Below are 144,179 nucleotides of genomic sequence, written 5' to 3'. Positions count from 1 at the left end.
GTTATAGAGTTTGGAATGTTTGGAATTTCTCTGGGGCCTTCGTCTGTCAGGGACATAACGTCGTGTGTTTGGTTCTTTTGTTGTCTTGTGGGTGATATTTAGAGATAAGAATCGTGACGTTAAGTTGTTGGAAAATTTCTGGGGAACATATGTCTCTCTGTGATATCACATGGTGTTTTGGTTTGGCTATGGAATCGTGGGCGATGTTTTTCAGATAAGATATCTTCGAATTTTCTCAGGGTGATACACATTCGTCATTGTCGTATAATAAATTAAAAAAACGCGTTTTTTTAATTTATTTTTCCTAAAACGTTATCAGTGTCAGTTGGAGGTGATATCACTAAAAGATATCCGCAAATGTTGAGCTCGCTCATCTCCACGAGGCTGAGCAGACATCTTCTGGAGGAGAAGGGGTGAGGGGGAGTATTGCAGGGAAGACTTCTGTCACCATCTTGACTACCCTTTCACTTCCACCACCTAATGCTATTTTTTTCCCATCCCAACAATTTTGGACATATGAGTGAGAGAATTGGTCACATGGCCTAACATCAAAAACACTTTTTGAGGATAAAATACTTAACATAATAAGGACAAATAATATAGAATACTCTTTGATCCACAGAGATAAGATTTTCCATATGATGTCTCCAAGTAAGATAAACTCACATCAACATCATATCCAACAGCATGTAGAAACATGTCCGTGAATCATCTGCATGAAAGTTTCATTTTGGAAGGAACGGTCAGATAAACAGTACTATAAGAAAAAACAAACGAGTCAAGTGTCTTTGCAGTTATGGCAATTCGTTCATCCTGTGCTATTGTATTGTGTTGTAATCATTGGTATCCAGGAAAGTAAAGTAAAATAATGGGTGAGCCACAAAAGTCATTGAAATTTTCTTTCTTCAGGAAAATAGCATGAGACAAAACTCTTCACCTAGCTCTAAAAGGATGGAAACCAATTATTATTTTAGAAGACATGTATATTGTGATGTATTTATCCAGAACCACTTGGGAAAAGTTATGCAGGAAGTGGTCTGATATCCTCAACTACTTGCAAAGAAGAGTTGACTACGAAATGGAACTCGGTGAGTGTTATATTCTGAAATGCAAAGATGGGGAACTAATACTTGATGATACAGGAGCTGATGGAAGTAAGGTTTTTTCTATTAGTTGTGAAGAAGCTGAGAGATTTTCACCAAAAATGTCTGACATTGATAATCAGTTACTATTTTTGGAAACTGAATTACCATATATTCATGTAATGGGGAAAATTATCGCTACTCATTTAACACGTTCATTGCCAAGCTGAAAATTGGAATTTCGTGTGGTGGCCAAATGTTTTTTATTTTTTTATTTAGTTAGCGACGTCCACGCGATACCACGTGATCGGCCGACCGGTGAGAACTCGCAACACGCGATATCGCGTGATTGGCAATGAACGTGTTAAATTCTTCAATTGTAAAATTAGACTTTCAAGATTTTATTCAATTCGATAAAGATTATTTATTTTGGGACATTTTTCGAACATTTACAAAAACTACTTGCATATATTTGCTGACAAAAGAATACACAGAATGTTTAGGGTGACATGGTGTCATTTCCAGACTGACACAATATCAAATGTATGGAAGTGTGGTTACCATGGTATCTGATTTAAAAACTCTTTTGCATGACCAGCTATTTTGATGTAATGTAAACAAGAAAGAGTGAGTAACAAAAATTTTATTCATTGAACTCTTTGGAAAAAGTTAAGAGTGTAAACTAAATATTGTGAAATATCTTTAGGTAATTACATGTTTCGAATTTTTCTCAGTGAATATACTTGTAAATAGTATTTCATCAAAATAAAATGTGCACTTGTAAACTTAAATTAACAAAGATGTGTGCTTTTGTTGTGTTTTTCCACAGTGAATTTTTTACTCAGTTATTCTGATTAGAACTTGATATTTAAATCCACAACATTATACCTTAATGCAGTTCTGTTTAATTATTATAAAAAAAATTACAAGTATGAAATTAATGCCAGGATTGGGGAAAACATTTTGTGTTGAAAACTGATATCCATGTCTTGATTATTTTAGAAATTGTCTAATGCTACCTATTGACATTATTTGAATTATCTGAAAACAATTTGTTCACATAATGGAAATTCTGAACTGTTAGAATTTGGTTGTTTTACAGAGATATAGCAAATAATTAATCTGAAACGGGACTTAAACTCTTAAAGTTTGGTATAGAAAAAATGTTTGTACTCTCCACATAACACATATACAAATTTTACCTTTTCCCACACAAAGTAAGATAAAAACACACCAACAGTATATCCAGAAGCATGTGAAAACATGTCGTGAGTCATCTGTGTAAAAGGTTCATTTTTGAAGGATCGGTCAGGGTAGTGCTTGGTAAGTGTAAACAGTACTATAAGAAAATACCATAGAGTCAAGTGACTTTGGACTTAAGGTTATCGTTCATCCACTGCAGCTACTGTTTTGTGTTGTGGTGTTTTGTGTTTGGTATTGTAAAAATAATGAGTCAGCCACAAATTCTTTGAAGGTTTCTTTGTGAAAAGTTCTAATTGTTTAGAATTTTGTAACAGAAAGTTAACACAAAATATAAGATCAGAGCTAATACTCAGTGAAATAATAATAATGATAAATAACTATTTATTTGTGGTGACATATGATGTAATCTAAGAAGACAAATGAAGGAAAACGATTATGAAAAATCGACTGTGGGTGAAAAACACGAATTTTCAGTTATCATTGCGATAATTGATTGCCAATTTCTTTTGAATAAGAGTTCAAATTTATTTCCTAAAGAAATTTGTATTTCTGATGGAATTATTGTAAGATATGCATTGACAAAATCACCTTGTAGTTGGAAAGAATTACCTGAAAGAGTTAAAAAACAGAATTCTTGGTTAATAAAATATAACCATCAGCTGAAGTGGGAAATTGGTTCACTATCTCTTGACAAACTAAGAAATTGGAAGATAGAATCAACATGCAAATATCAAATATTACTCTCCAAAGGAAGAGAAAAATCCAAACCATTAATGAGGTTAATAGGGATGCCTGTTCTTGATTTAAATGAAATTGGATGCCCAAAACGTGTAAACATAACATGCAATTTTAAATGCTTTTGGAAATATAACAAAAGATTCTGTTCTTTTAATAATTATTAGAAATATATGTATTGGTTTCATAAAAATAAATATGCAACCCTTAATTTTAACAGTAATAAACTCCCAACGATCACCAAATGAAAAATTAACATTCAGATGAGAGTCACATTGTCAAAATCCACATGATGAAAATTCCACAAGAATGGGTAGAATCTTTGATGTATTTTTCAATTTATTTATTTTCTGTATGTTAGATTCAGTAAATACAATTTGTGAACAATATTTCATTCAAAGAAAATGTATACATTTAAATGAACAAATTGAGTGTCATTGATGAGTTATACAAATTTAAGTAAGACCATAACATTTTTTTTCCTTGTGAAATTTCATAACACAAAGTAACCAGAGCCTTTTTTTTCAACTCAGTGAATTAAAAGTCTTATTTGTTCATGCAAGCCCTCAAATATTTCATGAAATTGTCAACTCTTGGAAGCAAAAGGAATAATCGGGTATTAAATTAATAGCCAGAATTTTAGTGGAGAAAATTTCACCTGAAAAGTTTCAATACTGCAAAAATTTGGCTATTTTACAGAGCCATTTATTAATAATATTACAGTAAAATAAAAGGTAAAATAGAAATTAACAAAGTATACATTACAGAGCTAATATTCATTTGCAATAATAAGAAATAACAATTTATTTCTTGTGCTGGCAAAAGAAATTTCTAAACAAATACGCAAGGGTGAGTTCAAAACTTGATTGTCGTGAATATCCGTTACTTAAAATTACTAATGCTAAAAAAATAAATAAATAAAATAAATAAATTTTAGTTACAGAAATAGGTTAAGAGCACAAGGAATCACAGATAAAATTAATAATCAATATTGGTTTTAAATAAATAAATGTAAGCATTATTTACTACAGCAATAATTTCCCACAGGAACGAAGAATGAATAATTTTAGGATATGTGTCATCACACAATCTTGTGAATGCTAATCACTTTGTCATATGTAAGTATTTGAGAAACATCCAAACTTGGGAAAATGATACATTTTGAACAATACCGCAATTTACGGATGTGACTCATGTCATCTTCAGAAAGACCCCGTTGAAGAAAACCGCGATTTGTAGTAACCGTTCGCTTGGGGAATATTGCTACTGATGATAACACAACATGATCCATCATCATCATCATCATCAAATTCCTGCCATGCACCCACAAGGGGTGTACAGGATATGATAGTACTACACGAAAATATTATATCATTACTAACTTCCTATCTACAATTTTTCCTCCAAATCAGTCTGTTACTTGTCAAGACTCCGACATTATCAGATCTTATATTTCTATCGTCTAAGGCACTTTGCACCATATCAATCCACCTATATCTTGGTCTTCCTCTGGGTCGTTTTGCTGCCAACCTGGCAGAGAACACTTGTTTTGCTAATCTTTCCTCGTCCATTCTGTTTAGGTGACCATACCACCTGAGATTAGCTCTGCTAACACATTCCTGACATGATCCAAAGGGCTGAAATCTAAAGGAAGTACTCAACTATTTCAGTTTACAGTATTTACAGAAATTTCGTTCTTTCTGGTTTTTGCATTTGTGTTGTGGTGTGGATATAAAATTCAACTATTTTAAAATATTCCCATTTAGAAGAGCCATTCTGGAAAGATAGTAAGTAATTTAAATTATCATTAGAATTTCTAGAATACAAACCGCGATGATAATTTATTTTACAAATGTCTACCTAATGTTCCCCATCTCTGAATGATGACTGACTGACCAGATATGAATCTCACAGTTATCTACAAAGAAATCTAATGAAAATTAACAGTGTGTGAAAATAATTCACACACAATTTATTTATTTTACTCAGTTATTCTGGTTATAATATGTAGTTAACTGAATTTTAAAAGTAAAATACAAAATAACCAATCATTTGAAAAAAAAATTCGCATTGAGAGATCGGAAATTACTGATCGCTGACAGATACATTAGTCACCAAAAGACATGTGCTGTGTATATATGTTAGCCCCAGTAAATGATAATGAAAAGTCAACTGCATTTTCAGACTTGTGTTTTTGTTCTGTGCTGTGGATATATGCTAAAAATCAACAATTTGGAATATTCAGAAAATCTAGATAGTACAGAGATGATCCCATTCTGGAAAGAAATGTAAGTTTATTATTTCTTTTAACTTAAACATAACAACTGATAATTGTAATTTCAATAATCACTGGTCATATATTTTGGTAAAATATACGACCAGTATATTTTACCAAAATATAAAATATAAATTGTAATTCTAATACTGATCATAAGGTACCTATTAGAGTATCAACATGGATACATTAGCGACTTTTCATGCCTAATGTGTGTGTGTGTGTGTGTGTGTGTGAGGGACACCAGCATATAATTAAATTATTCACTTAAGCTCGAAACACTGCAGCCATCACGAATTACTCCCAGAATTTCCACTCTTTAACAGGAAAGAAATACCCCAAAATGCATTGGAAAATTAATACAACCATCTATAGAAGAAAAAAGAAAACTGTATGTTTGAGTGACATTAGTATATAATTAAATTATTCAGAAAACCCTAAACACGGCCGCCAACACGACTGTACTCTACTCTAAGAATTCCCACCCTTTAACAGGAAAGAAATACCCCATAATGTATTGGAAATTAGTACACCCATCTGTAGACAACCAAACAAAACATGACGACAATGCCGGATTAGGTGTCACTCTGTGAAAATTCCAAGATATCTTATCTGAAAAACATTGCCCACAATTCCATAGTCAAAACAAAGCACCATGTGATATCACAGAGAGACAGATGTTCCCCAGAAATTTCCAAACACATAACGTCACGATTCTTATCTCTAAATATCACCCACAAGGCAACAAAAGAACCAAACACACGACGTTATGTCCCTGACAGACGAGGGCCCCAGAGAAATTCCAAACATTCCAAACTCTATAACAACAAACATTCACGTCACGATTCCTTATCTTATCTTGATCTTGATCTGGTTAAAAGTGTCCCACCAATGACGAGACGATTCCTTATACCCTAATATATCTCCCTTTCCATTCAAAACAACAACGTCACTTATTTACAACTAACAAATGATGTCACTTTTCTTCATCTGATAACAACAAACATTCACGTCACGATTCCTTATCTTATCTTGATCTTGATCATGATTTTAGAAGTGTCCCAGCAATCACGACACGATTCCTTATCTCTAATATATCTTCGTTCCCTTTCAAAACAATAACGGCCCTTATTTACAACTAACAAATGACGTCACTTAATTACAAATTACAAATGACGTCACTTAATTACAAATAACAAATGACGTCACTTATCTACATCTCATAACAACATGCACCCACGTCACGATTCCTTATCTTATCTTGATGTTGATCTTGTCAGAAGTTCGCCACCAATCACAACATGATTCCTTATCTCTAGCATCACCCATAATTCCATACGCGAACCAAAACACAAGCACTCATGTCATTGACACATATGCCCCCCCGGGAAATTCCTAACATTCCAAACTCATGACGTCAAGCCTAGAATGACGTCATCAAATGAACAACCAATCACGTCACGATTCCTTGTCTTATCTTGATCTTGATCTTGTTTAAAGTGGCTGATATACTACTATTAGATATCAAAATAACATTTGAAATTAAAAAATTGCAAAAATCATTCTCCTAATTTTTATTTCAGAAGCTGTTTTTTTATTTCCCTAATGATTTTCTTTTCTTTAATAAAACTATTAAAATAATCACCAGTGATGAAATATAATATTTAATTAACAATCATGAAGTCACTGGAAAATTATTATCATTATCATCATTCAGTATTGTTTGGCTAATAAAATGATCCAGTTAATTGGAAAATTATTACTACTGCTACTACTACTACTACTACTACTACTACTACTACTACTACTACTACTACTAATAATAATAATAATAATATAAATAATAATAATAATAATAAAAGAGTGAAATACATTCAAAATTAATATTTCTATATCCGAACAATTATATATTTAGTTTAATCCTTTATCCAAGTGTAAGCAAACAAAGTTTTCGCCTGAAGTGTTTTCAGGACTGGGGCAACTCATGCTAAAGGCAGTATAAGTTCTGATCATATCAGAACCAATCTGTCAGAACATGCACAATATTTTCTTCACACTCGGCAAAACCCTGCCAGATCTACTGCAGTCTACTTTCTCAGTAAAAGCATCGTCGAAAACTTTATATTTTTAATTTTTAATTTTTTTTTAAATTTTACCGTGATTTTGATATTTTATCCAAACACGTATACACTGTACTTACACTGTATACGTGTTTGAAACATTTGAACATTTTAAGACATTTGAACCTTTTTAATTGAAATCCTGTTGGACTTCCCAGGGGCGAGCAAAATCCCATCGGAAAACAGGTTGGGCATGTGTTCACGGTCATGTAAAACTATCATTATTTCTGATCCTCTTTCCGATTCCATGAATTCATTCTTTTCCACATTCAGTACGAAAAATAATTCTGAAATTAAGAGAGAATCGAGCTGAAGACATGCACGTCAGAAAAGCATAAACGAAAAACTACAAATTAAATTAATTTCACATTTCAGTCATCTTAGGGACAAGATTAAAAATATTTTAACATAACTCATAATATTTTATACTGAGTCCTTCATGTACTATTGATCTTTGCTTACCGTTAATTTCATGCCACAAATCTGGTTCGTGAGCGTCCATTATTTCGCCGTCTTCGTCTATTGGGTCTAGAGTGTAGCAGTTACCAAAGTTTGGGTCAAAAAAATACTGAAATTGCCTACAAAAATGAAAATTGAATTAGCATAAAACTGCTGTGAAAATTTAAGTAGAATATTCTTTATTCACATGATGATACCGAAAGAAGAGCATAGCAAGCTTAGTACAAATCGGTTAGTTATTTTCTAATTAAATATGGTATTTTATATAATATTATAAATGGTGTACTTTCTGATTCTTCTGTTTCTCTCAAAAAATAAAAAATACCTTAATTATATTATTAAATTAAAATTATTAATAGTATTTGCTATCATATATTTTAATTTACTACAAATATATTTAGTTTATTAATAGATGTATGTCAAATAAATTAAATCAAATCATTTGTAGCTCTCATTTTCGACACAATTGTGATAACCAGCGCAGTAATACTCACTGAATACAATATTCTGTGGTGAGATTGTGGTTTCCAAAGTAAGTGCAGTTCAACACCATGTCTTTAACGTCGTGTCCTAATTGCCGACGGATTTCAATTTTCCCTGTGCTCGTTAAATTTTCGAATATCTCTTTGATATCATTTTCTTCCAACTAAAAAAAATAATAATAATAATATCTATTTTCAGTTTAAAAAATATATTTTTAATTAAAAAAAGGATACATCATCTTTTCAAATAGAATATTCATGTAATACTTCAATGGGATATTCAACAGATCATAAAGTTTATTCCTAGAAATAAACAACACAACAGTCATATGTGGAGGGGGGAGAGTGAATACTCACATAAACATCTGGTTCACCATTCAAACATTTCTGTGGAAAATATTCGCAGTATTTAGATTTTCTTATTCTGAAAAAAAGACAACATTCTCAGCGTTTAATTGTCCAAATCATTATTTAATAATAATAATAATAATGTTTGGGAAAGATTATACATACAAATTTCTGCATTTGTTTATAAGAATTACTTGTAGGAGAGTGAGGCAAGTTAATCCCACCTACTTCGAAGCTTGGGTTAGCTTTTATGGAGAGAGTGACATTTAGCCTTCACTATTTGTGTTGTTGCTACTGTTTATGTATGGGATGTAGGCATTGGATGCTGGTGAATTGTGAGGTGCATATTACTGTCAATGGTGTATTAACTTTGTTGGTATATTTTCCAGAGTCATTTTTTTAATGTTCTGTTGTTATCTACGTGTTTTAACTTTCTTGGTAGGTTGTTGAGTTGCGTGGGTATCTGATGTGATCTCACAAAAGAACCGTATGAGTTGTTGAAGGGTGTGGGGATATAGAGAGTTCTTGTAGGTCGTGTTATACGATATGTGTCTCTGTTGTTTCGATAGGTGATGTTGAAGTAATTCCTTGTTAATGTCATGTAGTGTTTCAGGTTTTTAATGCTCAGAATTCTGTGTATCGCCATGTGCTTGTCGGATATTGGTTGTTGCGTGTAATGTGTCCAGATCACTGTTGACGCGATTTTCCTGTGTAGTATTTCTAATTTTGTTAGGTGGCTGTTTGATGTATTTTGCGTGTTACAGGTTTGATTTTGGAACTTTGGCAGGTATTTTTGTTGTTAATGCAGCGGTATGTGTGACAATGTATCGATTGTGATGCTGGGCGTGTGATTCTTGGGTTGTGTATTATCAACATGTGTGTGTTTTGGTGCCGTTGATTAGAATTGCGTTTTGATGGAAGTATATTGTGATTTCGTTTAGGTCTTGTTGTGCTTTGCAAAGAGCTGTGTTAATGTCTGTGTGGATTGCTAGTAATGCTGTGTCATCTGCATATTGGACTATTTGACTTCTTATGGATATGTTATGAATATCGTTAATGTATATGTTGAATAGAGTGGGTGATAATAGGGCACCTTGAGGTACACCATGTTTTACTTGTATACTCCGACTGTGACATGTACCTATTTTTGTTACTTGTGTTCTGTTTGAGAGTTAGTTCCTGAACCATGTATGCAGTTTTCCTCTTATACCTACTGAGTATAGTTTGATGAGTAGTATGTCATGTTCAAGTGTGTCAAATGCTTTGGATAGGTCCAGCAGTATAAATAATAATAATAATAATAATAATAATAATAATAATAATAATAATATTATTATTATTATTATTATTATTTAGAAATTTATTCAAGTAATGATGACTTCATCGAAGCCACCTGTAAACAAGTCTCCGAAAATTTGTCTACTGGTCATTCCTGAGGTGGCTGCCATGCAAACTGCTGACCCCCCTGACCTTCCCAAACAGATGATGTGTTTCCATGACGGACTGAAGGTATAAATGTATTTTTCCCATATGATATGACGTTCTTTTTTCGTCCTCTCTTCTCACTGGTTTTCAATACCGTCTCCGAGACCTGCAGATTTTCTTTCCTCAACTTCAACCAATCCATTGCCAGAGGTTCGCAAATCTTTACCTTTGATGTCGTCTTTCTTCGTGTTTATCTTGAGATTATCCCTGAAGTGTTTCTTTGCTCTTTCTTGTTCCTTAGCCCTCCTTCAGTTCCGACAAGGAGGAATGTTGTATAAAGTGCATCGGTATGAATGTTGTTTGCTATTTCATCGGAACGAAAGGCTTTGGTTTGTGTAATTTGTTATCTAGAAAGCGATTCCAGGAAATAATAGATATATTAGAAACACACCAGTAATTAATACTAATAGGAAAATTGCCATAAGAAGTAAAAATAAAACTGATTATTTTAAACATAATTAATTACATTAACTTAATTTTCCATTTAATGTAATTAGCAAAATGTTGTAAAATGAAAAATCGATAAATCTGATTAGGTTTTAATAATTAAATGAATTAAAATTTAATGCTGCATTCAGATTGGAAAGAAAGTTGATTTGTATTATATATATATATTAAAGATACAAAGCAATTTTATAAGCTAGGTTTTAATCCTTTTTCCCAAGTGAGCAAACAGACAAGAAAGTCAAGTTTGCGCGCCTGCACGTAGTGCAAGTCTTTCCCCTGTCTTACTCAATGGGGAAATTAAGAATAGTTATCTCCTACTCACTCTTTCGTACTTTGGGAAATATTATCCAAATTATTCCCCGTATACATTGGTGCAGTATGCAACATAAATTCAAAAGAAGGGATTAACAAAACCTCACTAATCAAATCAACATACACTACACTAGCGGCAGTCACCAAAACCCCAACTATTTACAAGCTTAACCGTTTTCCGGAAGACATGTTGAAAAAAATTAGATCAAAGAACAAAGCCAGAAAAGAAATAATAACACGCATGCTCCACAAAATAAAACACTCCTCAACAAATGAACAGTTCAGTCTGAGACTCTCTCAAAAATCTCAGAAATCAGCAACAAGAAAATAAGTTATCATCTCTTAGTCCTGAGGACTATTCGATCAAGAATTTTTTTAAAAAAATCTCAGAAACAAACACAAATCTCTCCCCCTATGCAATCCGATCAGGGTTTAGCAACACCGATGCTGAAAAAGCAGAAGCTGTAGTAAGTAATCTGTAAAAACTGTGCAGTCCAGCACACGAAAATTTAAACGTCAATCTAGTTTACAAGGGGTAGTCATGTTAGACGCACATTAAACAACCTAACAATTATTCAGATCTGATTAACCGCTTCACCAGCAGATATCATTAACATCATCATCAAGCATCTCAACAACAAAACAGCACCAGGTCAGGATGGCAAAATTTAATGGCTTAAACAAAGCCATTAAATCGCTTCCTCGCAAAGCTATAGTGTATCTCGTCAACATCATGAATGCGATCCTAAGAATACAATATTTCTCTCCATCCTGGAATATTGCTGACATTATACCAGTTCACAAGCCGGACAAAGATCCACATTTGCCTCAGAATTATCGCCCCATCAACCTGCTCTCCAATCTAGGAAAAATTGCTGAAAACATTATCTTCTTCAGACTGCAAGAATCAACAGACAATTTAAATATCTTACAAAATGAACAATTCGGTTTTCGTTGGAATCATAGTTCCACCCAGCAAATTCATCGTTTAGTAGAATATATAACTAAGGGATACAATTGTAATCAATACACAGGTGCTGTATTCATTGACATTGCGAAGGCTTTTGATAAAATTTGGCACTATGCTTTGCTTTACGAACTCATCGCCGCCAACATATCAATGAATATGATACGTTTATTCAAGTCGTTCTTTACTGATAGAAAAATGCAGGAACAAACTCTGCTCTACGTAAATTTTTCCCTGGAGTTCCACAAGGATCCTTACTAGCCCCGCTTCTGTTCGCAGTCTGCATGGCCGATATCTCATAGAACCCTATGGCGTTATATACCTTTAACGTTATTTCCTATCAAGGACAGAATATCTTCTAGATTATATTATATAAAGTTCGTAACTATTTTGCAAATTTATCATATAAATATCGAATATAACGGAAGAGTGAGACAAACCTGCATCGTATGCGTACCATTTGCCTCGGAAGGATAAAGCAAAGTAGATTATTTGATTTGCGAAGACCAATGATGTGTCTCCTCTGGATTTGTACCCGTGGGTTATGTGAATGATACGGTTTGTCTTTCCCCTTACAAATACTTGAAGATTAAAAATACTTGAGCATTGAACTAACTCTAAGTATACCTTTATCCATTTGTACTTCATTTTTAAGTTTTCTGTCGTTCAATTTGTGCGTGCGTGCGTGTGTGTGTGTGTGTGTGTGTGTGTGTGTGTGTGTGTGTGTGTGTGTGTGTGTGTGTGTGTGTGTGTGTGTGTGTGTGTGTGTGTGTGTGTGTGCGCTCAATAAATTATGAATTGTCCCACATTTTGAATAATCACGTGCTATTAGAGAAAAGTAATAATAAATATTCAGAAATACAATTTATTCAATTAGGAGAGATTCAGTTTAAACCAGATTAGTGTACCTGTCAAATAATAGCGTATGTATGCCAAATAATTTTTTTTAAAAAAAGAAAAAAAATATTGTTTTAAAATGCTTCTAAAGTGTTCCAAGCCACAGTATTTCAAAAAACGTTTGGCATATCAAGTGATCTGAAACCAAAACTCTTGCTGCTCCTTCAACTTACACTTCAACTCAAAATATCAAGCTGGGGATCCAAACTCAAAGGCCCCGCATAGAGGGGAATCTACAGAATCCATAGAATCCACAGCACATATCACAGAATCTGTAAACAAGAGTTAAGATAGATAAAGATCGCTAGACATTTTGAACGACAAAGGCGGAGAAGCAAGTTCGATGGAGCAGTAGGTGAACACATTAATATGATCATGGGGGATAGCAATGCGATGTCAATGACGTAATCACTCAGGCACTTGCGGATGCTAACAAAGTTATTATTTAGTTGATTTTGCATATAAGATTACTCGCAAAATATCATGTTTGGATGAGACAAAACATCAGATTCAAAAATAAAATCATCCCATGAGAAGCGTTGAATCTTCTAGAGCAGATCGGATTATAAGATTGACAGGGGTGGCTCGTGCATAGGCACTGCGAATCTGTAGCACCCCCAGTTTTTCTCGATACATAAATATATTTATTAATTTATTTATATTTGCTTGTAAGATTTAATTTTATCATCAACAATCCTATACAATTCTCTTATTTTGTATAAAAAATAATAAAAATCCATCTTGTAGCCCTTAGGAGGGCGCTAGCAGCACTATGTTTACCACAATGTCATATTGCTACGCGCGCAAGCATATGCACGTCATAGTGAGATGCGAGCTATTAGCGTAATGCGGCACTGTCCGTCGCGCAGTTCCACTGTCGTTTATATGCAGTTTGCGCCAGTAGTAGAGTGTTCGTAGTGCTTATCGTGTTTACTCCGTCTCTTTAAATATTTGGACATTATAATTAAAGGATTTAATTGTAATGTCCTAAAATTGTAAATCCATTCCTTTAATTACAATTAAAGGAATGGATTTTATTTTAAGTAATTTTGAATTATACCAAACTGTATAATTTTATCGATAATAAACAATATTTTTTCATGTTTAATTTTTTTTTAATTTTTACCATAATTTTGATATTTTATCTAAACACGTATACACTGGACTTACAGTGTGTATGTATATTTCGAAAGTTGCAGCATCCCCACGATTTCAAGCCACGAGCCGCCACTGAAGATTGATATATTACTGTACTATTAATAGAGAAAACTATTAAATGATCCGAGTAAGAACCAATACAAAATCAGTCTACTATTGGGAATACTAACAGTAAAAAAAGAGAAATTTAAAATCTCGAAAATATTATTACTCAATAAATTGATATTAAAACTGAGAAAAAAAAGGTAACTTAATGCTGAATTGATCTTTGCTCACCTGTTTTGATTGCACAAGGTTACTGCAGGAAGGACTGCATCTCCCTCATTTTCCACATGAATCCTGACGACGGTTGGATACTCGTAATAGCTGAGAAGGAACCTTGAGACGTTAAACGCATAACCCGAAATGCAAAATAAAAACACCGCTGTCCATAGGACGCGTCGACACATGTTGTCAGCGGAAAATATCGAGTTTATCCCGGGAATTGAAGATGTTGCAAGTCCTTTTTTGTAGTGCTTGGATGGATTTTTTGCTTTCTTTCGGATTCTTGTTTTGGTTCTTTGCCAGCCAGTTTCTCTGTAATGTGGACGAGATATTAAATACACGCAGTTGCTGGCTTGTGAATAAGTATTATTCACTGGGCGGTCTTTATCATTTCTATCTCTGCTGTAAGGCATGAACATGGGACTTCTTCCAGCAAAACACAATTAATCTCGACTCGACGTGAAAAATAATAAGAAAAAACATCAAATGATACTTTATATATTTTGATTAATTAATTATTATCATTAATTAATTAAATTAACAAATAATTTAATTCATTTTAATTAGCAATAATTAAAAACCAATGAATTAGGCATGGTAATTTTTTTATTAGTACAAATATATTTTTATTAGTAAAAAACGATTTGCAATTAATAAATAGGCAGAGTTTTGTTGAGATCTTAATAAAATTATAACAATTTGAAGTTTATTATTATTTATTTTCATCATAAGTGTAGAAAATTGAGTTATATATGTTAACTAGTTTTGTTATTTATTTAATTCACTACACACTCTTTTTTATAACAAATATGATTGAATCGACCGTGAGATGCGGTGATTAATACCCTTGGAGGGAAATGGATGACAATGCTGTAGCCAGTGAAGTTCTAACAGAGGCTCGGCTATTGCTGTTACCCTCCTGCCATGATCAGAGCTTTAATAGCTCAATAACACCTTATCCCTACACTGTCCTCTACAGATAACGGGGAAAATGTAAAGCCTTCTTGCTTCGCCCGTTTAAGCCAGTGCTTTTTTTAAGATCTGCATTGTCAGCTGACGAAAGAAGCAGACAAATGAATGAGGCCACCACCCACTATTCGGCCAGACCGCAGTGCCCCAAAGATCCCGACATAGCTACTTGGCAACTCCAGAGACAAGACTTGAACATTGGCTTGTACTTTATCGTGAAAATAATACTGATATTCCAACAGCCGAATATCTTCCACGTGGTGCCCACTTGCACCGGAATACCTAGAAAGGCGTCAACAGACTCCGGACGACAGGACTCTGCAAACAAAGCGTCATCCAGTGTGGCTACCTCACTGGCCCAGATAATTGTGAGTGTGGGACAACCCAGTCCATGGAACTCCTTCTTTCTTGTCCCTTTCTTCCATCAGCGTGCACAAAAGAGGACCTTGTATCCTGCACAGAAAGAGCAGTTGATTGTGCAAGATACTGGAGGAACATCTGACTATATTTATTGTATATAACTGATGTATAGTTTTCTTTTTTTATATATTTACTTATTATTCCCTGTATAATTCACTTGGCAAATTTAAAGTCTTCTCATTTGTAATGTATCCTACTTCGTTGTTAATCATGTATCACTTATTACTGTACCACTTGTGTTTGGATACGAAATAAATAAACGATATGGCATTGGATGACCGGCAAGTCAAAGTGCGTGAAATTGCTGAGACTAAATGCATTTCAAAAGAACGTGCAGGATGTATTTTGCAAAAATTGTAAATGAAAACGTTTTGCGCAAGATATGTGCCGCGCTTGCTCACAGCTTATCAAAAACGCACTCGCATGAAAATCTCTGAACAGTGCTTAGAGCATTTTAACAAGATTAAAACTGATTTTGTGCATCGATTTATTACTACGAATGAGACTTGGATTCACCAGAATCCAAACAGCAGTCAAAATAGTGGATAGAAGCCGGTTGTTCAGGGCCAAAGAAGACAAAGTAGGTTCCATCAGCAGGAAAGGTCATGGCATCGGTGTTTTGGGATGCTAAAGGCATATTGTTTATTAACTATCTTGAAAAGGGTAAAACAATAACCGGGGAATATTATTCCGATCTTTTAACCATACTAGACGACAAAATTCGTGAGAAGAGACCTGGTTTGCATCTTTCATCAGGATAATGCACCTGCCCTCAAAGGTGTTTTGGCAATGGGAAAATTAAGGGATCTGCATTATGAATTGTTGGAACATCCACCCTATTCCCCATATTTGGCTCCCTCTGACTTCTATCTCTTCCCAAAACTAAAAGTCTTCCTCGCTGGTCAGCGTTTTTCTTCGAATCAAGTGTAGAGGGGTATTTTGCAGATCTCACTGAGAACCACTACAGGGCGCTGTAGTGGTTCTTAGTGATAATGGCGCTGAAGCATCGCTGGAATAAATGTATTACTCTTAAGGGAGATTATGTTGAAAAACAACAATAATTTTGAAATTATAAATTCGTTTTTTCATTATTAGGCCGAGAACTTTTCAGACCACCCTCGTACGTGTGTTTATGGAATTAAACAGTTTAGCATTTTAAATCATGACTATACACACGTAACAAGAGTAATAAGATTTTTTAATAAGTAAATATTTAATCTTAAGTATCATAGGACATCTTCAGTACAGTTAATTCAAACAATACAGTTAGGGAATCCCTCTATGCGTGCAGTAGTGTGTTGTAGAATTAACATTAAAATTGGAAATAATCAAAAATACAGTCATACAAAATGGATACAATCCAAAACCAACTCAAAAATTCATCAGGCATTTCCCCGCACATCAACCTAGACAAGAGCAAACCCGTAGGATTCTCATATTGTATGTCGAAGGCATCTCCGAACATCTTTCAAAAATCTTAAAGAAATATAAACTGGCTGTTACCTACAAACCATTCAACCAAATCCACAATTGGTTACCTTCTCCTAAAGACGAACTCTCACCTCTGATGCTACCTGGGGTGTAAGAGGTCCCACGCTCCTGTAAATTGTCCTACTATGGACAGACAGGTAGCTCCATTAGCAAACGCATTTCGGAACATCAAGACCATATCCGTCTCATCAAACCGCAGAAATCTGGCCTCGCACAACACGGAATTGAAAACCAAAACCATAGGGTCCATTGGAAGAAGACTAAACTTTATATAAACATAAGCGTTTATATAAAGAAAGTGCTGAAGCTCTACGTTACAGACCTAATTTGAACCGCAATGACGTTCTTACTATCCGTAAAGTCTTGGAAATTGTCATCCTTGCTATAAAAGAATGTAAATTTGAATAGAATAACATTTACATACGTTATCTCATTTTAATGTATTTTTTTAAACCCATATATATTTTAATTTAACTCTATAACATGCTACTGCACGCCCTAATTGTATGTGATTCCTAGTGTTGTTTGTAATTACTATACTGATGATGTCCTAAGATACTTAGGAAGAATACACAGGTTTCATTAAACGACAAGATTTTAAATTATATTGAAACAGCTTAATATATCTGATGGTTGATTGAATGTTCATTTCAGGATACCAATGGAATACATATGTCAAAGTGCGGAGGTCCTAGAAGATACTGAAAAGTTCTGTTTTATAGTTCATTAATGTTTGATACACCATGTTATTATAGATTGTTATTGCAAGAAGCTACTTCTGGGATACTAGACGAAGAACTAGGGTTTCACTGCCAACCATTGTAATGGAACAAATCCTTGAATTCATTCAAAACAGTTTGTCTCCGTAAATCAGTGAAACACGATACATTCCAGTGGCGTACTTGCTATACTGCCAGAGTCCACTCAACTCATAAACTGGGGAGTGACGCTTACTGGGTCGCTGAAATTTAAGCATCCTAAGAAGCATTACCAGAGATAGGGAGACTCGCTTAAGCTTACGTCGGGGTGGACGATGACTTCTAGTTATGATAATGTAATAGATGCATTTCATATGGTACTGTTGCAGGTTAAGAAGTGTTAAGAAGTTAAATATACACCTTAATATGTTAAGAATCATCTACAAGTTATTGCAATTAAATCACGATTAAAAATAAATTTCACACGATAATTGAAGTTTTAAAACTACACTCTTAAATGTATGATATTTACGCAACTTACCTGCGCCTTACAGAGCTTGTGAGATATTCAAAGGAGCTGATTATATTTAGACAGTCGATTCGCATACTGATGTGAGTGTGGTGTCGCTATTGTGAGCATCAGTCGCATTGCATACAAATGACTCGATTTCGTTCCATCGAATTATTATTATTTATGAGGATAAAAGAATATCAGTTTACATTTCAATAGTAGTTGACGTGATTTCAAATTTCGGTGAGCCTTTCTGTCTATTGATTGTGCTCTTTTATGTACTTTTACATCGCGTGTTGTTTCTCAGAGCTGCAGCTCAAATAGATAGATAGTTCGCAATTTGAGATGTCGTGAGTCCAGGAGGTCCGCTGTTAATATTAATGTACGATTACTATCGCTCTTGATCGAATTTGTTGCAATACATCGGAGCAGGCGCATTAATAAGTAAAGAAAGAGAGATACGCAGGTTTACGACAGCATTGAAACAAAAACTATGTGTCGCCACCGGAGATATAGAAAACGAAACCAGACGGAAAACATTCCTAACGTAATTTGAATTAATGATGAGACAACCTTCAACAGATGATCTGTAGAATTGACGTTTGAGCCACAATAAGGAAGAGTACATTGCTGAACGTAGAAAGCCCTCTAATTGTTGTTTGACAGGTACTGTGGATTTATCTTGGTTACAATAAAAAGGAGTGATTCATCTTATCTCAGAAGCGAACATTCTATAATCCAGGTGGCAATATAAGTTGTCTTTAGATTGTTATGGGACCTGTAGGGAAATATATCTATTCCTTTATTTGGTATTCTATGTGCTATTTGTTGTCCTATTTATTATTCTTTATAATCTGCTTTCGTTTCTTCACAAACGTGAAAAGTGCAGCAAAAAAAAAATTTTATTTTGTAGTCGGGTTCAAGGTTACTTTGTGATTGCTCGGTGAATTTGGAGTTCGAATAAAAAACAGATAAAAAGAAGTTGTAAAACTTCTTTTTATCTGTTTTTTATTGTATTTTCCCTTAGAAAATTAGTGTTTTCTAGTATACTAGTGTAGATTTTCGTGTTTTAGTGTATTTAGAATTTTTATAACATATTTTTGTTAAGATAGTTCTAGAATAAATATAGTTCAAAATGCGCACAAGAAACAGAACTCTAAGAAGTGCAGCAAAGTTGAGAAGTGAGAAGAGAAAGGTTGCCCCCCCCCCCAGAAGGAATGGATGTGAGTTTTTGGATGTGTAGAGTGAGTTTGAGGGAAGATTGGATTTGTGTAAGAGGGATGGCCTATACCTGAATGCATTCGTTATCAGAAGTCTTTGAAAACTAATAACTGGTATGAGACTTAACGCAGATAGTCAAGGAAACTAAATTATAAAGGGAGGAGGAATGGTGTGAATGTGAGTGTAAGAGCGACAATGTTTTATAACTGGGTTAATGACGGGAAAGAGTTTTGTCATGGAAATGTTGATGAGGAGAGAACGATTTCGACTCTGTGTTCATCCGGTTTGGACCCAGGAAACGTGTGCAAATATGTCTACATGTGTAGACATATGGAATCAGAGAATAGAAATCTGCAAGTTGTTAGGAAGACTGCAGACAAGATAATACAAAAGAACAAGCAGGTAGGGTATTATATCTGTACACGAATGCTAGGAGTATCAGAAACAAAAGGGATAAAGTTTGTTGCCTTGGTCAATATGTTGGGACCTCGGATTGTAGGTATTAGTGAGACCTGGCTCAACACCATATGGGGGTGTTGCTGCAGACCTGATGGATCGGTTGCTAGTGATGAAGAAATGCATCACCGAATAGAAAAGGTGAGCGAGGAAAGAGTAATCATAATCATCATCATTATCACGAACCATGGGCTCACTGCTAGTTGATGTCTGATGCCTGTTTCACTATCTTCTTCCATCTTTCTTTGTCCAGTGCACAGTGTCGCAGTCTTTGTACACCCATTCCACAAGTCTTTTATATTGTCTATCCATTCTCTGTATGGTCTACCTCTTCTGTTTAAACCATCCAAAATACCAAACATAAATGTCTTTATCTTCCGGTCCTCACTCATTCTACAGATGTGCCCAAATAATTGCAGCTTCCGTTTTATAATCTTCTGCATTATATTCTGTTTTGGTTGTATCTTCTGATAGAGTTCTTCATTGGTGATTTTCTGTACCCATCCAATTCTTAGAATCTTCCTGTAACAAGTTCTTTCAAATGCCAAAATTCTCTTTCTTGATTCTTTATTTATTACCCACATTTCGGATCCATACAGTACACCGCTGAAGATGCATGTTTGATGAGGAGAGAACGATTTCGACTCTGTGTTCATCCGGTTTGGACCCAGGAAACGTGTGCAAATATGTCAACATGTGTAGACATATGGAATCAGAGAATAGAAATCTGCAAGTTGTTAGGAAGACTGCAGACAAGTCTGCAAACAAAACTCTTAGTTTTGTTTGCAGACTGATCACTTTACTTTTCCAGATGTTATCCATGGCCTTCAGATTTGTTCTTCCCTTTGCAGTCCTGATCTTTATTTCTTTTTTACAGTCCAAGTCATATGTTAGTTTACTTCCCAAATATGTGAATTGTTCTACATTTTCTATATCAGTTCAATTCACTTGTATCTTTTGTTTCATGTTCTTCTAACCAAATACCACTGTCTTTGTTTTTTCCAAGTTCATAGCAAGTCCAAATCTCTTCCCTTCCTCATTTAACAGTTTCAGTGTTTTTTGTAGTTCTCTTTCATCTTCTTCAATAATAACAATGTCATCTGCAAATCTCAGATTGTTAATTCTCATTCCGTGTACAGATATTCCTTTGGCATCTTCTTTCATTTTATCCATTGCTCTTTCTAAATGTGATGAAAATGCTTGGTGATCTTGGGTCTCCCTGTCTAGTACCTCTGCTTATTTTAAACCATTTCCCCAAATCATCACCTATTCTAACTGCTGCAACTACATTCTGATAAACATCTTTTAATATAGCTATTAGTGTTTTATCAATTCCATAGGATTCCAGAACTGCTAATGTCACTTTCTGGTCAGTACTGTCAAATGCTTTCTCAAAATAAACAAAGCAGTATATATGTTGTTGTTTTTTCTCCGTAGCTTTCTCTGCTATTAACCTCATTGTCAAAATCTGTTGAATTGTAGTTCTATCCTTCCTAAATCCTGCTTGCTCGTCTGCAAGGTATTCTTCCAATTGTGTTCTCAATCTTTCTGTCAATATGATCATCATCACTTTACCAAGGTGACTTATCAAGGCAATTGTTCTATAATTTTTACATTCTAGCTTATTTCCTTTATTGTATAATGTTACAGATATTGATTTCACCCACTCCTCTGGCATTTTCCCTTCTTTCCATATCATATCACATAGTTGGTGCATTTTTGTAACCATACTTTCACCACCACATTTAATCATTTCTCCAGTAATGTTATCATTAACAGGACCCTTGTTGTGTTTTAGCCATCCTATTGCTTTTTCTACCTCTCCTCTTAAAATGTCCATATCATGCTCATTACCTGGTGGTGATATCTGCTTCAATTCTTCAGTCAGTTTCCCAACGCTCTCTGAATCTAGTTTTATTTCATATAACTCACTACAGTATCTTGTCCACCGCTGTACAATTTTTTCTTTATTCATCAATACTTTGCCTTTTTCATCTTTAATTGTGGTCTGTTTTGGTTGCCACTTTCTATTAATTGTTCTGATCATTTCTTATACCTCCCTTGTTTTATTCTCTCCATAGTACTGTTCTATATTGTTGCATTGGGCTTCTAACCATTTCATCTTAGCCATTCTGACTGCTTTTTTCACCTCATTACACTTTCTTCTATATTGCTCTTCTATTTGTTCTGATGTATCCCTTCTTATATTCAACATTCTTTTCTCCTGTACTAACTTCAGTGTTTCTTGTCTAATCTATTTCTTCTTGATTCTCTTCTTCTTCTGATACTGTTTCTTCAACTGCATCTTCTATCGCCTTCATCACTCCTTTCACTCTAAGATTCGAATTTTTTCTTTCTCCACACTTTTAAGTTTCTCTTCTAACACTATTCTATACCTTCTTCTTATTTCTGCTTCACTTATTCGTGCTGTATCTCTTCTATTCTGATGTTGGGGTTTATATTTCTTTTTTAATTTCATCTTGATGTTTGCAATCACTAAACTATTGTCCGAGTCTATATCCGCCCCTTGAAAAGTTCAACATTGCTGTACTGATGTTATCCATCTTCTTTTAATCATAATCATATCAATCATGTTTTTGGTTTTCCCATCATTTGCTCGCCACGTCCATTTTCTACACCCCTTTTGTTGGAATCGTGTGTTACAGATCCCCATCTCGTGGACAAATTCTAACAATTTTTCACCTCGTTCATTTCTTTCTCCGAAACCATATTTTTCCATGACTCTTTCCCAACCATCATTATCTATTCCAACTTTGGCATTCCAATCTCCTTCAATAATTAGCACATATTGCTTTGGTATTGTTTCTATTGTCTCTGTCAGATCTTTGTAGAATATGTCAATATACTCATCTGTGCTGTCAGATGTGGGTGCATATATCTGGACTATTGATATGTTGAATGGCTTTGCCTGAAATCTTGCTACTATGATTCGTTCATTAACTGGTTTGTAGCCTAGCAGTACCTCTCAAGCTCTTTTGCTAAGAAGGAAGCCAACTCCTGCTTGGTGCATGGTGTCATGTCCTGACCATATTACTTCGCATCCATTGATCTCTCCAGATGATGGCCATCTCATCTCTGCCAATCCTAGTACTGTATATCCCACCGATATCTCTTTATTTCCTCACGAAGTAGTTCTAATTTTCCTGACATCCAGAGTGTCCGCACATTCCACGTTCCTACTGATAACAGTTCTGTTAGTTTCAGTTTCTGTTTCCTTTCGGTAACCCACTTTTCGATCAAATCCCGATCGCTCGATTGGTATCGTGGGCCTTGTTTATCCGGGCGGAACCCGAGCCGGCATGTTGTAGCTGTTGATTGTATAGGCATCAGATAACAATCGTGTTTTTTCTTTACAGTCAGAGCATCGACACTTAGCTGACCGACCCTCCTCCTTTATCCAGGCTTGGGACTGGCATGAGACCCCTAAGGATCCCATGGCGGAGTTAGTAATCATATGGGAGATTTTAATTATCCAAATATTGATTGGGTAGCAGTAGAATCTCATGAGAAGAATGAAAATGCACGTATTGAGCCGTGACAGCGTGTGACAGCATATCAAGCAAGTGACAGAAGGAACTCGAGATTAAAGAGTGTCCGATTTGATTATAGCGCCAGAGGGCGTTTCAATTAAAAACGAAACTATTCTGCCTCCGGTTGGAGATAGTGATCATGCGGTACTCACTTGGTAAATGACTGAGTTTATGGATGTTCCATTCAGAAAAGGTTACATGCTGAACTACAAAGCAGGAAATTATGACCAACTCAGGAGTATACCGAGTTCAGTGGAATGGGATCGGTTGCTGGATGGAAAGAACATCGACAGTGCATGGGAAGCATTTAAACAGTAGTTAAATGATGCGATATTAGAATGTTTCCCTAGAGTTCTAGGAATAAATACAGTAGGAGTGTCAAATGTATGTTTAATCTTATTAAGCAAGAGAATTACCAGAAAAGGATGATGTAGAAGGAATACCATGTGGATAAGGATGTTGTCAGTTATGAAAATTATAAGCAGCAAGCTAGAATAGTCACAACTATTGTACGGAAAGCAAAGTCTGAGTATGAAAAGAAACTGACTCCGCGTGCTAAAGACAACCCACAATAATTCTAATAGCATGCTGCAAGCAAAGGAAAGAAAACGTATGAAAGAATAACTATTCTAAATCCTGATGGCGTGAGGGTTAGATGCGGAAGAGGTTGTTCAGTTAATGAGTGCCCATTTTGTTAAAAGTTATCAAGCTGGTGAAGGCAACATTGACCTTACTGTTACCTCTTCATTAGATGAAGACACGCAGGCGCATGAAGATGAGGTATCAGAGCTGTTGCACAAACTAAATAAGAATTCAGCAATAGGGACAGATGTGATATCAGCACCTGTTCTAAAAGAGTGTTCAGATGAACTGACTGTTCCTTTGAAAAGGCTGCTTAACATGAGTCTCAGAACAGGGAAGATTCCGCAGGAATAGTAAGAATGTATGGTAATTCCATTGCACATGGGTGGTACAAAGACCGATGTATCCAACTATCGCCCAATTAGTATCTCAGCAGTGGTGGTAAAACTTTTGGAAAAATTGGTTAGGGCTCGCATTCAGAAATGGGTTTACAGTGAATCTCTACTTTGCAATGAAAAACATGGGTTTACTAAGGAAATGCCATGTTTTAGCAACTTGCTCACACTCTATAACAATGTTACCATTGAACTAGACAACTGGAAATGGATACATCTGATACTTTTGGATTTTGATAAGGCTTTTGACAGAATGCAGCATAGTAGATTATTGCATAAATTGGAGAAGATGGGTTTGGATTATAAAATATTAGCGTGGTTAAGAGGATGGCAGACTGACAGATATCAAAAAGTGGTATACAGAGGATGTGAGTCTGCAAGTTTTAAGGTAACAAGTGGTGTACCGCAAGGATCAGTCCTTGGTTTACTGTTAATCAATCTATATATTAATGATATTGGGAAGGATTTTACAAGCGACATACACCTATTTGCTGATGATGCAATGCTGATATGCAGTACTTGCAGAATGATTTGAATAGGCTGGAATTGTGGGAATTTAAAAATAGGTGTCAATTCAATGTGAGTAAATTCATTCACTTTGGCGTGATTAGATATCCGGTGTCGTATTATATTGGTGGGATTAGGCTAGAAGAAACTGATGAGGCAAGGGATCTTGGAGTGTCAATAGATAGGAAGCTGCAGTTCAGCCGCCATCTGGCAAAGATTGCAAATACAACTCAAAAGATAATTGCAATGCTGAAGCAAACTTTCACATGTGAAGATAAGGATGCTATTTTGCCTTTTTACAAGACCTTGAAAAGACCTCACTTGGACTATTGTGCGTAGGGCTGGCCTACTGGTTTCCGTTGTGATTCTGATATATTGAAGAGAGTACAAAGGCGAGTGTTAAAAATGATATCAGGATTGTGGAATACTGATTATGAAGACAGATTGAGAATTTGTAGACTGCAGACACTAGTAAAAAGGGGAAAGAGGGGTGATACGATTGAGACTTACAAACTTCTGAAAGGGTCATACAGGATTTCAATTGATGGAATTTTTCAATTTATGGAGGGTGGGGAAAGAACGAGAGGGCATCCTTGGAAAGTGAGAATAAAGGCCGCCAAGAAGGGTGTAAGGGCTAGATTTTTCTCTCATAGGGTGGTGCGTGATTGGAACGGATTGCCATTGGATGTTGTGGGTGCAAGCAGTGTGAATGAATTCAAGAATAAGTATGATATCTGGTGCGTGTAGTATGTGGCCTCCCTCGATGAGTCCCTGACTCCCTGGAGATCTCCTTAATAATAATAATATGTACTTGGAGATAATTCGCTTCTATTTACCATACAAAATACGAAACAAAAATGCCAGTTTTGATAATATAACTAACACAAAAACTAGCAACGTCCTGCGTTAAAATCGTGTAATGAATTCTTATAATATTACCTAAGAGGTGTGGAATAAGTCCTCAAATGAACATTTTTTACGACAGAATAAATATGAAATCACGGAGTGATATATAAACACGCCAAAATGGCTTTATTAATGAATGTAGTAATTTATAAAACATTTCCATTGCATTACTACCAATTCTAGTTAAGGTCCATTGCTTATGCATTTGTTTGTTTGTGTTTTTGTATATTTTACATGTTCAGATTTAAAGATGTAATCACTGTTTCTAATTGTAATATATCCATTCAAAAAGCAATAAATACAATATATTATGCTTTACTTATATCATAATAATATTATGCATATAGTATAATGCAGTACATTACATAAGTAAAATACTGTGAACTCGACTCATTCAAAAAAATAAAAAATAAATAAATAAAACTCGATCTCCCATCTAATATGAAATAAAACAAAACGACGCTATCAACTGCATGTAATCCATCTGTAACTTATATTTCATAATCAAATTACGGCAATGTTTTTACTTCTCGTTACATTAAGCAGAATACAGAAATACAAAGGTCCTAAAAAGAACTGGGAGATGAACTGAGTCCTTGACTCTTTATTCCTTCATCTGAATGTAGAAAAATCTGTGTGTTATTGAGCTAAAGCTCTAGTCATGGCTGGGTAACGGCAATAGCCAAGTCTCAGTTAAAACTTCATTGGCAACAGCATTGCCATCCGTTATCCTGGAAGTCCTAAAAAGGACTGGGGCTCTCCAAAGTAAATACGAAGGTCTTTATAAGTCCTTATAAGGACGGGCTTAAAGGGACGAAGCAAGAATGCTTTTCATCTTCCCCGTTAATCTGTAGAGGACAGTGTAAGGATAAGGTGTTGTTGAGCTATTAAAGCTCTGATCATGACAGGAAGGTAACAGCAATAGCCGAGCCTCAGTTAGAACTTCATTGGTAAGGTTGGATCAACACAGCATACATATACAAGTAGCAAAACGTTTGGTCAATATTAGGACTAAATCTTGAACTAATAAGATATTAATATTTGTTAAAATCAATATGAATGATGCCTCTTCTCAAAATGCATAATATTATATACCTTCAAAAGCATGTGCACTTTGCATTATGGGATACAAAAGAAGTTAATGTGAAGTCAATATGCTTTTTATCTGCGTGTAGCCTAATTGTAAAGATACTTCTTGTGCAAACTTTGTTCATACTGAAATGAAGGATTTAGCAAAGATATAATCTTGGCGAGTTTAATTTACTTTGTAACTAGGTGGAAACACTTTTACAATTAAAAGTATTTTGCTTTCACTCTTCTTTTCCATGCTCATTGATTCATTCTATTTTATTTATAGTATGTATATTCTCCCTCCTCACAGTATTCATAATGCGAGTTTTAGTAATAATTTACAATATTAAAATAACAAACATAATGAGTAATAACGAAACGAAATTACTATTATTATTATCTTCGTAGGTGGTTTACAAACTATCTTCAAAATAGAAAGCAAATCACACATATATCGGGTCAAACCGAAGCAAAGAGCTACCAGTAACCTGTGGAGTACCACAGGGAGCTGTACTCTCCCCAACTCTATTCAACATTTACACGCACGATATTAATCATTTACCACTCAAAGGTAAGATATTCCAATACGCAGACGATACAGCAATAATATCCATCCAAAATAACGCAAGCATAACCCAAACAAATATGCAACATGACATAAATCAGATCATAGACTGGCTCACGAAAAACTCCATACACGTAAACTCAGAAAAGACAAAATTAATGATATTCAGAAATCCACTGACTCTACCAGTTGATAACAAATATATAACTATCCAGCATCCATTTTCCAACTTAAAAACAGACAGAACAGCAAAACCACTACAGTCACGCAGGTTGAAACAATACGATACCTTGCAATTTACTTCGATGCAGAGACGAACTGGAATAGCCACATAAACCAGCTACGCAACAAACTCCGAACAATAAGTGGCAAACTCTACAGGTTAAAAAACATGTTCCCATACGCCTAAAAACTAATATACAAAGCACTATGCCAAAATATACTAAGATACGCAATAACAACGTATGCTTTCTGTGCACCCTACAAATTAAATAGATTAATGTCGCTACAGTACAAAATGACAAAACTCATATTTTGGGAACAAAGAGAAAATGACGACCTTATAAACATTGCAATCTCAGAACACAAAATACTGACAGAAAACATTTATGTCATTATGCAGCTTTGCTAAAACATTATTTCGATGCCAACTACAGGACAGTCAGAAATACATATCGTATAACAAGACCTCAGACTACTAATTATATCACATATAAATACAATAATCACTACACAAAGGGCACGCGAAACTTCTACCTCCCAGACATGATAAACAAATTACCTTTTGAATACAGAAACCTTACAAACTACAATAGCCTGAAAAGAGCTCTAAGGAGATACTATGAACAAGAAACACGCACCCAAAATACCATACAAACTTAATGAAACACAATATATTCGCTCAGGCTTCCAGTTCAGCGACGCATCAGTACATTCGAAGTTACTGTGTGTGTGTGTGTGTGTGTGTGTGTGTGTGTGTGTGTGTGTGTGTGTGTGTGTGTGTGTGTGTGTGTGTGTGTGTGTGTGTGTGTGTGCGTGTGTGTGTGTGTGCGTGTGTGTGTGTGTGCGTGAGTGCGTGCGCGTGTTTATTCTTTGTAAAATATCAAACAGTATAAATATCTCTTTACTTTGCCAAATGCTTTTTAGTAATCTATAAACAAAAGATGAGTTTCCGAAATAAATTCTCTTCTCTTTTCTATAAGTAGTTTGAAACAGAAAGCAGCATCCAATGTAGAGCGTTCTTTTCTCAATCCATTTTGACATTCTAATAATATTTTTTCACTGTATATTTTTAGTTATTCATTACGTATTCTGCTATGTATTTTGTAGCATGTATTCAATAAACTAATACCTTTGTAGTTAGCAGGGTTTTTTTATCCCCTTTTTTAAATTAAGTATTACTATGCTTGTATTCCATTCTATTGGTATTTGTCCATTTGTATATATTTTATTTTAAAATTTTAGTAATCTTTGATGAAATTTTTTTCCAGCAAATTTATACAGTTCCGAGTTTATCCCATCTTCTCCTGCTGATTTGCCATTTTTTTATATTATTTTGGTTGTCCTTTAATTATTTCATTGTTATCATATCATTTAAGGTATTTTGTAAGTTTCTGGTGCAATCATGTTTGATGGCAGTATTATCCGTCCAAAGATTGGTAAAGTAATCCAAGAATTCTTTTACATCTATTTCACAACTTATATTTGCAGTTTCTTTTATATCTGCTTCCATGTATTTCAGTATTTTGTACGCACTGGGCCTTATTTTGTATGTCATTTTCTAGATATGATACAAATTTTTCCCAGCTTTCTCTGTGTCTCTTTCTGGTTTCTCTTTTCGTTATTGCTCCTCGTCTTTTTTACATTCAATTTAATCTTCTTGTTTTTTTTCCTACTAAAGCATTTATTATTATTATTATTATTATTATTATTATTATTATTATTATTATTATTATTATTATTATTATTATTATTATTTACATATTATTATTCACTCAGGGTACCATATTATCACCCACTATTCATCATATACATCAACGATGTTCATAACATATCCATAAGTTAAATATTTCAGTACGCAGATGACACCGCACTACTAGCCATAAACAAAGACATCAACACGGCTCTCTGAAAAGCACAACAAGACCTAAATAAATCACAACATACTTCTACCAAAACGCAATTCTAATCAACGGCGCCAAAACACAGATGTTGATAATACACAACCAAAGAATCATGCACCTCGCACTATCGATACACTGTCACACATACCGCTGCATTAAAAACAAAAAAAAAAAAAAACCTTCCAGTGTCCCGAAATCAAACCTGTAACATACGTAAAATACCTCGGTCTGTACATAGATTGCCATCTTAAATGGACAAAACATAGAGAATACGTACATACCAAACTCCAGATAATCGCAGCAAAACGCTTCTAAGTAAAAAACATTATTCCATCCAATAAAAAAACTTCCTATATGACGGTATCTGCGAATCCCTACTCAGATACGATATAATGGTCTATTCAAACACATCAAACAGCCACCTAACAAAATTAGAAATATTACATAGGAAAATTGTGTCGACAGTGATTTGGACACCTTATACGCAACAATCAATATCCGACCAGCACATGGCGACACACAGAATCCTGAGCAATAAAAACCTGAAACGCTACATAACATTAACAAGGGATTACATCAACATCATCTATCGAAACAACAGACACATGTCGTATAACACGACCCACAACAACTCTCTACATTCCTACACCCTTCAACAATTCATGCGGTTCTTCTGTGAGATCACATCAGATACCCACCCAACTCAACAACCTACCAAGAAAGTTAAAACACGTAGATAACTACAGAACATTAAAACACGAATTCTGGAAAATATGCGAACAAAGTTAACATAACATTAATACTAATATACACATCACAAATCACCAGCATCCAATGCCTACATCTAATACATAAACAGTGTGTGTGCGAGTGCGAATTTCTCAATCATAGATTTCGTAGCTTCCCTACACAGTTGGGAATAATAACTAGCTGGTGTCATCCTCAGATAAGCTTACAAGTAAGCTTCGAGGATGAAAACTGAGAAATTACATCCCATCGAAGATAAAAAAAATGAATATACCTTAATAAACGCATGTAATGTATGTATCCTATGTAAACAAATGAATGTAACGTATGCATCATATGTAATCAAATGTATTGTATCTAATAAGTATGTATCATATGCTATAAATTATTATTATTATTATTATTATTATTATTATTATTATTATTATTATTATTATTATTATTATTATTATTATTATTATTATTATTATTATTATTATTATTATTATTATTATTATTATCATTATTATTATTATTCGAACGGCAAAAAGAAACTATTACAGCAACAAATTAACAACAGCACAGAAAAAATAAAGGAAACTTGGCACCTGATTAATGAAATGCTGGAAAATATACACAGAACCACAGCCACAGAAACAATAAAACACAGCTTTGCCTGCGACCCCAAATCCCTTAAACAGTTGGCAAACAACTTTAATCAGCACTTCGTGAACTCTGTCCAAAAGCTACAAGAAACAACCTTTCCTCACACATACGAACATTCTCCACTAGGTCCACGAGCAACCCAGTCGATGTGGTTCCCCACAGTAACAAAAGAAGAACTATCACTGGCAATTCAACAAATTAATCCTAACAAAGGAGCGGGGATAGACTTAATTAATCAACAAATTAATCCTAACAAAGGGACGGAATCAGACCAAAAGACATCAAGAAACACTCAACCGACCTACTTCCAGTTATACAAAAACTGTTAAATAAAATCTTCGAAACGGGACACATACCTGAAACACTAAGGACTGCATTAATCACACCCATACACAAACAGGGAAAAAGAAACATAATAGGTAATTACAGACCTATCGCCACGCTGCCTGTAATCATCCAAATCATGGAGCGCATTGTACATCAGAAACTCTCCACATACGTTGAAAAATTTCAAATCATACCCAAAACACAACATGGCTTTCAAAAAAATAAAAGAACAGCAACACTCCTGGAAGATTTCACAGATCTAATAAACGCTGCATTGGATAAAAACAGAATAACATTAGTGGTATTCATTGACCTAACAAAAGCATTTGACACACTAACACATAAAACCTTGTTAACGAAACTTACCCATATCGGAATTGAAGGTCGTCTACTCCAGTGGTTTAAAGCATACACGAAAAACAGAAAACACATCACACGTGTAGGATCAGCACACAGCAAAGAGGTATATGTAACCTGTGGAGTACCGCAAGGAGCTGTCCTATCTCCCATTCTATTTAACATATACACACACGACATAAGCCAACTCCCCCTAAAAAGTAAAATCTTCCATTATGCAGACGACACTGCCATGGTATCTTCACAACACTGCAAAAATCGCTTACAAAAATATGCAACACGACATCAATCAAATCACTAACTGGTTAACCGAAAACGGCATATATATAAACCCTGGAAAAACAAAGCTAATGATATTCAAAAACCCCCAAAACCTGCCCATAGAAACTAAATATCTCACTATCAAACACTCATCCTCCTATTCACAAAGTGCAGAACCTAAAACCATCACACAGGTGAAAACAGCACGCTACCTTGGACTTCACTTCGATGCAGATCAAAGTTGGAAATACATACAAACTACCTACATACCGAGCTTAGGATAATAGCAAGCAAATTATACAGATTAAAAGACATTGCCCCAACCCACATAAAAATACTAATCTATAAAGCATTATGTGAAAACATTTTAAGATATGCAATCACATCATACGCATTCTGCGCAGACTACAGAGTTAATAGGCTACAATGGTTGCAAGATAAAATGATAAAACTGATATTCTGGGAACAACCCACTCTTATGCAGGAAGCACGGACAAAACACAAAATATTTAAGGTGAAACACTTACGCCACTACACAGTCATGTTAAAACACTACTACAGGCCAACATATAGAGTAACCAGAACAACATATCAAATAACAAGACCACAGTTAACAAACTGCATAACATATAAGTACAACAATTACCACGGCAAAGCCACCCGAAACTTCTACATACCTGACATGATAAACAAACTGCCGTTCGACAACAGAAACCTAGGAACATACAGAGAGCTGAAACCGGCACTATATAAATATTATAGCGAGAATTAAAATTAGAGCAATTCCTGTTTCTCTCTCCCCCACCACACACACACACACACACACACACACACACACACACACACACACACACACACACACACACACACACACACACACACACACACACACACAAACCACGATAACCCCCCCCCTCTCAAAAAACCACCACTACAAGAACACAAAGAAACAAACACACCATGTCTAAATCCAACCCTATTTGCACAAAAAAAAAAAAAAAAAGTTAAACTGTAATAGCAGTCGAAGTCTTCCAAGCACGTACCAACAAACTGTTAAATCAACACCTGGCTTGTGACCACTATAGGAACACAACCATGAAACCACCACCCTCTGTCATCTATTATCTTCCTCAGATAAGCTCTGCGAAGCTTCGAGGAAGAAAATTACTAAGTTGCAAGTATCTGTTATACACACTTGTAATGCGTTATAAATATTATATACATATAATTACTACATTAACAATGTACGCAATTCATCTGAGACATAAAAAAAAAAAATTCTGTATAATCCTTATTGTAAATACTGTAAATATTATTATTGTATGTAACTTATACTGAGACATAATAAAATATAAAAAAAAAAATTATCATTATTATTATTGAACTGTGTGTGTATGCTGCATTACTGCATTGTATCGTGAATTGTGTGCACATTGGTGCCAATCCATATTTAGTTAGTTTAAAAAAATGTATATTCATATTTATAAAATGTACTCTGCATTTTGTATATCGAATTTTCGTACTGTACAGAAAAGATAATATGTTTTTCATTGTGTGTGTGCAGATACTCTGTGTGATAGTAAACCTTATCATTTTCATTGTAAAAACAAATAAGTCGTTTATAAAAAAAAATTATTATTATTATTATTATTATTATTATATTCTAAATTCAAAAATTCTGTATAAACCTTATTGTAAATATTGTAGATATTATTATTGTATGTAATTTATACTGAGACATAATAAAATGTTAAAAAAATATTATTATTATTATTATTATTAATATTATTCTTTTTTTATTATTATTATTACATTATAGAGGAAAAAAAGAAAAGAAAGAAAAAAAAATCTGTACGAATTTCATCGTTAGGAAAAACAAAACAAAACAGAACTAAACTTGTCGGAAATAGGTAATCTTATGTGATGTAAATATGTAATCACAATATTAAACATAATTTTTTTTTAAATATATTTATTGATTGCTAAAATATTTATACATACAATAAACATCTTGTGTGACATTGCACCTTATAATTTTACAGAGTTCAGCACTAAGTGCTGCAATTCCTACATTGGATTTATATTAAAATTTTTTTAGTAATAATTTTTTGCCTTTATATAATGTATTTACAACACATGTTCTTCTAATATTAACAATGAAGATTATACAGAATTTTTTGTATAATTTTTTATTTATTTATCTTATTTTTATTTATTTTATTTTTTTTAAGTTTAGGAAAGAGTGATTATACATACAAATTTCGCATTGGCTTATAAGAATTACTTGTAGGAGAGTGAGGCAAGTTAATCCCACCTACTTCGAAGCTTGGGTTAGCTTTATGAAGAGCGTGGAATTTAGCCTTCACTATTTGTGTTGTTGTTACTGTTTATGTATGGGATGTAGGCATTGGATGCTAGTGATTGGTGATGTGTATATTAGTGATATTGGTTTCTTAACTTTGTTGGTATATTTTCCGGAGTTCGTTTTTTAATGTTCTGTAGTCATCTACGTGCTTTAACTTTCTTGGTAGGTTGTTGAGTTGTGTGGGTATCTGATGTGATATCACAAAAGAACCGTATGAGTTGTTGAAGGGTGTGTGGGGATGTAGAGGGTTGTTGTAGGTCGTGTTATACGAATGTGTCTCTGTTGTTTCGGTAGGTGATGTTAAAATAATTCCTTGTTAATATCATGTAGTGTTTCAGGTTTCTAATGCTCAGAATTCTGTGTATCGCCATGTGCTTGTCGGATATTGGTTGTTGGGTGTAAGGTGTCCAGATCACTGTTGACCCGAGTTTCCTGTGTAGTGTTTCTAATTTTGTTAGGTGGCTGTTTGATGTATTTGCATAGACTGTTATTCCGTATCTGAGTAGGGATTCGCAGATACCGTGATATAGGAGTTTTTTTTTTATGTTGGGTGGAATAATGTCTTTAACTTGGAAGAGTTTTGCTGCGATGATCCAGAGTTTGGTGTGTAGGTATTCTCTTTGTTTTGTCCATTTAAGGTGGGATCCATGTAGAGACCGAGGTATTTTGCGTGTGTTACTGGTTTGATTTCGGAACATTGGCAGGTATTTTTGTTGTTAATGCAGGTATGTGTGACAATGTATCGATAGTGATGCTGGGAGTATGATCCTGGGGTTGTGTATTATCAACATCTGTGTTTTGGTGCCGTTGATTAGAATTGCGTTTTGGTGGAAGTATGTTGTGATTTCGTTTAGGTCTTGTTGTGCTTTGCAGAGAGCTGTGTTAATGTCTGTGTGGATTGCTGGCAGTGCAGTATCATCTGCGTATTGAAATATTTGACTTCTTATGGATATGTTATGAACATCGTTGATGTATATGTTGAATAGAGTGGGTGATAATAGGGCACCTTGAGGTACACCGTGTTTTACTTGTATACTCCGACTGTGACATGTACCTATTTTTGTTACTTGTGTTCTGTTTGAGAGGTAGTTCTTGAACCATGTATGCAGTGTTCCTCTTATACCTATTGAGTATTGTTTGGTGAGTAGTATATCATGCTCAAGTGTGTCAAATGCTTTGGATAGGTCCAGCAGTATAAATAATAATAATAAGAAGAAGAAGAAAAAGAATAATAATAATAATAATAATAATAATAATAATAATAATAATAATAATAATAATAATAATAATAATAATAATAATAATAAAAGACTTGAATTGAATTTTTTAAAATAAAAATATATAATCAAGTATGTATCATATGTAATCAAATGCATTTAATGTACGTGTCATATGTTATAAAAAAAAATTAAAAAATTCATTTCAGCAGATTGCTTAGGTATTGGTATTTAGCACAGAACTTTGCAATGTAGAACGCGTAATTTCCCACAACAATAGCTGTTAGGATTATGAACACTAGATGACGATATTTGGTTTTCGTATTCTAATTACCTGTAAGTCAATAAATCACCTGGTTCTTATTCATGACGAACAATGAAGAGCAGGTGCTCACTGGCTGGTTCAGTTTATTCATGACTTGGGTTTCGAAAGCAAGTTTTAATGTCAAAGTGCGTTGCAGTTTTTATTTTTTAATTATTATTATTGCTCCTTGTTGTTAATGCAAATGTACTGATGTTTGAAGTCTGTTATTGTACGATGGAACATGAATCAAAGGGGGAACACAACTCACGCAAAATCGCACTTAAGAAATTGCGCGATAACGACGAATGATCCATCAGATTTTATTACTGTACTTTTGCTAATGAAGGACTCTTGTATGAACCATAGTAGTGCCATCTGGCGGTTAGTCCGGAAACTTTATTGATCACATAGTATTTTAAAGCAATTGGAGAATAACCCAATTTCGAAGGAATCGTTTATGAATCTTGGGATCACAAAACAAAATGGCTTTCGTGCCAAACTCAGTCTGGTTTTGAAGAAAAAACACATTTCCTAGTACGTTATTAAAAAAAAGCGTTCACTTAGTGGAAAAACGGAATGTATTAGACATCACGTAGTTGATTAATGTTCACTTCTATTTTATGAATTTCTTTGTCATCTATCTACTAATACGCAATACAAATTGGTGAGAATGAGTAAATAAGTTTAGGTGGGTATGGATCTTACTGTTGTAATGAATTACATATTCTATGAAAATAAAGAAAAAATAATGCAAAAAGAAAAAATACTCTACATTGTGCTTTAAACATTTTAGGAAATTCATAGCGAGATTCTTAAGAATATAAGTTAAAAAAAAAAAAAAAAAAGAACATTCTGGATCTACATGTTTGCTTTTATTTCTATGGTTTCATATTTACCAAGAAATCACTGAAAAAATAAATATGTGGGGGGGGAACAATTCGCGTCCCACCCAGGTAGACATTCGGCTCAGGTATGCTATTAGCAATCAGTTGCGTGTTCTGGTTCTCCTACAATATTTATTCCTATTCAATATTTATTCATTTGATTTTATGTTAGCATTTCACTCGTACTTCTACGCTGCTCTTGTTATCGTTTGTGAAATTTGTCTTCAAAACACAAGTTAAAAGGAGTATTTTTCCTTTTCAGTTTTCTGAAGCCATTTATTGGAGTTTGTAATTTCTTCAGAAATGTATGGAATTAAATACCGCCCTAGCGTACTGTGCAACGAATTCATTGTTTAGAGTAGTACCGATAAAGACTTTTCAACTGAATGTGAGATGTCCAGATATATGTAGAGTTGACATTAATTAACCCATTCGGGAAGAAACTGGAGTTTTTCCCTCCTGCAAAATAGACAAACCAAGCTTTATTGACCGCAATAAAAAACGTTAAGGTCTAAGAAACACAAAAGAAGAATGGCGTAGAATATGGAATTAAAGAAGGTACGAAAGATGAATTGAATTTCATTTAAAAGACAGAAAATCATTTTGAACTTCGGTATCGTTAATGGTGAAATAAAAGTGATTAAAATATTTTTATTATAGATAAATTTTCCAGCAAATTGTCTATCTCTTTATTTATTACATTATATATAGTATTGCTGCATACCTACTCTCAATATATAACTGGGAGATAGTAAGTTTTGTTTTATATTTATCTCGTTTCGATCTATTGAAACTGCACTATGTGTTAAAAGTTAATCAATCCAAATAAATTTAACATTTATTGGTTATAGCGATACTAAAGGTTATAATATGGAAATCTAGCTTCCTAAGTCCAGAGAGTAATGTCTTTTATTGAAAAATTCCCACTTAGAACCAAAACAGTAGTTGATAAATGCTTACATGAATAAGTACCGCACTTTAACTGTTTAGAAGGTAATATTACAAAAAAATGAAACAGATATAGAAAAAAAAGTAATAGATTTGTAAACTTATATCTGAAACAATAAGAATTTTAAAAGGTCAAACTCGAAACGTAACACAAATAAAATCTGTGAAGTAATGGTAGCATCTACATTAAAATATCAACAGAGGATTCCAAATATTCCTTATTGAAATACAAGAGAAGGATGTGTTAAATGAGATGATATCATAAATGGAGATATTAGAACAGAGCCTGAAACAACCGACTACAGAGTAAGATGGAAAGAAAATATAGAAAGAATGAATAGAGGAAAGATTGCAAGGAGAGATTTTATGCTTTAATTTGGAATTTAGAAATTTTAAATCACCCTAATGTCTAACCATAACCTCGTCCTGTTTCTACCTAGCGAAAACTCTGACGGAAATGTACAAAAATACCACGTATGAGTAAATATTTTTCTCGTCAGATGGCACTGTAAATATTGGTTAGCCTGATTTTCAATGATTTGGTAAACCAAAGCAGATGTGTGTTCTATCCTTAAGTAGAACACAAGCGTGACTATTTAACATTTTTTCATGGTAGAAATTTGGCTTGATCCTCGGGATCAAATTCATTTCACACAATTTTGTTATATGAGCTCCCAAAATGAAGGCAATATTTTCTTTTTCTCTTAAAAGAAAATAAATTCCTTATAATGACTGGCTTAAAGGGGCGAAGCAAGAATGCTTTTCATCTTCCCGTTATCTGTAGAGGACAGTGAGGATAAGGTGTTATTGAGCTATTAAAGCTCTGATCATGGTAAGAAGATAACAGCAATAGCCGACCCTCAGTTAGAACTTCATTGGATAGAGCATTGCCATCCATTACTCTCCCAGGGTTTCATCACTAATTCGGGCTCCTTAAACCCCCAAAATAAATTCCCTAAATTCCTTGTAGTCCTTATAAGGACTGGCTTAAAGGGGCGAAGCAAGAATGCTTTTTTATCTTCCCCGTTAGCTGTAGAGGACAGTGTAAGGATAAGGTGTTATTGAGCCATTAAAGCTCTGATCATGGGAGGAAGGTAACAGCAATAGCCAAGCCTCAGTTAGAACTTCATTGGCTACAGCATTGACATCCATTACCCTCCAAGAGTATGGTGTTCTCCACCACAAATCCCAAAAGAAATTCCAATTCTCAAACTAAATTATTAATAAATAACAAAGAATTAATTAAAAAGTGTGGGAATACAAACGTGTAATTTTTCAAAAATATTTAAGCATAAAAATTTAATTGTATTTATTTTCAAAGAAAATATGAAGTTTCAAAAATAAATTATAAAAGATATTGATCACTCTGTTTACTTTTTATTAAATTTAATGTTATAGCTTTTCTGGCAATTCAATAGTATAAATATACTATAATTAATTAATAGATTAATTAGATATAATTATAATAGATAAATTATTAATACATTAAAAGCACACACCGGGGCCGATCCGAGAGTATCTGATGCCCCTAGGCAAAGCAAATTTAGGCACCCCTATACATTGTCTCTCTCTATATATTTTGTCATACTCACACAAGCACACGTACACCTACACATGTATATATTTATAAAAATAATATCATTATGAACATTTAAAAAATTTATTAATCAAAATTAGTACATTTGCATACATATATGATTACTCCTAATATCTGGATAGCAAGAAAATTGTTACATCTTAAATGCAAAAATTATGAAAAATTAATCTTTCAGGCTTTTGCTTTGGCAAAGTTGGCGACAGTAGGCCTAGAGTCGCCTAATGATAAAACGGGCTCTGGCGCGCGCGCGCGCGCACGCACACACACACACACACACACACACACATAAATTTACATGAATTTAATATAAAATATATTAAATATTAAACATTTTAATATTTAATATCAAATTTTAAATATATTAAAATATAAAATAATAATTTATATTACATCTAATAATTCTTACCCTGCCCATGGTGCTAATATCTATAACTGGACAAAATGTCCAGTTACAAATAAAAAATGACAAACTTACTTGACAATAAAAATTAATAATAGTGGAGAAAAAAAAGGAAACATTTTATCATCGGCGGGTCTTGAAATTAGAATAAATTTGTTTCATTATCTCTTTCTCTGTCTCTCTCTCTCTCTCTCTCACACACACACAAACACAATCCAATCAGGTTGAGACTAAAACTGAAATAATTTGACAATTTTTAATATAGACAATGCATACTAGTACGCCTGTTATCCAATAGATGGCGCTGGATGCACAAGACTTATCTTTCAGTTTCTAAATAAGGCTCAGATAATTAAAATAACTTTCATTACGGGTATGAAATTATTATAATAAATTTAAAGCACTAAAGCTAATATTTCCTTGCCTGCTTACAGAGTTAAGATTAGTATAAATAATAAAATTATCTCTTTCGATGACACATGATTTAACTTTTTTTTGTTGAGCAATATCCTTGCCCAACTTTATAGCTTTGGTTTACAGCCTTTACAGCTCTCCTAATTCAAACAATCATGCCAATCAATTCGATTATTTATTCTTCAAGTTCTCAGATTATCTTCCTAGGAGACATTTCAAGCTGGCTGCAGGTCTATCATTTTATAGTTCATATGATTTGCTATCATGCATAATCGCACATAAAAGAATATCCTATGAATTAATGCTCTGAACCGAGATAATCCTTACTATGATAGTGGCCTTTATTTCCCGCTACACTGCAGACGTCGATCTAAGCCTTTTCGATCCATGATTAAAATACAACATGCTTTCAATGGCTCAGATCAAACCACTGGGCCTACAACACCCCCGAAACACTTATAAGACATACGTATCAGCAAATCCAACGTAGAATTCCATAAAATAACTCGCCTTACGTCTTCTATGATCTTAATCATATCATGTGAACAGCCTCCTTATCCTGTGAAAATTTTATTATTTATTTATTTATTTATTTATTTATTTTGTTCAACACAATGCTTCTGTCTTTCTGAACTCCTAACATTAGAATCTCAAAGCGACCAATGTCAGAAAATTAGTCGGATTTAAACTTGCCAAAAAATTCTTGACTGTTTACAGTAGAAGGAGATTTACTGAAACAGGTCACTACTCCGATGGATTACCTTCGGTTGCTTTCTCATAGGCAGCTTCTTTCACTACGCGTTATTCCCGCTTCCTATGTAGGGCCCGCGTGTTACTTAGATGCGACTTCTTGTTAGTACCACTCCCAACCGACTTGCCACCTAGTCTGCCGCTGGGGGGGGGATATATTTTTGGCTGTAGTAGCGCATGTTCACTAGGCCGGTTTGCCTGTTTGCGGGATGAAAAACCTATATAAACTGGCGGAAAAAACCTTACTGCCCGCGCCCAAGACCGGCTAACTTGGCTGTGGCTGAGGAAGATCCTCAAATTCCTCACGTCTTTGACGGGAATCGAACCTGGGACTCTCCTTCCCCAGTCATATGGTGCTTTCTCATAGGCAGCTATATCTCAGTATTTGACTGTGCATCTGCCAACAGTTCACCTATGATAATTGTAACTTTCTGAGATAGCATAATTACTGTACTGAAGATTTTTGACCTATTAAGGTATCTGCTTGATGTCTGTTGAGAACCAGCCAGTGGGGGGAAAAAAAACTAATAAAAGGAGAACATAAGGGCTCTTGGGTGAAGTTCGTATTTTTCAGGTAGCGATAAATCTCGTAACTTTTGGCTATAAATGTGAATGGATCCACAGTATTCTTCGAATTCATATCTTATTTATGGCATATTAATACCCCTCCTGTACGAGTATATACTTGTGTTTTATTTCTTATTTATTTATGAAAACATATCAAATGTAAAACAATTCTATTTATTTTACGATTCCAAAGTAGAAGGTGAAGAAATTGTTAAAAATTAACTATTGCAGTTAAAACAGAAAGTTTACTCCCATACACGAGCGACCATTCGTTTTGGTAGCATTTTTCTTTTTTCTAATGGAAAAGTTCGAAGGCCCTCCCATCTGAAACTGCGACAATTTATGCCCCTAGAGAGAGAATTATGAAATGTGACGTCATTTAAAAATGACTTGTTATTGTCAGCCACCTGAAAGTATATTTCAGATATGTATGTGGTTTCCAAATGATTTCCAATTTTTTCAAAAAACTTTAGAGATTAACCGCTAAAGGGATTAACTTGTTTTATAGCGACTATCGTCAGCTGCAAATAGTGAGGGCGTGAAGACAATGAAGCGCTAACAATGTCATTAACTGTTAGCTGTACTCGTGATGAGTTTTAACAACAATACATACCGCTTCCTTCTTGGGCGTGTGTAATGCTATGCATTATGGGAAGAGACACTACATGCACAGTTTTTGGTGGCTCATTAGAGTTCTAGCTCCCACCAAAAACTGTGGGAGCTAGAACTCTGAAGTACTAACAGCTAAATCAATGCAAAAGTCATATTTTGTGAACTACCCTCTTTATTCAAGAGGTCTTCGGTGAGATGTGGGTCCGGAACAACCTTCATTAGATGCTTTGGTCAATTGCTGCACACAAAAAGTTCTGTTTGTCCGTACAAGCCTTCTCAGACGACGACGGCGGCGATCTAATTCCTAACAGACTGTCTTAGGACCACAGTTATGCCTCTTAGACAAGCAATGTGGATCATTTTCCCACTGTTTGAACATCGTGGACATCTCGACTTTCCTTTTGAGAAAACAGTTTTCTAAATCGTGGCTGCAGACATACAGGGACGCACAATAAGCCCTTTCTGGAACTCCGAAAGAACTTTGTTTTTCTCATTGTGATCAACACCGGTTGTCTGGGACAAGTGGTGAGGTGACCCACGTGACGAAGTATTATGCATACACGCTGCGTAAATGACGTTTACTAATCTGCATAAAAGTTTCCAATTCATTGGCCGGTGTGTGTATAAAGAGCAGATGTTTACTTTCATCGAGTGCTTCGCCCAATCACACAATAATTTTGCCCTTTTTTAATTTTCAAAAAAAAAAAAGGAAAAAGTCGATTCCTTAAGGCACTATAAACATAAAAAAAAACTGAAGGAATCGTTGGCCCCAAAATGATGTTTCATAATTGGAGTTATGACAGCAATCGGAATGTCAGACAATAAGGACTGGTGGGAACATTACCTTAAAGCTGTCAAGAAATAAATTCTCTAAGCCTTTGAACAAAACTGTTGAAGAAAGTTTGTAGCGGAAACGTAAAGTACTTTTATGTTTATCTGTATTTTAATGACAACTATATGTCTGCAATTCTTGCTTGTTCACAAAACTTTCACATACAGAGCAAATATCGCAACGGCGAAGGGTCTCGTCTTTCTCTTTTGTTCCGAAATGTGGGTACGGTGTTCAAAAATGTTTGTCCATGTGAACCAATGCTTTCAGAACGTCGTAGACCACCCCGCACAAGCAAACGCTGACCTATTAACACAAACAAAACAAATTCATTCATCTCGTAGAAATGTCAAGTGATAACGTGTTAAATATAAAAGAATGGGTCTTGAAAGAAGCAATAATCTTGGGTTTTTTTCGTTTCAAGGCGAATATTTTTAACACCCAAGCATTAGATAAACAATAACTCAAAAAAAATAAAAGAAGAAGAAGAAGAAGAAGAAGAAGCACAGTTGGGTTATTATACGATACTCTGCTAATCAAACAAAACAAACACAATTTTTAACGTCATTTTAACATCGGAGATTACAACTCCATTGAAGAGGTGTTTTTAGAGATATTAAGATAGACACTGTGTTCACAAAAGTACTTGGACATCTTATGTGCCATGCAAATTTTGGATCCCACCACATGCAATATTCAAGGAGTGTCTGCGTAAGTCTGGTAATAAAAGGGGTGGGATGTGCTGCATGTTTAGCACTGCATCAATGTCAAGATGCTACGTTCAGCTGAACTGAGACTTCCAACATGGGATGGCATTTGGGTGTCACCTCAGTTGTCTTTCAGTCTGTGACATTGCAACCCGTCTCATATAACCACCGTTGCTTATGTCATTCGTAGATGGAATGTTAGTGATGCTGTCACAGCAGGGAAAGCTCCCTGAGAGGTCACCGACACTCACTGACCGAGAACAACGAGCTCTGCCTTAGAATGTTCGCGCATCCCGCACGTCATCATTTTAGAGGTTGACGGTGGACTTCGCAGCCAACCTGGAAAGTGCAGCAGGGACATCTGTTAGCACTAGAACTGTCGTCAGAGAGAGAGAGAGAGAGAGAGTTGCATGCCTTAGATTACCACGCCAAAGCTGCTGCAAAAAAAAAAAAAAAGCCACACACATATCACTCCCCTACCTCAATGCTAAACAACGCTTGGTCTGGTGTCTTTCAAGCCCTCCTGGATCGTAGATGATTGAAAAAGGGTTCTGTGGAACGACGAATCATGCTTTCAAGAGGTTCATTCTGATGATCATGTTTGGACCTGGAGATTATCTGCGGACCGCTTCCAGCAAGACTGCATCACTCAAACTGTCAAGTTCGGTTTAGGCTCGGTAATGGTATTTGGGGTGTTGGTACATTGGTGGAACTTGTCAAAAATCATGACGTCTGTTGGTTGCCATGACATTCTCATGTTTATGACGCTGTGGAAGTGCTTTGGCAGAACTCTTGCATGTTTCGTTTCATCATGACCATGATCCGTGTCATACTGCAATTCGTGTCTGAGACTAGTTTCCATACAACAACGTAGAAATATTGGATGGCCCAATCAGAGTCCGATTTCTCTCCAACCACAGCGGCCACCATCAGCATCAGCAACGAGAGAAATGGAAGAATATTCCTGTTGCGAAGTATCAGATAAGTATCACATCACATGATTGAAAGCATGTCCCGAATGGTTACTGTTATTCAGGTCAAAGGGGATCCCATTCGGTACCAGAAATATTATTAAAACGCATTTTAAAACTAGGTGTTGGAATATTTTTGTCAACATAGTGTCTTTGTAGGGGAGATAATATCTAATTGTTGTAGTCTGGTGGAAAGAATAACTAGTACTATTTTTTTTAAGTATTTGCATATTTTAAGTTTGAATTTTCTTCTTTTAGAGTATAAGTAGAATAAATTAAAAACGATCGGGCACGGCAGCAAATACAACGAAATTATGTCATTATTCTGGAGTTTAGGCTTACACGTTGATTATTACTCACGAGGGTGATTAAGGAAATTAACAACATTGACGATAGAATAACTAAATAAATTTAATTTGTATTTCCAACACTGCGCAAGGTTAAATTGACATCTTCAGGGGATAATCATACTTTAATCAACACATGCATGCATTCAGTACTTCAGTAAATGAGAATGAACTTAAAAAATACATGGAGACTTATAGTCCGAAAAATAAGTCATCAATCGGCTTTTCTTCGCCGTCGGGCTAATTACCTACAGGCGATAGGTAGTTTAATGCAACCAGATTTGATGAAGTTAAGATACTTAGTGAAGGAAGAAGCAGAGTCGAGGAAGTGCCAATTAAATTTGCTTGCTTCAGTGGAATAAGGTTGCCTTTTTCTCCGTTAGATTCTGTAGCTTGTATCGAAGACATGGTCTGTTAAGCCTGACCGGCCATAGTTGTGGAAACGGATATAGACTTTGTGCTCTGATATCGTAATGCTAGTTGTTCCTACCTGTTTGGCCATAGTAGAGGTTGCAGCTGTAGGAGTGCCTGGTGGACCGCAGGTAAATCTAAAGGTTGCAGCTGGTCTTTAGCTATCTATGTGGTTTGGAAGTGGTCACGAGATTGTGTTTTTTAGGATCTTGGCTATCTTTTCAGAAGTGTCACAAACATATGGGATAGTGACAGATTTGTTTCTGTCCCATTCGGAGGGGAGAAAGTGGTGGGTTGGGTGGGTATGGGATGTTAGTATTCTTTTTATTTCTCTCTCTCTCTCTCTCTCTCTCTCTTTCTCTCTCTCTGTATTCTCATAATCAGAATTCGACTAGCTGGTTTTGAAAGCAGTAGTAACTTCATATTGAGGGATAAAATTTGTAATGTAAATGTTTTCATTAGTTCTGCCATTTATTAGTCATTCTCCTTATTTTTCTTCCTTATTCTAAATTTCTTTCTATAATATTATCCTCTGTTTCAGACCTGTTGCATGGTTTGTCAGAGATATTCAACTTCATTGGGATGCAGATATCCTTTGCATCTACTCTTTCCTCCAAACCCTAGCAACAAAGTATTTCTTAAAAACGTCTTCACCCCCCCCCCGAACAAACTGGTACAGCAAGCTGCAAATTACAACGAAACTGATCTCTAAAAAACACAAAAGACCATAAGCCATATTAACTTCTAATCCGGATATGTAACCCCCATGCCCTCTCTGGGCGAGCAAATAGCTCATAAATTTTTCCCCTCGCTGTATCCCTATCAGATAGCGGGGAGTATAAAATGCCTCTGGCTTCACCCGTGGAACCAGCAACGTTAAACTGTTATGATACAGAACTTTCATGCGATGATGAAAGAAATACTTTTTGTAGGTTGTGTGGGGATGCCATCTAATATGGAAACTAACGTAGCAAAACCGTTTTGAGTGAAAATATGAACTGAAAGAAATCAAAACATGAATTGAGGTGTACGAACAGATGCGCGAAGAAATTATATAATAATAGTACCGATTACAGCTTTCACTTGTTTCGGCTATAAAATATCGTATGACGGAGAAGAAAATACTAAACATTTCTTAACTTTTCCAAGATACAACTTTCGTGAAAAGAATTCTTAATACAACTGCAAAAGAGCTCTGGTAAATGGGTGATAAATAAAGCAAGTGAACTGAACATTTTTTGGATATTGATCACATATTACACAAAGATTTCTATTCGTTATCTTTGCAAGAGATCGATTGTTTGTTTTCATGTACGCTCTAACACTAGAAATTAATTCCTGCAGCAAGATTTTCAGATGTTCATCACCCTCTTCCTCTTCCTCTTCAAAATATGCTGATTTAGAAGCTTAGTTCAAATTAGAAAGAAAAAAAAATAAGGTTTAGTAATCTACTATTTCTGGAGGAATCCACTTAATTCAGAGGACATTAAAAGTAAATAAAGGACTACTTTCAGAAACGATGGAATAGAAATATTCCTAAACAGATTTATTAAAAGAAAGAGGAAAAATTAGTTGCATTCGTATTTCATGGATTGCTAATCACAAAAATGTACTTTTTTCTGGCCGACATTTCCACTGAGGAGATAAACAGAAAATAAAATACAATAAAAACAACAATAAATACAATAAAGGATTACGCGAAAAAATAAGTTTAGTTCGAAATATCGCCGCTAAGGGGAATATGGCGCTGTACAATAAAGCAAAATGGTTAAAATGGACGGACAAATGAATAACAAAGACTAAATTAAAATGAAGGATTAGCTTTATAAGTATTTATGATAACACAGATAAAACATTTAATATCAGTTTAAATTTGCAGCGTGATTACCATATTACAGTTACTGGAGCGTCCGCGTTGTCACAAACATATTGCACAGCTGGAGCACATTGATTTCACCCACGCGAAAGAGTACCTCGTTCAGTGGGCCACCGTTCTTGTGGACCAGAAATTGCATCCTGTACACAGCATTCTCAATAGCAGAACGTAACATGTCTGAAAGAATGTTCGTCACAGTCCGTGATACGTTGTGCCGGCTGGCAAATTCCATTTACTTCTGCTCTTTTGAACAGCCTGTCCTACTCTTCAAAGAACACAAAACTTCAGCTGTTCAAAAAAAAAAAAAAAACAATGACCACATTTATCCTTTCTTCTTTTCCTGTTGCACGGTACTGATCTGTTACAGATTTTGCAACCTTTCATATGTACAGGAGGTTATCAAAATAATGGACACATTTACATTTTGTTTTGGAGAATTTTTTATTAAGAAACTGTTGGCCCACCTCAGGCTGTTAGAACACCATGAATTCAACGGGGAATAGACAAATTTGGGATTTGGAATTTGGAATTTGGGACCATTCCTCCTGCAAAATATGTCCCGACTGTGCTAGTGATGTTGCAACCGGAAAATGTGATCAAACCTTGGAGAGCTGATTGAGGACAACGCCTTGTCCGTTTCGTTACCTTCTCATATTCTTCGATACTGTGTCTTCTGATATATCTACGATTTCTTCCGTTTTGTTTGCAGAAGCTGCTGCAAGCCGCACTCCAGTTATCATACCTTTCTGGAGGTCACTGAGGTCTGACATGTGGGGTATACAAATCACATTGACAAGGTCATCGGCGATGTAAGGTGTATAATACGGTGCAGAATGATGTCGACTATCACGCAGTCGATGTTGAATTAGCTGTTGTGCATTTAGCTTACAAACTGTCAGATCTAAGTGATCTTCAAAAAGGTGTGATCATTGGAGTGCGGCTTGTAGGATCTGCCGTAACAAAAACCGCAGAAATCCTGGATGTATCACGAGCCACAGTATCGATGATTATGACTTAGTACTAAAGAAACGGAAATGGAGTTGTCTCCAATCGGTTCTCCAAAGTTCGATTCACAATTTCCGCTTGCAGAATCACTGGCACAGTTGGGACATATTTTGCAGGAAGAACAGTCTCAAATTCCATTATGTTCATGACATGTATCAGTCTATTCCACGTGAAATTCATGGTGTTCTAACAGACAGAGGTAGGCCTACAGCTTATTAATAAAAACGTTCAAAATATTTGTGTTTCCATTATTTTGATAACCCTCTGTAGGTCATATATTTAAAAAAAAAGATGGATTTGTGCCCCATATGTGAAAGAGTCGATTGAAGAAGCATAATGAAGTACTTTGTTTGGTCTTTAATGATTGGCCTTGCTTGATTACTTAATCGTTTGCACTTTTTTCGTGTCTGCTATTATCGCTACAAAAGCGTTGGTGATTATTAGGTTGTACTTACTGGTTGCTTACAGTTTCTACAAGGCAAAAGTTTACATATCGATACGAATTCATATTTAATATAAAGTTTCAAAGTAATTTTCTTAGACTCTTTGTCCATTATGAAGAAATCACGTACTGCCTTACTGGCACTACGTGATTTCTATATGAGAAAAGAATAATGGGGTTATGAATGGGAGAGGATCACGTTTTCGTTACTTGTGATGTGTGGATGTGTTATCATTTCAACTTTGTGTTCTTAATCAGAACATAGTTTAATGTTTGAGATAAAGAAGGATTAAAGAAAGAAAGATTAAAAGATAAAGATAAACATAAAGAAAGATTAAAGCTCTGAAGTGGTGTGTATACAAACCACTTCAGAGCTTTAATCTTTTATTTTATTTTTTTTTTAAGTTTGTTATCTCCTATGAGGAAAAATCTTCCTCCTTCTGAGTGGTAGATCTCCCCGTTAGCTCCCCTTGAATTGAAAAGACGTGATCGCAGTTCTTTGCGTTCGATATCAATGAGGGAGGTGGGGATACTGAATATGTCACTAACAGTATGTCGCAGTCACCAGCAATAAATAGCATTTCTCCAGTAGATGCTTTATCTGCGCTCTACTGTGTGCGTGCGTGTGTCTCTGCGATTAGACAAAGGTAATGGGCGACTTTGAACAGCGGAATTCGGAAGCCAGCCGAATTGATAAGCGTATTGCGAAACTGTTGTCCTGCTAGGTAATCGACCACGTGATTTGGATATTCTGAAAACAGTGTGATAAATCTTGATGGGAGTTATAACGACTCGAAGTTCGTAAAAGTCTTGCCACGGGTCACATAAGGGTGTGGACATTCAGGATCGGTGAGAGTGTTGATGTGAAAGTACGACTATCAGATATTGTCGAATAAGGTAAAGCGTCAAGCGACCCTTGACGGTATAAATGCAAGCAACGAATAATGTAATGGAGAAATAGCGGCATCCGACATCCGGGTCCTGTTATTTCATTTGGACAAATGGGAAAGTAATGCTCATGCTTATTTATGACAATACAAGGCGTTGACAATGGAGGGGTTGTGTGATGTACGAGAAAGAGAGATAGAGATAGACAGAGAGCTTGGAACTTACCTGAATGTCGTTGCCATGTATAGCGAATCGTGTTGGCCATTTGGTGGCCTCTATATCGAGGACAACAGGACATCGTCGTAATGTGTCTGCCCAGAAATGGTTACAGAAATATGATAGCTATTTCACTTCAGTGGATTGATCTCGGTCACCAGACTCGCAGTCCTATTCAGCATCTTTGGATGAGGTGGAGGGAGATATTCTTGATGGGAATCCACTGCTAGCACTTCTGTCCAGAAGAGTCATGATTGTCCAAAAAGCTATTTAGAGAATCTTAAATAAAGGTTTTTTCTGTCATAAAGAGCACAACTTGGATATATTTATTTATTTTTTCTTTGTTCCAGAGGAGGAATATTTGATCATTTGAATATTTGAGCCATGTGCACAGACTCACTGGTATATCTACCTTAAGCTAGAGTTCTCTTTCTTTATCTCGTACTCTCTAATACGAACTTCACGCAATCCTCCTTGCAGTAAACAAGAAAAAGAAACGGCTCCAAGCAACCTATACTAATTTTTGCGAAATAATGTGTTTAATTATTTTTCAATTACTCACACATCATAGTTGGCTACGAAAAATAAAAATAAAATAAATTGGGAATGCTCGTGACGATATATACTACCGTTCTTTGTAAAAGTGAACCCATGGACTCATTTATGAAATAAAAAATCACAACATAAGAAGGTGATAAGAAACTTTAGCGATGAAATGATTCCTTCAATATCTGAAACGTCATGAAGTGGGTGGAAATGCGAATCCCAACTAGATAAGAGCTACTTATCACGTGATTGTAATCTATGCCATCGTTATCATTTTTGTTTTTACAGCGATAATCGGGAATTTTTGCAGCTACAATCTCAAATATCATTTACAGTCTTTTGGCTTTCGACATGGCAAGTTTACTGTTGTTCACGTGTCTTCTAGCACTCACTGCAGGAAAACCAACATGGCGTAAGTAAAGGATGTCTCTTTGATTATATTGTGAAGTTTGATTATTTAATTATTTTTGATTATTTTTGTGAAGTTATATAGATGGTGTTTACTATATTATACACTGCAAAATTTGATTCTAAAGGCCCCAATTAAATGAAAATCAGTACTATTTAAATATTTTTTTATAAAATATCTTTAAACATCGCATGTTTCTGGCATAGTCGCAATTCTCATTTATTTAGTCTATTATTATTATCACTAAATAATTTTCACAATAACTATTAATGTGCGAATAAGCAAGAGATATGTAAATATGAAAATCTTTTTTTTTATTTAATTAATTTAATTTGAATATATTATTATTATTATTATATAACGTCTCCATGGAGTCCAAGGGCTCATCGAGGGAGGGCACCTACTCCACAATTCTCCATCTATACTTTCGTCATCTATACCAACACCATCTACTGCCGACCACTACAAATAGTACTTTCATAGAAAATCACCAACATCTTATATATATATATATATATATAAACTTTTGGCTGGAAAGCGGATACGCTAACCACTGAAACCAAACAGAAGCGTAAGAGCACTTACGGATGCACTTACGCTTTATCGCGTAAGTGCATCCGTAAGTGCTCTATTTAATTCTAATAGTCAAGCTGAAGACAGGGAGGTTTAAATCACCAAAATCAGATAAGTAATATTCAAATTTTCAGTGTTGAAAGTCATAGAGCGAACTGCAGTCACCAACCAACGAAGAACAAAGGACGTCTCCATTTTAAAAGTGCACTATAGTCGCTAACCTAGAAGAAGGTTTAAAGGTCACCGACACTGCGAAGGTCAAGCACAATGAGCTGTAACAAGTGCAATAAGCCATCAAGCGATGAAACGGGACGGGCCGCACTTTTCTGGATGTGACAAAAGACAACACTTCCACTGTTCAGGGATCGCAGAAAGCACACGGAAGGCAAAAGGAGCCGCGAAACGGACTGAATGGCGATGTCTGCAATGCAGTGAGAAAATGAAGAACAAAGAAGAGAACACCAAAGAAACATGCACATCAAGGTAAGCCGCTTCCTGATTCTAAAATTACAGATAACTTTGATTCATTTAAACTCATGGTGAAAGACTTGTTAAATACACACATGGAACAAATCAAGAAAAAATTTGAGGAGAATGAACGTTACATACAGTTCAATAATGAGACCTCTGAAGAAATGTTAGGAACCATGAGAGAAATAAAGACAAAATTAACGGTAACGATAGAAACGCAAGAAACACTCCAGCGCGAAAATGTAGAACTGCGGAAAGAGGTAAACACACTCAAGTGTCAAATGGAACACATGCTACAAAAAGAAAGAAAAAAAGAACTTCAAATTGAGGGAATAACGAAAGAAAATACAGAAGACTTAAGTAACATAATGAAACTGATCGGCAGCAAAATTGGCATTCAAATCGCAACCACAGACATCGCCCCTATGAACCGAGGCCCACAAAAAAAAAAAAAAAGACAGACCGCCACCAAATATAGTTCGTTTTACCAGCAAAAGTCTAAAAGACTACAATTTGATAATTCTTACAGCAAGCAAGAAAACAAGCCAGACAACAACGATCCTAACTGACAATAAACTCCCAACACCAATCTATGTAACGGAACACTGGACTTCCATACTTTAAAAATCTTTCATACTAAGCAAGGAAAAAAAAAAACAGAAAAACTACAAGTTTCTGGACTAAGGATTGGACTAAGGATTCACAGATATTTATGAGACAGAATGAAAACACTCGAGTATACATAATTACGAGTGAATCCGACTAACACAGCCTACCAATATAAAACACTAACTCTTTACATCTTTAAGAATAAGATTAGAACTCATTTAAAAACTATATAATGGAGATCACAAACATAGGCGAACATATCCAGTCAGACAATATAAACTTCAAGGTCTTTGACTCTTTGAAGAAATGGTCAGACAACATTTCCACCAATAACAATTTCACTATCGTACACACAAGCATACGAAGTATAAAAAACACTGGTTTCACTGATAACACAGCTCATCTACACCGTGATAAACATGGGTTCACTAATACTGACCGAAGTTGCAATAAACGACACAGAAATTTACTCATACAAAATAAATAATACCAAACTTACAAATTATGCAGACCAAACAGAAGAGGAGGTGGCATCGCGGCATTTATCAAAAAAAATACAACTTTACTGAAAAACAAACTAATTTCGAACAAGCGGAAACACTAATTTTGGAAATCACAAATAGCCACAACAGTATCAAATACACAATAAACACAATATACAGAACGCCGGATAATAATCCACTCAGTTTTCTTCACGAGTTAGAAACATGACTAAGCGGTATCGAACCCCGTACAACACACAGGTTCATCCTAATGGGAGACATTAACATAAATACTCATGAGCACGCATCTAGAGAAGAAATGCTCAATAACTCACTAACAATCACGCATTGATCATATCAACATTCGGCCACCCATGTACATCATCAATAATTAACGTCAAAATTGCCGATCACTATTTTGTCTCAACTTCGTTTTATTAGATTACCAACCCCCCCCCCCCCCCTCCCATCACAACCACAAAAGTCGACATAACTCGATCATACTAAAGAGCATTGTCGATAACCAAGTAAAAATACAGACTGGAATTCCCTACTTAAAACAAACGATCCTGTAACATTATACGATAATTTCCAACTAAAGTCCAAAGAAATTTTGTGGACTTTAGTTGAAAATATACAAAAGACACAAAGCCAACACAAACGAGGCGACAAACAGACAACAATCCATGGATAATTGACGATATACTAAATAGTATTACTCTAAAAGAAAATCTATGAAAAAAACCTAAAACGTCACCCAGTAACACATATTTACAAACCTTATACAAAAACACAAGAAATCAACTAACAACAAAACTTTGTAGTGCAAAAAGACACTATTACTTCCAAAAATTCATGGAATATAACGAAAACATTAAGCAAACATTGGCTACACTCAACGAATTAGTAACTGGAAAAAAGAAAACTTCAGCACAAGATTTTATTGCAAAAAGCTTTGGTCAGGACACAAACCATGAGGAACTAGAAAACTCTTTCAATGCCTTCACAAATAATATCACACAATTCAAAAACGAAAAACTACCAACGATGAACAGAAAACTACCGACACAAAGTCAACAACAAACGATGTATTTTCCACCCGTAACAAAACAGGAAATGAAAGAAGCAATCCTACAACTAATACCAAAGACCACTCCAGGAATAAGATTCACAGGCTTTATAACACACTTTGAACAAATAAATCCAATACTTTTGAGACTCGTGAACATAATATTCGACACAGGCATTATCTCACAACAACTAAAAACTGCAATACTAACGTCAATTTACAAACATGGTAAAAGAAACGATACTCAGAACTACAGACCAATAGCTACCCTACCAGGCATTTCAAAAATTCTAGAAAAACTAACATACACCAGACTACAGAACTATTTACAGAAGTACAACATCATCTCACAAAACCAATATGGCTTTCAGAAAACAAAAAGCACCATCGCCAACACAATAAACAAAGCTCTCGACCAAAACAAGTACCCCGTCCTTATACTGCTGGACCGAACCAAAGCATTTGATACACTTGAACATGACATACTACTCATCAAACTATACTCAATAGGTATAGCTACCCTACCAGGCATTTCAAAAGTCACAAAAATAGGTACATGTCACAGCTGAGGTATACAAATAAAACACTGTGTTCCTCAAGGCACCATATTATCACCCACTCTATTGAACATATACATTAACAATGTTCATAACATGGCCATAAGAAGTCAAATGTTTCAGTACGCAGTTGACTCATCACTACTAGCAGTCCACACAGACATCAACACGGCTCTCTGCAAAGCACAATAAGACCTAAACGAAATCACAACATACTTCCACCAAAACGCAATTCTAATCAACGCACCAAAACACAGATGTTGATAATACACAACCCAACAATAATACGCCCCGCATCACTATCGATACCTGTCACAAATACCGCTGCATTAACAACAAAAATACCTGCCAATGTTCTGAAATCAAACCTGTAACACATGCAAAATACCTTGGTCTCTATACTGATTGCCACCTGAAATGGACAAGAGTTTTGCTGCGAGGATCCGGAAATTAGTATATAGAATACCTAGATACCAAATTCGTGATAATCCCAGAAAAACTCTTCCAAGTAAAAGACATTATTCCATCCAACATAAAAATACTCCTATATCAGGTATCTGCGAATTCCTACTCAGATACGGAATAACAGTCTATGCAAATACATCAAACAGCCACCTAACAAAATTAGAAACACTACACAGGAAAATCGTGTCAACAGTGATCTGGACATCTTACACGCAACAACCAATATCCGACCAGCACATGGCCACACACAGAATCCTGAGAATTAAAAACCTGAAACGCTACATGATATTAAGGAGGAATTACTTCAACGTCACCTATCGAAACAAAAGAGACACATATCGTATAGCACGACCCACAACAACTCTCTACATCCCTACACCCTTCAACAATTCATACTGTTCTTTTGTGAGATTACCTCAGATACCCACGCAACTCAACAACCTACCAAGAAATTTAAAACACATAGATAACTACAGAACATTAAAGAGTTCGTGTTTTAATCACCAGCATCCAATGCCAACATCCCATGCATAACGAGTAACAACAACATAAATAGTGAACGCTAAATCCCACTCTCTTCATAAAAGCTAACCTAAGCTTTGAAGTAGGTGGGATTAACCAGCCTCACTCATCTAGAGGTAATCGTTATAATCAAAGAATGCAGATTATGTAACAAAACAGTCAGTAAAGTATATAACAATAAAGAATATACTGAAGATACTGATTATTATGTGATAATATCATTAATATAATAGTATTATGTTACATGAAATAAATAACGTAAGAAATTATTCTTATTATTAAAAAAGACGTAAATAATGAGTTTAAATTGTATGTTTGTGAGAAATAGGAAAAATAATATTTTAATTGCATATGTGTAAATACTGTTGTATAATCACATCTTTTCAGACTTTGGAAAAAAGAATACTAAACTACAACATGTAATATTATATAACTTGTGTTACTCACTACACTATCTTCACTGGGCATCTACAGATGACGTATGGTCACTCCGATGCTCGGTGATGTTCCACACCAGGCCTCGCCATGTAGTCATGTTGTTTGCTTTTCTCGCGGCCTCAACTCTCTGAAGATCAGTCACTCCACACACGCCATCCATCCATCTCATTGATGGTCTACCCCTTTCTCTTTTTCCAGGAACTTTACCTTCCATTACTGTTCTTAGAAGTCCCCCTTCCATACTTTCTATGTGTCCAAAATAATTTAACTTTCTTCTGTCAATATCCTTAAGAAGTCTTAAAGTTCTGATGATCTTTTCTAACACCAGTTCATTTGTACGCCTTTCAGTATATGATATCCTTAACAGCCTTCTGTCACCACATCTCAAAAGCAGATATCGTTTTTTGTGTAACTCTGAACTAGATAATTGTAAATCATTACTGTGATTGTTATTTAAAAAAAATAGCAAAAAAAAACTATGTTATCATCATTATTATTGAAATCTCATTATATGTTGCACTCAGTGCTGAACTTTGTAAAATAACATACTGAATGTTACTGAAGATGATCATAATATATATGTAAATATTTGAGAGATCAATAAAAAAAAAAAATATATATATATATATACATATATATATATACACTATTTAAAAAAATAAATTATTCAAAATTATTATTCAAAAATAAATTATTCAAATATTGAAAAGTTCCTGGCAAATAAGTCGGCTTTTACTCTTACAGAATACGGAGACAAATGCAAGAAAGCTAAACATTGTGTAAAACTAGCTAAACAAGAGTCATGGGAGGACTTTGGCAAGAATATAGAAAATAAATATCAAGAAGGTGGCAAAATATTCTGGAGGTTGTTGAAGAAGCTTAGGAATGGAGGAAAGAGTGCTGTAAAAGGAGATAGCGATGATAAAGGTGACATGAAAACAGGAGAAAAAGATATCCTTGAAGTATGAAGTAATTACTTTGAAAAACTGCTGAATGAAACAAGCAGTGATGACAGCACAGTGATAAAAAACACTGACCGGGCATGCAGTCAGGAATACATAGCCATACTTGAAGTAGAAAAAGCCATCAAAGGCTTGAAATGTGGAAAGGCAGCAGGAGTAGATGATATTCGACCAGAAATGCTGAAGTATGGTGGTATAAGAGTCTTACAGTGGCTGCACTGCATCGTTCAGAAAGCCTGGACAGAGGGACGAATTCCCGATGATTGGAGTAGAGCTCTCATAGTACCCATATATAAAAAGGGAAATAAAACTGAATGTGAGAATTACAGAGGTATTTCCCTGCTGAGTGTTCCTGGCACGATCTATGCAAGTATACTTGAGAAACGGTTGAAAAGAATTGTAAGAAAAGCTTGGTGAAGAACAAGCTGGATTCAGGCCAAATAGAGGCTGTCAGGATCAGATCTTCACTTTACGACAAATAGTTGAGAAAGCACGGGAATATAACAGATCTGTATTTAAGTTTTGTCGATTTGGAAAAGGCATATGACAAGGTGCCAAGAGAGAAGCTATTCAATACGCTGCAGTTATATGTTGTCAATGGGGCATTATATCAAGCAATACTTAGTCTTTATTTGAGATGTAAGTCAGCAGTTAGAATTGAAGGAAGTACAGGAAGATGGTTTAATGTTAAATCTGGTGTGAGACAAGGATGTACATTATCCCCTCTGTTATTCATTATCTATATGGATCACATTATGAAGGAATGTGGTATTAAACCTGATATCAAAATTGGAGATGTTAATGTCAGCTCTTTGCTTTATGCGGATGATGTTATACTTCTAAATAAATCCGCTACAAGTCCGCAAGATTCTCTGACTAAATTCAGTAGCTGTTGAAATAGATATGGTATGAAGGTCAGCAATAAAAAGACAAAGACAATGAAAATAGGCAGAATCATTGAAAATATCAACTGTGTTGTGAATGGAGAACTTGTCGAGCAAGTAAAACATTTCAGTTACTTAGGCACGATTTTTACTGAAGATGGTAAATTAAATATAGAAATAGACAACAGAATCAGCAAAGCTGGTATCGTGGGAAGTTAATTGAATAAATTCATATGGAATAAGAGAGATATTAGTCGGAACACTAAATTAGCTGTATACAAGACAGTGTTCAAACCAGTTTTAACTTACGGATCTGAGAGCTGGGTCAGAAGTAAAACACTTGACCAAAGACTAGAGACCGCAGATATTAGAGTCCTGAGAAAGATTAGAGGCATGAACAGATGGCATCAATGGCAATATCATATTAAAAATGAGGATATTAGGAAAGAACTTGACATTGTCAGCATCCAGGAATGCGATAGCAGAGCTAATCTCAGGTGGTATGGTCACTTAAATAGAATGGGAGAGGAAAGATTAGCAAAACAAGTGTTCTCTGCCAGGTTGGCAGGAAAACGACCCAGAGGAAGACCAAGATATATGCCTTAGACGATAGAAATATAAGATCTGATAATGTTGGAGTCTTGACAAGTAACAGAGTGATTTGGAGGAAAATTGTAGATAGGAAGTTAGTAATGATGTAAATTTTTCATGTAGTACTGTCATATCCTGTACACCCCTTGAGGGTACATGGCAGGAATTTGATGGTGATGATTATGATGAAAAAAATAAATAATTATTGCTTTTCTCCTAAAGATGCTATCTAAAGATAGCATCTTTAGACTCTGCTGAAGCTGTATATAATAATCTTAAACTTGCATTTAACAAAACATATAACAAACCATTAACAAAAATAAAAATACGCCCCCAAACGAAACAAAATCCATGGATAACAGACAACATACTAACAGACATACAAAGAAAAGATGCCCTATGGAAACAACTTAAGACGTCGCCGAACAATATCGCTTTAAAAGCTGAATACAAAAGAAAATGGAATCTCCTAACAACCCAGATTCGAACGGCAAAAAGAAACTATTACAGCAACGAATTAACAACAGCACAGAATGACATAAAGGAAAGCTGGCACCTGATTAATGAAATGCTGGACAATATACACAGAACCACTGCCACAGAAACAATAAAACACAGCTTTGCCTGCGACCCCAAATCCCTCAAACAGTTGGCAAACAACTTTAATAAGCATTTCGTGAACGCTGTCCAGAAGCTACAAGAAACAACCTTTCCTCACACAAACGAACATTCTCCACTAGGTCCACGAGCAACACAGTCGATGTGGTTCCCCACAGTAACAAAAGAAAAACTATCACTGGCAATTCAACAAATTAATCCTAACAAAGGACCGGGGATAGACGGAATCAGACCAAAAGACATCAAGAAACACTCAACCGACCTACTTCCAGTTATACAAAAACTGTTAAATAAAATCTTCGAAACGGGACACATACCTGAAACCCTAAGGACTGCATTAATCACACCCATACACAAAAATGGAAAAAGAAACATAATAAGTAATTACAGACCTATCGCCACGCTGCCTGTAATCAACCAAATCATGGAGCGCATTGTACATCAGAAACTCTCCACATACGTTGAAAAATTTCAAATCATACCCAAAACACAACATGGCTTTCAAAAAAATAAAAGAACAGCAACACTCCTGGAAGATTTCACAGATCTAATAAACGCTGCATTGGATAAAAACAGAATAACATTAGTGGTATTCATTGACCTAACAAAAGCATTTGACACACTAACACATAAAACCTTGTTAACGAAACTTACCCATATCGGAATTGGATGTCGTCTACTCCAGTGGTTTAAAGCATACACGAAAAACAGAAAGCACATCACACGAATAGGATCAGCACACATCAAAGAGGTACATGTAACCTGTGGAGTACCGCAAGGAGCTGTCCTATCTCCCATTCTATTTAACATATACACAAACGATATAAGCCAACTCCCCCTAAAAAGTAAAATCTTCCAGTATGCAGAAGACACTGCCATAGTATCCATTCACAACAATGCAAATATCGCTTACAAAAATATGCAACACGACATCAATCAAATCACTAACTGGTTAACCGAAAACGGCATATATATAAACCCTGGAAAAACAAAGCTAACGATATTCAAAAACCCCCAAACCGTGCCCATAGAAACTAAATATCTCACTATCAAACATTCATCCTCCTATATACAAAGTGCAGAACCTAAAATCACAACCATCACAAAAGTGAAAACAACACGCTACCTTGGACTTCACTACGATGCTGATCAAAGTTGGAAATACATACAAACTACCTACATACCAAGCTTAGGATAATAGCAAGCAAATTATACAGATTAAAAGACATTGCCCTAACCCACATGAAAATACTAATCTATAAAGTATTATGTGAAAACATTTTAAGATATGCAATCACATCATACGCATTCTGCGCAGACTACAGACTTAACAGGCTACAATGGTTGCAAGATAAAATGATAAAACTGATATTCTGGGAACAACCCACTCTTATGCAGGAAGCACGGACAAAACACAAAATATTTAAAGTGAAACACTTATGCCACTACACAGTCATGTTAAAACACTACTACACCCCAACATATAGAGTAACGAGAACAACATATCAAATAACAAGACCACAGTCAACAAACTACATAACATATAAGTACAACAATCACCACGGCAAAGCTACCCGAAACTTCTACGTACCTGACATGATAAACAAACTGCCGTTCGACAACAGAAACCTAGGAACATACAGAGAGCTGAAACAGGCACTATATAAATATTATAGCGAGAATGAAAATTAGAGCAATTCCTGTTTCTCTCTCCCCCACCAGACATACACACACACACACACACACAAACCTATGACAATCCCCCCCTCTCAAAAACTATCACTACAAAAACACAAAGAAAGAAACACACCATGTCTAAATCCAACCCTATTAGCACACAAAAAAAGTTAAACTGTAATAGCAGTCGAAGTCTTTCAAGCACGTACCAACAAACAGTAAAATCAACACCTGGCTTGTGACCAGTATAGGAACACAACCATGACCACCACCCTCTGTCATCTATTATCTTCCTCAGATAAGCTCTGCTAAGCTTCGAGGAAGAAAATTACTAACTTGCAAGTATCTGTTATACACACTTGTAATGCGTTATAAATATTATATATATATAATTACTACAGCAACTATGTATACAATTCATCAGAGACATAAGAAAAAAATTCTGTATAATCCTTATTGTAAATACTGTAAATATTATTATTGTATGTAACTTATACTGAGACATAATAAAATGTTTAAAAAAAAAAATTATTATTATTACTATTATTACGAACGGTTGCATGGTCGTATCGCTCGTCCAGTTTTTATAGTTTTAATGTGGTTCTAACTCCTGTTTTTAATTTAAAAGTGTCATAAAGAAACTATACTTGTCACGCTGAAGACAGTGACATATAATTCATCGAAATCGGCCAATTGGAATCCAAAATCTGAGTGTGCTAAAAAAATTGAAGCGTACACCGCGGTTGCTAACGAGTACAGAACAAAGGACATTGCCATCTTTGCAGCTGTCCAGAGGAAGAAAAGAGAGTCATGAAGTGCAACTAGTGTCAGAAGGAATTGCCGTCCGAAGGATGTTACATAACCTGCAGGAAATGCCACAGGAATCTTCCCTTTACATGTTCCGGACTTTCTGAAACAACCTGGTAACGCAAATCCAATGCCAAACGAGAAGAATGGAAGTGCCTAAACTGTATAGAGAACAAAGAAATGCCACCACACACGACGCAACTGATTACGCCGGAGGCAGAATCGGACGATGAACTGAACAGACAACAAAACACCGGTGAGTCTTATAATTTGAGTTCCGTTAATTTATTACTAGAAAAAGGTTTAGAAAATATAAAAGCCAGCTTGGTAGAACTTGTCCAAGAACTATTTGATAAACAGAATAAAGAAATAACAAAAAAAAATTAGCGAATATGAAGAGTTTGTTAAATTTAATAATTCAAAAGTCGAAGAAGTCTTACAAACGGTAAAAGACATTAAAACCAGCATTAACGCATTAACTGAGAGGCAGCACAAATTGATAAAAGACGCATTGGAATTCCGTCAAGAATTTAATTCCCTGAAACAACAATACGAAGTTTTAAACCAACAACAACATAAAGAAGACTTTGTCATAAACGGTCTTCCAGAAACCGAATCCACAGAAAATCTCAGAGACGTAGTTCTAAAGTTAGGCCATGCAATTGACATCCCCTTACAGCATAATGATATTCAGACCATAAATCGGTTTCCCAGGAAGAACAGAAAACAAGGTTCGCCACAACCGGCACCAGTCATAGTTCGTCTGACAAGCAAGGCTACAAGAGACAATCTCATAAAAGCGAGCAGACAGAAAAAACCAGTAGTCAAGGATTTAAATGCATAGCAAGAGAAGACGCCAATCTTTCTATCTCAGTATTTAACACCTTTCAATCAGAATCTTTTGTACCAAGCAAGAAAGGAAAAAACAGAAAAAAGTATCAATTTTTATGCATCAAAGACGGCAAAATATTCTTGAGAAAGTCACAGACTTCAAAGTCTATACAAATAAAAAGCTCGGAAGATATAGACAGGTTGCCAGAGTGAAACAAAAGACTCTAACTTAGTTCAATAAGAAGATCTCAACACAACAAAAATGAATATGAACCATCAGATAGATGTAATTACACCAGACATTGTACTTTCGAATCTCTTGATGCATGGAAACTAAACACAGTACAAGCGAGAGGTCTCTCAATCTTGCATATTAACATCAGAAGCATCCGAAAACATTGGTTATTGTTAAAGGCTTATCTGAAGTATTACACTGATATTATTGATATATAGATTCTTACAGAAGTATCCATAACTAATGACGAAGCGACTGCTTTCCAAATTCCAGGCTTCCAACAACATAGATCATGCCGCCAAACATGAAGAGGGGATGGAATACTAATATTTATGAAACAAAAATTAATAGCAAAAGAAATGGCCTATCAGTTTGAGCATGCTAAAACCCTCTGCCTCGAAATCATTAATACCACGAATACACAGCATCTCATAATACTAAATGCTATTTACAGGCCACCAAACCTAAACATGATAAAATTCTTATAGGAACTCAATGGCTGGCTTTCAAGCCAAGAAATATGCTCAACCGAACACCTAATGATAATTGGCGACATAAACATAAATATTGCAAATGAAAATCAGAACAACACTGTACAATACCTAGACACACTATCCATGAACAATCTAATACCAACAATAACATCATGTACTAGAGAAGAAATATTCGGAAATATTATCACAGCCTCCTGTCTAGACCATATAAACGTCCGAGCATCACCAAATAGTTACACTGCATCAGTCATAAAGTGCAAAGTAGCAGACCATTACTTCACCGCTCTAAACCTGCACACCAAGACAATACCCATGCAATGTCCCACAGAAGAGAAACGACAGAATACACTAATAGACGAAGAAATAGTCAACCACGAAATAAGAAAAACAGACTGAGAACACCTGGCATCAGATTCAGCAGATATCTTATACAACAACATTAAACTCACACTCGAGGAAATATATAAGAAAGCTACAAAGAAAGTCCGAATTCGTTCAAAAACAACACAAAATCCTTGGATAACAAAAAACTTAATCCTAGAAATACACAGAAAGGACGCTTTATGGAAAGAATTAAAGCGATATCCAAATAACACAACTTTAAAAACTGAATATAAGATAACAAGGAATCGCCTTACAATACAAATCAGAAATGCAAAAAGAAGCTACTACAGAGACAAACTAACCTCCGCACAAAACAACATGAAACAAACCTGGCATCTGATTAATGAGATGCTAGATTCTGTTCCCAACACCACTGCCTCCGAAACCATAAAACACAGCTTCATGAAAGACGCAAAACCTATCCAGCAACTAGCAAATGACTTTAACCAATACTTTGCAGACTCTATCCAAGAACTTCACAGAAAAATTCCCCCAATCACAAAACGAGACCCTCCATTTGGACCGCGATCAAAACAGACATTATGGTTCCCAACCATAAAAGAAGCAGAACTTCTCTCAGCAATACATCAAATCAAACCAAAGGCCCAGGAATAGATGGTATCAGACCTAAAGATATAAAGCAACATGCAACTAGTTTAAGTCCTATCCTACTCAAACTAATAAATAAAATATTTAAAACAGGACAGATACCAAGTATGCTAAAGACCGCCATAATTACACCAATATACAAACAAGGAAAAAGAAATTTAATCAGCAATTACAGACACATAGCAACATTACCAATTATCAATCAAATTATGGAGCGGATCATACTGAAGAAATATTACCCCCAAAACACAATATGGTTTTCAGAAAAATAAGGGAACAACATCTCTCTTGGAAGACTTTACAGACGTAATTAATACCGCCTTAGACAAAAACAAAATAGCCATGGTAGTCTTTATAGATCTAACCAAAGCATTCGATACACTCACAGATCAAACCTTGTTAGAAAAGCTGAGGCATGTTGGAATAGACGGGCCTCTTCACAGGTGGTTTACAAACTACCTCCAAAATAGAAAGCATATCACACGTATCGGGTCAAACCGAAGCAGAGAGCTACCAGTAACCTGTGGAGTGCCACAGGGAGCTGCACTCTCCCCAACTCTATTCAACATTTACACGCACGATATTAATCAGTTACCACTCAAAGGTAAGATATTCCAATACGCAGACGATACAGCAATAATATCCATCCATAATAACGCAAGTATAGCCCAAACAAATATGCAACTTGATATAAATCTGATCATAGACTGGCTCACGAAAACTCCATACACCTAAACTCAGAAAAGACAAAATTAATGATATTCAGAAATCCACTGACTCGACCAGTTGATAACAAATATATAACCATCCATCATCCATTTTCCAACATAAAAAACACACAGAACAGCAAAACCACTACAATCACTCAGGTTGAAACGATACGATACCTTGGAATTTACCTCGATGCAGATATGAACTGGAATAGCCATATAAAACATCTACACAACAAACTCCGAACAATAAGTGGCAAACTCTACAGTTAAAAGACATAGTTCCCATACGCCTAAAAACACTAATATACAAAACACTATGCCAAAATATACTAAGATACGCTATAACAACGTGTGCTTTCTGTGCACCCTACAAATTAAATAGATTAATGTCGCTACAGTACAAAATGACAAAACTCATCTTTTGGGAACAAAGAGAAAATAACGACCTTATAAACATTGCAATGGCAGAACACAAAATACTGACAGCAAAACATTTATGCCACTATGCAGCCTTGCTAAAACATTATTTCGATGCCAACTACAGGACAGTTAGAAATACATACCGTAAAACAAGACCTCAGACTACTAATTATATCACATATAAATACAATAATCACTACGGAAAGGCCACGCGAAACTTCTACATCCCAGACATGATAAACAAATTACCTTTTGAATACAGAAACCTTACAAACTACAATAGCCTGAAAAGAGCTCTAAGGACATACTACGAACAAGAAACACGCACCCAAAATACCATACAAACTTAATGAAACACAATATATTCGCTCAGGCTTCCAGTTCAGCGACGCATCAGTACATTCCAATTTATTGTGTGTGGGGGGGTGCGTTGTGTGTGTGTGCGTGCGTGCGTGAGGGTGTGAGTGCGCGCGCACGAATTTCTCAATCATAGATTGCGTAGCATCCTAACACAGCAAAAAAAAAAAATACATAATAACCAACAGGTATCCTCAGATAAGCTTACATTTAAGCTTCGAGGATGAAAGGGAAAAAAAAATTAGTTCTCATCCAAGATGTATCATATGTAACCATATGCTTGTAACGTATCACAAGAAAACCAATGTATGTATTATATGTAAACCAATGTACGAAATGTAAATATCACATGTAAACAAATGTAAGTAATGTATCCTATGTAAACTAATGAATGTAATGTATATAACAACTGTAACAAATGTATGCAATGTAAAAAAAAATTATTTTAAAACTAAATAATTTATTATTTTAAATAATAAATGATTGTGAAAATAAGGACACATAATATTCAGATTGCATATGTGTAAATACTGTTGTATAATCACAGCTTTTCCAACTTGAAAAAAAATAGTAAACCACAACATGTAATATTATATAACTTATTTAACTCTGAACAATATAATTGTAAATTATTATTATGATTGTTATATAAAAAAAACTGTTATCATCATTACTATTTAAATCTCATTATATGTAGCACAAAGTGCTGAACCTTGTAAAATAATATACTGAATAGATGATCATTGTACATATGTAATTATGTATGTACATTGTACATTGTACATATGTACATATTTGAAAGAACAATAAAAAAAATATTATATGAAAAGTTGTATGGAAGTGAAATCTGGACAATAAAACAAAACGACAAACAAAGCTTAATAACAGCAGAAATTAAGCTTATGAGAAAAACTGCAAAGTATACTCTATTTTATCACAAAAGAAACGAAGAAATTATGTAAGAATTAAACCAGGAATCAGTAATAGAAAAATTAAAAATATAAACACAAATGGATGGAAACGTTGAAAGAATGAAAACAGAAAGATTACCAAAGAAATATTACCAAATAAAAGAAAGATTACCAAAACAAGCCTTCAAGTACAAGCCATTAGGAAAACGAAAACTAAGATGTCCTCTTAAGAGATTCAAGGATGACTTCTAAGGCCGGAACAGACCACGCTAGGCCTGAATCCTTGACAAGCATGGCGATGATGATTATGATTAGATTCTAGGGGCCCCTTGGCAGCAAAGTGGTAACAAGCGCGCCATTTCGAAACTCCCGATGCCCGTGAAGACGAATGTATTGATGTAAAAACTATCAGTATCTGTGAAGTAATAAGTAAGTTACAAGTTCTCAAAGCTTGAAGCATATCGTGGTCAACCAGGTGACAGGAGAACAAAGGAAGTCGCCATTTTAGCAGAGACAACAGGATCGCCCAAAAGAGAAAGATGAAGTGCTGTAAATGTCGAAAAGACTTAACGTGAGAAAACCACGTGATGTGCTGGAATTGCCAGAGAAATCTGCATTTTGTATGTTCGGGATTGTCCGAGGCTACTTGGCAGCGAAAATCGAATGCGAAGCGTTACGAGTTGAAGTGCTCACACTGCAGGGAAAATAGAGGAACGTCGCCTTCAACAGCAGGCAGTAAACAGCTAACGCAGAAACAACAGCAGGCAGTAAACAACTAACGCGGCAATCAACAGCAAAGAAAATGAAAACCAAGGAGATAATGATATACAAGGAGATAATGAAAAACAAGGAAAAAATAACGGAAACTCAGTTGAGTCTGCTTTGAGTTTCTATTACTGGAAAATAGATTACAGAACCTAAAAGACCGTTTTATCAATTTTGTTTGGAGAACTATTTGAAAAACATACGGCACAAATTACTGACAAATTTAACCACTACGAGGAGTTTATTAAATTTAATAACAGTTCTCTAGAAGAAGTATTGCTGGTCGTTACAGACGCTAAAACAGCGTAAAAGTACTAACGAAAAGAGCATAACTTAAATAAAGAGACGACGGAACTACGGCAAGAACTAAATTCTCTAAAACAACATTACGAACTCCTAAACCAACAACAGCAAAAAATGATTTCCTCAAAGATGGTCGCTCAGAAATTTCTACTGAACATTTAAAAGACACGGTAATTCAACTAAAACAGAAAATTGGCGCTCCCATAGAACCAAAAGATATCCAGTCGGTTCATCGATTACCTCAAAAAAGGAAAAGAGAGTCGTTTTGCGATTTCTCTTTTCCTGACCCCCCCCATCGTCGTCGTCCTGGGACTCACCAACAGCCAGACAAAGGATAACCTCATAAATGCTAGTGGAAACAAAAATCAGTAGTCAAGGAACTGAATTGAACTCACGACAATATCCCAATCTACCTGTCTGAGTACTTAACACCATATTATCAGAAACTATTCTACCATACAGGAAAAGTAAAAACAGCAAAAAACCACAAGTTTATACGGATAAGAGACAGCAAAATATTCCTTAAAAAAGACCCAAGATGCTAAGCCAATCCAAATAAAATCCGTAGAAGATCTCAACAGGCTGCCACATTAAAAGGAACATTGAAGAGTCGTAAACAATGGAACAACATACCAACCTACATGAACGCAGACCACCAAACAGTTCTATTCCCCACATTCTAAACTCGACTATAGAATGGAAACAAGTGACTACCTCCCCCCACCTTCAGAAAAGGACTGCGTATTCTTCATATCAACATCAGGAGTATTCAAGTATACTGGCTGATCTTGCAAGCTTATCTTAACGAAGATATAGACAACATAGAAATTTTAATATTAACAGAAGTATCCACAAGCAACCATCTACCAAATGCCAAACTTCCAACAACACAAACACTGCAGACAAACTAAGCGAGGAGGTGATATAATAATATTTACCAAACAGAAACTAGACGTAACAGAAATAAACTATAGATTAGAATTTGCAGACAACATATGCATTGAAATTAAAAACATCAAACAAGAAAACTCCTTGATATTAAATGCAATATCCAGACTACTCAACTTAAGCACCATAAAATTTCTAGATGAACTAAACAGATGGCTTTCAACCACAAAAGAAGGCTGCTCAGAATACTTCATAATCATAAGAGACACGAATATAAACATTAGGAACATAAATAACAACACAGAAGAATACCTAGACTCTTATCGGCATATAACATAACCCCATCTATACAGTCGTATACACGAGAAGAGATAGTCGGAAACACTACAACCTCATCCTGCATCGATCATATAAGGGCCCCTCCAAACAGCCACACAGTAGCCGTCATAACATGCAAACTAGCAGACCATTATTTCACAGCATTACAGTTACACACTGAACCAGATCCCATAAAACTCACTGAGACTACAAAACAATATTATAGCATTCTAAACGAAACAATAGTAAACGATGAAATCAGAAAAATAGGGTGGATGCGAGTAGCATCTTCAGACTCTGCTGATGCTGTATATACATTAATTTTAAACTTAAATAACATATATAATAAAGCATTAACAAAAAAAAATAAATAAATAACGTTCCCGAAACAGTCGGAATGCATGGATAACAAAGAACATATTAACAGATATATAAAGATATGTCCTATTTTCTTTGCTGAATACAAAAGAAAACGGAATAACAACACAGATTACAACTGCAGAAAGAAGCTATTATAGAAACAAATTAACAATAGCTCAGGACGACATAAAGGAAACCTGACACCTGATCAATGAAATGCTGGACAGTACACACAAAATCACTGATTCAGAAACCATTAAACAGAGCTTCGCTTGCGAGCCGAAATCCCTCAAAAAGTTGGCAAACAACTTTAATCAGCACTTCGTGAACTCTGTCCAAAAACCACAAGAAACAACCTTTCCTCACACAAACGAACATTCGCCACTAGGTCCACGTCCACCCAGTCGATGTGGTTCCCCACAGTAACAAAAGAAGAACTATCACTGGCAATTCAACAAATTAACCCCAACAAAGGACCAGGAATAGACCAAAAGACATAAAAAAAAACTCAACTATCCTATGTCCAGTTGCACTAAAACTGTTAAATAAAATCTTCAAAACGGGGCACATACCTGAAACACTAAGGACTGCATTAATCACACCCATACACAAACATGGAAAAATAAACATTATAAGTAATTACAGACCCGTCGCCACGCTGTCTGTAATCAACCAAATCATGGAGCGCATCGTGCATCACAAATTCTCCACATACATTGAAAAATTCCAAATCATCCCAAAACAATATACTTTCAAAATAATAACGGAACAGCAACACTCCTGGAAGATTTCACAGATCTAATAAACGCTGCATTGGATAAAAACAGAATAGCATTAGTCGCTTTTATTGACCTAACAAAAGTGTTTGACACACTAAACCTTCAAAAGATATATTTCGGTGATTACACCACATTTTTTTATTATTCAGTTATACAAAATACTGAAATAATAGTTCCCGACAAGTTTCGTAAATCGTAGGATTTACATCTTCAGGGGGTAAATAGTATAACTTAAAGTTTAAACAAGAGAATTAATAAATACAAATCATAACCGTCAGGCTATTCATAAAACTCAAATAACAGAATGCAGATATAAAATGTTATTGACATTGAACAATACTGGACGATGTCACGTGTTCTTGTTCTCTTTCATACAGTCCGAGCTCAGATTGAGGTAGACTTTTTATTAGAGCCGACCACACTTGATGGAGAATTAAATCTTGATTTTTATTGCATTGGGTTGGGTTTTTTTAGCATATTAGCAGCTTCTTTAAATTTTCTTATACAACTGTTGTTTTCTATGTATGACATCGTCGTTTTTTGCCAGAGTACATCGTGTCCAGTGGAAGTGGTATGGAAAGCAAGACCCGTTTTTTGTTCTCTTTTGTATTGTACGTCTTTTTGGTGTTCAGCCATGCGTATTTCTCCAGATCTTCCTGTCTGTCCTACGTAGCAAATCCCGCAAGAGCAATGGATTTTGTAGACTCCTGGTTTCTTAAGAGGATGATGAGGTGGTTTTGGTGGATGTAGGAATCTTGAGATTTTTTCCAAAGGAAGGAAGGCTACTTTTATGTTGTGTTTGTTCATTAATTTGGCTAGCTTATCTCTAACATTTTTGATATAAGGAAGCGAGATTGCGTTTTTGTAATCCTGTTTTATTGTATTGTTAGTTGGAGGCATTTTAAGGATTCTCTTGATGGTTTTTGTTTCATATCCATTCTGTTGGAGGATTTGTGTTAAGAATTTTAGTTCTTTATTACATCTTTCTTGGGTGCTGGAGATATTATATGCTCTGTCTCGAAGAGTTTTAATTAAGCTTATTTTTTGTGAAGGATGGTCGTGTGAGGTTGCATTTAGAAATCTTCCAGTGTTTGTCGGCTTCCTATATACTGAAAAGGAGAGTGTAATTTCTTCACTAACTTCTAATAGAAAGTATAAACCGAAATATATCTTTTGAACCAATTAGCCACAGAAGTCTACGCCTGCAACACTAAACCTTGTTGAGCAAACTAACACATATCGGAATCGGAGGTCGTCTACTTCAGTGCTTCAAAGAATATATGAAAAACAGAAAGAACACCAAATGTATAGAATCAGCGTACAGCAAAAAGGTACCGGTAACCATTCGAGTACTATAAGGAGCTGTTTTATCTCCCATTCTGTTTAACATATGCACACAGGATATTAGCAATCGTCCCCTAAAAAGTAAAATCTTCCAATACGCAGACGACACGGCCAATAGTATCCTTTCACAACGAAAATATCGCTTACACAAATATGCAACTCGACATCAGTGTGACCACTAACTCGCTAACGGAAAACGTCATAGATTTAAACCCCGAAAAAGCAAAGCTAATGATATTCAAAATTCTCCAGACCCACCCCATAGAAACTGAATATCTCACTGTCCAACTTCCATCCTCCTATACACAAAGCACAACAGTCTAAGATAACGTATTGAAAACAAGCCGTTATCTTGGACTTCACTTCGATGCTGATTAAAGTTGGAATAGCCATATAAACTACCCACACAACAAACTAAGGATAATAGCAATCAAACTATATCGATTAAAAGACATTGCTTCGACACAAACAAAAATACTAATCTATAAAGCATTCTGAGAAAACATTTTAAGATACGCAATTTCATCATACGCATTTCTGCGCAGACTGCAAACTTAACAGATTACGATCGTTGCAAAATAAAAGGATAAAACTGATATTTTGTGACATGAAAAACTCCACTTGGACTTCAGTCTAACCTACAGAGTAACCAGAATAACATATCAGATAACAAAACCACAGTCAACAAACATGACACATAAGTATAATAATCACTACGGTAAAGCCATCTAAAGCTCGAATAGAACAATGCAAGGTATTTTAGGGTGAGTGATTATCTTTTCTACTTCATTGCATTTCTGGTCAATTGAATTCGCAATCAACTGAAGAAGGTCATTGACAGCGTAAATATGCAAAGGAGAGGAGAAAGCCTTCTGATGCCTTGCAATACTATTTGTCGAGAAACTGTGACAATGGACAAATCCATGCTGATTGTAATTTACTGTTTTAACACTACTCAGGTTAACTGATAATGGATTTCTCCATTTGAAAAAATGCAACTGAAGAGGGAAACCTTTGTTTTTTAACTAAAGAAATACACCAAGTATCCACATGGAACTCGATATACTATCACATTACGGTTTTGAGGAAAGTTTGCCCATTAAAGAAAACATATCTCTTTGAGTGTGTGTGTGTGGGGGGTCTTTGTCTTTTTTTTCCCGTTTAAACGGTATCTTGAATGCAAAGGACTTACATTCGATTTTAGTGAACACACACAGAGAAGGTTTGGTTGTAATTATACAACTGAACACAACTTTAAAGTTGGTCTCTGTTGTATAATTGCGGTGTCTATAATTTAAAATCTCTTCTCAGTATTTATTTGATCAAACAGAATGAGAGAGGAAAGATTAGCAAAACAAGTGTTCTCTGCCATGTTGGCAGGAAAAAGCCCAGACGAAGACCAAGATATAGGTGGATTGATACAGTAAAAAGGGTCTTAGACGATAGAAATATAAGATCTGATAATGTTGGAGTCTTGAGAAGTAACAGACTGATCTGGAGGAAAATTGTAGATAGGAAGTTAGTAATGATGTAAATTTTTCATGTAGTACTGTCATATCCAGTACATCCCTTGTGGGTACATGGCAGGAATTTGATGATGATGATGTATTCTTATCTCTAGGAGATTAAAAAAAATGCTCTCGTATATCTCATTTATGAGAGTTTTCTTAAAAATTAATATTAAGACCAAAGGAAGTTTTAGTGAGATTTCAAACTAAAATTTCTTTTTTGTTTCTTTTAGTAACCAGGGAGCGAATGGCTATGGAAAATTCTCGTAAGTATTTGTAATTTTTTCCCCTTTCTTTACGATATATATGAGCATAAGGAAGCAGCAAAAATATGCTTAAAATATAATTATTACCTCTTAGGTGTTCTAGTAAATACATAAAACATAATAATAAATATTTGAAGGAGTCAAATAGAAATTTGCATTGTTCCTTTGCAGCTATGGTTCTTCCTACATCAATTTTTTTTTTTCAAAGCTGAATTCAAGTGCGTCATCGCTTAGTTATTTGTCTTTCACTAATGCAAACCAAACATTTATGTAAAGCTTTAATGAGTTTTAATAGACCTGGAATCCTGAAAAAATTTTTCACGAAGAGTTACCAAATTCAACTATTTAGAAAATATAGAACTCCTTTTAAGTATATGTAAATTATGATATACATTTATATTTAAAATTGAATATCGTTGGGGAAATTTTTTAAAAACTTATTAGTTTAAAATAAAGGTGTACTTAGAATAAATCAAATAAAATAAGAATAATTTAATATCAATATAAAGATACTAAAATTATATCTTTTTTTTTAATGTATAAAATTTTTAATATTAAAAATACTAAACACAACTGAAGTTCAAGGTATCTTCAGTATGCAAATAATACAAGCGCCATTGAAAAGCATCCATATATTACCTTCCATTACAGCATATATCGGTTTCATAAATTATAAGCGGTTTGTGTCCATCCATTTGTGCCGTTATTAGCATTTTGAAAAATGTTGTTGTGCATAGGCAAAATAAAATTTATTTATAAACACTGCCCCTAAGAGATGATTGCGTACTTTTATTCCATCTATTGTAAATTTTAAATATATTACTTAATTAAAGAAATTAAGATTATGTTTCACATAAAAACAAGTAAGTGGTTCTCTTGTACACAGCGACACCTTTTGTTTGAAGTTATGAAATAACTTGTAAAACCTAATATTGAGGAATTTTTAATATATTTCTGGCATTTCCTGTTAAAACAGTGGTCCGTATATTTCTTTTCATGTTTATAAATTACTCAAGGTAGTTAGGCTTAAGTAATGCGCTGTCTGAACTAATATATAACAGGACATTCTCGCCAGAAAGATATAAAACATAGTTTCAGCAGAGCGCTGGGATTTTAAGGATTTATAGATAACAATGGATTATTTCTTTCAGGGTTATTTCAAGGAGACATCACGGGGATTGACTGGAAGGAAGTAAGTCTGTTTGAAATATTGAAATCAAAAGTAAATAAACATTTAAAAAATTCTTTTAAATACATCGAAGTGGAATTTTATTATTATTATTTTTTAATACTTTTTATTTAGTCTAGCTATTTTTGGTATTTTTCACAGGAACAACCGATTCAGAATTACAAGTAATTAAGACAAAAAAAAAACTAATAATAAAGACATAAAATTGCATATTTTAGATATCGAGAACATGACCGTTACTCTCGTTTCAGCTGCAAGACAGAAACGGCGTTGTAAGCGACACCCGACTGTGGCCACAGGGAGAGATTCCGTACGTCATCGAGAAGGAACGAAGTAAGTGAATAATTTTTAATTATTCTTTGCCATAATTACAAAACATCGCGTGCTTTTAAATAGTATTATTTACGTAGAAAGTTTTTTTTTTACCTTTGGTGTATTATGTTAAAGATACCAAGAAATTTTATACTTGGTTTTAATCCTTATCTCAAGGAAGAAAAACAAAGTTTTGCGCGTGAAATATATTCACGTCTGAGCTACTTATATATAGAGGCTGATGACTTCATATCACTTCCCTTAATATGTATCCCATAATGCAAAGCACACCCCCTTTTCGGACGTGTACAATGCAATGCATAATGGGAAGGGCCACTACCCAGACCGGTTTCCCTGTTTAAATGCGGGATTACCTCTTCAAAAACTCGAGCGATCACTCAAATCATCCAACAATGAGCGACCCGAGTGATCATTTAAATCAGCGTTGAGCAGAGCCATAATCTCAGCGGTGGCCGCACTCAGAGGCAGGCAAAGCCTTACCTCCAAGCCGCTCATTACCCTGAGCCGCTCATATCTCAGGGAAAGCACATCCATGAGAGCCAGACCCAGAAACAGCAATAAAGGAGCTAAGTCGCGTGTAGTGAATTAATGTGTCATCTGACAATGAATCCTTGGAGGTCTCGCATAATAATACTTCGCACTACTGTTGTTGCAATTGTACTAAAAGTAGTAAAAAAAAAGTCAAAATGTCACGTTAACGTGACATTTTGTTGGCGTATCTTATTGCCGTAAAAACTTATACTGGTGTAGACTGACGAGAAAACTGGTTCTGGTGTTCCATTAAGCTTAACTATCCTGAATAACCTTTTCGTTTGCAAAAAAATATTTACCCACAATTAAAACTTCATTGGCTACAGCGTTGTCACAACCACTTCCGCAAAAAAGCACATCATTAGTGGGAGCCATATCCAGGAGCGATACCATGGTTCTTAAAGTTCTTAAAAGAACTGGGAGATGGACTCAGTCCTTTACTCTTTATCGCGTCATCTGAATGAAGAAAATCTCTGTGCGAATGGGTGTTATTGAGCTAAAAGCTCTAGTCATGGCTGGGTAACGGCAATAGCCGAGCCTCAGTTAAAACTTCATTGGCTACAGCATTGCCATTCGTTACCCTGGAAGTCCTAAAAAGGACATTTTTTGTTTCTTTTCTCCGACACCAAGGTCCTTAGGACTGGCTTAAAGGGGCGAAGCAAGAATGCTTTTCATCTTCCCAGTTATCTGTAGAGGACAGTGTAGGGATAAAATATTATTAAGCTATTAAAGCTCTGATCATGGCAGGAGGATAACAGCAGTAGTCAAACCTCAGTTAGAACTTCATTGGCTACAGCATTGTCATCGATTACCTTCCAAGGGTATTAATCACCGCATCTCACCTGGAGATAAATTCGTCCCGATACCAAGGTTCTTAAAAGAACTGGGCGATGGACTGAGTCCTTGACTCTTTATCCCGTCATCTGAATGAAGAAAATCTGTGTGGATAGGGTGTTATTATTGGGCTAAAAGCTCTGGTTGTGGCTGGGTAACAGCAATAGCCGAGCCTCAGTTAAAACTTCATTGGCTACAGCATTGCCATCCATTACCCTCCAAGGGTATTGGATTGAATGAATCAATCACCGCATCTCACGGTCGATTGATCCTCCATCCCGATAGCAAGGTTAAATTAATGCAGAAGTCATAAATATCTCGTATACAAGTAGACAAAAGGTGCTTGAAATTATTAATAAAAATCTATGGATAAGAGAAAGTTGTACAAAGTTTTTACCATGGTTTTATTATACGTTAAGGAACCAAAAAATTTTATATTTGGTTTTAGCTCAGATATGAATATATTCCACGCGCAAAACATTGGTTTGCTTCTTTGGGAAAAGGATTAAAACCAAGTATAAAATTTCTTGGTATCTTTAACGTAATATTATTATGTCTAATATGAATTAGAAATACACACAACTCACAGACAAATAATAATGGTGTGGTGGTGGTAGTGGTGGACAGTGGCGTTGCGTTGATGGTCGTAGTGTTATTGTTGTAGTTGGAGAATTGAGCAGAGCTGCTAAGTCGCGTGTAGGGAATTAATGTGTCATCTCACGATGAGTCCTTGGACTCCTTGGAGGTCTCACATAATAATACTTCTCACTACTGTTGTTGCAATTGTACTAAAAGTAGTAAAAAAAAGTCAAAATGTCACGTTAACGTGACATTTTCTTGGCATATCTTATTGCCGTAAAACCTTTTACTGTTATTGACTGACGAGAAAACTGGTTCAGGTGTTCCATTAAGCTAACTATTTTGAATAACGTTTTCGTTTTGCAAAAAATATTTAGTCACATATGTGACTGCTTAAAATCGTTATTAAAACATTACTCGCAGAGAAGAACGGGGGGGGGGGGGGGCAGTGCTTCACTACATGGTGGTGATCTGGAACATAACGTGTCGTATGACCGAGGTATGCTACATAAGAAGTTTCACGAGAATCAAATAATAATAAGTATATACAGGGTGTTCGGGATAAATTTGACATATTTATAATTAATTATATTTTTCCGTAAGTTACATGTATTAACACACACTTCTCTTCATTTAAAAGTTTGGACCCTTCTTCATTCATATACAAGATGTCAGAAAGGATGGATAGCTGGAACCCACCTGAATCATGGAAGAGAATAACTTGTATCATGATGATTCGTGCCCGCCATCAAAATAAGGATATTAAGACTGCTGCCCAATGCTCCCTGAATACAGTAAAAACAATCAGGCATGAACTAGAGACTTGCAATGGTGACTACGAGGATGTAGCAAGAAGAAAGATCCCTAGCAGACGATCTGATTGCGTTCGTACAGCAGAATTCCTCGCAAATCTGCAGGAACAGGTGTTGAAGAACCCTGGCATTGGAATTCGGGCTTTGTTCGTGGAGTTGCTAACTGTAGTCAAGCCCTGGATAACAAGGGTAGCCAATGGTAGGCCGTATGTATGGCAGCAGGATTCGGCCCCTTGCCACACCTCTGGGAAAAGTCAAAAATGGTTGTCTGAAAATTTCTACGACTTCACCAGTCCAAATGTTTGGCCTCCAAACTCCCCAGACCTTAACCCCATGGATTATTTTGTATGGGGCGCTGTTGAAAAAGACACCAATCGCACTTCCAGTAATACAAAAGCCCAGTTAATGGATAAAATTAAAACAGTTTTTGCGGCCCTTCCCAGGGAGACTGTAGCATCAGCTTGTTCGAGGTTCCGAAGCAGAATTGAAGCTGTGATCGATGCTAATGGTGGTTATTTTGAGTAAATCTTGTTGATAGTATTGTAATTAACTCTGCCTGTAATGTTTTTTTGTCAATTCATTAAATTTAATAGATACAAAGAAGATTTTCTTTTTCCTTACGAAACTGTCAAATTTATCCCGAACACCCTGTATATATATATTTTTTTTTATTTATTTTTTTTTTTTTTGAGAATTCATTTTTACTCGGTTGGAATATTATGGAAAAGCTTTAATGAATGCTACCGAGAGATGTAAAGATGACAAGATATATTTAAAAAAAATATACTACTAGTTTACTAGTTTCGTTGAATAAATCAACATCTTCAATTATCATCACAATCAAAGAAGTATATAAAAAATTACGGAGACTTAAAATTGTAATAACAGAACAAGTACAAAAAGACAGTAGCGTGTTTGAAAAACAAATGCGAGTATGAGTTCCAAACGAACGTATACTACGCGCTGTCGCGAGTGCGCCAGTACTGAACAGAAGCAACGTGTACATCAGAGAGATTGTAACTCAGGCTGTTGTTGATATGAGAGGAATCTAGAGAAATTTCTCTTGATTCAACAATCTTTCTTTCGAGTTCATCGTAGCACGCATGGATATTAGCAGTTTGAGTCCAGTTTACAATGTGCTGGCGGCCTTCGTCTGAGTTAGCAGAAAAGAGAACGTGGCTAGAGAGAGCGCTAGCTCTAGTCCTGTTATAGGAGATATCTCTACGGTGTTCATCCAAACGTAGAAGGATGGATTTAGCAGTCTGTCCATAATATGGCTTTTCACAATCACACAATATCTTGTACACTCCTAGAAACTGAGCAGGAAGATGTTTTCTGTTTATGTTTGCTAAGTAATGAACGAAGTTTTGGAAGCGTAGTGAAGCACGTTTTTAAGTTAAATTTCTTGAGAATCTTTGCCAGTTTTGGTGAAAGAGAGCTGATGTAAGGCAAAGAGATGAAGGCTCTTGGGGAAGAGAGATCTTCAGAAGTAGTTGAGTGCCTGGGGGAAAGAAATTTGTCAATTTTCTTTGGAGAGAAACCATTATTAATAAACGTTTTTTTAAGAAAAAGGAGTTCATTTTCAATTTCTGTTTTGTTTTCTTAAAAAAAAACTTTTATTAATAATGGTTTCTCTCCAAAGAAAATTGACAAATTTCTTTCCCCCAGGCACTCAACTACTTCTGAATATCCCTCTTCCCCAAGAGCCTTCATCTCCTTGCCTTACATCAGCTCTCGTTCTCTTTTCAGCTAACTCAGACGAAGGCCGCCAACACATTGTAAACTGGACTCAAACTTCTAACATCCATGTGTGCTACGATGAACTCGAAAGAAAGATTGTCGAATCTAGGGAAATTTCTCTAGATTCCTCTCATATCAACAACAGCCTGAGTTACAATCTCTCTGACGCACACGTTGCTTCTGTTCAGTACTGGCGCACTCGCGACAGCGCGTAATCTACGTTTGATTGGAACTCATACTGGCATTTGTTTTTCAAACACGCTACTGTCTTTTTATACTTGTTCTGTTATTACAATTTTAAGTCTCCGTAATTTTTTATATACTTCTTTGATTGTGATGATACCTGAAGATGTTGATTTATTCAACGAAACTAGTAAACTAGTAGTATATTTTTTTAAAATATATCTTGTCATCTTTACATCTCTCAGTAGCATTCATTAAAGCTTTTCCATATATATATATTATTATTATTATTATTATTATTATTATTATTATTATTATTATTATTATTATTATTAAAGGATATTATGGGTCTAGTCTATTTTATAGCGAAATACAGAAAAAATTTAAAAAGTAACTTTTGTATCAAATAATAAATTTTAAACGTAAATTACTAAACTGCGTTTATTTTTTTTATGCCAAAATAAATGACTTTTATCTATACTTTATTAATTTGGCTTTACACCAACTAAAAGTTCACGTATGATGAACTTAACTTTCTTAGAATGGATTGCTATGTTGTTGTTGATGAGTCTTTCTTAGGACTTCCAGGGTAACGAAAGGCAATGCTGTAGCCAATGAAGTTTTAACTTAGGCTCGGCTGTTGCTGTTACCCAGCCATGACTAGAGCTTTTTAGCTCAATAACACTCCATCCACACAGATTTAGTTCATTCAGATGACGGGATAAAGAGTCAAGGACTCAGTCCATCGCCCAGTTCTTATAAGAACTATAAGCTAGGTTGTTGGAAAAATGGCGGCTCGTGTATTAGTGTTTAGTGTCGTGTTTTTTTGATGATGATTTATGAATCGGTTTGCTATGTTTTTAGCGATTTATAGTTATGCTTATTCATTAGTGATAGTAGTTAATTGCTCGCTACCATAAACAGTTACTTTATTTTCGATTGTGCTTTATCCAGGTAAGTCATTTGTAATTACTAGCGCGATTCGCTAGGACTACATTGCTAGTAGACTAACTCAGTCTACAGGACATTTGCCGGCAGGCTTCAAGTCCTGCGGGATCATATACAGTATATTGCTAGTAGTCCATTTAGGTCTCCAGGACACTTTGCTGGCAGGCCCCCGGCCCTGCGGGATTATTATACTGCTTTTAATCCATCTCTGCTGGCAGGAAATAGCCACTTTGAGATGGACAACATCAAAGATCATATCCAGTTCCTTAACAAGGAGCAGTCTCTAGAAGTGCTCAAACTTATAATAAGCAAATTAGAAACTGACTGGCCAGGATTCATAAAAGAGTACATTCACTCTAATGATGGAGAGGAGGAGGAGAATGAGATCTTTCAAGAGGATCTCATTGCTGCTCTGTCACCAAAACCCCCTTGTCAAAACATATCTCAAGGGGAGTACACTTACAAAAGAAGAAGAATCACAGAAGACCAGATGGATGAAGACTCAAGTACATTAGAAGTCCCAAAGAACACCGAAAAGGTACCACCAATAGTACTTAGGGACAAGGACAAATGGACCACTGTCACCACAGCCCTTAGAGAACACAACATTGCATATTCCTGGGCCAAAAATCAAGATGAAGGTTTCAAACTACAACCAGCCTCAGTCACTGACTACAGACAGCTAACAAGATTAATGGATAACAAAAGTCTCCCATATCATACTTTTGCTTTACCCAGCGAGAAAAATCTCAAGGTTGTGCTTCGCAGAGTGACCGAGGGGGTCACCTGTGAAGAAGTCACCACTGATCTCATGAGTCGGAACCTAACACCAGTGAAAGTGAGCAGGATGCTCAGGGCAGATAAAAGACCAATGCCACTAATACTCGTAGAAATTGATAAGACACAGAAAGAGATTTATGAATTAACAACGATATGTGGCCTCAAAATTTCTACTGAGCCACTGAGGAGGAAGTCGATGGCTGGGCAGTGCCATAGGTGTCAAAGGTTTGGCCATGCCCAAAAACTCTGCAAAGTAAATTACAGATGTTTAAAATGTGGCGAGGGCCACCAGACAGTCATGTGCAAAAAACCAAGATCCGCTCCAGCTAAATGCGCAAATTATGGAGGACCTCACCCTGCAAACTACAAGGGATGCATTACACATCCAAATAACCGAGGGTTACAAAAAACTACCCCTCCAACACAATTCAGCGATGCTCAAGCCAGCCGTGCTAGTTATACCCCAGCTCAAACTATCAGTAACCCAACAACTCAAGAAAGGAAACAAATGCCTAAAACTTATGCAGAGGCAGCACGAACAAAGACTACTCCAACTCATGACCATGTAGGCTCAAATCTTACTTCAGTACTAACTGCCTCACTAGCTACCATGTTACAAGAATTCAGTTTGACGAATTCTTCACCTTCCTCTACGAAAATATTCCTACAAGGTACCCATTCAATTCTGACAGCCCTCAGCAATGAATAGAAGAAAATTTCATCCCAACTCTCTCATGATCAAGGCATGGAATGCCAACGGACTCAGCAATAAAATCCTAGAACTACAAGAGTTCTCTCACAGGCATAATCCTGACATAATACTGGTAAACGAAACACATCTCAGGCCAGCTAACAATCCCAAATTACGGAACTATACCATGTATAAAACAGATAGACTAACTGGAAGTGGAGGAGGAACTGCTATATACATTAAAAACTATCTAAGCCACAATGTTCTGACCAATCCCCAAACCAAGAACCTAGAGATAACTGGCATAGAAGTTAATACAAACAACGCTGGAAATATCAAAATCTACGCTGTATATAATCCACCCAGCATTCCATTGCTGGTATTCGATTTGGACCCCATTCTCGGCTTCTCTGATTCCATCATCATGGTTGGTGACTTTAATGCCAAACATATAGCCTGGCATAGCTCCATAATTAATGATAAAGGTCGAATTCTAAATCATTATGCAACACAAAATTCTATTGTTGTAACCGGACCTACAGAGCCCACCCATCATAGCCCAACTGGAAGTTCAGATGTACTTGACATAGTTGTCCTCAAAAACATCAGATACCAATACCAGCTGGAAGCAATAAATGAACTTTCATCAGATCACAACCCTATTCTGCTTAAACTTGGCACACAAGAACAATTCTCCCCTATCCACTCTTTCATATGTTGGGACAAACTCACCAGAATCTTACCTGATCACATTGGCCCAGTTCCAACTATTCACACTAAAGAGGAGATAGAAATGGCTGTAACAACTTTACCATCCAAATCAAAAATGCAATGAAGGCAGTTACCCAAACCACAGTTTCTCACCCTAGTGGACGGATCCCCGAAGAAATTATGGATTTAATTAGACTGAAAAACAAAGCCAGAAAGCGGTATCATAACACAAGAGCCCCTCAAGATAAAGCAAACTTGAACAAATTAAACAGACAAGTACGGGAGCCCTCCAGACACATCGAAACCAAAAGTGGGAATCTAAGCTAACAAATTTAAACCCTGAGGACAACTCCATATGGAAGTTTATGAGAACCTTCCGCATCAAAAGGCAACTTTTACCCCCAATTCAAACCTCGAAAGGAATAGCTCACAATGATGGGAAAAAAGCAGAGGCTCTAGCCGACAGCTTGGAAAGTCAATGCAACCCCTCATATGAAAATTTGAACATCAATCTCATCTACAAGATTCACCGCCCAGTCGGGCAGGCCATAACAGAACAAAAAGATGATCTAGAATCTCTCACACCCACTTCTCCAACAGAAGTTATAAATATTATAACCCACCTGAACAACAATAAAGCTCCAGGCCCAGATGGAATTACGAACAGAATAATTAAACTTCTCCCCAGAAAAGCCATTGTACATCTAGTCAACATAATTAATGCCATCCTCAGATTCCAGTATTTCCCTTTAACATGGAAAATAGCAGATGTCACACCAATTAAAAAGAGTGGAAAAAACACTCAACTCCCTGAAAACTACAGACCTATCAGTCTTCTGTCTAACCTTGGAAAGATTGCAGAAAAAGTAGTCCTTACTAGACTTCAATCACAAACGGACCAACTACATATAATCCCAAATGAGCAATTTGGATTCAGAAAAAACCATTCCACCGTTCAACAGATCCACAGGTTAATCGAGTACATTTCCGAAGGCTTCAATCGGAATCTTAATTCAGCTGCAGTCTTTTTAGATGCTGCAAAGGCTTTTGATAAGGTGTGGCACGAAGGTCTTCTCTACAAGCTTATCGTATTCAATATACCTATTCAGCTAGTTAAAATAATTCACTCTTACCTCAGAGACAGATACATGCAAGTCAAAATAAATGAAACTGTATCAACCAGACGCAAGGTTCTGGCAGGAGTACCGCAGAGCTCACTCTTGGCCCCCTTGCTGTTTTCTATCTATATTGCTGATATCCCTCAAAACCCAAGTTCAACAATCATTGCATTATATGCTGATGACACTGCATTATTAGCTAGATCTCTCAGCCCAAAACCGGGTATTAAGAGACTCCAAAGCAGCATTCACATACTGGAAAGATGGCTAATGGACTGGAGAATTCAAGCCAATCCACAGAAGAGCTCAGCCATACTGTTCACCAGAAAAAAACCTCAAATCAAGGGAGATATACATTTACTAGGTGTTAAAGTCCCATGGCAGAATACAGTCAAATATCTTGGAGTAATTCTGGATAAAAAACTACAATTCACCAACCATATAGAACACATAAGTTCAAAGACGTCTAAAGCAATAGCGCAGGTCTACCCTATGATGAACAGAAAAAGTAAATTAGATACACAGAACAAACTGCTCATATACAAGATGGTAATACGCCCAGTCATAACTTATGCATCTCCTGCGTGGAGTCACACTTCGAAGTCAAATATTCAGAAGCTGCAGAGATTGCAAAACAAATGTCTGAGAATAAGTTTAGATGCTCCATGGTTTATCAGAAACTCCCAAATTCACAGAGACGTCAACATTCCCTACATCACAACTCTTCTTCATGACCTAGCTGAAAAGTTCTTCAATAAGGCGATCAATCATCCGAAGCCACTGATCAAACAAGCATCAGACTACAACGAAGCAGATTTCTACAAATACAACAGACCCAAGTCAATTCTATGTTCGGCTGAAAACAGTTAATCTCGCTGCCCTTTCAGGGCGAGCTTAAAGCTCAATAATTCTCCACCCAAAGAACTTTCTTTTTCAGATGAAGAGGAATATGAAAAGCATTTATGCTTCACCCATCAAGTCAGTACCGTTATGCGTTATGCTATGTTGTTGTTGGAGGTGACAATTCAGATGGATCAATCCACCGTGAGATGCGGTGATTGATTCATTCAATCCAATACCCTTGGAGGGTAATAGATGGCAAAGCTGCAGCCAATGATGTTCTAACTGAGGCTAGGCTATTGCTGTTACCTTCCTGCTATGATCAGAGCTTTAATAGCTCAATAACACCTTATCCCTACACTGTCCTCTACAGATAACGGGGAAGATGAAAAGCATTCTTGCTTCGCCCATTTAAGCTAGTCCTTATAAGGGCTATGTTGTTGGGGATTGATTAATTCATCCAATACCCTTGGAGGGTGATGGATGGCAATGCTGTAGCCAGTGAAGTTCTAACTGAGGCTCGGCTATTGCTGTTACCCTCCTGCCATGATCAGAGCTTTAATAGCTCAATAACACCTTATCCCTACACTGTCCTCTACAGATAACGGGGAAGATGAAAAGCATTCTTGCTTCGCCCCTTTAAGCCGTCCTTATAAGGATAAGGCTATGTTGTTGTTGGTTGAAGGAAGGTTAATCGACTGTCAGATGCGGTGATTAATAATACCCTTGGAGGGTAATGGATGGCAATGCTGTTCCAATGAAGTTTAACTGAGGTTCGGCTGTTGCTGTTACCCCCTGGGGCGCTGAGATTTGAGAGTTTTGCGTTCGCCCTTTTAAGGGTCTTTTTTTGCCTTAAGGGAGCAATTTGAGTCTCCGGGGAAAATATTCTCCGGCACGGCTCGCTGTGGGGTTTTGTTGGTGAATGCTTTTCTTCGGAATATGAGCGGTTCTGCTCGGTGGTGGCGTGTGGGAGGAAGGCCATCACTGAGTGGAGCCAACGCTGAGATGGACGATCTTTCGCCCACGATTGAGTGGCCTAGGGATCACTCGAATGTTTAGAGACTGCTTTACTTTAAATATGGCAATGCTGTAGCCATATTTAAAGTAAAGCAGTCTCTAAAAATAACTCTAAAAATCGAGTGTTATTGAGCTAAAAGCTCTACCCAACCATGACTACAGCTTTTAGCTCAATAACACTCCATCCATTCAGATTTTCTTCATTCAGATGACGAGATAAAGAGTCAACGACTCAGTCCATCGCCCAGTTCTTTTAAGAACTTTAAACTATGTTGTAGGTGATTTGGCTCGGAAACCCTGGGAGGGTAATGGATGGCAATGCTGTAGCCAATGAAGTTCTAACTGAGGCCCGGCTATTGCTTTTACCCTCCTGCCATGATCAGAGCTTTAATAGGGCAATAACACCTTATCCGTACACTCTCCTCTCCAGATAACGGGGAAGATGAAAAGCATTCTTGCTTCGCCCCTTTAAGTCAGTCCTTATAAGGCTATGTTGTACGGACACGCACAGAAACTCTGCAGAGCAGATTGAAATGACTCAAATGTGGGCAAAAGCACCCCACAGCAACCTGCTCAAAACCAAAGATCTCACCAGCCAAATGCGCGAAACTGCCGGGGCCCCACCCGGCAAACCACAGAGGTTGCAGTTACTACCCTAAGAATAAAACAGACAACAAAAGGAAACAGATCTCTCAACCCTGCCCACAGGCACCACAGTCGACGGCTCCCCAGTTGCCTAACACCCAACAAAAGACAACAAAAGACCAGCTCTCACAAATGAAAAATACCAACAGTCTGGAAAGCCCCCGTCGAAGCAGGACATATGGCGAAGTAGCCCGCCCATCCAAAGATATCCAACAGGACCAAATTAATCCAAACATGGACAGCAGTCATCACAGCCTCATTGGCAAACATTCTTCAAGACTTCGGTAAGTCAAACCCTTCACCAAACTCCACAAAAAGATTTCTAAAAGAAGCTCAAATCATCTTATCAATGCTTGTTAATGAACAAAACTAGACTACTCCCAGACTCACTACAGATCGCGGCTTGGAACGCCAATCGCCTAAAAAACAAGACACTGGAGCTTCAGGAATTCTCTCACAGATACAACCCTGACATAATCCTAATTAATGAAACACATCTAAGATCTGCAGACAATCCAAAACTGAGAGGCTACACACTATATAGAAATGCCCGACTGGACTACAGAGGCGGTGGTACAGCCATATTTATCAGGAACTGCATCAGGCACAACGAATACTCACCCCTCCAACCTAGAACTCACCGGTGTCGAAGTCCACACAAACTCAGATCTAAGATCTGCAGACAATCCAAAACTGAGAGGCTACACACTATATAGAAATGCCCGACTGGACTACAGAGGCGGTGGTACAGCCATATTTATCAGGAACTGCATCAGGCACAACGAATACTCACCCCTCCAACCTAGAACTCACCGGTGTCGAAGTCCACACAAACTCAACTGGAAGACTTAAACTCTACGCCGCCTACAACTCCCCTGCTAGGACCCTGCTATTTTCTGACTTGGATGCTGTACTGGGCATAAATGAATCCATCATCGTCGCTGGGGACTTAAACTCCAAACATCCCTCCTGGAACAGCAGAACCACAAATAAAAATAGCCGTATCCTATTCAGCTACACAGGATTAAACAACGCTGTCGTAACAGGATCCACCGAACCAACCCACCAGAGCCCAACTGGCACAGCCGACATCCTAGACATCGCCATCCTACACAACATCAAATACCAGCACAGCATTCAAGCACAGACCACAACCCAATCCTACTTCACTTAGGGAACAAAGATCAGTTACCTCCCCCCCCCAAACCTTCATTGTCTGGGAGAAACTTAGGAAAGTGCTACCAGAAGACACTGGTCCGGTTCCCCCATATATATAAACGCCAAGGAAGAAATAGACACGGCAATAAAGAACCTCACCAATCAAATCAATAAAGCCATAACAGCAGCCACAGTATCCACAATTACCCACAAACAAAAACGTCTCCCGGAAGAAATCAAGAAATCTCCGGAAGAAATCATAAGGAATAAAACATACAAAGAAAAAGATATCACAACACTCGTGCTCCCCAGGACAAAACAGCCCTCAAAAGATTAAACAAATCTATCCGAGAAGCTCTCCAGAATCACAGGAACAAACAATGGGACAACAAGTTCACCTCCATCTCCACAGCAGATCAGTCCATATGGAAATTCCTAAACAACCTCAGGAACAAGCGCAAATCCCTTCCCCCTCTGCAAGAAAAACAGCACCTTGCATACACAGATGCTGACAAAGCCGAAGCCATAGCAAGAAACCTAGAGAAACAATGCAGTCCTGAATATGAGAACCTAAACATCACCCATGTATACAAGATCCATCGTAAAGTCAGGGTCACAGTAAATCGTCCCGATGTCAATCCAAGCACTATAATGCCTACCACACCTACCGAAATAATCGGCATCATCAACCATCTCAAGATCAAAAAAAGCCCCAGGTCCTGACGGCATCACTAACCAAGTCATCAACGCACTACCACGCAAAGCCATAGCATATCTGGCAAACATCATAAACTTCATCCTCAAATGGCAGCACCTCCCGCAGTCATGGAAAATAGCTGACATCATCCCAATTCAAACCAGACAAAGACCCACACCTACCTGAAAATTACCGTCCCCTCAGCCTGCTATCCAAGTTACGGAAAATAGCAGAGAAAATCATCCTCATCAGACTCCAATATCATGCAAACCAACTAAATATCATTCCACAAGAACAGTTTGGCTTCCGTCAAAATCACAGCACTACCCAACAGATCCATAGACTGGTAGAATACATCACCACATGATTTAATTGGAATCAACACACTGGAGCCGTCTTCCTAGACATCTCAAAGGCCTTCGATATGATCTGGCCCCAAGACCTCCTCTATAAACTTATCATCGCAAACCTTCCAATAACATGATACACCTGATCAAATCATTCCTCTCAAACAGGAGGATGCAAGTCAAAATCAATGAAACAGTCTCAACCCAACGGAAAATCCTCGCTGGAGTTTCTCAAGGATCACTGCTAGTCCCGATCCTGTTCAACATCTATATGGCAGACATCCCTCAAAATCCTCTCACATCCACCATCGCCCTTTATGCATATGACACGGCTATTCTAACCAGATCTCGCCAACCACATCTCGTTACCAAAAAACTACAAGACACCATCCTGAATCTAGAAAAATGGTTTACCGACTAGCGACTACAATTAAACCCCCAGAAAAGCACAACGATACTCTTCACAAGAAGACGCATCCCGCAAAGGAAATATCACCCCGTTTAACTCTAAAATTCCCTGGAACACTGAAGCAAAATACCTCGGAATACTTCTCGACAAAGGATTATGCTTCAACAGCCACATCAAGAGCACATACACCAAAGCTTCAAAAGTTATCGCCCAGCTGTACCCCTTGATCAACAGACACAGCAAACTAAGCACAAGAAACAAAATTCTACTCTACAAGACAGTGATTCGTCCCACAATTATATACGCCTCCCCAGCCTGGAGCCACACGTCCAAGACAAACATCCTCAAGCTACGCTACAAAGACTACAAAACAAGTGCCTGAGAATGATATTGGACGCCCTGTGGTTCATCAGGAACGCCCAGATCCACCGGGACATAAATATCTCCTACATCTCCACTACTACGCTCCCTAGCAGAAAAATTCTTTATGAAGCCATCTACGCATCCAAACCAACTAATTCAGCAAGCCGGAAACTATGACGCTAATGACCACTGGAAACATAAAAGACCGAAAGCCACCCTAACACTCAACGATGTGTAACCACTCCTGTCCGCTCAGGGCGAGCTAAAACAGCTCACTAATCTCTCCCATCACTGCTCCCGAAAACAGACAACAAGGAATATAAAAAGCGTCTAGCTTCACCCTCTGCGCCATATATGTCCTGCGTCCTGCTGTGTTAAGAGAATTTATTCTAGAAATTCGCTCTAGATTCCATGTCTGATAATTATTTGATAATTATATTGAGAGAATTTCCTCTACATATTACATATCGCTGATGATTCATATACATACATTTCAAAACAGTCGTCAGACGAGTGAAACTGAGACAACTCAGTTTCACTCGTCTATATGCCCAAGGTTATATTCTCGTAAACTGTAAAAAAATTTCGAAACTTTTTAAGTTTCTTTTTATAGTTGGCCATAAAATATGAGTGGATTCATAATATTCTTCTTTTTAATATTTTTTGTAATCTTACTCCCACCAACCGTGGGTGGTCTAATCCTTATTATTTAATATTTTTTATTTATTTTGTAAGAGCACCGTAGGCAGGCTAAGCATTTACACATTTTTATCGTAAGCTAATTTACAATTCAACCATATAACTAAATAACAGATTTATGTTACACGCTGACTATACCAGCGTATATTGAGGTATGTATAAGTACGGGTATACCTCTCCAAAAACTCGTGCGATCCCTCACATTACCCAACAATGAGTCACCCAAAGGATCCTTTAACTCAGCCGTAGTTCCATTCAGTGACAGGCTCACCCCACCATCGAGAAGAACCTTCAGCACTGGCTCTGCCCAATGGCAGGCCCACCCCACTGAGCAGAGCAGCTAAAACAGGGAAAGCAACCACTTCAGCACAAAAGAACATCATGGGAGCTAGACCCAGAAAAGCTGGCAACAAAAAATCCCATTCCAAACGATAAATACAGTATCTATTTTTTTTTTTAACTAGATGGGCGAAGCAAGAATGCTTTTCATCTTCCCCGTTATTTGTAGAGAACAGTGTAAGGATAAGGTGTTATTGAGTTATGAAGCTCTGATCATGGCAGGAGGGTAACAGCAATAGCCGAGCCTCAGTTAGAACTTCATTGGCTACAGCATTGCCACCAACTTTCCTCCCTGGATACCCATTTTAGTCGCCTCGTACGACATGCATGGGTTTCAGTGGAGCTGCTATGTAAGTAAAGCCCTCTCTTGAAATTAAGACGATCACTAGACCACTCCATAGTGGCCGAAAGATCGTCCAACTCAGCGTTGGTTCCACTCAGTGACGCCTCCCCACCACCGAGCAGAACAGCTCATTTTCCAGGGAAAAGCATTCGCCGACAAGGCCCCTCACGGGCTACGCAGGAGAACACCCTCCCCAGAGACTCAAAATGCTCTCCCAGGGCAAACTCCCAGAAATCTAAGCCTTCCTCACCGGAAACAAAATTCCGGAAGAAACCTGAGTGGGCAAATCTCTCGAAACTCTGCGTACCATTTTGTCGCCTCTAACGACATGCATGGGCTGCAGTAGCGCTATTCTTATCCCGGCCACCACACGGGAGATCTGAACCTGAGTCTCCTTAGAAAGACATTATTTAAAACAACAAAGGGTGTAGTTGTTTTGTAGACATTTTCATCATTCCATCATTAATACAATATATTAAATTTAATTCATAAAGTGTTTCGTCATCTTGTGAAAGAAGTATTTTCTTTAAATTTTAAATTTATCGAAGTTTTACTACTAAAAGTTCCTTAACTCGATAATAATCCGTTAGGTAATTTTGAAATTGCCTTGTTTCTTAAGAAGTCAGTTTTGCTCGTAATGTACTTTTTTTTTTCAATAATGAGTCATAATATGGATATAGTAGCGAGTGAATTTGCTATTCTTTTTTCTGAAATTTCAAAATTCTTAATGTTATTTTCAGAAAGACCTGCTATTTAATCATTTCTATTTTGCTTTATATTATTTTTGTTATTGTTTAGTATGTTTTGACACTAAGTTCTACAACTAAAAGCCTCAAGTACTTCGAGCTTTTAGTTGTTATTACTAGAAAATGAAATATTTTATTCTATGAACACATAAAAATAGACAAATTTGACAGATTTTTTAAGAAAAATAACAACAAAATTAAACATCTGGGTTAGCATGATGCTGTTCAAACTTACACACCTGTTGGATATTAACATATTTTTTCATTATTAAAAGAAAATATCAATATTGAACCTGATCTGTAAGTTATCTGTAAGTCAGAATATAGACCGTGAGATGCGGTGATTAATGATTAATAATATCCCTGGAGGGTAATGGATGGCAATGCTGTAGCCAATGAAATGAAATTTTAACTGAGGCTCGACAATTGCTGTTACCCTCCTGCCATGATCAGAGCTTTATAAAGCTCAATAACACCTTATCCCTACACTGTCCTCTACAGATAACTGGGAATATGAAAAGCATTCTTGCTTCGCCCCTTTAAGCCAGTTCTTTTAAGCATTGAATCTGTAAGAAATCGATCATTTATTCATTATTATTAGAAAAAAATATTGATCTTGTGTACCGTGCCTATTAATCAGTTATATTTCAATGTTTACAATTGGTTTTATTTTGTTTTCTGAATATGCAGTGGACATCAAAGATATCATAAAGCAAGCGATGGATGAAATCCAAGAAAACACTTGCATAAAATTCATTGAAAGAGATTCAAATAAACACAAGAACTATGTTTCCATAACATCCGTAGAGGGGTAAGTTTCAAAATAAATTTACTTTATTTTGAAATACAAAATATTCTTTTGTCTTTCTTAAAGAGAATTACTGTCGAGTTCTGATAAATTAGCAAATACACATAAAAATATATTTAGAAATTATAAGGAAATTTATTTAACTACTTCGTATAGAAATGGTGTAATAGAAATTTTAGTAGAAATTTCTCAGTTTTATTAATTTTTTTTTTAAGCAACACATTAATGTAATTTAGTAACACGTTTAGTAATAATTATCGTAGTAAAACTTTTACTTCACAATACTGACTTTATATTTCTTTTTCATAAATTAACCATAATTTTCATTGTTTTTGCCATCCACAAGAGCAATATTGTTCGGGGTATTGGCATGATGTTTATTGAAATATGAACACTTTTACGTTTTCCATCAATTTGAAAATGTGTTTTATGTTAAAACAGTGTTGTAATGAAATAAATGATAAATCAGTTTATAAAATAAAAAATAAACAGAAATGCAAATCAAAATAAAATAAATATAATAATCAAATAAAAATATATCGAATTAAATTTTAAAAAATTCCTTGTGCATCCACAATACGAATGTACCAGAGATTTACGAAAAACCTTCGGTCGGTGATAGCTAAAATATATATATATATTTCAGCTACCACCGACCGAAGGTTTATATATATATATATGCGGTGATTAATACCCTTCGAGGGTAATGGTTGGCAATGCTGTAGCCAATGATATATAGGCTATTGCTGTTACTCTGCTGCCATGATCAGAGCTTTAATTTAATAGCCCAATAGCTATATAAAGCTGGTCGACAGTGAGATGCGGTGATGATTAATACCCTTGGAGGGAAATGGATGGCAATGCTGTAGCCAATGAAGTTCTAACTGAGGCTCGGCTATTGCTGAACTATTGCTATTGATGATGGCAGGAGGGCATCATCAGATGCCCTCCTGCCATCATCAGAGCTTTAATAGCTCAATAACACCTTATCCCTACACTGTCCTCTACAGATAACGGGGAGATGAAAAGCATTCTTGCTTCGCCCCTTTAAGCCAGTCCTTATAAGGGCTATGTTGTTGGGGATTGATTAATTCAATCCAATACCCTTGGAGGGTGATGGATGGCAATGCTGTAGCCAGTGGTTCTAACTGAGGCTCGGCTATTGCTGTTACCCTCCTGCCATGATCAGAGCTTTAATAGCTCAATAATACCTTATCCTTACACTATCCTCTACAGATAACCGGGAATATGAAAAGCATTCTTGCTTCGCCCCTTTAAGCCAGTCCTTTTCAGGACTTAAGCTATATAAAATATAAAGCTAGTCGACCGTGAAATGCGGTGATTAATACTTTTGGAGGGTAATGTATGGCAATGCTGTTGCCAATGAAATTCTAAATTAGACTCGGCTATTGCTGTTATTACCCTCCTGTCATGATCAGAGCTTTAATAGTTCAATAACACCTTATCCCGACACTGTCCTCTACAGATAACTGGGAAGATGAAAAGCATTCTTGCTTCGCCCCTTTAAGCCAGTCCTTATAAGGACTTAAGCTATATAAAATATATTAAAAAAATAATTTGTGAAAGATAACAAAAATACGAAATAAAGATTCTACCCTTAAAGATATACATAGAAGTTAAAAAGAATTACTTGATAAAAACAAAATTAGCAAAAATATCTCAAGAGTAGGCATTGGAGAGGCAATGCTGTAGCCATTTTCATGCAATTGTACATGAAATCTTGTTATAGCAACCTACTCATGGTTTACAATACAGAAAGAGTGGAGCTGATACAGCATTTTACTTTTAGATTTTTGCGAGGCATCCGAGAAAATTTCACATGTAAATTTTTATACAAAGTCTAAAGATATGGGCTTGTAAAACAGATTTTTAGCATGAAGTGGAGAGTAGCTATTTTAATCTAATCCAATCTGATATCAGGATATTTGATTACAGGTAAAAAAAGGCAATAATTTTGCAATACAAAGTTTAGTATGTTTCGTTTTAATTTATTTTATTTTAGTTTAGTTTTATTTTAGAATTAGATCGGTCTTCGCTCAATCCAGATAAATCTGGATTAAGCGAAGACCGATGATAAAGACTTAAATAATTATCAGCGGAAATATCTATTTGTTATGGTAATGCAATGAAGGCAATACAATAAATATCTCGAGTAAGCTCGAAGATTTCGTTTATTTCAGAAGAAAGATCACCATCTGTTACATTTATATTCTGTTTTCTACAATAACTGGAGTTATGATTCTATTATGTTTTAATGTGAATAATAATAATCCTTTATTTTGATTCATCAAAAAATTAATCAAACTCTATGTAGGTGAAACGTAAAAAAAAATTAAAATAAGTAATCCTGTTACATTTGCTGCATTTGCGCAATCCATTCAAAATATTATGACAACCTCACTAATAGTCCCAGAACTGTACTCCGTGACGTGGCACAGAGATTATTCTGCTGAAATACGCCTATCTATCTAAAAAAGCAATCGCCGAAGAGGTCCCCCTGATCATCCACAATGGATAAGTACCTTCGTAGCCTGTAGCATTCATAATATTTACGAACATATCAGAATCAGAGCTCAAGAGATAAACAGTAAATCATCCCTATAATTTCCACAACTCTTCTGCCTGTTTCTGATATCGAGGTGATGCCTCTTCCCAGGTTTTCTCCTAACCTTTAACTACAGTTCACAATGACTTGCTGGAAACGAGATTCACCCGAAAGGAACTGTTTTTCCAGCGTTCAATAGTCCAATCTCTTAGATGCAAATTGTAGACGGAGTCGTCTGTGATGAGGTGTAAGAATGGGTACTTTGACTGGCACCTACTTCGGAAGACAATGAGGAGAAGAGGTGTATTGTCCCATCGTACTTTTCTACATTCCTTAATGGCTTCACGGTTTTTCATTTATGTATTCACATAGCTTTGAATGGACAGCTGTTGTTCTGACCAGTATCCCTCTACTCCTGGAACACCTTATCTACTGCACGCAGTGAACATCATACAAGATTGCCAGTGCTTTGGATACTGTCATCACTCTTTAAACGATATACTACGATTATGCATTATTCAAAGATCACGCCCATGTCCGATTAACAAGACTTTCGCTATGATGCGAATATACCTGACGGGATATAATGGTTTATTGCGAAAGAACGATAGAGGTGGTCATAATAATTTGACTGGACTACTGTATGTATATTCCGATCATATGTAATTTTTTTTCTTTGTAAAGATTTTTTAAAAGAATATTGTCAGCTAGTGACTGAGCTAAGGAGTTATATCACAATTAATCCTTCCACATGCAGTTTTTCAGAATGCGAGTTTGTTTTTCTTTTAGTTGCACCTCTGATGTAGGAATGTCTGGAGACGAGCAGGTGATTTCTTTGGGAGAAGGATGCGAAAGCAAAGGAATTATAATCCACCAACTGCTGCATGCCGCTGGTTTCTACCATGAACACAGTCGCTCTGACAGAGACCACTTCCTGAATATCTTATGGGATAATATCAAACCAGGTAACTAACTTTTTATGATCAGCAGCCTACAGTGACTGTCTCCATTCATATTTTACAACATTCTTACTGATGCTATACTTCACACACGTATAGTTCAACTAACTGACTTATTAGCCTTAAGTATTTATAAATTCTGAAAACAGCATAAATTATAATTATAAATGTGAAGGTATTTATAAACTCAGTCCTTAAAATAACCAAGTATAAGCATATCACATCTCTGACTTTCTTAGCATTTAAGAAGCTAGGTTTTCCGTTTAGCATGACTTTCTCTGAGGAATTATTGACTATACCGAAGCTCAAAACTACCCTAACACAAATTTCTGTTCACGCAGTTGAAGGGTTACCTAACTACTGTATATTCAGAAGAGAGCTATATTACAATCTTTTTTTTGTTAAGTGCGTTTTACAGATGTTTCCCAGACACTGGTTTTCAGATATAGCATCCCAATGTTCCATCTTTCCAATTTAAACTTCAAATGGGCTTCGGGAGAAGTTAACATTTTGTTAGCTATCTGTAGCTAACAAAATGTTAACTTAAATATAAATAACAAACTATTAAATTATTATAAAGAAAAAATTAATTTGTGATTTTTAAATATTGTCCAAAATAAATAAAGACACATTTATTTTTCTAAAATATTGATTTCCTAAATGAATCATGCTAGGAAATACTGAATTTCGGGATTGGGGGAATCAATCGACCGTGAGATGCGGTGATTGATTCATTCAATCCAATACCCCTGGAGGTTAATGGATGGCAATGCTGTAGCTAATGAAGGTCTAACTGAGGTTCGGCTATTGCTGTTACCCTCCTGCCATGATCAGAGCTTTAATATCTCAATAACACCTTATCCCTACACTGTCCTCTACAGATAACGGGGAAGATGAAAAGCATTCTTGCTTCGCCCCTTTAAGCCAGTCCTTATAAGGATAAGGACTACTGAATTTCATCTGATCAGCGTGATTTTCATTTTGACCTTTTAATTTACACTTAGGCAGTCCTCATAAACAGATCGAAAACGAATTGGAGATTATTGAGCAGAGTATACCTTCCGTCATTGCATTTGATATTCCTCTTCACTAGGAGCTGCTTTTCAGATGCTGTGTTGGAATATCGCACACTGAACTGTATAGCTTCAGTTTCCACCACAGAAGGGCTGCTAGCGTTTAATCCATTATCATTGGAAGCAATGACGAGGACTGAACTGTTGAGTGGAATACAACTCTCTTGGACTAAACAGTAGATTGTTGAAGAGCAGCAGTATGTAAGTGTGACTCAAGTTCTAAACTCTCCAAATCAGATTATCGTAGAACTTCATTTAGAAGACTGAATCATACCATTTATTAAGTGTGATGGCGCTGCTGATGTTTCTGATGGCTTGCACTAGAATCTATTTTGGTATTGTCCTGGAAAATAAATATTAAATATTATTCCGATATGGTGGGCAGTTCTTTGCTGTTGGAGTTCTGTGGAAAATACTCATTTGAGTAGGAACGGAAAGAATATACTGTTAAGGTCGGAAGAAATGGAAGAACAAAAGTTAAATCGGCCAACATAGAGTTAAACTCTAACCCCGATAAATCATCTTTGAGAGGATTTGGTTGAGATTGAGACCAGCATGCCGATGTTCACTACAGTCAGTGACTGTCTTTTTGTAATGGGACAAAATACCGTGTTCTTTTATTCGTTTATTATTATAATAAATAAAAGCACATTGAATTATGATTAAAAAATCTCAGACGTCAATGACTATCTATTAAAAAGCTAATAATTTGCCATAAAACAGATTGTAGCTACGGCATGTACGTGCTCATACCCATATTCTGCCATCATGCAAATTACAAAAGTCTATATATTCCAGCCTTCACGATATCAGATGGACTAGCCATATTAACTACCTTCAACTGAAATTAAGAACCGTCGTAAAGAAACTCTGCCAAATTAGAGAGACAGTTCCAGTTCAATATCTTTGTGTGATACAACAATGCGGTAACACCTGACTGTATACGAAACAGCAGCTTAATACAAAATACAAAACTGGATTATCTGAGTACGAGAATTGTTGGAAATGGCAGACTGCGAAAGTAACAAATCTTCAAAAACAATGGAGAGTAGTCCAGTATTAACTCGAAACATCAGGAATGTTATTCTTCATGAAATTATATGGTAATGTTACGGAACTACTGCTAACATAAAATAAATGAACAGAATAAAGAGAAAATAACTTACCTCTTTCGTCAACACACAAGGGAATATATTTTCATAAGGTGCGAATTCTCCATGCTTGCTATGCTTGCTCCGCAAGTTCATTAATCGAGAAAGAAGAAATATTTATTTGTTAATAAATGCATGCATTTATAAGCATTCCATTTAGGCTTTTATTTTAGTAGGCAGAAGACGTCTTAAGCTTGCGCGGCAATAATTGAGCTTTACGTTGTGTATCGAAGGCCGATTCTTGCTCGTTTAGTGAAAGCTAACTTGGCTTGCTCGGTTGTAGGAGCTTCCAGGTCCTCGCAGCAGCACTGTGATTTCATGCTCGCGCATAGCCATTTCTCACGTCATCTCACTCTGTTGCTTAAACACAGGCCATACGCAGTCAACGTAGCTCTAGCCAGTGAGCTTCAGCTAGCCTTTATAAGTGTGCGTGTTGCTTGGGAAAATTAAGTTACAACCAACTTTTTTATGGCGATGTTATTGACCAGTTCATAAAGAAGAACCGTGGGGTAGAATTTGTATTCAAGTAACTAACTTGAAAAAGATAGATTATCATTAGTAAAAAAAATGTTGTATTTGTATGATTAAATGTACATAAATTTCTAAATATATATTTTTAAATGGTCAGTAATTCATTATTCTGTTAATCAGACTTCAATCACACTTCTCACTCTCTGAATGATAACAAGAGCAAGCGTGAATTTCAAGACCAGCATTCTCCCCTAATTTTCAACGACCACGATAACGATTTTGGCAACAAGTGAGATGCTACTAACTGCCTTTGTATGGGTTTCCCAATGAACTTCTAACTTCATCGAGATCTCATCTTCAAGGAATTCTAACTTCATTGAGAGACCTTAAAAATAACTTGTGAACTTTTATGCAGAAATTATGAATACAGGAGACATCCTGAGAATTTCATTATGCGATACGATTACGATATAAACTGTCAACTAATTTCCATGGCAGCTTCCAAATAATCAGAGGAACTTCGAGAACGCATATACACCAGAATCGCGATTATAATAATGTTATCTTTAAAATTATAAAATTATTATTATTGGGTGTGCTAAAGCGATTGATTGCACAATCTATTCATTAATATTAATAGAGTAATATTAATTAATTAACAAGATACCTTATTATATATGCTTACGTTATGTTTTGTAGGTGATTGTAGAGGATGTTATTTTGCCTTTTTACAAGGCCTTGAACAGACCTCACTTCGAATATTCTGCGCAGGTCTGGTCTCCTGGTTTCCGTTGTGATTCTAATATATTGGAGAAAGAGTACAAAGGAGAGTGTTAAAAATGGTATCAGGGTTGTGGAATGGTGATTATGAAGAGAGATTGAGAATTTGTAGACTGAAGACACTAGCAAACAGGAGAAAGAGGGGTGATATGACTGAGACTTACAAACTTCTGAAGGGGTCACACAAGATATCAATAGATGGAAGCAGAGAATGAAGGCCACCAAGAAGGGTGTAGGAGTTAGATTTTTTTTATCAGAGGGTGGTGCGTGATTTGGAATGGATTGCCCTTGAATGTTGGGAGTGCAAGCAGTGTGAATGAATTCAAGAATAAGTGTGGTAGCTGGTGTGTGTAGTATGTTCGACCAATCTCGGGCTACCTGGAGGTCTCACTTTTTTAACATTTTTATTATTTTTCAGATAAATTACATACATTATGGGAACACAATTATGCATAACAAATACTTTCTCGTACATAACGTTTTTTTGAATAATAATAATAACAATAACTGTTTACAACATATATTATTATAATAATCATAATGATCATTACAGATGTTTCTTTGCAATTTTACAGTCTGTATATACAATATCAATGGATATAATCACATTATATCGCATACTTTTGTTACAGGTATTACATACATTACATACATCTGATTACATATGATACATTGCTTACATTTGTTTATATATGATACTTACATTACATAACATTTGTTTACATATAATACATACATTACATTCATTGGTTTACATGTGATACGTACAATAATGCATTTGGTTACATATGATACATCTTGGATGAAAACTAATTTCTCTGCTTTCATCCCCGAAGCTTATATGTAAGCTTATCTGAGGATGACACCAGTTGGTTATTATTTATTACTTTCTTTTTGCTGTGTTGGAAAGCAACGAAATCTATGATTGAGAAATTCGCGCGCACACACACACACACACACACACACACGCACGCACACACACACACACACACACACACACACACACACACACACACACACACACACACACACACACACACACACACACACACACACACACACACACACACACACACACACACACACACACACACACACACACACACACACACACACACACACACACACACACACACACACACACACACACACACACACACACACACACACACACACACACACACAATAACCTGAAATGTATCAATATATAATATTGATGCATCGCTGAACTGGAAGCCTGAACAACGAATATATTGTGTTTCATTAAGTTTGTATGGTATTTTGGGTGCGTGTTTCTTGTTCGTAGTATGTCCTTAGAACTCTTTTCAGGCTATTGTAGTTTGTAAGGTTTCTGTATTCAAAAGATAATTTGTTTATCGTGTCTGGGATGCAGAAGTTTTGCGTGGCCTTTCCGTAGTGATTATTGTATTTATATATGATATCATTAGTAGTCTGAGATCTTCTTATACGGTATGTATTTCGGACTGTCCTGTAGGTTGGCATCAAAATAATTTTTTAGCAAAGCTGCATAGTGACATAAATGTTTTGCTGCCTGTATTTTGTGTTCTGACATTGCAATGTATATAAGGTCGTTGTTTTCTCTTTGTTCCCAAAAGATCAGTTTTATCATTTTGTACTGTAGCGACATTAATCTATTTAATTTCTAGGGTGCACAGAAAGCATACCTTGTTATAGCGTTGTTATGTTGTGTAGATAGTTTATTTGGCTATTCCAGTTCATATCTGCATCCAAGTAAATTCCAAGGTGTCGTATTGTTTCAACCTGGGTGATTGTGCTGTTCTGTGTGTTTTTTATGTTGGAAAGTGGATGTTGGATGGTTATATATTTGTTATCAACTGGTCGCGTCAATGGATTTCTGAATATCATCAATTTTGTCTTTTCTGAGTTTAAATGTATGGAGTTTTTCGTGAGCCAGTCTATGATTAGATTTATGTCATGTTGCATATTTGTTTGGGCTATGCTTGCGTTATTATGGATGGATATTATTGCTGTATTGTCTGCGTATTGGAATATTTTACATTTGCGTGGTAGCTGATTAATATCGTGCGTGTATATTTTGAATAGAGATGGGGAGAGTACAGCTCCCTGTGGTACTCCACAGGTTACTGGTAGCTCTCTGCTTCGGTTTGATCCGATACGTGTGATATGCTTTCTATTTCGAAGGTAGTTTGTAAACCACCTGTGAAGAGGCCCGTCTATTCCAACATGCCTCAGCTTTTCTAACATGGTTTGATGTGTGAGTGTATCGAATACTTTAGTTAGATCAATAAAGACTATCATGGCAATTTTGTTTTTGTCTAAGGCGGTATTAATTACGTCTGTAAAGTCTTCCAAGAGAGATGTTGTTCCCTTATTTTTCTGAAAACCATATTGTGTTTTGGGATAATACGAACGGTCTCTGTGTATGCTGTGAGTCTCTTCAGTATGATCCGCTCCATAATTTGATTGATAATTGGTAATGTTGCAATGGGTCTGTAATTCCATGTTTGTATATGAGTGTGATTATGGCGTTCTAGCATACTTGGTATCTGTAATGTTTTAAATATTTTGTTTATTAATTTTAGTAAGATAGGACTTAAAAGTTGCATGTTGCTTTATTACTTTTAGGTCTTATACCACCAATTCCAGGGCCTTCGTTTGGTTTGATTTGATGTATTGCAGAGAGAAGTTCTGCTTCTTTTATGGTTGGGAGCCATAATGTCTGTTTTGATTGTGGTCCAAGTGGAGAATCTCGTTTTGTGATTGGGGGAATATTTCTGTGCAGTTCTTGGATGGAATCTGCAAAGCATTGGTTAAAGTTGTTGTTGAATAGGTTTTGCGTCTTTCATGAAGCTGTGTTTTATGATTTCTGAGGCGGTGGTGTTTGAAACACAATTTAGCATCACATTGATCAGATGCCAGGTTTGTTTCATGTTGTTTTGTGCAGATGGTTTGTTTTCATGTTGTTTTCTCGGATTAAGTTTTGTGTTATCCAAGGATTTTGTGTTGTTTTTGAAGGAATTCTGACTTTCTTTGTAGCTTTCTTATATATTTCCTCTAGTGTGAGTTTAATGTTGTTATATAAGATATCTGCTGAATCTGATGTTCCCAGTCTTTTTCTTATTTCGTGGTTGACTATTTCTTCGTCTATTATTGTTTTCTGTCGCTTTTCTTCTGTGGGACATTGCATGGGTATTGTCTTGGTGTGCAGGTTTAGAGCGGTGAAGTAATGGTCTGCTACTTTGCACTTTATGACTGATGCAGTGTAATTGCTTGGTGGTGCTCGGACGTTGATATGATCTAGACAGGAGGCAGGGATAGTATTTCCGAATATTTATTCTCTAGTACATGATGTTATTGTTGGTATTAGATTATACATGGATAGCGTGTCTAGGTATTCTACAGTGTTGTTCTGGTTTTCGTTTCAATATTTATGTTTATATCGCCAATTATCATTAGGTATTCGGTTGAGCATATTTCTTAATAATAATAATAATAAAAATAATAATGTGATATCATCTACAAAACAAAGTCTGAACAATGGCAAAAGACCTCTGCAGATTAAAAGTCATAGTTCCTACATACATAAAAATATTAATATATAAAGCACTGAGTGAAAACAACAACAACGTATAACAGCGTCAACGTATACATTTTGCACAGATTATGCACTAGAAAACGAAAAACTTGATATTTTCGGAACAAAGAGACGATGAGACGATATCGGCTCTGTACACACTGCAATGTCAGAACACAAAATACTAACAGCCAAGCACTTATGTCACTATTAAGTTAATATTTTAAAGTATTATTTAGCAATTTTCCCTTCTATTATTCTATAATATTACTTTCATGCCAACCACAGGATAGTTAGAAATACATGCCGTATAACTAGACGGCATACAACTAATTATATGAAATATAAAAATAATAATATCTACAGAAAGGACACTCAGAGCGTCCACATCCCAAATATTCTGAACAAACTACCTTTTGAATAGAGAAATCTCACAAACTAATGTAAGCTATAAAGGGCCGTAAGGACATACTATGAACGAGAAACACGCACCTTACAAAAGTAATGAAAAACAATATAAAATTTAAGCTTTTATACCGTAGCTCAGTCGTTATAGACGAAGACTTTGGGTTGGAAAGACCTGGGTTCGATTCCTGTCCATAATGTAAGAACCTTTATCTGGTCTCTTTGGACTAAAGGTACGTTAGCTGCTCTCATGCGGTATTGGAGGGTTTTTCACCCGAAACTCGGGTTTTTTCGTTCCCTCACTAGGAGGGCTCAGCCAGTTCTAAAGGACTGTCAAAGAATGGGGGGTGGGGAACACCATACGTATAAAAAAACAGAAGTTCAGGAAGAAAGCTAATACATTACACCTCAACTGGGTTCAAAAGGAAAAAAATTTAAACACTGCAAATGCGTAAAATATAAACGCTATAATTCAAAATTTACAAAGAAAAGGTATATTTTGTTTGTATCTAAGGTGTGTGTGTGTGTGTGTTGTAAGAAATAAAATATTAGGAGTACTCGGCATTGAAATTTTTATGATGATGTTATGTTTTTATTTATTTTTGTTCTGAGTAATTTCATTGATTGAAAATAAATTAAATTAAAATTATTAATTAAAAATTAATGTACTCATCATTTTGTACTAAACAGTAAATGTAATAATGATAATTTAATTGTATATATATATATATACAGGGTGTTCGGGATAAATTTGACAGTTTCGTAAGGAAAAAGAAAATCTTCTTTGTATCTATTAAATTTAATGAATTGACAAAAAAACATTACAGGCAGAGTTAATTACAATACTATCAACAAGATTTACTCAAAATAACCACCATTAGCATCGATCACAGCTTCAATTCTGCTTCGGAACCTCGAACAAGCTGATGCTACAGTCTCCCTGGGAAGGGCCGCAAAAACTGTTTTAATTTTATCCATTAACTGGGCTTTTGTATTACTGGAAGTGCGATTGGTGTCTTTTTCAACAGCGCCCCATACAAAATAATCCATGGGGTTAAGGTCTGGGGAGTTTGGAGGCCAAACATTTGGACTGGTGAAGTCGTAGAAATTTTCAGACAACCATTTTTGACTTTTCCCAGAGGTGTGGCAAGGGGCCGAATCCTGCTGCCATACATACGGCCTACCATTGGCTACCCTTGTTATCCAGGGCTTGACTACAGTTAGCAACTCCACGAACAAAGCCCGAATTCCAATGCCAGGGTTCTTCAACACCTGTTCCTGCAGATTTGCGAGGAATTCTGCTGTACGAACGCAATCAGATCGTCTGCTAGGGATCTTTATTCTTGCTACATCCTCGTAGTCACCATTGCAAGTCTCTAGTTCATGCCTGATTGTTTTTACTGTATTCAGGGAGCATTGGGCAGCAGTCGTAATATCCTTATTTTGATGGCGGGCACGAATCATCATGATACAAGTTATTCTCTTCCATGATTCAGGTGGGTTACAGCTATCCATCCTTTCTGACATCTTGTATATGAATGAAGAAGGGTCCAAACTTTTAAATGAAGAGAAGTGTGTGTATATATATATACAGGGTGTTCGGGATAAATTTGACATATTTATAATTAATTATATTTTTCCGTAAGTTACATGTATTAACACACACTTCTCTTCATTTAAAAGTTTGGACCCTTCTTCATTCATATACAAGATGTCAGAAAGGATGGATAGCTGGAACCGACCTGAATCATGGAAGAGAATAACTTGTATCATGATGATTCGTGCCCGCCATCAAAATAAGGATATTACGACTGCTGCCCAATGCTCCCTGAATACAGTAAAAACAATCAGGCATGAACTAGAGACTTGCAATGGTGACTACGAGGATGTAGCAAGAAGAAAGATCCCTAGCAGACGATCTGATTGCGTTCGTACAGCAGAATTCCTCGCAAATCTGCAGGAACAGGTGTTGAAGAACCCTGGCATTGGAATTCGGGCTTTGTTCGTGGAGTTGCTAACTGTAGTCAAGCCCTGGATAACAAGGGTAGCCAATGGTAGGCCGTATGTATGGCAGCAGGATTCGGCCCCTTGCCACACCTCTGGGAAAAGTCAAAAATGGTTGTCTGAAAATTTCTACGACTTCACCAGTCCAAATGTTTGGCCTCCAAACTCCCCAGACCTTAACCCCATGGATTATTTTGTATGGGGCGCAGTTGAAAAAGACACCAATCGCACTTCCAGTAATACAAAAGCCCAGTTAATGGATAAAATTAAAACAGTTTTTGCGGCCCTTCCCAGGGAGACTGTAGCATCAGCTTGTTCGAGGTTCCGAAGCAGAATTGAAGCTGTGATCGATGCTAATGGTGGTTATTTTGAGTAAATCTTGTTGATAGTATTGTAATTAACTCTGCCTGTAATGTTTTTTTGTCAATTCATTAAATTTAATAGATACAAAGAAGATTTTCTTTTTCCTTACGAAACTGTCAAATTTATCCCGAACACCCTGTATATATATATATATATATATATATATATATATGCAGATACTGTGTATGATAAACTTTTTTTATTATTATTGTTTTTATTATTATTATTATTAAATCGCACCCAAAATACCATACAAACTTAATGAAACACAATATATTCGTTCAAGCTTCGAGTTCAGCGACGCATCAAGACATTCCAAGTTATCGTATGTGTGTGTGCTCGCGGCGTGCGCGAATTTTACAATCAACAGCTGCAGTGGAATTCAAACCTATTAAACATAGCTTGGATTTCGTAACTTCCCAACACAGCAAACAAACCAATAAATAATAACTAACTGGTGTCATCCTCAGATAAGCTTACAAGTAAGCTTCGAGGATGAAAGCTGAGAAATTACATCTCATCCAAGATTAAAAACAACAACAAAAAAAAACATTTATTAAATCGTTGTTTAATAATTATAACACATATATTACAATTATTAAATAATTGTAAATAAATAAATATATATATATAACTCATTGTTAAATGAACAAATTCTGTATTATTATTATTATTATTATTGTTATTATTATTATTATTATTATTATTATTCTACCCATAACATTTTCAAACGAAGAAAAAAGGACGTCGCCATTTTAAAAGTCGCACTATAGTCGCTAACGGGAAGAAAGTCTAAAGGTCACCGAGACAGCGAAGGTCAAGCACAATGAGCTGTAACAAATGCAATAAGCCATTAAGCGATGAAGGAGACAGCTGCATTGTTCCGGATGTTACAAAATACAACACTTCCACTGTTCAGGGATCTCAGAAAGCACATGGAAAACAAAAGGAGCCGCGAAACGGACCGACTAGCAATGTCAACAGTACCGTGAGAAAATGAAGAACAAAGACCAGACACCAAAGAAAAGTAACGACACACATCAAAGTAAGCCGCTTCCGGATCCTAAAATTACAGATAACTTTCATTCATTTAAACTTATGGTGAAAGACTTGCTAAATACACACGTGGAACAAATCAACAAAAAATTTGAGGAGAATGAACGTTACATACAGTTCAATAACGAGACCTCTGAAGTAATGTTAGGAACCATGAGAGAAATAAAGACAAAATTAACGGTAACGATAGAAACGCAAGAAACACTCAAGCGCGAAAATTAAGAATTGCGGAAAGAAGTAATCACACTCAAGTGTCAAATGGAGCACATGCTACAAAAAGAAAGAAAAAAAAAACTTTAAATTGAGGGAATAACGAAAGGAAATACAGAAGACTTAAGTAACATAATGCAACTGATCAGCAGCAAAATTGGAATTCAATTCGCATCCACAGACATCACCTCTATTAACCGAGGCCCACAAAAAAAACAAAGAGAGACCGCCACCAATCATCGCTCGTTTTACCAACTGAGAGATTCCATTCTTGCAGCAAGCAAGAAAACAAGGCCGACAACAACGGTCCTAACTGATAAGAAACTCCCAACGCCAATCTATATAACGGAACACTGGACTCCATACTTCAGACATCTTCTATACCAAGCAAGGAAGACAAAAACAGAGAAAAACTACAAGTTCCTGTGGACTAAGAATTCACAGATATTTTTGAGAAAGAATGAAAACTCGAGTATACATAATTACAAGTGAATCCGACTTACACAGCCTACCAATATAAAACACTAACTTTTCACATCCTTAAGAACAACACTAGAAATGACTTAAAAACCATATAATGGAGATCTCAAACATAGGCGAACTACTAATCCATTCAGACAACATAAACTTCAAGGTCACAGGCTTACATTGATAACACAGGTCAATTATACTATGATAAATATAGATGCGCTAATACTAACCGAAGTTGCAATAAATGACACAGAAATTTACGCAAACATAAATAATTACCTAACCTGCAACTTATGTAGACCAAACAAAAGAGGAGGTGGCAATGTGGAATTTTTCAAAGAAAAATACAATGTGACTGAAAAACAAACTAACTTCTAACATGGGGAAACACAAATTTTGGAAATCACAAATAGCCACAATAGTATCAAATACACAATAAACACAATATACAGACCCCCAGATAATAATCCACTCGGTTTTCTTCACGAGTTAGAAATATGGCTAAGTGGCATCAAACCACGTACAACACACAGGCTCATCCTAATAGGAGACATTAACGTAAATACTCTTGACCACGCTTCGTCAACCACTAACACATATCTTGATATACTAAGTCAGTACAACATAAACCCTACCATTAACACCCCAACAAGAGAAGAAATACTCAATAACTCACTAACACAATCATGCATTGATCATATCAATATACGGGCTCCCATCCATACATATACATCATCAGTAATTAACGTAAAAATTGCCGATCACTACTTTGTCTCAACTTCGTTCTGTTACGTTTCCTACCCCCCCCCCCCGCTCCCACCACCACAAAAGTCGACAAAACTCGATCAAACTAAAGAGCATTGTCGATAACCAAGTAAGAAATACAGACCTGGAATTCATTACTTAAAATAAATGATCCTGTAACATTATACGAGAATTTTCAACTAACGTTCACAGAAATATACAAAGAAGCAACAAAACTTACACGGGCGGGGCGAATGACAGAAAACAATCCATGGATAAATGACGACATACTAAATACTATTACTGAAATAGAAAATCTATGAAAAAAACTTAAAAAGTCACCCAGTAACACACATTTACAAACCTTATACAAAAACACAAGAAATAAACTAACAACAAAAATTTGTAGGGCAAAAAGACGATACTACTTCCAAAAATTCATGGAATATAACGACAACATTAAGCAAACATGGGCTACACTCAACGAATTAGAAACCCGAAAAAAGAAAATTTCAGCACAAGATTTTATTACAAAAATCTTCGGTCAGGACAAAAAACAAAAGGAACTAGCAAACTCATTCAACCATGCTTTCACAAACAACATCACACAACTCAAAAAAGACAAACTACCAAGATCGACAAAACACTACCGACACAAAGTCAACAACAAACGATGTATTTTCCACAAATAACAAAACAGGAACTGAAAGAAGCAATCCTAAAACTGAAACCAAAGACCACTCCAGGAATAGACAAAATAAGACTCACAGACCTTATAACACACTTTGAACAAATAAATCCAATACTTTTGAAACTCGTGAACATAATATTCGACACAGGCATTTTCCACAACAACTAAAAACTGCACTAATTACGCCAATATACAAACACGGCAAAAGAAACGATACTCAGAACTACAGACCAATAGCTACACTACCAGTCATCTCAAAAATCCTAGAAAAAATAACACACACCAGACTACAGAACTATTTACAGAAGTACAACATCATCGCACAAAACCAATACGGCTTTCAGAAAACAAAAAGCACCATTACTTTATTAGAAGACATCGACGACACAATAAACAAAGCTCTCGACAAAAACAAGTACGCCGTCCTTGTACAGCTGGACCTAACCAAAGCATTTGACACACTTGAACATGACATACTACTCACCAAACTATACTCAATAAACACTGCATAAATGGTTCAAGAACTACCTCTCAAACAGAACACAAGTAACAAAAATAGGAACATGTCATAGTCGGAGTATACAAGTAAAACACGGTGTACCTCAAGGTGCCCTGTTATCACCCACACTATTCAACATATACATCAACGATGTTCATAACGTAGCCATAAGAAGTCAAATACTTCAATACGCAGATGGCACTGCACTACTAGCAATCCACACAGACATCAACACAGCTCTCTGGAAAGCACAACAAGACCTAAACGAAATCACAACATACTTCCACCAAAACGCAATTCTAATCAACGGCACCAAAACACAGATGTTTGTACACAACCCAAGAATCATACACCCCGCATCATTATCGATACATTGTCACACATACCGCTGCATTAACAACAAAAATACCTGCCAATGTACCGAAATCAAACCTGTAACACACCAAAATACCTCGGTCTCTACATAGATTCCCACCTTAAATGGACAAAACATATAGAATACCCACACACCAAACTCCTGATCGTCGCAGCAAAACTCTTCCAAGTTAAAGACATTATTCCACCCAACATAAAAAACTCCTATATCACGGTATCTGCGAATCCCTACTCAGATACGGAACAACAGTCTATGCAAATACATCAAACAGCCATCCAACAAAATTAGAAACACTACTCAGGAAAATCGTGTCAACAGTGATCTGGACACCTTACACGCAACAACTAATATCCGACAAGCACATGGCGTTACACAGAATTCTGAGCATTAAAAACCTGAAAAACTACATCACATTAACAAGAAATTACTTCAACATCATCTATCGAAACAACAGAGACACATATCGTATAACCCGACCTACAACAACTCTCTACATCCCCGCACCCTTCAACAACTCATACGGTTCTTTTGTGAGATCATATCAGATACCCACGCAACTCAACAACCTACCAAGAAAGTTAAAACACGTAGATAACTACAGAACATTAAAATAAACTCTGGAAAATACACCAACAAAGTTAATATACCATTATCACTAATATACACATCACAAATCACCAGCATCCAATGCCTACATCCCATACATAAACAGTAGCAACAACACAAATAGTGAAGGCTAAATCCACTCTCTTCATAAAAGCTAACCCAAGCTTCGAAGTAGGTGGGATTAACTTGCCTCACTCTCCTACAAGTAATTCTTATAAGCAAATGCAGAAATTTGTATGTATAATCATTCTTTCCCTTCTTTCTCAATTAGTATGTTTGTGCAATTTAGAAAATATAATATTTCAATTGTATATGTGTAGCTGTGTATAATCACACTTTCTCAAACTTCGAAGAAAAAAAAAAGTGAACCGTAACATGTAATATTATTTAAGTTGTGCAACTGTGAATTATATAATTGTAAATTACTACTATGATTATTATTTATAAAAAAAAGAAAACATTATGTTATCATCATCATTATTATTGAAATCTCATCATTGTAGAAAATGAAGTATATATGCAGCGTTTAGTGCTGAACTAAATAATATATTGAATGTTACTCAAGATGATTATTTTAAATATGTAAATATTTGAGAGATCAATAAAAAAAATAAATAAAATAAAAAAGTATTATTATTATTATTATTATTATTATTATTATTATTATATCAAACTGTAACTGCAAACTGTTTTTGTTAGGAATATTGATTTTAACATTAATTACAGTATTATATTGTCCTCATTATAATTATTTTAATAACGTGTAAAAATATGTGCCCTACACTCATGTAATTTCTTCGAAAGATAATAAACTGTGTGAAAGATAAAAAAAATATTATTATTATTATTACTTGAAAATCTATCCAGGAAAGCGAACTCTTGGAGTAGATAATGCTCATCGATTATATGATATCAAAACTAAAATTGCTTTAACTAAACTTAGCATCTGAAAATTATTCTGTGACTATTTCTCAGTACGTATGTATAACTGCGTCATTTGCATTTTCTTTAACAGGTATGGAAGTAAATTTTTATAAGCTTCTTACGTGGGAAAACAATCTCCTCGACGAGCGTTTTGATTACAACTCCATCATGATGATCGACGAATGTTCGTTCAGCAAGGACGGGTCCAAGACAGTGCAACCTAAGACGCCTGGAGTAAAAATACCACCAAGTAAAAATAAGACCAAATTGACACTGAGTGATCAAAGGCGAATTAATAAGTTATATCAATGTCTTGGTGAGTGTAACTGAACGCATGCTATTTTAAATATTTATATACATGTTTATTTATTTCATATGATGTTTATAAAATTGAAAAAAAATTATAGTTTATTTGAAATAAAGAAGGATAAAAGTTGTTGCCATTCTATACACCCATTATAATTTTCAATAACAAAATTACAAATAATATTTAGTATTGTAATGTAAATTTGAACAGTTCTACAATTATGTTTATCCAGGAGAGAAACGTCGGGATCCGCCTTCAATGTCTAAATACGTCTGCGATTTTCAGTGGGATCACTGTGAATCGGAGCCCTTTGATGATCCCGGTGTTGATTTCTTTACAAGAACAAGAACGAAATTGGGAGGAAAAAGCGGTAAGTCCATTAATTAACTAAATTATTACATCATATTCCCTTCTTCAGGTGTGCTTAATATAAACACAATACCTATTACTCTAAATTTATAGCAACAAAAATATAATAATAAATAAATAAACAAACTAAAACACACAATAGAATGTCCACTAATAATATTCGATTAAGGCGCCTCTTCAAAGCTCATCTAAAGATATTTTTGAATTTATAATATAACTTTATGAATCTAAAATACTGGTAAAGTTTCTATCATGTTTTATTTATATGTTTAGATAAAAGTTAAGAGCAAGTAAAATATCTAATACACCTAATAGTTATAATTATAGTTCACTTAATTAAAAATCAGCTGATAAATTTGTTAATGATAGCCGGCATCTCACCTAAAATGGTTCATTTAATCCACTCATATCTTCAAAATAGATCAATGCAAGTAAAAATCAACGGTTCTACATCCTCCCAGCGCCACATCTTTGCTGGAGTGCCGCAGGGATCTATGCTGGCTCCATTGCTGTTCTCTGTATACATGTCAGACATCCCACACAGTCCGATGACTTCCATTTTGGCCCTATATGCAGACGATACGGCAATACTAACCAGATCTCTCAGACCCCTTTTCATTACCAGAAAGCGTCAAGAAAACATTCTAAAGCTGGAGGGTTGGTTCTCTAAATGGAGATTGGAAGTCAACCCCCAGAAAAGCTCAGCCGTTCTTTTCTCAAAAAGGCCAATGTCTCCTGTAGGAGATTTGTTACTGTTCAATATTAAAATTCCCTGGCAGTCAGAAACAAATTACCTGGGTGTAATTCTCGACAAAAAGCTATCTTTCAATCAACACACCAAGTCTGCATGCACAAAGGCATCTAAAGCCATAGCACAGATCTATCCGTTAATTAATAGAAATAGCAAGCTCAGCAACAGAATCAAATTGCAGCTATACCAGTTGACGATTCGTCCTATAATCACCTATGCCTCTCCGGCCTGGAGCCACACCTCTAATGCTAACATCATCAAAATACAGCGAGTGCAGAACAAGTGCCTGAGAATGATTTTGAATGCCCCGTGGTATGCTAGAAACATTCAACTCCACAGAGACACAAATATTCCCTATATCGTCTCTTTTCTACGATCCTTAGCCACCAAGTTTTTCCTAAAGACGTCCACACATCCCAACGATTTGGTTCAACAAGCTACAGCATACGATCCAACGGACATATTCAAATACAGAAGACCAGAAGCTATATTGGCCTCCTTTAGTGATGCATAATCTCCATGCCCAATCAGGGCGAGCATTCTGCTCATAAATTTTACCTTCACTGCAACCACAACAGATAGCGGGGAATATGTAAAGCATCTTGCTTCACCCCTAAAGACATAAATGTCAATTGTCAATTGTTAATGATTAGTTTGTCTGTTCTACCATGAATTAAAATTTATTTTTCAAAGGGGAATAACCTTCCTGCTCAGTTATGACAATTGTTAACTCACTTGCAGTTGTCCAACTGTGTATCATGCAGACTGCAGACACGAGTGTACAAAGAACACGAAGATAGATTATTATGTCTGTACTCGAATGCTAGGAGTATCAGAAAAAAAAATGGGTAGAGTTTGTTACCTTAGTCAATATGTTGGGACCTCAGATTCTAGGCATTAATGAGACCTGGCTATCAGAATCGGACATACTAACTGGTATCGAGTGGAAAGGACACAGTATTTTTAGGAAGGATAGGAGAGAGAAGGGGGTGTGCTGCTAATGATATCAGAAAAGTTGATTCCAGTTAGAGTTGAGACAGATGATTCTATTACTACTAATATTAACAATATTTCAACCATTGGCAGTGAGTTTGAAGCCATCTGATGTGAGGTGGAATCTAATAAGACAAATTACTTAGCGGGGTGTTGTTACAGATCTGGTGGATCGGTTGCTAGTGACGAAGAAATGCATCACCAAATAAAAACGATGAGCGCGAAAAGAGTAATAAAAATGATTGGGTAGCAATAGAATCTCACGAGAAGAATGAAAATGCATTTATTGAGCTGTGGGGGAACAACTTCCTCAAGCAGCATGTGAGAGAAGGAACTCAAGGTCAAAAAGTGTTAGATTTGATTATAGTGTGAGAGGTCGTTTCAATTAAAGATAAACTATTCTGCCAACTGAGGAGTGTACCAAGTTCAGTGGAATGGATCGGTTGTTGGATGGGGAGAATATCGAAAGTGCATGGGAAGCATTTAAACAATACTTAAATGATGCAATAACAGAGTGTGTCCAGAGAGTTCGAAGAATTAATAGGGTAGGAGTCAAATGGATTTGTAATCATATAAAGTAAGAGATTAGTAAGAAAAGGAAGATGTGGAAAGAATACCGTGTGCATAAGGATGATGTCCGTTATGAAAATTATAAGCAGAAGTCTAGAATAATCATAACTCTTGTACGGAAAAAAATAGCCTGAATATGAAAAGAAACTGGCTTTGCGTGCTAAAGAGAACCCACAAGATAGTTTACTTGCCAAAGAGAACCCATAAACAGTTTACTCTCGATATGCTGCAAGTAAAAGAAAGAATGAATATGAAAGAATAATTCTTCTAAATGCAGATGGAGTGAGGGTTCTAGGTGCAGAAGAGGTTGATCAACTAATGAGCGTCCATTTTGTTAAAAGCTATCAACCTGGTGTACTCGACATTGACCTCACTTCTATCTCTTCACTGGATGAATAAATCGGTAAAGATAAGGATGTCGTTTTGCCTCTTTATAAGGCTTGATAAGACCTCACTTGGACTGTTGTGCGCAGGTATGGTCTCCTGGTTTCCTTTGTGATTCTGATATATTGGAGAGAGTACATAGGAGAGGGATAAACATTATATCAGGATTGTGGAATACTGATTATGAAGGCAGGTTGAGAATTTGTAGACTGCGAACACTAGCAAACAGGAGAAAGAGGGGGTGATATGATTGAGACTTACAAACTTCTGAAAGGGTTATACAGGATTTCAATTCATGGAATTTTTCAATTTATGGAGGGTGAGAAAAGGACAAGAGAGCATCCTTGGAAGCTAAGAATGAGTGCCGCGGTGAAGGCTAGATTTTTATCTCTTAGCGTGATCAGTGATTGGAATGGATTGCCATTGGATGTTGTGAGTGCAAGCAGTGGGAATGAATTGAATTATTATTATTATTATTATTATTATTATTATTATTATTATTATTATTATTATTATTATTATAATATAGTAATTATATATAATACAGGCGAAGCACTCGCAACTAAGGACCTATGATATCTGTATAAAGCTTCTAGGTCTGTAAATATGAGCTTGTAAAAGATTTGGTAGCTTCCATAATTAGTGTAGAAAGAGATGATAGGTCCATGTTTTTCTCGGTTTATAACTAAAAATAATAATAAAACGCTTTTATAAGTTTTTCAACATTTCATAATAAAGAATTATCTATTTGCATTTCTTCACTTTTACATTTTTGTCATAACTGTATTTTATTTGGAAAAAAATCCATAAATAGTTAACACTTTATTAAGATTCCTGTGGCACACAATTATCATTTCAGTGCATTTGAAATCAAAACCTTATTTTGTAATTAGATTTTGATATCTCAAATTTGTGATACTAAATCCACCAAAGAGCTTCACCAAAATCAACTGCATTCTATAAGCTCAATAAATAATTAAATAAATAAGTAAATAAATAAATATATATATATATTAAATATAATTTTTTTTATTTTATTTAAAAGTACGCAACGTATTTTTATATACACTATTTTAAAGATTATATCTTATCTCATTAATAATATGTCTGTGGTTTGCGAAGTAGTTAATCGACCGTAAGATGCGGTGAATAATAATACCCTTGGAGGGTAATGGATGGCAATGCTGTAGCCAATGAAGTTCTAACTGAGGCTCAGCTATTGCTGTTATCCTCCTGCCATGATCAGAGCTTTAATAGCCCGATAACACCTTATCCCTACACTGTCCATTACAGATAACGGGGAAGATGAAAAGAATTCTTGCTTCGCCCATTTAGGCCAGTCCTTATAAGGATAAGAATGCTGTAAAATCAATTTTACACTTATACTGACAATTTTAAAGAATCCTCTGAAATGATACGTATTTCAGAGGATTTTAACAGAGCGTAATAAAAATCAAGCCTTATCTTTAACCTATTAGTTTACAACCTTCATTGGATGGTTTTCCACATTGTTTAATTTGATATTTCGTCTAAGGCTCGGAAATCAGGTGATTTGTTCAGATAACATTATAAGACAATATTAACAATTATATCATCCTAAGTGGTATCCGTAGTTTGTTAATGTAATGTTCTCTAATCACACATTTTCTCTCTGCAGGTTATTTCATGTACCTTGATACCAGCACTTCCTCTCGCGGTCGTGGGATGCTGATGAGCCGTTGGTTTGAAATTCAGTTTTCACGCAAGGTGTGTTTATCCCTCAGTGTGTATACAACTGGCCCCTGGCAGATTTCCGTCATGGCATACGACCAGCAGGACATAACATTAGATGTGCTCGAGAATGAGGAGACAGATGGAAAATGGAAGACTCTTCAAGTTGAGTTTGAGTTCGGAAACGATAAACTTAGGGTAAGTCGTATTCCGACTCCGCTCGTAGCTTGTATAGTATATTTAATATAGTTGTTAGATAGGAGAATTTTTATGGTGTCAGAACAATCGTAAACAAAAATCGTTTAACATGCTCAAAACGAGCAACTTTATATTTAATTGATTTTAAATATATTTACCCATTTATTATTATATGAGGTTCCAAGGAGTCATCATGGGAAGGCTCTCCACCCCTCTACGCATATACTCACCGTCTCCCCTATTACAGTATTTGATTGGTGATGATTTAACCATTCAGTCCTGTCCGACTCTTGGTACCTTTGCAGGCAAGTGTTCTCCATACTGTCCTGCAATTCTAACGGATACCAACATGAACATCAAACAACTGAAAGAAGCAGTTTGATGTTCATGTTGGTATCCGTTAGAATTGTGTGGAGCCATCTTGTTCTTTGTCAGTTCCATCTTCAGATTCCACTGACCATTCCCAATTTCACAGATTCCCAGTCAGTTGGCAAGCATGGCGTGGCCAAAGTAAGTTGGTCATAGTCTAGTGATTTTAACTTCCAGTGATGTCGCTGGTTTTTATCAACTCCAGCACTTCTCTATTTGTCACCTTGGCTGTCCATGGTATTTCTAACATTTTCCGCCAGCACCACATTTCAAACGCACCAATTTTTCTTCTGTCATCTCTTTTTATTATCCATCTCTCGCCCCATACGTCATTATGGGAAATGCTAAAGCCGTGACTAGTCTACTTTTGGTATTTAGAACGATGTCTTTGCTTTTCCAAATCTTATTCCTGCTGATTATTGCAGTGCAGCCCAAAGTAAACGTACGCTTGATTTCAGGGATGGATCTGCCATCCCGGTCAATTTTTGAATCAAGGAAGATGAAATCCTGAACTGATTAAATTCCTTAGTCATTGATTTTAAACTTCACTTCTCCGTTACCTGCTATTGTCATGACCTTTGTTTTCTTTATGTTAAGGTGAAGCTCCATTTTTTCACTTTCTTTCTTGATTTTCAAAATTAGATTTAGCAGGTCTTCTTATCTTTCTGCCAATAAGGTTGTGCCATCTTCATACCTCAAGTTGTTTATAGTTCTTCCTCCTATATTCACTCCGATATTGGATGAGTCCATGTCTTATTTCCTCACGATAACTTCAGCATAGAGATTGAAACGAAATGGGGACAAAATGTATCCCTGCCTCACACCCAATGGCGCACTCAGGATTTAATCTTGGAGGGGGACGAGTTGCATACGAGCTATGACCCAGCATCTGCAGTGATCGCCAATACATGATACCCGTGATCTCCTCTGGCCCGACTTGGGCAAACGAAGTAGCGCCCGAGCACGACTTCATTCACTTTGCATTCACAGCGGCCGGGATTCCCAAGTGCTTTGGGGTATTCCCATCTTATGTGATCTCCAATTCATAAGTAGCATAGAAATAGAAGACACAGCATAAATTAAAAATAAATAAATAATTTTAATTAGGAAAATATTTTTGGAGGGTGGGGGGCAGGGCCCCTTGGCCCCCTCCCTGGGTGCGCCAATGCTCGCGCCCTTGGTGATCCTGAACCAATCTGTCACATAAAAGTGTTCGCACTGTGCTTCCTGATCAATATACAGCGATCTAATAAGCTTGATTAGGTGAGATGGGACACCAAGGTCATGCAGAGCCACCGATAGCTTATCATGCTCTACACCAGGGCTGTCCAAAGCACCGGATGCGGCCCTCCTGTAGGTTTTGATTTTCGCAAGCGAAAAAATAAAATAATTTAAATCAAATAAGTATTAGATATTTTAATTCTATCACTAATCGATAATCTCGATGTTGGTAATTTTATTTGATGTATATACCCACTATATACCCACGTGTTTTTCAAATGTTCGATGTGTCAAAGAAGCGTTCTTACACTGTTTTATTCCAATGCGCATGCTCCGGGCGCTCATGAGGAACAGCTATCGAGGTTGTATCGCTGCTACCATCAAATTGCTAGATACGCATTGTGATGCGGTCCTCGGATTACCTAAGGTTGGACAGCCCTGCTCTATACAGTCAAAAGCTTGCCGTAATCAATGAAATGCATGTGCAGATCTTTCTGGTGTTCACTGGTCTTTTCAATGATCCATCTGATGTGGAGATGTGATTTCTAGTGCCTCACCTTTTCTTGAAACCGTCAGGTCGCTCCTGATTGATGAGCTGCTGTAGAAGCTGTTGGATAATCTTCAGTAGAATCTTGTCTGCATGAGAAATAAGTGCTATTGGACAAATCTCTGGCATCACCTTTCTTTCAATGGGATGAATATTATCTTTTTCAGGCCTTAGTCCATTTGCAAGTGGACCATATTTCTTGCCACAGAGCTGTGATAATATTGACTGGCACTAGTTTTAGGAGTTCTGCAGTTATCCTATCAATAAATGAGACTTTCTTCTTTGGCATTTTTCTCATGGCCCAAACTACTTCTCCTTCCAAGTCGTTTGGTTCTCTGTCCATAAGGCTTTTTCATTGTTTTCTTGTTGGTCAGTCGGGTGGGCGTATAGTTCTGTGCATGCTTTCCACCTTTTCTTGATTTTTTGCTGGTTGCTCAGTTCATTTCCGTTTTCCGTTTCGTTCCCTGACTGTAACTTGTGGTGCAGAAAAACTGGATCGCATCATCTTCACTTCAGCAAACAGGGCTCCAGTATGTCCCTTTCTGTTAGCTTTTTGTAGGTGTTGACATTGTTCATTTATCTATATTTCCTTGTCCTTCCTGACTTCAAGTTGGAAAGCTAAGTTCAACTTTTCACTTCATCCTTGTCTCGGCCTAGCTTTGCTTTTCTTAGCTTTTGCCATTCTTTGCTGATCAGCTATTTTGATGGTGTTGTCAGATAACCATTTGTTTGGTTTCCTTGGCTTTTGGTATGACATATATTTCTCAGCAATTTCGATGCTAGTATATTTAATCTCACGCCATTGTTCCTCTCAGTCTTCTTCGTCAAGGTTGACTAACTCAAACCTGTTCTTCACTTCCGCAGCATACATTGGTGATATCCTGTTGACACTGAACTTTTTCTGGTCGATGTCTTTCTATTTCTTGCACACTTTGAGCTTCATTCTGGCCACTAGTAGTTGATGGTCTGTGCTGAAATCAGCACCAGGTAGTGTATTTGCGAAGGCGATGGAGATTTTCCAAAGTTGTTGGCATAAAATGAAGTTAGTCTGGTTCTGGTAGACCTCACCCATTTGGTGAGATCCATGTGTAGAAATATCATTTAGATTGGATAAACCATGTGTTTATACTCAAAGTACTTTTCTTGGCAGAATTGTATGAGACGATCACCAACTTCGTTCATTTCGCCTAACCCCAACCTGCCTACTGTTCTTAAATCTTCCCCTTCGCCTACTTCTGCGTTAAAATTGCCCATAATGTATAGTAGGTCTTCTTTTGCATTTGGTTTACAGCATTTTGAAGTTCATCGTACAACTGTTCTAATTCAACTTCACTTGCATTCTGAAGTTGGTGCGTGAACTTGCAGTATGGAGATGTTGACTGGTTTGCCAAGAAGGCTGATGGATATTATATGATCACTATGTGCTTTGTGATTCTCAACACATCCATCTCCACCCTATTTGTTTGTAATGAAGGCAACTTCCCTTCTTCTAACACTGTCGCTTCCTGAATAGTCGACTGTAAATTTGTCAGACTGAAACTGAACATTTCCTGTTTCGGTGTAATTCACTAATACCCAGGATTTGTTTGTTTATGCTCATCTGACGTTTCGCAATTTCTAGTTTTCCAAGGGACATGCCGCTGACGTTCCATGTTCTAATTTGGTAAAATATAGTGCAGCGCAGCGCAGGTTGTTTCTTTCATCGTGGGCACCATCAACTCTTTGGCTTCCTGTAGGATTTAAACCAACTGCATCATACACTCCTTGCCTACTAAGCACAAGCCTCTGCTCTTCCCCAGTCACTTGTAGGCTACCATCCAGCGCGGGTGGTTTACTGTTGGTATCCATGTCTGAAGCATGTTGAGTTCTTGCTATGAAATGTCCTGGTGAGATCCTTTTTACAGGATACTTCACCATTGCTTTCCCGAACCCTCCCCATATATCCGGGATTGGAACCGGCATATAGCTGGGTTGAGTGTCCCACTATAGAAGGACACTAGTACGATCAACGCCATCTGCCTTCCACTGCCAGTAACAACAGTACTTTTTTGTCTGTAAATTGCATGTATACTCATGACCGATTTTCCTGAACAGTGTTAGAACAAACTTATTGATCATCCTGTTTGGTTTGCATTTTTTGTTTTGCTTTGATTTTTTTTAAATACGTTTCTCGACAGACGCTATCATCGTATTCATACAGTTGCCTTTGCGGCCTGGATTCAAGTTAATCTCTTTAACTAATTATTTTATAACTTTGGCAAATTCAACCTTTCTGAAGATCTTTTTCTCTTGTAAGAGCATTTGTTACGTACCGTGCATCATACATTACTGGACGACTTTACAAATGAAGCATTTGATGCGTTTCGGTGAAACGCATCAGATGCTTCATTTGTACCAAGTTTAACATAAAAGTTAATCGCAGCTCTCTGTTTGAAACTCATTTTCCGACCGTTCGTCAAAACACACTGTCACTCTTGGCACTGTAACTCGGCTTCTAATGAAGCAAATGTCATAAACAGTTGACACAACACTAATGAAGGTTTCCGCTTTCGACGACAAAAAGATACAACAGGTGGCGCCAATAGGTTCTTCTATTTTTGAAACGTTCGGTTTCTTTTTGAACAGAAGGTGTATATAAAAACAATATTTTAAATTTTACTTTTCTTTCTGCTTCCCATGTTGAATATTTAAAGGGACTTAAAAATGCCAAAATTTTCACTTCTTTTCTTATCTTTCTTTTTCTTTCTTTTTTTTTTTTTAAAGCGATCCCAGGTCCCGTACTATCATTATCCTGAGTACTACAATCTCTCCGCTTGGACTGACATTTAGCTCTACCCTCTCCAAGCATAAACAACCTTAGAACATGTTTGAAGCGGTACACCAGAAACGTCCCTAAAAACTCGACAATGCACAGAAGATATGACATTTCCCTTACAGACTAACTTCAACCTTTACCTCACAGCTGCGTCGTTTCAGTCCTGTGTTTCCTGTACGGGTAATCATAAGTTTATACACCAGTCCAAGTTACGTAGTTTGTAACTATTGAGTCTAGTTCGTAGAGGATGGTGGAATATAAATAAGAATGAATGATGAACTGATGTTCTTTTTCTTTCAGCTGGGCTTCCGTGCCATAAAAGCATCGCTCGAAGAAGGAGAAATAGCCATTAGTGGATTTTCTCTGAAACCGGATTCATGCTGAATGAAGTTATATTTGCATATTTATTTAGTTCGATTTGTTTTCTAATATGAATGTGATTTCTGAGAAATGTAATAAAAAAAGTAAAGAATGATACGAAAGTCTGTACTGAGAAGAAATAAGAACAAGTAGTATATAAATATTTTGATCAAAAAAAGAATACCATTCCATTAAATAAAGGATCATCAAATATCTACCATTGAGAAGAAACATAAAATAATCCGCCAATGAAGTTTTAACTGAGGCTTTTTTTAACTAGCAATTGCTAGTTAAATAACATCCTATCCGTGCATTTCCTTCTACAGATAAAGGGGAATATGAAAAGCATTCTTGCTTCGCCCATCTAGCCAAAATAAATAAATAAAATAATCAGGTACTTGGTGGATATAATAGTTATTGACTTAAGCAATAAAAATATGAGGGGGCGTGATGAGGATTTAGGTCAGAGAGTTTTTGTGAATTGTCGGATGGTAGCGATTTGAGTAATGAATTATGTAGTTTTTTCTGTGATATTTCGGAGTTGTCGACTTTGTTTCTGTTTACAAACAAAGTCGCGATGGTTCCCCACGCACAGCAGAGTTTAAGGAAGTACACGGGCATAGAACGGAACAAACACGCAAGGATGACCGGATGGAGGATGACATCCATGATGACCCTTCTAGTTCTCCTAAAGAGAAAGTGCCTCCAATTACTTGGGGTGGGGGGAGAAGAACAAGTAAACAACTCAAGTAGCAATCATGAGAGACGAAAAAATAAAAAAAATCATGGGCGAAGAACGTCGACGAGGGCACTGAAATTCAGCCCGCCACAGTGGGTGATTTTCGTCACCTAACTGAAATTATTGATGCCCAGAATACCCAATATCATACATTCTCCCTCAGCGAGAGACAGCAGTAGATCTCTGCTACCACGGACTACCACCAGTAAAGGTCAGCAGAATGTTACTTACTGACAAACGCTCGGTACTACTAGTTCTTGGGAAGATTCAAAACTCCTATAAAACATATATGACCTGACATCGATCAATGGAATCCAGATCACCTACGAGGAAACGAGCTTCATCAGGTCAGTGCCACAGATGTCAAAAATACGGCTTCATAAATACGGATCAAAAGTAAAGCTTCATAAAGTAAGCTTTATTCAGCTTTGTAAACCTGACTATAAATCTTTAAATGTGGCGAAAACCATCCCATAAACGCCTACACCAAACCTAAGACCACACCTGCCAAATGGGGCAACTGCAGTGGCCTTCACCCGGTCAATTATAGGGGGTGCATTCACTGTCCAAAGAGCAGGATGACAGTTAGAAGTTGTCAATACACTTCCCAATCTCGCGTGCAGATAGCAGAATCAGAATTTCCCCAACCCCACAACGCTAAACAAAACAAAGCAGAATCTCCGTAAGCTCAGGTAGACATAAAGGGAGCGGATAACCACTGCCAGGGCAGGATCTATGCTGAGGTTACTCGCCCGATGAAGGCAACTCACCGGGACCAAGCACATTCTAACCTGACTGCAATCATTACAGCTTCGCTTGCTACCATGCTTCAGGATTTTAGTAAATCACACCCATCATTAACCTACACAAAAAGATTTCTTCAAAAACACATTCTATACTAACGGCACTCACAAATGATCAGAAATAAACTTCTCCCAAACTCACTCTAAATTGTCGCTCGTAACGCAAACCGCCTAACCAACAAGTTAGAAGAGCTGCAGGAATTCACATAAGGATACAATCAACATCATTTTGATAAATGAAATCCACCTAAGACCTTGCAAGCTATCCGAAATTAAGAAGATACCTGCCACGCAGAAATGAAAGACTGGTTTACAGAGGTGGTGGTTCCGCCATCTTCATCAAAAAGTACATTAAAGTATAATTCAATTTCCAACCGATCAACTACAAATCTAGAAATTACGTGCATTAAAAGGCGCACCAACTGAACTGGTAAACTCAAAATTTACGCTGCCTAGAACCCATAAAATGTACCTTACTGTCAGCTTATTTAGTCGTGATTCTTGACAAAAGGGAGTCCGTCATAATCCTGGAGATCTTAACTCAAAGCACCTATATTTGGAATAGTAAATTAATAAACGAAAATGGTCCCATTCTATTTACTTACACAGGATCAAACTTTGCAGCAGTGGTTGGACCTACTGAGCCAACTCGTCACAGTCCTATTGGTAGTTCTGATGTCCTAGATATTGCAATTTCAAAAAATATTAAATTCCCGTACAACATTCAATCATTGAATGAGTTATCCTCTGCTCACAACCAACGCTATTTGGCTTAATCTAGGTCAGCGTTTCTCAACCTTTCTAAGCCCAAGGACCAGTAAAATGTCTCTAAATCAATTCTACGGACCACTAAGTTATGGATTTTTTTTTTAAAAAAACCTATCTTGGGATTACCAACATTTAGGAAAAGCTGTGCCATTGAATACGTATGGAAACAAAATTAAATTGAAAGCAAACGATTAGAAGTGTATCATCATTGAACAAAGTTTTAATTTTTATTAAACAAATAAATAATATGATAAAATTATGTTACTACTTACTTTTAATGAGATAGTTAAGCTTCTGGGCCCTTGTAGTGTTGCCAGATATCTGGCTCAATATTGGTCAACTTCAGTCGAAGATCGGCACACACACACACACACACACACACACACACACACACACACACACACACACACACACACACACACACACACACACACACACACACACACACACACACACACACACACACACACACACACAAAGACGATTTCTGTATTTCGTTTTTATTTGAAGGAGCGATGAAAATCTTTCTCCAAAGATAGATTGTAGAAAACCGCATGACGATTTTCAATGTTTCTTCGGACAATTCGGGAAATTCACTTCTCACTGAAGGCGAGACCCGGAATTGAGCCAAACCACGATCACGGAATTGCATTTTAAGCCCACTTTGACTTGAAAGCTCAATTAGCTCTTCTTTTTTGGATAACGAAAGGCCGTTCTTGTGACCGTAAGTCTGAAATGGATCGTGAACCCACAGAAATTTCTTATAAAAGATTTTCTGAAAATATGTTTCAAAATTCTGTTTCAGAGATTTGAGGTGGTCACAAACCCTTTCCAGAAACTCAGAATCGACAAAAATATCATTTTCCACCAAAAAAGCACTCCAATGTTGGAAAAAGTGCAAATTGTCTGTCTTTTGCATAATTAATCCATAAAACCATTTTTTTCTCGAATGCCTTTATTTTGTCGTAGGCATCAAGAACAGTTAAGAATTTCCATGAAGGGAGAGATTTAGTTCATTTAATTTTTACAAATTAGTGTTGATAACCATGCTTCGTCAACAAGGAGTAATACTAAATCAGAATTACGTTCATTTACAAACAAGAAAACTTCGTGCCTTAATTGAAATGACCTTGTTAGTACTTTGCCCCTGGAAAGTCAGCAAATTTCAGAATGAAGCAAAAGTTGCGTATATTCACTGCCCATTTCATCACAGAGTACTGAAAATAATCTGTTATTTAACGGTCGAGCTTTAAGAAAATTAGCTAGCTTTACAACATTGTATAGCACAGGTTTGAATTCTGGTGGCATTCCTTTGGAGGCTAACGCATGAAATGCATGAAACAATGTACACAATTCATATCCGGAGCCACTTCCTTGACCTCAGAAACAACCCCACTATGACTGTCTGTAAGGGCGCGAACTTCATTCGAACAGAAGCCCCATACATTTTCCCCACTGGATCCTTTTGTTACAAAATGTGATTATTGAGAGTGTAAAATATTTTTTCTCCAGTTGTTCCGGATCACAAAGTTCTACAAAACAGAATATCGTCATGAATGTTGTTATCATGCGCGTATTGACGTAGCATGTTAACTGCGCATCATTCGTAACATCAGTAGTCTCGTCAATTTGTAACGCATAATACGGGCTCTTCTTAACTCTTTCGATTAACTGAGATTCTACGTCACCTGCCATATCATTAATTCTGTGACTGACAGTGTCATTTGAAAGAGAAATAAAATCAACATCTTTTAGTAACTTGTTGCCAAACATAGTTTTATCACATCTTTTATAGCTGGAAGTAGCAAATTTTCCCCGATAGAATTAGGTTTCCCATACATCATGAAGTATCTCAAGAATAATAAAGCTTCAGGTCCTGATGGCATTACAAACAAAGTTATCAAATTATTACCTAGAAAAGCCATAGTGTGCAATACTCAGAGTGCAATACTTCCCTGCCTCTTGGAAAATATCTGATATTGTCCCAATTCATAAGCCGGGCAAAGACCCACATTTACCTCAAGATTTTCTCCCCATCAGTCTGCTATCAAATCTAGGGAAAATTGCCGAAAACATTATCCTCTTCAGAATTCAAGAATCAGTTGATAAACTAAATGTCATACAATATGAACAGTTCGGCTTTCATCAAACTACAGCACCACTCAACAAATCCATCGCTTGCTCGAATACATCGTTACAGGATTCAACTGGAGATACAATACCGGTGCTATATTCCTCGACATTGCAAAGGCCTTTGACAAAATCTGGTCTATGGTTATGGCTTAATTCATAAACTTATTCTTTCTAGTATTTCTCTGAAGATGATACATTTAGTTAAATCATATCTTATGAACAAAAAATGCAAATGCAAAACAAACAAAATAGAAGGAACTATCTGAACTCAGCATAGAATTTTGGGTGGATTCCCAAAATAATCCTTGCTGGCAGCGATATTGTTCGCAATCTATATATAACGTTAAAACACTCCAATTGCAACCTATGCACAACAAATGCTTGCGAATGATACTAAGTGCTCCTTGGTTCGTATGAAATGACAAGATTCACCGGGACACAAATAACCCCACAGATCTCTTCGTTCCTTCGCCCTATAGCAGTAAAGTTCTTGAAAGCAACTATGCACCCAAATCAACTGGGACAAAGAGGCTGCTGACAACAGTGAAAAAGATGTCTACAAACACATAAGTCTTAAAGCCATTCTAATACCCAATGATACCGCTTAATCGCTATGCCCTCTCAGGACGAGCTAAAAGCTCATAATTTTTTCGTATCAATAGGTCCTATTTTTCAGACAATGCGGAAAATAAAAAGCGTTCAGCTTTACTCTCTGGAAGAGTGCCGTATTGAGTTATAAAATAATAAAACACGGTAGACTACCAAACAATACTTCTTAGTTGCTTAGTTGTTAATTACATTGATGAGCTGCATTCTATTTGCTTTCTCAAAATCAGTTGGAAATGTGAACCTAAATGTAAACAAGCAGGCGTGAAAAAAGCATATCTGAACCTTGTTCGATACTCTGTTTATAATCTTATAAGGACTGGCTTAAAGGAGCGAAGCAAGAATGCTTTTCATATTTCCGTTGTCTGTAGAGGACAGTGTAGGGATAAGGTGCTATTGAACTATTAAAAGTTGTGATCATGGCAGGAGGGTAACAGCAATAGCCGAGCCTCAGTTATAACTTCATTGGCTACAGCATTGCCATCCATTACCCTCCAAGGGTATTAATCCTAAATCCTTATCCTTATAAGGACTGGCTTAAAGGGGCAAAGCAAGAATGCTTTTCATCTTCCCCGTTATCTGTAGAGGACAGTGTAGGGATAAGGTGTTATTGAGCTATTAAAGCTCTGATCATGGCAGGAGAGTTACAGCAATAACCGAGCCTCAGTTATAACTTCATTGGCTACAGCATTGCCATCCATTACCCTCCAAGGCATTCAATCATTCTTCTGTCCCAAACACATCACCGAGGTAGATGTACGTTAATGAAATTTCAGTTACTATAGTAAATCCGTAAGTTTACGTCGGAGTTTTTGCAGAGAATTTACAATCCCTTAGCAGCATTCCCAGTTTCTTCTTGCATGTATTACGCCTAATTCATCAATAATTTCGAAGTTAAAAAATAAATATGAATGAGAGCGTATAGGAAAGTTCCAATAAACAACAGTCTATGTACAGAACAGACTTCCAGCAGTAGACATTATCGGGTAGTCTGGCATAATTAAAAGAAATTTTTGAAAACAAATGTCTAAAGAAACTCTATTAAGATTATATAATATGACCTCAAAACCATTTCTCAAATTTCGAAATGAAACTTGGATTCTAAAACAAAGAAACAAACAAACAAGGACTGGAAGCACAGATGAAGTTTCGAAGACCTCTCCTTGGATTCACTAGGTTAAATAAAAAGAAAAACACAGAAATAAGAGAACGATTAGATACAAAAGAACATCGTACAAGAAATACAAGAATATCAGCAAAATTGGCTACACCACACGGAAAGCATCGATGAATAACAATGGGATCCCTAAATTAGCGTATAAATATAAACCTACAGGAAGAAGAGACCGCGGACATGCAAGGTTAAGGTGGAAAGATCAACTTCATCTGCAGAGCAGGAACAGGACATAAAAAGACTATACTTCAATTGCTCAGACGACGACGACGGGTAGTCACTTATAACAATTTATTTTTCCACTTGCTTGAAGGACTTGGGTCCGATTCTAGCCTTATTACGAGAGGACTCTTATTATGTACTTTTCAATACTTTTAAGATGGAAGGATGAAAAATATTAAGAACGAGTCACTGACTAATATTTATAACCTTTCAAACTGCCAGAAAATATCGACGATTTACAGAAAAATATCCTTCACCTAAAAATTGGAATAAACATGAAAATGGGGTATTTAGAAGTTTTAATTTTTTTAAATTTACTCTACACCTCTAGTACAGAGTAAATAAATAATAATAAATTAATGAATAATAAATATATAATAAATAATAAATTAAATTAATAATAAATAAATAAAAATAAATTAATGCTGTCACCACTAATGGAATTGGAAATGGTGAAACACGAACAAAAGCTTATTTCTCTCTTCTGATTTAGCTGTGATATTAGGAGTTATCACAGAAATATAAAAATAATTGTTTGCGATGATATTTTAGGTGGGAGATGAATTTCACTTTTTGATGTTGAGAATACCACCCTTTTTATGAAGGGTGGTTCCATGGCAGCAGTTCCAGGATTGCATAACCCTTAGCCTACCTATGCTACAAATGTATGCGATAGCCTCTTTTCTATTGTCAAATATACCTGGGTGGATGCAAGGATTTATTTTCTAATAGCGGTGAAATATGTTGAAATCTCGAAAGTTGAACAGAGATTTTACACAATTTTGATTTACCTGGGAAGCAATAAAAATAGAAGGTGATGATGGCATTAATAATATCTCTCAATAATGTTTAGAAAAATAATGATATCAGGCCTGAATATGATGGAATGGACCATTTGTTAGGGAAATCTTAAATTCCAGAGTTATGGAGGCTGGACGAACCAGGATGATAGGAGACATCACACGTGACTGAAGGTTTTCTCTTTGGTGCCTATATCTTTCCGAGCCACATCCAACAAAAGACAGAAGGCAATTAGTCTTGATCCCACTTGTTTTATTAATATTTATATCAATACCATATTAATATCAAGATTATATTTTAGATTTCCCAAAAGTATTTGTTATTAACTTTAATTTAAACCAAAATTCAAGTAAGGAGATCTGTTTTGGGGTTGCTGAGACACACGAAAATCTCCACGAAATAAATGATATTCGGGGAAAGTGATACGACCAACCCAGTCATTCCAATGAAGTCGCAGTATTAATGTATTACGATAGAATCTCACTGCAACGCAGTCATTACAATAAGATTACAGAGTAAAAAGATAATCGTTTCTTTTATTTAGGAGAGTCTCTGCAGAGTAGAAATGCTTGTCTATCTGTATGCGAGTTCTTACCAACTTCTCTAAAATCTTCACTACCACACCACAGATACTCATAGGTCGGCGTAATAAGATAATAAAAAAATAACTCAAAATATGATATTTTTGTGCTTTCACATCCAGTTCAGTTTGTTGCACGACAAACATGTCAACAGGCTTAAATTGAACTACAGTTGTTGATGCTGATGATGATTATTAAGGATTTATATTGTTCATGTCTTCTTTGTATGGATTGAAATGATCGGAGATGTAGTAAATATTGAGGAGTCGAATTTTGTTTGTATTTAGATATACCAGGAATGGAATTCTTTCTATTCTATTAAATCTTTCATTGCTGAAATTGATAAGAAACAGTTTAGCTTAGCATTTACAAGAGGGTGAAGATTCGTGCAGTAAAGATTCTTGTCAAATAAAATTAGTGCGCAGCTCGCTACGGCACGTAAAAGTCACTGTCATGGCTGCCCTACATGTGGGTTTCATAAAGAGATGAAAAACTAACATTAATAGTGTGAATAACGATGAAAATACATTTATTTTACAGAAAATGCGTCTATCGTTTTTTTTAATTCACTTTGCTTTAAGAGAAATACGCTTTTTTATTTTTTTTAAATAATTTCTTTTCAAAGAGCTCTTATGAGAAGTGAAAGTAAATTGAAAAATAATCGAAATCCCCTTATCCGCATCACGTCATTTCGTGGGAAACAAACCACTGCACAAAATCAAGGAATCAAACAATATAATATCGAATTCATATTCATTTATCGGCATCGGTCTGAAACTGCAGAAACTTCACGCATGCGTGAAAGGTAGCCAGAAACGAAATGAAATGTAAACTCCTGCACAAATATAGCAATACGTGTATAAGTGTATTTCTGTTCATTTCGAAAGATACAATAAACCACGTGTTTTTGTATTGTGAATAACTTAATGATACGCGCAGTGATGTATTTCTGTGGAGGGAATTTACGAGTATGTCAGTGTATTGGTTTATTTTGAACGCTGCCAAGTAATATTGATTGGACCGATCCACTAGTCAGTCCAGATCTTTTTTAAAATAAATTCTAATCGGACACTTACTTATTGATATGGAACCAAATATGTTCTGTTTAGTTCCCCCAAAATTTCAATAAACATGAAAATGGGATATTGAGAAGTTTTTTTTTTGTTTGTTTGTTTTTCGTTTTAATTTACTCTGTACCTCTAGTCACTGAAGAAGTATCTCTTTTGATCAAGCTGAAGACGATCGGTGCCTGTGGAATGAACTGAATAGATATACAACAGAATTCAATGCGCTTTTTATTAAGATTACCGCAGAGGATAAGATTTCTATCTCTAACTCATTCAATAAGATTACAATAGCATTAGCTGGCCTATAAACTACAACAGCAACGTTACTGACTAGATGAGTGAAGCAAACATGCTTTTCATATTCAGATCACTGCTACTAGCAGGTTACGTGCTGAGAAGAGCCTGATGCCACTAGTTCCTGTGAAGATTTAAAACTTCTATAAAAACATACATGATCTGACATCGTCGATCTGTGGACTCAAGATCACACTTCAATTCAACATATGAGGAAACGAGCTTCATCAGGTCAGTGCCACAGATGTCAGAAATACGGCCATGATGAAAAGCTTTGCAAAGCTGAAAAGGAATGTTTAGAATGTGGTGAAACTCACCCCACAAAAAAGTGCACCAAGCCTAAAACCAACCAAGGATAATTGTGCCAACTGCAGTGGCCCTCACCCGGCTCAATACTTCTCTCAACCTTCCCTGCAGATAACGGAATCAGAATTTCCTGAACCTCACGACGCTCGGCAAAAGAAAGCAGAATCTCTACAAGCCCAGGTAGAAGTAAATGGAGTGGATACCCACTACCACTACAGAACCTATGCTGAGGTATATATTACGTCCAAAGATTCGAGAAACTTCGACACTTCTACGCATGTCAGAAGAAGGAGAATCCATTCCGATTATAGGGTAATCAATCTGTCTTGTAGGATGAGTGTTTATTATTACACGTTGGAAAATTAACTTCTCTTTTATGATCATTGTAGTTTTTAAAGTGTGAGCTATTTTGTTGTATAACAGTTGGAAAATTATAAAGCATGTGATTTCGCGTGTTAGTGACCAATTCGTACATCGCCTTATTTCTTTCTCCCCTTCAACACGAATTGACTCTTCTTGACAGTCTGCCAACGACAGTTCTCGCTATAACTCGCCCGATGAAGGCAACGCAGCAGGTCCAAGCACATTTTAACATGATAGCAAGAGAAGCAGTAATGTCAAAAATCAGTACTGCTTCTCTTGCTACCATACATCAGGATTTTAGTAAATCAAATCCATCACTAACTTTACACATAAAGATTCCTTCAAGAAATACATTCTGTTCTAACGGCACTCACTAATGATCAGAAATAAACTTCTCACATACTCACTCCAAATTGTCGCTTGGAACGCATAAGGCCTAAACAACAAGATAGTTGAGCTACACAAATTCGGACAAAGATACAATCCGGACATCATTTTGATGAATGAAACCCCACCTAAGACCTGCAAACAATCCGAAATTAAGAAGACACCTGCTATACATAAATGATAGATTGGTTTACAAGGGTGGTGATTTTGCCATCTTTATCAAAAAAGTACATTAAGTATAATACAATTTCTAACACCTCAACAACAAATCTACAAATCACACGCATTGAAGTGCACATCAAAACACAGCTGGTAAACTTAAAATTTTCGTTGCCTAAAACACCAAAAATTACCTTGCTGTCAGCTGATTTAGACACCATTCTTGTCATAAGGGAGTCCATCATAATCTTGAGGATCTTAGCTCAAAGCACTTACCTTGGAATATTAAATCAATCAACAAAAATGGTCGCATTCTATTTAATTATACAGGATCAAACTTTGCAGTAGTGGCTTGGCTACTGATACAACTCATCACAGTGCTACTGGCAGTTCTGATGTCCTAGATATTGCAATTCGAAAAAATATTAAATTCCAGTACAACATTCAATCAAGAAATGAGTCATACTCTGATCACTTACTGTAGGTAATCAAGAACAACAATCTCTCTCGCACTCCTTCGTAGCGCGGGAAAAATGATCCAAAATACTTCCCGAACGTCTTGACCCTGTATCTAGTATAACATCAAAACACGATATCAACAATGCAATAGAAAATCTCACCAATCGAATCAACAAAGCTATAGCAACAGTCACCAACATTCCCTAAGCCCAAACGTCTTCCAGAAGACACCATGAACAAAATTAGAGGGAAAAAAAGTAAGAAGAATATATATCATAACTCACGTGCTCCTCAGGGCAAAAAAACTCCTTAGAGAGGCTGAGGAGTTTTTTTTATAGAAACAAACAATGTGACAACAAGTTATCATCAATAGATCCTGCAGATCATTCCATCTGGAAATTCTTATTAAATCTCAGAAACGAACGTAAATCTCGCCCGCTATTCAACCAGATCACGATCTAGCACTCATTGATGCTGAAAACGCAGAAACTATAGCAATTATGAGGGTGGTCTGAAAGGTTCTCGGCCTATCAATGAAAAAACGAATTTATAATTATAAAATTAGTTTTATTTTTTAACATAATCACTCCTAAGTCTAACACATTTATTCCAGTGATGCTTCAGCGCCGTTATCGCGTCCTTGCAGTGGTTCTCAGTAAGATCCGAAAAATACCCCTCTGAAGCTGCAATCACCTCTTGATTCGAAGAAAAAAGCTGACCAGCGAGGAAGAGTTTTAGTTTGGGGAAGAGATAGAAGTCAGAGGGAGCCAAATCTGGGGAATAGGGTTATCCTCTTCAGAATTCAGTAATCAGTTGATAAACTAAAAATCATACAACACGAACTGTTTGGCTTTCCTCGAAATCATAGCACCATTCGACAAATCCATCGCTTGATCGAACTTCATTACAGAATTCAACTGGAGATAGCATACTGGTGCTGTATTCCTCGACATTGCACAGGCCTTTGAAAAAATCTGGTATTATTGCTTAATTAATAAACCTATTCTTTCTGGTATATTTCTCAGATGATACATTTAATTAAACCATATCTTATGAAAGAAAAATGCAGGCCAAAATAAAAGGAACTGTCGCAACTGAGGGTAGAATTTTGGCTTGAGTTCCACAAGGATCCTTGTTGGCCCCGATATTGTTTGCAATCTCCATGGCACGTATCCCACAAAACTTCATGTTGTCCATCACGGCCCTTTATGCAGATGATACAGCAGTACTAACCAGATCGCTCCATCCTCACCTGGTAACCAAACGATTTCAAGATAGCATCTTAATGCTAGAGAAATAGTTTTCTGACTGGAGGCAGCAAGTGAATCCACAGAAAAATGCATCTATATTCAGTAGGAGATTAGCTTCTCCCAAAAGGTACATCGTTCTATTTAATACCAAAATTCCATTGCAAATAGAAGTCAAATTGCTTGGATTACTACTAATCAAAAGATTGAGCTTTAACAACCACATTCAGAATATCTGTGGAAAAGATTCCAAAACTATTGCTGAACTCTACCCCTTGACAAATACATATAGCAAGACAAGGAATAAACTATTATTCTATCAGATGGTGATTCTCCCAACAATTATCTATGCTTTTCAGCTTGAAGCCATACCTTCAACGTTAGCATACTCCAATTGCAACCTATGCAGAACAAATGCTTGCGTATGGTATTAAATGCTCCTTGGTTTGTGAAAAATGAACAGATTCACCGGGACACAAACTGGTCATTCCTGCGCTCTCTAGCAGTAAAGTTCTTCTCGAAAGCAATTATGCATCCAGTTCAACTAATAAAAACAAGCTGCAGACTACCGTGAAAACGATATCTACAAACACAGAACAACTAAAGCCATTCTAATATCCAATGATGGCTTTTAACCCATTTTTCCTCTCAGGGCGCGCTATATGCTCATAATTTTTTTTTTTCGTATCAATAGGTCCTATTTTTCAGACAATGGGGAAAATAAAAAGTGTTCAGCTTCACCCTCTGAAATAGTATGAGTTATAAAATAATAAAACACGGTGAGACTATCAAGAAATACTTCTTAATTGCTTAATTGCTAATTAAGTAGATCAGCTGCAATCTATTTGCTTGTCATCAAAATGTGAACCTAAATTTAAACCAACAGACAAAGAAACAGTAAAGCATATCTAAACCTTGTTCGATACTCTTTTTCTGTGGTCCGCAAGAGTTAATACAGTAGACCACAACAACACGAGAATGGTGTTGTTGCTCAATCGCATTTAATAATAACAAAATTATTAGTGGAAAAACAGAACTGAAAGAGTTAAAGATGAAATGAATCTCGAACGATGAAATGCTTTATTATTACACTTAGTAAATATATTTGAAAGCTTTGAAACGTATGTTAGTAAATCAAGAACAATTGACTGTAATCAGTGTTTAGAAATTATTTCCTTTGAGGGAATTTGTAAATCTAATAAAAGTCTAAATGATTAGAAGAGTAGCTATTTATAAAATACAAAACACCTCTTTTCTTCTTGGATAAAAGGGAAATATATTTTTATTTGGAAGATGAGCATAATATAATGGACTTACTACCATTGGAGGGTAATGTATGCAATGCTGTAGCCAATGAAGCTCCAACTGAAGCTCGGCTATTGCTGTTACCATCCTGCCATGATCAGAGCTTTAATAGCTCAATAACACCTTATCCCTACACTGTCCTCTACAGATAACGGGGAAGATGAAAAACATTCTTGCTTCGCCCCTTTAAGCCAGTCCTTATAAGGATAAGGAGCATAATATAATGAATCGGTGTGGTGATTCATTCAATCCAATACCCTTGAGTGGTAATAATGGATGGCAATGCTGTAGCAAATGAAGTTCTAACTGAAGCTCGGCTATTGCTGTTACCCTCCAGCCATGATCAGAGCTTTAATAGCTCAATAACACCTTATCCCTACACTGTCCTCTACAGATAACGGGGAAGATGAAAAGCGTTCTTGCTTTGCCCCTTTAAGCCAGTCCTTATAAGGACATAAGGGGCTTAATATAATAATGGGAGGGATGGATGAAACCCTGGGGGGTAATGGATGGCAATGCTGTAGCCAATGAAGTTCTAACTGAGGGTCGGCTATCGTTGTTACACTCTTGCCATGACCAGAGCGTTAAGAGCTCAATAACACCTTATCCCAATACTGTCCTCTACAGATAACGGGGAAGATGAAAAGCATTCTTGATTCACCCTTTTTAGACAGTTCTTATAAGGATATAAAAGCATAATAATCTGGGAGGGTAATGGATGGCAATGCTATAGCCAATGAAGTTCTAACTGAGGCTCGGCTATTGCTGTTACCCTCTTGCCATGATCAGAGCTTTAATAGCTCAATAACACCTTATCCTTACACTGTCTTTTACAGATAACGGGGAAGATGGAAAGCATTTTTGCTTTTTCCCTTTAAGTCGGTCCTTTTAAGGAGTGTTTAAATATTAATTTTCTTATGGGTTCCTTTCTGAGGACTTTTTAATGTTGTTTTTCCTCAGAACCGCAGTTTCCATAGCATACGTCATTGCTGGTCTCCCTACTGTCCTGTAAATTTTGCCTTTAAGATTGATCGGCACACTCTTATCACATAACACTCCAGCCATCTTTCTGCAGTTCCTCCGTCCTGCTTGTATCCTGCATCCCACTTCCTTCTCTGCCTCACCATCCTCTTTCATTGTTGAACCTAAGTATATCTAAAATCAGTGACCTTCCTGATACATTTCCTTCCAGCTCCAGATCTGTCTCCTGGCTGCCATCCACTTTGTAACTTTGTAACACATCTACTCTGTCTTACTTCTGCTCAACCTTATACCTCTCTCTCTCTTCCAGTACTGGAAAGTAGCTCAGTCACGCGGAATTATTGCATGATAGTCCTTCCGATAGTAGTGTAAATAAGTATTAAGTTTGTTGTGTTTTATTAATATAAGGAAGAACCCAAGAAAAACAAAATACAAGGCTTGTCACGACTCGCACCAGTAAAAATCCGTCTGACAAGCAAGGCTACAGGAGACGATCTCATAAAAGCCAGCAGACTGAAAAAACTAGCAGGCAAGGATTTAAATGCATCGCAAGACAATATGCCAATCTTTCTATCTGAGTATTTGACACCTTTAAATCAGAATATTTTGAACCAAGCAAGAATAGAAAAAACAGAAAAAAAGTATCAATTTTTATGGATCAAAGACGGCAAAATATTCTTGAGAAAGTCACAGACTTCAAAGTCTATACAAATAAAAAGCTCGGAAGATATAGACAGGTTGCCAGAGTGAAACAAAAGACTTTAACTTAGTTCAATAAGAAGATCTCAACACAACAAAAATGAATGTGAACCATCAGATAGATGTAATTACACCAGAATACATCAGTAATTGCACTTTCGAATCTCTTGATGCATGGAAACAACACACAGTACAAGCGAGAGGTCTTCAATCTTGCATATTAACATCAGAAGCATCCGAAAACATTGGTTATTGTTACAGGCTTATCTGAGAAATTACACTGATATTATTGATATATTGATTCTAGCAGAAGTATCAACTAATGACGAAGCGATTGCTTCGTCATTAGTTATGGATACTAGGGATCTTTCAGACCCAAGCGTCCTTTGCAGATGATTTTGCGATCAATTTCTAAACATATTGCACTTTCTGGTATTTAGCTAACAAAGAACATTAAAACAGATCATTGTAGAGAGAGAGAGAGAGAGAGAGAGAGAAAGAGAAATGTTTCAATTGTCAGTATGATTCCGGATAATACAGATGTCCTCTAAATTATCAACGCCATCCTTCAGGACCTAAATCTAGTTTCATAGAGAGAGCAATTTTTCTGCAAAAGTTTCCACAACACATATTTGCTACTAGCGAGTTTGATAGTCTTCCTCTTCAGTTGGCCATTTCGTTAAAGGAAATTTGAATGGGGAATCTGATTAAATAATTCTGTAACATCTGGGAATAATGCCTTTAACACGTGCGTCGATATTTGATGAAGCAATGCTTACTACAGCAGGAATATCACATGACCATAACTTTAATTCTGATAATATTTGCAAATAAATGGGAACCGAATTTTCATGAATGAACCTATGTGTCGAATATAAGGTTCTTTTGTAGTAATACTGAGTATCTGGAAGTAAGTGCATCTCCTTCAACACATTCGTAATTTGTCATATTTCAGGTGCGATTACGACATTATTTGCGAAAAACGATGACAAAATGCATATACCGACCACAGAATTAGAAACTCGCAGAAATCAGGGTTTCAGTATACGCACGTGACTGTCAATACCGATCCTCTTCAATTCCCTGCTCATACTTCGGTGAGATGTGGGTCAGGAACAGTCTCGCTTAATGTTGTTAATTTCTGCCAGAGGAGGTTCTGTTTGTTCATAATGTAATGGATATTTAATACAACAAAATACAAATAAATATTATCTTAATGATATTTAAGACGACAAAGATAATCTGCATCAATGAAAAAGGTAGAGTGAGAGAGAGAGAGAGAGAGAGAGAGAGAGAGAGAGAGAGAGAGAGAGAGAGAGAGAGAGAGAGAGAGATAAGCTCATCACATGATCTGGGAAGAAACAGATGTGAGCCAACCAGATCAGAACTGTAATCGCAAATAGCAAAGCCATTTTCACACACAGTGAGATTTCTCCTTTTGGTTTGTGGGCAGAAATGCAACCCTCCCTCATCAGACCGGATTTTTATTTTTTTTCTTCAGAACGGCGATAATTTTGACCTTCCTCTGGCTCATTGGATTATTTGCAGGGAATAAACTTAGCCCAACGTTCGCCGTATGACACATGTACATAACGTGACAAAAACCCAACACCTGATTTAGTTACTAAGTCATTCTGTGCCTTTTTCTTTCTCTCTCAGTTTTGGTTGTTTAAATAAGCCGAGCACAGACGTTTAACGGTAGATTCTCCATTTGATTGTGGCTAATGATGATTACGTACAGTTCACAATACAATTTAAGAAAATTATAGTAATATAATTAATTATTAAGATTATTTCATTTCATTTAGTTTACATCACGACACTGAAGCCTACTTTTCTAGTGTAGGCGTGTTTCATTTCGTGACCTTAATTACAGGGACACCTCCGATTTTACAGCAATGGATGGTCTGGCATCTCCTCCGATCAGGACAAAAATTATGATAGCGCACTTGACATTTGACATTCAAGAGACCTGATTAACTCGCTGGACCGCCACAGACCCTTCACTAGTGTGCATGGTGATCTATTGATTTTAAGTGATTCTTTGCTTATTTTAATTACATTTAACCCTAACATGGGTTCTAAGCAATGGCCAGTTCACAGTTCTTGCGTCAAGAATAAGAAGGAGTTGCGTTGTATCATTTTATCCTTCATTACTGAAATCGATAGGAAACAGTTTAGCTTAGCATTTGCGAGAGAGTGAATTTTCGTGCAGAAATGATTCTTGTAAAATAAGATTAGTGAGTAGCTTGTTACCTGACATAAAAATCACTGTCATGGCTGCCCTACATCTGTGTTTCATAAAGAGATGGAAAACTAATATTATTCACACGAAATCCACTGATGCGCATGACGTCATAGCGTGGGAAACAAGCCACCGAACGAAATCAAGACGTCAAACAAATATAAGCTCCATATCATATATCAGCATTGTTGTGAAAACGCAGAAGCTTCACGCATCCGTAAAAGATAACTACAAACGAAATCAAATGAAAACTCCTGCCCATAAATATAGGAATACATGAGTATTGCTGTTCATTTCTAAAGGTATAATAAGCCATGTATTTTGGAATTATGAATAAATTAGTGATAAGTGTAGTGACGTGTTTCTGTGGAGAGAATTTACGAGTACGTCAGTGTAAGCCTGTTGTATTGGCTTATTTTGAATATTGGCAAGTAATATCGATGCACTAGTCGGTCCAGAGCTTTTCAATCTGCCGGCAGAGCTGGTGAAAACTTCCACGCCTGTAATTTCAAGGTTAGTGGTTGGTGCGTTGTTCACAGAATGGTGCTTAATATAATTTTTAATGAACATGGCAGTGCCACCACCGCCTCTGTAGTTTGGATCTCTCATTTCTGTACATAAGATAACCCGTATTTTTGGGGCTTTATACAGCTGTCAGATTAGTAGGTGCTGTTGGCTGATTTTGTTCTGATGTTGGTTTGTGCGGATCACATTACCATAACTTCTTGTTTGCCTTCCACTGTCTTTGAAGGTCACCGACTGTTGCTGCCGAGTCTCAGGCTGTGGAGCGGAGGCCTCAAGTGTCCTTTTACTAGCGAAAGAAGGAGATTTAGCTGTCTCCATCCGTCTGTTCTTCGGGTGCTGAGTACATCCCTTGTAGTTCGATGGATGAGGGCCACCACATTTGGCACATTTACCCGAGGTAGTTTTTGGCTTTGTGCAGGTGTTCCTGGGGTGGTTCTTAGCACATTTCAGGCATTTGTACTCTGACTTGCAGAGTCTTTGAGCGTGGCCAAATGTTTGGCATCTATGGCATTGACCAGTAGATGCCCTTTTACAGATTGGCTCTGGGGTGATCCGGAGTCAACAGACTGATGTTAAATCATAGATATTCTTATAGGCTTTTTGGATTTCCACTAAGACCAGAGGCATAGGGGTTTTGTCCGCTCTAGTCAATCTGCTGATCTTAATAGGTGGCAAGTCCTGGTGGTGGAGGTCATCCCCAATGTCAGCTGTAGTTATATCCTCCGTGACATCCCGCAGTACCACCTTCAGATTTTTCTCCGAACCAAGAGAAAAGGTGTGGTATTGAATATTGCTAGAGTCTAACACTTTGGTTAGTTTCCTGTAGTCTGTCACAGTAGCCGGCTGAATTTGTATACCATCATCCGTGTTCTTGGCCGAGAGATAATGTATCTGTGTATTTATCATGGTGGACCTTAATTGTGTCCATCTTTTCTTTTCCCGGAGGACTATCGGTGGAACCCTCTCTTTCGTGGCGGTCGAGGGATTTTAACTGGGAGTATCCATACCAAAATCTATGGGAGGTTCTCTGTCAGCGGTTTCGTGCTTTATGCTCACACGTACGTCTTCAAAGTCTGCAGAAGACTGCAAGTGAATAATGAGCTCCTCACTTGTATCATCCGAGTTATCTTGTGTGACTGCAGAGAGTGGAATGAATCAAAAAGCTTAATGTTTTCCCGCTAGCTATCACTCAGCAATTTTCCCAATCTGAGGAATTCATTATAAACCTCCTCGAAAATGGTCTCGTTTAGAGGTTTTGCAATGGTTATGAAGCGTTCGAGCAAATTACAATAATCTTGTGGATTGGATCCACTGGAAAATCACGTAGACACAGTCATGTATCTACCAGCAATACGATATACAATTTAGTAGGCCCTGTGATTAGGCTTAGAAGATGGTTTCCGATTGAACTAAAGATTTGGAAATTAAAGTATTCACTCACCTGCAACTTACAAAACCTTTTCGTAATCAAAATGCTTGATCAACACATGTGAATATAATACTCGTCACTAAAGCATAAATCAATCGCTAAAAACATTATCAATCAGATTCGCATTTCATACATGAAACTAACACGCGAACCGCAATCTTTTTTCTCATTCCTACAAACAAAGTCCTTAAAAGGACTGGCTTAAAGGGGCGAAGCAAGAATGCTTTTCATATTCCCCGTTATCTGTAGAGGACAGTGTAGGGTTAGGGTGTTATTGAGCTATATATAACAAAGCTCTGATCATGGAAGGAGGGTAACAGCAATATAATAAAGCTGTGATCATGGTAGGAGGGTAACAGCAATAGCCGAGCCTTCATTGGCTACAGCATTGCCATCCATTACCATCCCAGGATGGGTTTTTCTTCTAGCAAACACTTCTACAAACAGCCGATGACCGATGACTGATGTGGCATGATGGATATCAGTCCCATGGACTCCGATCACTTCGTCGCTATGAAATAATATTGTATTAAAGATTAGCGAGCACCTGGCTCACCCCATTTAGGGCTGTACGGAGGCACCTGAACCTATAAGCAGAGCTGCTTTCGGGCGCTTATGTTTCCACCTGTCGTGTTCGTCATAGTTAGATGACTCTTGAATGAGTTGATTTGGATGAACAGCTGCTTTGGCAAAATAAGCAGCAGCACTGTTATGGAAGAACGTGGGAATATCTGGAATATCGGCATTACGGTGTAAGAGAGGATTTCTGACAAACCACGGAGCGTTGAAAATCATACGGAGGCACGTGTTTTGAATAACTTGTAGCTTTTTGATGCTGGTGGGGGAAGTATGACCCCATGCCGGTGATCCGTAAGTTAACGATGGTCTGATAATTGTTTTATAGATCCGTAGTTTGTTTTCAGTGCTGACTTGACTTCTTCGATTGAGGAGAGAATAGAGTTGCACAATTGCAGAGTTTGCTTTTTTGCATGCATAAACTATGTGGGAGTTAAAGTTTAAATGATTATCAAGTTGAATGCCTAGATATTTGGCGCTAGTTCTCCATGGGATGGCTGTATTAAAAAGTTTAACTTCTCCAAGGTGAGATGCTTGTCTTCTTGTGAAGAGAATGGCAATGATTTTATCGGCATTTACAGATATTCGCCATTTTCAGAACCAGTCCTCCAAATTTGTTGCTGCAGTTTGTGAGCGCTGCGTAGCTATATGTGGCCTGAGAGATGTGCTAAGAATTGCCATATCATCCGCATAACTAGCTATAGTGGTGAGTGATGTGCTGGGAACATCAGAAACAATGATGTTAAAAAGCAGCGGTGAGAGCAGCGAACCTTGAGGGACACCAGCAGTGATTTTTTTCAATGAGGATCGAATTCCACGCACCTTGACCTGGATTTTACGGTCTTGTAGAAAGGATTCAATAATTTTAGTAAGATAAAGAGGGATATTGGCTGAAATTAATTTATAGATGAGACCTTTGTGCCACACCTTATCAAATGCTTTTGCAGCATCTAAAAAGATAGCTCCTGTGTGCTGTTTCCAGTTAAAGCCTGTAGTGATGAATTCAGTCTGTTTGTGAATTTACTGTGTTGTGCTATGTCCGGTACGAAAACCAAATTGTTCTTTAGGAATTATGTTATTTTTATTCACTTCCTCATTAAGTCGGTTGAGAATGACTTTTTCTGCGATTTTTCCTAGGCATGATAAAAGACTGATAGGTCTATAGTTCTGTGGCATTTGAGGTGCCTTACCAGGTTTAAGGATAAGGAATATATCAGCTTGTTTCCATCTTGAGGGGAAATAATTTAATCTCAGCATTGCAATAATAATGGCTACTAAATGCATGACAGCTTTGTGTGGGAGGGCTTTAATTGTTTTGTTGGTAATTTCATCTGGACCAGGGGCTTTTTTGTTTTTAAGCTTCTTAATGATTGAGTAGACCTCTTTAGGTGAGGTTGGACAGATATTTTCATGGCTACAAGGTTGCCGAAGCGCGGTGCCTACTCAACGGTGTATTTTCTCTATGAATAGCAGATCCACATGTGCATAATTAGGACGGCACTGAAGTTGGAGAGCATCAGCGAAAGCTTCTGCTTTTTCATCATCTCTGTAAACAAGACCTCTTTCTCCGTGAATGGGCTGGATGTTAGAGCGATTCGTACGGAGAGCTTTAGTCAACCTCCACAGAGAATTATCTTCAGTATTGAGAGAACAGAGTTTTCTTTCCCATTGCTCGTTCCGGTGATCTTTTAATGCGTAACGGACTAGGTTGGACGCTCTATTTAGTTCTCGACGGTCTTGCGGAGATAGCGTGTTGTGATAGCGGTGTCTGAGTCTATTTTTGTTCCTGATCAGAGCAAGGATTTCTTCAGGAAGTAAGTTTACTTGAGCTGGGGTGGAAATAAAACAAGCTGCGGATAAGCCGGAGTGTATTTTACATTTAAAATTGCTAACTGCCACGTCAATTTCTTCACGGGAAGAGATAGTAGGTATTGAGTCTATGATAGTGTTCATTTTAGCCTTGAATTTTGCAAAGTTAGTGTGGGATTGGCTGGGAATGAGCTCAGGCTCCCCTCCTAAACTTAAAAGTACTGGATTGTGATCTGAGCTAAGTTCGTCAACCACTCGAAGTTGGAATTGATGAGAAATGTTGTTAAATATAGCAATATCCAAAACATCAGGTCTGCCGATCACTCCGTAATGTGTTGGCTCGATCGGACCTGCAATAACAATATTTCTCTTCAAGGCAAAATTGTAGAGGATCATTCCGTTGTTGTTAAAACTCTTGCTGTTCCATAAAGGATGCTTGGAATTAAGATCTCCTGCTACAATTATTGCTTCAGTGGTGTCTAGTAGCTGAGAGAGATCGGAGGGGAGAAGTGGTTTGCCAGGGGAGGTTGTATACAGAATAAATCTTTAAGCTGCCTGCATTGTCGGTATGAATTTCTATGCCTGTCTCCTCGAGGTTAGATGTTAGTCTTCTTAATCTCGTTATAGCAGATGTTTCTTCTGACAAAGATGGCAGTGCCTCCACCTCTAGCATTGCGTCTGTCATTTCTAAGTAACGATTAGTTTCTGAGTTTGGGATTATCGCAGGGACGTAGGTGAGTCTCGTTAATGTGGAGAATATCAATTTGTAAATGATCTGTAAGTTCCTGTAGTTCCAAAATTTTGTTGTTGAGACCATTTGCATTCCAGAATACTATCTGCATAGAATTTGATGTTGAGGCCGGATTAGTCATTAATCACAGAGAAGATGACCTGAATATTCCTAAGGAATTTGTTGGTGTCGGCCTGGCTTGGATTTATTTTGCATTAACATCTCCCCTAGTGAGGTAGCAAGAATTGCTGAGGAGTTTTGACTGCTAGTTGCAGGGAGTACCTCGGTGTTACGTGAGGAAACCGCTGAAGCATAAGATTTATCTGGCGTAACTACCCGCGCTTTGATTTCAGGTGCAGATCTCATGATACTTTTCTGAATTTGGAGGTTGGATGGATGTAGAGAACAACCCTTGTAATTCACAGGATGTGGGCCGCTG

General features: G+C 36.4%; 1 protein-coding gene across 1 annotated transcript; it reads left to right on the top strand.

Moving 5' to 3' along the window:
• Nucleotides 1-50,684: 50,684 nt before the first annotated feature.
• Nucleotides 50,685-121,458, top strand: LOC150105198 (astacin-like metalloprotease toxin 1). The gene is made up of 10 exons (XM_090395137.1): nucleotides 50,685-50,745; nucleotides 72,920-72,952; nucleotides 74,104-74,144; nucleotides 74,393-74,474; nucleotides 91,695-91,815; nucleotides 95,168-95,343; nucleotides 110,830-111,054; nucleotides 111,278-111,415; nucleotides 115,770-116,020; nucleotides 121,273-121,458. The coding sequence occupies exons 1-10, from the start codon at nucleotides 50,685-50,687 to the stop codon at nucleotides 121,354-121,356; spliced, it is 1,212 nt and encodes a 403-aa protein (XP_090251263.1). The 3' UTR covers nucleotides 121,357-121,458.
• Nucleotides 121,459-144,179: the final 22,721 nt, after the last annotated feature.

Source organism: Typopeltis vanoorti, chromosome 7 (assembly GCF_054136105.1).
Source record: "Typopeltis vanoorti isolate ZY-2024b chromosome 7, IOZ_Tvanoo_1.0, whole genome shotgun sequence".
NCBI classification, from domain to species: Eukaryota; Metazoa; Arthropoda; class Arachnida; order Uropygi; family Thelyphonidae; genus Typopeltis; species Typopeltis vanoorti.
Note: the sequence above shows the minus strand (reverse complement) of the source record. Positions and strands in the feature narration are given on the sequence as shown.

Excerpts from the sequence above, each read along its gene's own strand:
- LOC150105198 (XM_090395137.1), top strand. The coding sequence starts at position 50,685 with ATGGCAAGTTTACTGTTGTTCACGTGTCTTCTAGCACTCACTGCAGGA. Across the intron at positions 95,344-110,829 it reads ATGGGATAATATCAAACCAG|GTATGGAAGTAAATTTTTAT; the intron begins GTAACTAACTTT and ends TTTCTTTAACAG. Across the intron at positions 111,055-111,277 it reads TAAGTTATATCAATGTCTTG|GAGAGAAACGTCGGGATCCG; the intron begins GTGAGTGTAACT and ends ATGTTTATCCAG.